General features: G+C 41.9%; 1 protein-coding gene across 1 annotated transcript; it reads right to left on the bottom strand.

Annotated features, from left to right (window-relative positions):
• Positions 1 to 2,046: 2,046 nt before the first annotated feature.
• On the bottom strand, positions 2,047 to 79,606 carry impdh1a (IMP (inosine 5'-monophosphate) dehydrogenase 1a). Its single transcript, XM_060923616.1, has 15 exons — positions 79,186 to 79,606; positions 75,005 to 75,103; positions 53,814 to 53,862; positions 41,228 to 41,329; positions 40,820 to 40,894; positions 40,521 to 40,727; positions 38,580 to 38,667; positions 38,280 to 38,479; positions 36,374 to 36,464; positions 34,081 to 34,176; positions 33,854 to 33,997; positions 33,614 to 33,758; positions 27,603 to 27,746; positions 23,255 to 23,338; positions 2,047 to 3,382 (listed from the first exon to the last, which is right to left on the bottom strand). Exons 2-15 carry the CDS (start codon positions 75,100 to 75,102, stop codon positions 3,361 to 3,363), a joined length of 1,545 nt encoding a protein of 514 aa, XP_060779599.1. The 5' UTR covers position 75,103; positions 79,186 to 79,606; the 3' UTR covers positions 2,047 to 3,360.
• Between the last annotated feature and the right edge of the window lie 37,215 nt (positions 79,607 to 116,821).

Raw genomic sequence — 116,821 nt, 5'->3', positions numbered from 1 at the left:
GAGATCTTCAGGTCCTCACTTTTGTGAGCTGCTTTTCAGAAGAATATTGTTAAAAATAAGATAACATTGAACATAATAAAGGACTATAATAAAATAGATTTCTTTGAGCAGTTTCTTTTGTCCAAAAGACTCTGTACAAATTTTCAGGAACTGCCTGACTTGCCAGCAATCGCAGACAAAGTGAGTGGACTACTTGTAAAGTAAACCTATTTTATACACTCTAAATTCAAACAATGACTTGGGCAAAAACAAACAACACACATCCACATAAAACGGGAGGGATACCTTCATACATTACATTTTCTTGGGAATGAATCAAGTCTAATTCAGAATAATATTCACTGTATAGTATAAACAATGATGTTTGGTATTACACTTGTAGAGTGTAAGTGTACACGACTAACATTTTTCTTACATTATTATTCAAACCCCAAAGGAGCTGTGATGCTCCCAAAGAAACGCTAACTGTGCAGTGATATACAGTGGGGCAAAAAAGTATTTAGTCAGCCACCAATTGTGCAAGTTCTCCCACTTAAAAAGATGAGAGAGGCCTGTAATTTTCATCATAGGTACACTTCAACTATGAGAGACAGAATGGGGGGAAAGAATCCAGGAAATCACATTGTAGGATTTTTTATGAATTAATTGGTAAATTCCTCGGTAAAATAAGTATTTGGTCACCTACAAACAAGCAAGATTTCTGGCTCTCACAGACCTGTAACAACTTCTTTAAGAGGCTCCTCTGTCCTCCACTCGTTACCTGTATTAATGGCACCTGTTTGAACTCGTTATCAGTATAAAAGACACCTGTCTACAACCTCAAACAGTCACACACCAAACTCCACTATGGCCAAGACCAAAGAGCTGTCAAAGGACACCAGAAACAAAATTGTAGACCTGCACCAGGCTGGGAAGACTGAATCTGCAATAGGTAAGCAGCTTGGTGTGAAGAAATCAACTGTGGGAGCAATTATTAGAAAATGGAAGACATACAAGACCACTGATAATCTCCCTCGATCTGGGGCTCCACGCAAGATCTCACCCCGTGGGGTCAAAATGATCACAAGAACGGTGAGCAAAAATCCCAGAACCACACGGGGGGACCTAGTGAATGACCTGCAGAGAGCTGGGACCAAAGTAACAAAGGCTACCATCAGTAACACACTACGCTGCCAGGGACTCAAATCCTGCAGTGCCAGACGTGTCCCCCTGCTTAAGCCAGTACATGTCCAGACCCATCTGAAGTTTGCTAGAGAGCATTTGGATGATCCAGAAGAGGATTGGGAGAACGTCATATGGTCAGATGAAACCAAAATAGAACTTTTTGGTAAAAACTCAACTTGTCGTGTTTGGAGGAGAAAGAATGCTGAGTTGCATCCAAAGAACACCATACCTACTGTGAAGCATGCGGGTGGAAACATCATGCTTTGGGGCTGTTTTTCTGCAAAGGGACCAGGACGACTGATCCGTGTAAAGGAAAGAATGAATGGGACCATGTATCGTGAGATTTTGAGTGAAAACCTCCTTCCATCAGCAAGGGCATTGAAGATGAAACGTGGCTGGGTCTTTCAGCATGACAATGATCCCAAACACACCGCCCGGGCAACGAAGGAGTGGCTTCGTAAGAAGCATCTCAAGGTCCTGGAGTGGGCTAGCCAGTCTCCAGATCTCAACCCCATAGAAAATCTTTGGAGGGAGTTGAAAGTCCGTGTTGCCCAGCGACAGCCCCAAAACATCACTGCTCTAGAGGAGATGTGCATGGAGGAATGGGCCAAAATACCAGCAACAGTGTGTGAAAACCTTGTGAAGACTTACAGAAAACGTTTGACCTCTGTCATTGCCAGCAAAGGGTATATAACAAAGTATTGAGATGAACTTTTGTTATTGACCAAATACTTATTTTCCACCATAATTTGCAAATAAATTCTTTATAAATCAGACAATGTGATTTTCTGGATTTTTTTTTCTCATTTTGTCTCTCATAGTTGAAGTGTACCTATGATGAAAATTACAGGCCTCTCATCTTTTTAAGTGGGAGAACTTGCACAATTGGTGACTGACTAAATACTTTTTTGCCCCACTGTAGCATTATGTCACAAACTTTAACACACACGACAAATGTTGCTCTACTCAGATCAAAAAGTCACCCACACTGGAAAGTTTAACGCCATTAAACGGCTGCACTACCACAACTGCAACCACTTGTTAATCGTTATTGTATTGTTGTAGCCAGATGTGATGCTTCATTTGGCTAAGATTGTGTGTGTGTGTGTGTGTGTGTGTGTGTGTGTGTGTGTGTGTGTGTGTGTAGATATTGAATTAAAATACTAAAATAAATTCCAATCATCGAGCATTACTGTGGTAGCATGGTACTGCTACACTTCGCTTTCGTTTGTAAGGCGTGTAGGTGGAAAGGACCTCTGATTTTAACTTAAGGCTATCCCTTAGCTTCTGGTTCCATCGTCGAAGCCTGCTAACTGGAGAACCTAAAAAGCACACTGAATCAAGGTTTGTGAAAGGAGTACGTTAACTTCATGTCAAAACGCCATTATCGAGCCGTTCTCATTTGTACTCCCAGTACCTTTATAGTGACCAGAACACCAGCCAGGTGCACAGTATTAAAGCTTATTGCTAGTCGGCCCACAAAGAAGACATTTAACAAGAAGGATTTTGGTTACACTGATCGCAAGTTGAAAAGCAATGAGTGAGTTAAGCCTAGGTCACAACTGGACGTACGATTTTTTGGCCGTGCGATTTTTGGCATTTCCCAAATCGCTGCGTTTTTTTTTTTGTTTGTGGAGAAAGACGCACGTTGGCCTCAAGTTTGTCTTGCAACCTGAAAAAAAAACGTAAGCGCCCATAGAGTTTGTTTGACATGACAAAGAACCTCTGCGGCCGGTCTACGGCTCGAAAATCAGCACGTCACACGTGCGCCCTCCGTGCGTTTCTTGCACGTAGACCGGCCGTAGGAGCACGTACGGCCGGTTGTGACCGAGGCTTTACACTATCCTGTAAGAACAAAGATACAAAGACATCAGAGGATTGTCATAATGAGAAAATGGAAACAACAAGACATACAAAAGAACTATAAAAAAAAGAAAAAAAAAAAAAAACAAGGAAGCCAGTTGTTTTCACACAACAGTGCACAACGATGTCCATGTCTGCGTTACAAAAGGTAGAGTGCAGGATACCTGCACGGCTGCTGCTGAACACACCTGGTCAAGAAAAACACGCCATTGTTTCTTCAGAAGAGGATGGACGACCAGGCAGAAGAAGGGAGGAGAGGAGGAATGCAGAAGTGATCGGATGAATCAGTCGTGTTTGGTCACAGCTAGGGTTGTATGGCCTCTGCTCCCACCCTCAGTATAATCGCTTCTCGTAACTACGCGAGAGACAAAACACGTCATTAACGTTCAATGCAAGCACAGCAAGCATGCATTAGTGATTCAAAAAGTCCAGTTTAAAACATTTAAAAGCATCCACCATGGTCCTGCTGTCTGTAATAGCAAAATAAATATTATTCATGTTAAAATGATATACTTTTCCCTCCTTAAAGGAACAGTCCACCGTACTTCCATAATGAAATATGTTCTTCTCTGAATTGAGACGAGCCGCTCCGTACCTCTCAGAGCTTTGCGCGACCTCCCAGTCAGTCAGACGCGCTGTCACTCCTGTTAGCAATGTAGCTAGGCTCAGTATGGCCAATGGTATTTTTTGGGGCTGTAGTTAGATGCGACCAAACTCTTCCGCGTTTTTCCTGTTTACATAGGTTTATATGACCAGTGATATGAAACAAGTTCAGTTACACAAATTGAAACGTGGCGATTTTCTATGCTATGGAAAGTGCGCACTATAATGACAGGCGTACTAACACCTTCTGCGCGCTTCGGCAGCGCATTGATATCTGAGCTCCGTATCAATGCACTGCCGAAGCGCACAGAAGGTGTTAGTACGCCTGTCATTATAGTGCGCACTTTCCATAGCATAGAAAATCGCTACGTTTCAATTTGTGTAACTGAACTTGTTTCATATCACTGGTCATATAAACCTATGTAAACAGGAAAAACGCGGAAGAGTTTGGTCGCATCTAACTACAGCCCCAAAAAATACCACTGGCCATGCTGAGCCTAGCTACATTGCTAACAGGAGTGACAGCGTGTCTGACTGCGTCTGACTGACTGGGAGGTCGCGCAAAGCTCGGAGAGGTACGGAGCAGCTCGTCTCAATTCAGATAAGAGCATATTTCATTATGGAAGTACGGTGGACTGTTCCTTTAAGGTAGGGCTGAATTTTTTTTTTAATTCTATCCACATTCACCGGATATGAGCAATCATGCACCCTGAGTGGCTACTCTACTACTAGGCTATCAGCTCATATACCGTGAGTAGAGAAAAAACAAAATGGCGGAGCGTGTTGCTGAACCAACAGAGGATGAAATATAAACTCCACTCGAAAACAAAACCCCAAAATTGTTAAGTATTTAAAAGAAACAGAAATGGATAAAAGAATATAGCCCCCCCCCATCATATTTCCTGTCCCACACTCCAGCTCAGTCAGTGAAGGTACTGCACCTTTAAGTTGGTTTTCCAACTGCCAAAAAACCCTGAAAAAGACGACGACCCCCCAAAATACCAAAAGCAACAAAATATAGAATAAAACATTTTTTATTTTTCGAGAATTATCATTATCACATTTCACACAAATTGCTCCCGTCATTTTGCCGGTTTGTTTACAGTCTAAGCGGAAATGATTTTGTTGGACGTTTTGTATAAAAGTTTTTATTTATCGAATTTGCAAAAAAAAAATGCTCAGTTTCTCAAAATCCAGTGAATGTGGAGATAATAAAACCGTTATTCCACTCAATCTGGTCGTACATGGCTTATGGCCAACAATCAGCTCACGTACGACTCAATTTCATGGAACAACCATTAACTGTCTCCTTTACAAGCTTTCAACCGCGTAAAATGCCTGTAGAGGAGTTCATCCAATCAGAAGTGGCCAAACACAACACTGCATACATGACAACACATCAACAACTATGACCCAACTACCACACAGCTCAACTGTGGCTCCGTGTCAGCTGTTTTCGCACATCTGGCTGGAGATTGGCTGACTGTGGGTGTCAGCAAGTGTGTATTTAAAATTATTTTCTTCACACAGGAGTAACAAAAGCTAGATGTTTGATTCAGACGACCTGGAGCTTGATCAGTGTTTCCCCACACATAGCTGATCCTTGAGCACTGGCGCAAGTACACGGACAAGCCGCCCTGGTTTTTTTTTTTTATTTCTTGGATAAGGGTAAGCAGTGAGAGAAAGGGGAGGAGCATAGCAGTAGCAATAAACTACACTAATAATAGTAGGGATGAAGCAAGGATAAACCTGAAAAAACTTCTCTTTCACGGTTAACTTGGATTTTAATTACCATAAAAGCTTGGGCTGAGCTAGTGATTCTCATAACCTGCACACTTACACTACGTTCAGACTGCAACCTGAAACGACCCATATCCGATTTGTTGTGAAATCCGATTTTTTTGTTAGGCCGTTCACGTTACCAATTATATATATGAGACTTGTATGCGATCTCCAATATGAACGGAAAACGACCCAAAAGAGTCCCGCATGCGCAAATTGACACGTAATAAGCACATCTATGTAATACGTAAACAAAACAAAAAAAAGCGCACTCTTCAAGTTTAATGATTTTTTTTGTTTGTTTAATTATCTGGTTAGTGTTTAAAGTGTGAGGTCTCGTGTGTGTTTTTGTTTCTGAACTGAAATGAAAACGTGTAGCCTGGTAACGAGGGTTGACTCCTAACGCTACGTTCACACTGCAAGGCTTAATGCTCAATTCCGATTTTTTTGTGAAATCCGATTTTTTTGTGAGGTCGTTCACATTAACAAATATATGCGACTTGTATGTGATCCTCAGTATGAACGAAAAGCGACCTAAAAGTGTTCCGCATGCGCATTGCAGGATACGACGACGTCACACGCAGTGAGCATGGCCAGTGTTTACGGAAGTAAAACCGCCCGGTTGCGGTATGACTCATCCAATCTAGCTTGAATAGCTGCATCCCCCCAAATGGAAATCAGCTCCCTAACCTCTGCGTCCTTCCATTGAGAAGATTCAGAACCTTCACAGCCCGAAGCGTCCCTCGCATTGATGTCATGCGCAGGGGCGCAGATACGTTTTTTGAACTGGGGGGGACAAAGCTGCCAGCAAACCAACCCCAACCCCGATATGCCTGTCAAACTTCTTGTTAGTAACCATAGCAACCGAGCTCGAGCTCGCAACCTGTGCAGTCTGCGCAGCTCAACCAACCGAATATCAGTCTTTGTTTTATGTGAGTTGTTGCAACTATGTATACACTGCTGTGCACCTCAATAAACCGAATGGTAATTAGTCTTTTGATTTTTCCGTGAGGTTTGCCTTATGCAAAGAAAGACAGCATAGACGTTTTTTCCTCCCTATAAGTGGGGGGTACCGAACAAGGTGAATTTAAATCTGGGTGGGACGAGTCCCACCCTCTATCTGCGCCCGTGATTATGCGCCATGTTGTTGTAACTTTTTTTGAGAGACCCGCCGCCTACTTCAGCGCAGAATAGTGACGTTTGTGGCTTGTTGATGACGTGTAAGTCAGATGAATGCGACCTGGCGGTTCAGACTGAAGTCGCATATGAAAAGAGCGGATAGGAATCGGAATTAGGACCACATATCCAAACGGCCTGGGTCGGATTTGAAAAAATCGGATCTGTGTTGTTCATATTGTCAATAAAAGATCGGATACAGGTCACATATGGGCGAAAAGATCGGATTTGAGCCACTTCAGCCTGCAGTGTGAACGTAGCCTAAATGTCTCTCTAATTTCTATATAAGTGCACTACATGTTACTAGGAAGTAATGGATTTTTAAACTCTATATAGTGCACTCGAGCTTCAGTAGGCAGTCATTTGGGATACGGCCGCTGTGTTACCAAACTCTTAATTCAGGCTTAATAATTTGCACATATTTATTTCGTCATATTAATAAACTTTTTCCACATTTTTATAAATATTTATTTAGATTGTTTATAGCCGGCTGAATTCTGCAACTTCTCTCAGCGCTGGCTCAAGGTGCAGAAACACCCGTGCAGTTTGCGATGGAGATGAAGCGAGACCTGGCGATGTGGTTTTTGTGGCGGCGGCGAAACTCGCACAATAATCTGATTAATGTGGGCAGCAGACTAATGAGACCGAAGGTGTCAAATTACTGGAAATTTCCAGAACAATCTTATAATCTTGTAATACAGGATGGTTTAAGTTATAAATCAGTTATAGAAACTGTTTTATTTAATCAGGCTAACAGATCAACATCCAGGTCCCTATCAAATCCACCATTAGCTTGATCAATTCTATAAAAGTCTATTTAAATTCTGAAAACTGTACAAATGTTGTTGTTTTCCACCAAAGAGGCGGGATTAGCCAACGCAGAATAGTGACGTTTGTCTCTTGTTGATGACGTGTAGGTCGCATGAATGCGACCTGTCCGGTCAGACTGCAGTCGCATGTGAAAATATCGGATATGCATCGGATTTAGGACCACATATCCAAGCGGCCTGGGTCGCATGTGAAAAAATCGGATCTGTGTCGTTCAGATTGTCAATAACAAATCGGATACAGGTCGCATATGGGCAAAAAAAATCGGATATGGGTCGTTTTAGGGTGCAGTCTGAACGTAGTCTTTGTGGCTAGAACTATGACCATCCGTAACCAATGAAGAGGTCATTTTCATGGAATACAGTGTTGCTTCTGTTAATATCGACTGATTTACTGAAAAAATAATTGAAGACAATTCTCTATGGCTGGTTTGCAGCGCATAAAATCTGGCTTCACATTTAATTAACCACACAGAATAATCCATTTTAATAAAGTTCACTCAAAACATTCTGAATGCCAGAATGCGACCATCCGATAAACATAACGCCCAATTTTTGTTCTGAATTGTGTGTGTGTGTGATGAAAGTTCGGAGGAATTCCTTTCAGCCTCAGACCATTTTTAATTCACCTGCGCTTAGTGACTAGTGCAGGGATACGTAGGTTCCGCAAAGCGGAAAACTTCGTGGAATAGATAGAAATATTAAAAGTGGCGCGTAAAAGTGGAATCTTACTTTTTTTTTGTAGAAACAGCGTGGAAACATGGCCACACTTCTGTGAATTATACGTATATTCCTTCTCATTTGAGTCGGCAGCCGCCATATTGAATGCTGTAAACCTGCGTGGATCACGACATGCAGGTCAAAAAAAAAAAAAAAAAAAAGAGGTACGCGCGTGTATTTCTACTCATTCGAGTCATAGCGCCCCGATCCCTCGCTTGCAGGTGAAGAAGAAAAATAAATAAATTAAAAAAAAAACCAAGGTACACTCTTACACTTTTAAACATGAGTGAAATTATGAAATATGTTTCTCTCTCAGGAGGTTGCCAGGACAAGCACATTGTCATATTTGTGATGACCAAAGATGTTATTATAATGTTTTAGCCATAAAGTTCAAGTTTAAAGGGGAACTGAAGGCAAATTTATCATCAAAATTCTCTCATTTTATTAAATATAGGAATGCGCTTTTGATCGCTATTTTGTCGCTGCTATAGCAAGTTATGAGTGTTTGAAATATGCTCTGTAATACATCAGTCCAGATGTCAAAGCAATGGCTGTAAACCAGATTCGCTGAGACCTGTGCGAGACATCGTAGGACGGAAGTAAAACGTACAGCGCAAATCAAAAGGTGACCAACATCTGCCAGAGTTGCCAAAACACGCGCGCGCCCTCTTTCGAATGCTGACGTAATCAAGCCGGAAGTTTCCCTGTGCCTGAAATCGCTCCCTACTCACTATAATAGGGCACTATATAGTGTGGACGCCATTTTGTAGCGCTGTCCGAAACCTTAGTGAGGATTATGTGGGAAATGCGCTCAGTATAATATGTATTCATCACAGAAATACCTGCATGCGTTTATTATTTTGAAAACCCACCAGCCGCCTGATCTGGCACGTTTGAACGGTGCGACAGTAATGACGTAAATACCAGTGCGACGGACTCGTCCTTATCCTGTCGTCTTTCCGACTCTACTCTACGTTGGTTTGAAGCCATATGGAATAATCTCCATCACTGATGAAGCTGGCAAATCTCAAAATTAATCTAAATTGGAACGATACGGCGATCTGGCCGCTGTGTAAACAGTTTTCAAAATGGCGGCGCTGACACTTCATGTTTGAAGTCTCGCACAAGTCTCGTGAAGATCGCGCGGATAAGCGACGCTTGCCGTGAACCAAACGAACTACATTCAGCATGGCTAAAAACCGAGGCGCCGATAAGTGTAATATAATCTGCCAATACGAGTCACGATATACGGTTAATAAAACTGAAACCGTAATTGAACAACACGCTAATTAAGAAATAAAGCAAGCTTAAAAATGACCAAGTAGACAATTCGTGTTATGGAACAGAGTTTTCATTGTTTTTAACAGGGTTTGAGTCAAAATGCCATGTTTTTCTCTCAGGAGCTTGCTAGGACAAGCACATTGTGCCACATAAATGATATTTGTGATGATGAAAGACGTTATAATAAATGTTTTAGTCATACAGTTCAAGTGGACAACCCGTGATATGAAACAGTTTTCATTGTTTTTAGTAGGGCTTGAATCAAAATCCCATGTTCTCTTGTATGAACTCATGTTATTTTTGTACCGATCAAAGAGATTATTATTAAATGTTGAATTGTTCTCACCATACAATTCAAAGTAGACCAAGACCGTTCATGGTATGAAACCCATAGTTTGAAAGGTTCTGAAAATTTTGCATGACATGCATCTTCTCTAGCAAGATCTTGTGAGGTTGCTGGGACAGCTATCATGATTCTAGGGATGGCGAAAACTAAAAAAAATCTTGACCGACCACCGAGCCTCATTAGCCGGTTAAAGTCGGTTAACCTATGAGTTTAAACAGGGATGCAAACGGCGCGCCTTTTAGCGGATGCCGCCTTTTTCACGGCTGAATCGTGCAGATCCGATTTTTTTTTGGGGGGGGGGGGGGGGGGGTGTTGGAGTGTCTGAATAATTTCAGAGTAAATTCTGTATTAAAATTACTAAATAAGCAAATGCCGTTACAGTCCATGAAACATAGGAAGTATGAGAAGAAAACAATAAATCAGAAAGCTGCGCACGTTTTCGCGGAAGCTGCACAAAATGTCAAATGCGGCACTGATGTCGAGGGGTTTGTATTGGAGCGGAGGACTTGGAGACAGTTTCAGCTGGCCATGATGGCGTTGAAAATAAAGTCAAGTGCTAGAAGAAGTACATAACATTCAGTGATGGGAATAACGGCGTTAAAATAAAGGCTGTTATAACGCCGCGCAATCTAATTAATTAGCTGCAATCGTTATAACGCTGTTACCAATATCAACACACCATTACTGCATGGTATTGAAGTTGCTCTGAAGCCGTCACCGACTTGGCTCACAGACATAAAAGCTGTGTTTGTCACTCCCCCTCCAGACACCGCTGTCATTTCATTCTCTCCCCTTCCCTCCAAAAGTCGGCATCTGTGCCTTTAGTTTGTGTGGAGAGATATGATCTGCAATAACATGCATTGTCGGCTACAGACCGAAACATACTTTCAGAATGCACTGGCCAAGGCAGGACTAAACTCCATGTGCCTTCTAATAATAATAAAAAAATAAATTAAAAAAATAATAATTTGTAAGCTAAAAAGCCTGTGTCTACACTTTTCTTTCGCTGAGTGGCAGCTGTCTTCAACTGGGGCGGGAGGGCGGGACATGACTGCGGGCCCGTTTACACGAGGACGCTGTCGGGTAAAAACGACTAAATATTTTATCGGAAGTGCCTTTCGTCTACACGGGGACGGCGTTTCCGAGGCTGAAAAACGGAAAAAACTGAAAACGCCTTCCATAGTGGATAAGTTAAAAACAGCCCCCGTTGCATATCCGTCTAAACTACCCAATACGCGAAACTCTGCTCGGATCTGCGCACGTCGGGTACGCGTTTACGTCATACATATGTCATATACTGTACATGCCAGCCCGGGAAGTAAGAAAGTAAGTAAAAAAGTAAGAGCATGTCTGATTACATCGATCCAACGGACCTTCAAGCTGCTCTGGCAGCTTTAATAAACATCCAGGAGTCCTTCGAACATCTATACCGAATCTGCACATATACCGTTAATGAACAGAGGCGGGTATAGCATGCTCTTACTTTTTTACCTACTTTCTTACTTACCATAGCCAGAGTAGTCAAAGTTTTCGCGGTGCAGATCAGACAAGACAGAAGACGTTGCGCGTGCGTGCAGACATAGCGGAGGTCTTTCACAGCACCACCTAGCCGCCTGGCATGCACATCCAATTGAATTCCACACATTTATGTGTCACTGTATAGACGCAGATTTCCTCCTTGAAAACGGTCGTGTAGACGCGGAAAAAAGTGAGAATGAAAACGGACTTTTGCGTTTTTGTTTCAGACCGTCCCCGTGTAAAATGGGCCTGAATGGGTGTTCCTGATTCGTCAGCTGTCGTCCTTACACCGCATGGCATGCCCCAAGCGTTTACAACACAGAATTCCAGGTTCTCCGCTCCAAAATCGGCAGCTTCAAAACGATTGATTTTTTTTTTAACCGACAACCAAAAAAAAAATTAACCGGTTGACGTTGATTCGGTCAACCGGTCATCGGTTAACATCCCTACATGATTCATGTCATTTTTATACTGATCTAAGGGTTCTGAGTAAGGTTCTAGCCATAAAGTTCGAAGGGTTGTTTTTGTTTCAATAAAAATATTTCAAATTTACTCATGTTTGCTAGTATTTTCTTATTTGTGAGCTTTTTGTGTTATAAAACGGAAAAATAAAGCAGAACTGGCCATTTTTAAAGCAGAATTAGGGGGTTTATAAAGCAGAATTTACAGATCCCTGCTAGTGAGGAGTCTCACAATCGCTCTGCTCTTTATTAGGGACTGAAAACCACAATCGAGAAAAACTGATTGATAGATTTGCAGGGTTTCTACTCTTGAATGAGAGGAAAGGTTTTTTTTTTGTACTGCAACATGCTTATCTTCAGGATTTCATGTAGATTATAGAATGATTGTGAGGTCTGTATGCTTTCAGTGCAAAGGAAGCTCCGCCTCCTTGCAACCTCATTACAAACAAAAGTAATGCTTTTTTTTTTGGACACACATCTGCATCTCTTATGTTTTGATTTATCCATTAAACAAAAGGTGAACGTGTCTTGATGGTGTTCATGCACAAATAGTAAGCCCAATAATCATGATGGCAAGGGGAATTTACAACTGCAGGAGACGGAGTTAAAGCAATAGTTCGGGATTTTTGACATGAATCTGTATGGCATCCCCGTCAACAGTGTCGTGCAAACACACTGGCTTACCCCCGACAGCATCCTGTGAGTCCAGTTCTTGTCTAGTTTTGGTCCAGACGAAAGTAGTCCGGCAAGTTTGTTGGGGTCATGAAAGTAAAACGTTTTTCTTCTCAAAGCAGTATGTGTTCAAAAGAGTGATATATTTGCATCACAAAACCGTTGCCAAATAAAAAAAGTCAGACCTCGAAATTATTTGGCGCTATATTTTGTCTCCCTCGGTATCACTGCGCGCTGTCATGTTGACATCTGCGCAGGAATCAACACCTTTCCCGTTGTTTGGCAGTGATTAGGAGTTCAGATCAGCGGCGCTAACAAGCTGCGGCTCCAGCTTCACCTTCTTCCACTTCTCTGTCCACCCTTTCTCTCTCTGCCCGTTCTAACTCCATCTGACGAATTTCTTCATCTGTATATTCGGGTTCATAAAGATATCCCTTTGGCTGTGAGATGAAGTCAATGTTTTCAACGTCGCTGTCAGACATGTTGTCGCTAACTTTGCTAGCAGTAAACAATGAATGAAACAGCCGTGGCGGTCACCTGGCGGCAGCGCGCAGTGATAAGAAGGGAGAGAAGATTTCGAGGTCTGACTTTTTATTTGGCAACGGTTTTGTGATGCAAATATATCACTCTTTTGAACACATACTGTTTTGAGACGAAAAACGTTTTACTTTCGTGACCCCAACAAACTTGCCGGACTACTTTCGTCTGGACCAAAACTGGACAAGAACTGGACTCACAGGATGCTGTCGGGGGTAAGGCAGTGTGTTTGCATGACACTGTTGATGGGGATGCCATACAGATTCATGTCAAAAATCCCGAACTATCCCTTTAAATTTTTAAGCGGTGTTGTTCGTTCCAGGAGTCAGCACGTGAGCTGAGCGTCGAGAACAATGAGATTCAGATCCATAAACCCTACCATCACTGACCTACAACACCCCCAGAGTCCTAATCATATATTTCAGTCGGAAACACAAACTGGTAGAAAACAAATCAAATCAATCAGTAAAATAATATTCAGGTTTTGATATTTCCCCCATTCAGCCCTCTCTCTACATGAAACTTCAAGGTATAGATCAGCCAAAAATGCTAACATCAATATCAATTAATGCAATCTGGTAAGACTTACTCGGTGCCAGCTCGTTTAGCATTTTTGACGCCCTATGCCTTTATTTTCTTATGGTTTGCATACAGGGTAGGTACAGGGCTCATGAGCTGCAAAAGGATGTTAGGGTCTAGAAGTTAAACAGAGAAAGGAACCTAAAGGAAGAAAAAAGTAAACTTAATTTTTCACTAAAAGAGCCTACAACTCACAATTCCCTCCACCATTATTTACATTTAAACAACAACAAAAAAAACCACACAGACATGAGGACTGAGTACTTACATGGCACAAAAGTATATCTACGATGAGTGCATAAGAGAGAGGAGAAGAAGAGAATTTCACATCATTCCATATGAAGATATGAGGGAAAAGATGGTGCTTTGGGAGAACTGCATGAACTAAGAGGGGATTGCTGAGTGTCTGACATCTAAGTAAAGGCTTGAAGAAAAATTGGTACGGGAAACAGACCTGCCAACTCTGAAAAGGAATAACGTACTTAATAATGTAACAAAGACTTGGAGACAAGTTTGGGATGCTTTTTTACATGCTGGAAAATAGAAATATTTAGTGGAAACGTTTGCTTCCTTTTTTACCATTCGAGAAGAAAGAGAAAAGGTGTTATGTACAGAATTTAATTTTAAACTAGAACTGAGAGCAAACTCGGGGTAGCACGGTGGTGTAGTGGTTAGTGCTGTCGCCTCACAGCAAGAAGGTCCGGGTTCAAGCCTTGTGGCCGGCGAGGGCCTTTCTGTGTGGAGTTTGCATGTTCTCCCCGTGTCTGCGTGGGTTTCCTCCGGGTGCTCCGGTTTCCCCCACAGTCCAAAGACATGCAGGTTAGGTTAACTGGTGACTCTAAATTGACCGTAGGTGTGAATGTGAGTGTGAATGGTTGTCTGTGTCTATGGTGGTGTTTACATTAGACCGTATCCGTCTCGTTTTCGTCGCGGATGCGCTGTCCGTTCACATTAAAACGCCGGGAAACGACTCCACAGGCGGAACAACTTGAATCCGCCAGGGCCCACGTATTCAACCCAGTTCGTATCTGATCCGGTGCTGTGTAAACATTGAGATACGAGGAAACGCAGTGCTGAGCTCTAGCTGACGTCGTCATTGGACAACGTCACTGTGACATCCACCTTCCTGATTCGCTGGCGTTGTTCATGCCACGTTGGTCATGTGACGCGACTGCTGAAAAACGGCGCGGACTTCACTTCCTGCTATTGTTTCTGCCTTGTATCACCTTTTTGTTTTTCATTAAAGAGTATAAAAGTATGAATATAATGCTTTGCTTTGTCATTCTTAATGTTGTTCATGGTAAGGTGCAAATACTGCCCATTGTGTAGTTATGATTGTCTTTAGGCTTGCCATCCTTCCACTTGCAAGTGGTGAGTGACTTGCGCATGCCCGATATGCACTGGGATCACACACACAGCGGCTCAGTCCCGAATCACTGCTTGTGCGCTTCACTCGCGCGCTCTGTGAGCTGCGCAGGGCCGGAGTGCGCACCCTCCAGAGGGCACTCGCTGTTCAGGGCGGAGTGATTTGGAGCGCAGCCGCTGAGGAGGAAGCGCTGAGCCGCACTGACACATTTCAACTTATGTGCTGTCTAATTAGTCATGTGATTAGCGTATCCGTGTATTGGCGTTGCTGTGTGCACGCGAATCGTTTTAAAAACGTTAATCTGATGATCCGCTGATACGGTCTAATGTAAACACCACCTATGTGTCAGCCCTGTGATGACCTGGCGACTTGTCCAGGGTGTACCCCGCCTTTCGCCCGTAGTCAGCTGGGATAGGCTCCAGCTTGCCTGCGACCCTGCACAGAATAAGCGGTAACGGATAATGGATGGATGGATGACTGAGTAAACTCACTATAGAATACAAAATTTGTCAACTGGAACGGTGTGTGAACTTAAAAATACGATACCCCTGTAACACCATGACTCAAATTCCTATTAGTCATTCATGTCAATAATATCCATCCATTATCCGTAACTGCTTATCCTGTGCAGGGTCGCAGGCAAGCTGAAGCCTATACCAGCTGACTGTGGGTGAGAGGCGGGGTACACCCTGGACACAGAGACAAGCAACCATTCACACTCACCTACGGTCAATTTAGAGTCACCAGTTAACCTAACCTGCATGTCTTTGGACTGTGGGGGAAACCGGAGCACCCGGAGGAAACCCACGCGGACACGGGGAGAACATGCAAACTCCACACAGAAAGGCCCTCGCCGGCCACGGGCTCGAACCCGGACCTTCTTGCTGTGAGGCGACAGCGCTAACCACTACACCACCGTGCTACCATTTCAATAATATATGGGGTTTAAATCCATTTGGTACTATTTCATGGAGTGGAACACCAGCCACATCACCAGATAATGACATATGCAATGGGGGGGGGGAGAAAGTATCTTTAAGACCTTGGTTTGGGATTATTTTTCTTCATGCACATCTTCACATGGTATACTGCAACTGTGTAAAGTTTCATCAAACTGTTTATAGGAGGAGTTGCACTTACAAGACACATGGACAGACACGGTGATTCCTATATATTACACCCCCAAACTTTGTTTGCGGAGGGTATAAAAACGTGCATTTAAAGGGGAACTGAAGGCAAATTTATCAAAAATCTATTTCTCTCATTTTATTAAATATAGGAATGCATTTTTGATCGCTATTTTGTCGCTGCTATAGCAAGTTATGAGTGTTTGAAATACGCTCTGTAATACATCAGTCCAGATGTCAAAGCAATGGCTGTAAACGAGATTCACTGAGACCTGTGCGAGACATCGTAGGATGGAAGTAAAACGTACAGCGCAAATCAAAAGGTGACCAACATCTGCCAGAGTTGCCAAAACACGCGCGCGCCCTCTTTCGAATGCTGACGTAATCAAGCCGGAAGTTTCCCTGTGCCCGAAATCGCTCCCTACTCACTATAATAGGGCACTATATAGTGTGGACGCCATTTTGTAGCGCTGTCCGAAACCTTAGTGAGGATTATGTGGGAAATCCGCTCAGTATAATATGCATTTATCACAGAAATACCTGCATGCGTGTATTTATTATTTTGAAAACCCACCAGCCGCCTGATCTGGCACGTTTGAACTGTGCGACAGTAATGACGTAAATACCAGTGCGACGGACTCGTCCTTATCCTGTCGTCTTTCCGACTCTTCTCTACTCCACGTTGGTTCGAAGTCGTATGGAATAATCTCCATCACTGATGAAGCTGGCAAATCTCGAAATTAATCTAAATTGGAACGATACGGCGATCTGGCCGCTGTGTAAACAGTTTTCAAAATGGCGGTGCTGACACTTCACGTTTGAAGTCTCGCACAAGTCTCGTGAAGATCGCGCGGATAAGCGACGTCTGCCGTGAACCAAACGAACTACATTCAGCATGGCTAAAAACCGAAAAAGCCGATAAGTATAATATAATCTGCCAATACGAGTCACGATATACGGTTAATAAAACCGAAAACGCAATTGAATAACACGTTAAGAAATAAAGCAAGTTTAAAAATGATTTCAGTTCTCCTTTAAGTTTATATCTTAACACCCAAAAAAAAAAAAAAAAAAAAAAAAAAAAGGTTAACTACCCCCCCCCAGAAGCCGAGAGAGGCCCTTCATATAATCCTTTTTTTTTTAAATTCACCTTATCATCCTGAGATAGCGACATAATTAATTCAGGATCTCGAGAAAACACCACAACACAACTAATTCGAGATCTCAAGAAAACAAAATTATTTCATGATCTCGAGTAAACAGCTGAGAAATGGTTCATTCAGGTGCGCCAAGAGACTTGTGATATGCTGACTTTGGGGCTATTTCTCATTCTGTATAGACGCAACTTTGGTCATTAGAATGTCTGGAATAATCGATCACCTAATAAGGCAATATTTTGATCAGGGGTTGACACAGGGAGAGATTGCATTAAGTCTTTTAATAAGGGATCATTTCAAAATTAGTCCGCGGCACCTCCGCAGAAGACTGGCCCCCCTCTCTCTCTCAAGGCATCGTAAAAAGCCATTTCTGCTCTGTTCCATGTCCGCCAATTTCTAAGTCTTCGTTGTCTGACCCATAGGAGGCGCAGCTCTGCTAGAAATCTCAGCTGTTTTCTCGAGATCATGAAATAATTGTCTTGTTTTCTCGAGATCACGAATTAGTTGTGTTGCTTTCTCAAGATCCTGAATTAATTATGTCGTTATCTCGGGATAACAAGGTGAATAAAAAAAGATTATATGAAGGGCCTCTCGCGGCTTCCGTACCCCCCATAAAAAAATACTTCTTGGTTGCTGTCTGGGTTTTTCTAGCCTAGTAAACTAGACCCACCTACCTAGCGGCCAAAAATATTTTTGCCTGCGAGTGGGTCTAGCCTCGCACCATATCAACAAAACACCCCGGGCATCAAATCGTGCCCGCCAATCACAACGCAAGGTTTTTGTTTGGATTCTTTGGGTGGGCTTTTGCAGGAGTGACGACAAAGCTGCGCGATGCTGGAGAAAGCACAACAGGAAAGATGGCTACGGGCTAGTGAACAGCACACGTTTGACTCCGCTTTGGAATCAGTTTTAGAAGAATTAGACTTGGAGTTTTCGTTGAAACATGAGCAGGAAGAGGCTCTCCGCTCATTCCTTTTCAAGAAGGACGTTTTCGCCGTTTTGCCGACCGGCTATGGCAAAAGTCTGATCTACCAGCTGGCTCCGCTCGTAGCCAAAAGGATGGGCTAGTTTGTGCAGTACGAAGAATTAATAAACAGCTTTGAAACATTACTTTTTGATTGTTTCTTATTTTCCCGTTATTTTAAATTTAAGGGAAATTATTTCACCAAACACCACTAAATAAAAACTCTCAAAAACAGTTTAAGCAAACCGCTGAAAAACACTTGGAAAAAAAAAATGTGTATGTGGTACAGACTCCAAACTTGTGGTCATTATCTCCAAACTTCTTAATATCTAGAACCTGTTTATTAATTAATACGCATTTTGAAAAATGATTTATTTCAAGGCCTCCCCCACTGCTTTCTGTCGCTCTGACTACGTCACAGTCACTGTTGCGCTGATTGGTCAGAGCGTTGGCCTATACGCACAGAGACAGTTTGAAAGACAGCGGTTTGTTCCTCCTACCCGCTTCGGAAATGTCTACGGATCGAGGCCAGACTAAATATTCACATTTAGTCTGGCTTGCCAGGCTAGGGTTTTTCATCACTTTAAAACTCACTCTAATGATCATTACCATTAACATTTTTTGTAAAGTGTTAGATTTGACGCAGGTGAAAAGGTGACGTTATTTATTTTCCGGACTAAATGGTTCAGTGGCATCCCTAATAAATATATTTAACTAATGTCAACTATTAACTTTTCTAAGTCAAGTCAGGTGCCTTTCTCAAGGGCACTTCAGCCAGTCCTGCTGGTCCAGGGAATCGAATCGGCAACCTTTTGGTCCCAAAGCTGCTTCTCTAACCATTAAGCCATGGATTCCCCAAATATCAGATGGGAGAAAAGAGAGGATATTCCAGTTGGTCAGATAATATTAGAGACTTCAAAGCAGCTGCATAATCATTCCAGATTCACATGTAGAGCGCCTTATCTACCATTTTTTTCCGAGGAACATTGGCGGGGGGTGGGGTGGGGGGTGCCGACATCAAAGCAACTCCAATGTTAAAACGTGGGGTTCCTACACAAAACGCGTAAAGGTTGGCAGGTCTGCAGCTGTGTTTAAACAGCCATTTAAAATGGCATCTGTCTGGTTAAAATCACTAAAGTGGCCATAATATTAGATGTGTGGGGTCACTTTCAGGTTCAAGAGATACCAGTTCCTGTACTTTCATGCTGTACATAATCATGTTATGTTAATGGACCATTTTTGTAATAAATAACTGAAGCCTAAGTCAACTATAAAGAACAGTGCGCCCGTGTGCCTACAGTCTTGCATTCAAACATCTCAAATATCACTTAATATACAATCAGATGCAGCCCGAAGGACATCAGGTTTAACCTTTAGCTTCACAACTGGTTGGTGACGGCATGAACGCAGCAGGAGGCGGCCAATTTAGTACTCCTCAAGTTTTAAAACAATAGCGCACAAACATTTTTGGCTCAACTCCTCCAATGAACACACAGAAAATATTTATATTACAGATATTATATTTCAGGTCAATTTGAGTTGAGAGTATCAAAGATGAAATTTAAAAAAAAAAAGTGTTCGAAGGGATTCTGGTCTCTGTCACAATCCCTCCATTTATTTTTTTTTACATGAGACCAAGACAGGAATGGGTTGTTGGGTCCGTTTCCATGAAACGAGAAGAGAACATAGGGCTTACATTTAGCATGTTACAGTTACACTACAGGACCAGAAGTTTGTCTCTTTTAGGTCCATCACTAAAACAGATCATTTTGCATTCATGTCGTAGTTCAGGGTTTTGTTTTGTTGCGCCCTGGTGTCAGAGGACTATAAAACGCCACTGAATAACATTTCACTCAGGTGATGAAAATGTTTCTACAAAATGATCAATAAATGAGTTAAAAAAAAAAAAAATCTATTCAAAGTCTTGTAATGGTTTTACGTAGCCTAGTAAACTAGACCCACCTGCCTAGCAGCCAAAAATATTTTTGCCTACGAGTGGGTCTAGCCTCGCACCATATCAACAACACACCCTGGGCATCAAATCGTGCCCGCCAATCACAACGCAAGGTTTTTGTTTGGATTCTTTGGGCGGGCTTTTGCAGGAGTGACGACAAGGCTGTGCGACGCTGGAGAAAGCGCAACAGGAAAGATGGCTACGGCTAGTGAACAGCGCGCGTTTGACTCCGCTTTGGAATCAGTTTTAGAAGAATTAGACTTGGAGTTTTCGTTGAAACATGAGCAGGAAGAGGCTCTCCGCTCATTCCTTTTCAAGAAGGACGTTTTCGCCGTTTTGCCGACCGGCTATGGCAAAAGTCTGATCTACCAGCTGGCTCCGCTCGTAGCCAAAAGGATGGGGCTAGTTTGTGCAGTACGAAGAATTAATAAACAGCTTTGAAACATGACTTTTTGATTGTTTCTTATTTTCCCGTTATTTTAAATTTAAGGGAAATTATTTCACCAAACACCACTAAATAAAAACTCAAACAGTTTAAGCAAACCGTTGAAAAACACTTGGAAAAAAAAATGAGTGTATGTGGTACAGACTCCAAACTTGTGGTCATTATCTCCAAACTTCTTAATATCTAGAACCTGTTTATTAATTAATACGCATTTTGAAAAATTATTTATTTCAAGGCCTCCCCCACTGCTTTCTGTCGCTCTGACTACGTCACAGTCACTGTTGCGCTGATTGGTCAGAGCGTTGGCCTATACGCACAGAGACAGTTTGAAAGACAGCGGTTTGTTCCTCCCACACCCTTCGGAAATGTCTACGAGTGAGGCCAGACTAAATATTCACATTTAGGGCATATTCACACCTACGTTGTTTGGTCCGGACCAAATGAACCAAATTTCCCTTGGTCCGGACCTTTTGGGTTGGTCTGAATACAAACCACCGAACTCTAGTCCGGACCAAACAAGCGGACCGAGACCGAGCTGCAAGGTCGGACTCGGTCCGGACCTTTTGGAGGTGTGAAAGCAGACCGGACCTAATCCGACAGTTTTGCTTTTTTGTACCTCGGGAGCTTCCGTCGTTTGTCGAGCATTATGGGAAACAGAGTCTTGACACTCCACCGCAAAGTGCAAACACTGTTTCGGTTGTCAAGGGAACCTTACAACAGTCGTTCAGTCATTCAGACCAGTGGTAGGCTAGACTACAGAGTACAAAAATTAAGTAGGGGGCAAACGTGGGCTGAGGAAGAAACGCGTACCCTTGTGGATATATGGGCAGATGTCCACATATCTGAGCTTTTGGAGAGAACACACAAAAATGCCGACGTGTTTGCTGTATTCAGTGAGAAAATGAAGGAGAAGGGGTTCACGCGCTCCCCAGAACAGCGCTTTGTGCGCGTGTCGTCTCTGACCAATAGCTGAACGACCTCAGGGCGCGTGGCTTTGTTGACAGATTTTGGTCCGCTTACTAAAATGTACAGTGTGAAAGCGAACCGCACCAAAATGAAAAAAAAAAAAAAAAAAAAAAAACATTTGGTTCGGACCAAAGCAAGTGAACTATCGAACTATCCTGGTCTGAATACACCCTTAGTCTGGCTTGCCAGGCTAGGTTTTACGATGACTTACGTAATATTACAAGTCAGGTGATTTGCTGCTTAGATTTTAGTTTAATTGCTACTGTGCATGTTAACTTTGTGACTAGGCAAAAGAGGGGTTGGTATGACCCGTCTCATGAAACTGGCACTGCTTTTAACCTGGGATAAATTCAGTTTCAAATATCCTAAAGTCGACGTTCTGACACACAGTAATATTCTCTAATTAAAACATTCATTTATTTTCTCAGGTGGCACGGTGGTGTAATGGTTAGCGCTGGTGCCTCACAGCAAGAAGGTCCGGGTTGGAGCCTTGTGGCTCTAAGTAAAGGCTTGAAGAAAAACCCGGACAAAATTGGTACGGGAAACAGACCTGCCAACTCTGAAAAGGAATAACGTACTTAATAATGTAACAAAGACTTGGAGACAAGTTTGGGATGCTTTTTTACATGCTGGAAAATAGAAATATTTAGTGGAAACGTTTGCTTCCTTTTTTACCATTCGAGAAGAAAGAGAAAAGGTGTTATGTACAGAATTTAATTTTAAACTAGAACTGAGAGCAAACTCGGGGTGGCACGGTGGTGTAGTGGTTAGCGCTGTCGCCTCACAGCAAGACGGTCCGGGTTCGAGCCTTGTGGCCGGCGAGGGCCTTTCTGTGTGGAGTTTGCATGTTCTCCCCGTGTCCGCGTGGGTTTCCTCCGGGTGCTCCGGTTTCCCCCACAGTCCAAAGACATGCAGGTTAGGTTAACTGGTGACTCTAAATTGACCATAGGTGTGAATGTGAGTGTGAATGGTTGTCTGTGTCTATGTCTCAGCCCTGTGATGACCTGGCGACTTGTCCAGGGTGTACCCCGCCTTTCGCCCGTAGTCAGCTGGGATAGGCTCCAGCTTGCCTGCAACCCTGTAGAACAGGATAAAGCGGCTAGAGATGATATGAGATGAGATGTATTTTCTCACAGGCCTTTAAGTATTTTGATATTTCATTTCACTGTAGTACACTGTTTATATTTCAAGTTAAGCAAAGATAGACTGGATACTTTAAAACAGATCTTACAATTATACTGATGCAAAACCTGGCGATTTGACGATTCAAGCTAACTAGTGAAGAGAACAAAAAAGTGTTAGAGAGCGAGAGCATGAGAGAGAGATATCAGCAAAGTCAAGCCTTTCTTATTAGCTAGCATTATGATTATAAAGTCTCTGAAATATTCTGATTAATAACGAATATATTAAGGGTCACTCACATTGTTCACAGAGCACCGTTTTTGCCCAAGTGAAAGATAAACACCACAAAAGAGGACTTGGTGTCAGTGGGAGTCAGTAGCATGACTTATCACTGTGTATGTGAAAATGGTCCACAAAAGCGTGAGAAACAAGAGATACAGGCTATTTGTCAGTCTCAGCACCTGTGTGTCCTGAGCGCTCTGTGAGGCTCTGTCTGACAGCTGCTGGAGCGGTCACTGAGCACGCCAGCATTGCGTAAGGGGCACTGAGAAAGAGTCACAGAGGCAGGGTGACTGATGGCTCAGGCGGCCTGAGTGGAAGCGAGCAGAGTGGGCGGAGACTTACGAGTGCAGGCCATGGACGCCGCCCTCCACTTGAGCAGACATGGTCCTCTTCTCGAACTTCAGCTCTCCAGAGTACATCATAGAGCTACACAACACAGAAAACAGGCATTCGAGACACAGGATTTGGAATACCTTTAAATTCTCAAAGTGGGGTCTGATGATCCCCTAGGCTTGGGGATTGTCGTTTTTACATTTTGTTCCAGTGGCTGAACTCACAACCCACCGTGGTTATATTTACAGTGGTGCTTGAAAGTTTGTGAACCCTTTAGAATTTTCTATATTTCTGGATAAATGTGACCTAAAACATCATCAGATTTTCACACAAGTCCTAAAAGTAGATAAAAAGAACCCAGTTAAACAAATGAGACAAAAATATTATACTTGGTCATTTATTTATTGAGGAAAATGATCCAATATTACATCTTTGTGAGTGGCAAAAGTATGTGAACCTCTAGGATTAGCAGTTCATTTGAAGGTGAAATTAGAGTCAGGTGTTTTCAATCAATGGGATGACAATCAGGTGTGAGTGGGTGCCCTGTTTTATTTAAAGAACAGGGATCTATCAAAGTCTGATCTTCACAACACATGTTTGTGGAAGTGTATCATGGCACGAACAAAGGAGATTTCTGAGGACCTCAGAAAAAGTGTTGTTGATGCTCATCAGGCTGGAAAAGGTTACAAAACCATCTCTACAGAGTTTGGACTCCACCAATCAACAGTCAGACAGATTGTGTACAAATGGAGGAAATTCAAGACCATTGTTACCCTCCTCAGGAGTGGTCGACCAACAAAGATCACTCCAAGAGCAAGGTGTGTAATCGTCGGCGAGGTCACAAAGGACCCCAGGGTAACTTCTAAGCAACTGAAGGCCTCTCTCACATTGGCTAATGTTAATGTTCATGAGTCTACCATCAGGAGAACACTGAACAACAATGGTGTGCATGACAGGGTTGCAAGGAGAAAGCCATTGCTCTCCAAACAGAACATTGCTGCACGTTTGCAGTTTGCTAAAGATCACGTGGACAAGCCAGAAGGCTATTGGAAAATGTTTTGTGGACGGATGAGACCAAAATAGAATTTTTGGTTTAAATGAGAAGCATTATGTTTGGAGAAAGGAAAACACTGCATTCCAGCATAAGAACCTTATCCCATCTGTGAAACATGGTGGTGGTAGTATCATGGTTTGGGCCTGTTTTGCTGCATCTGGGCCAGGACGGCTTGCCATCATTGATGGAACAATGAATTCTGAACTATACCAGTGAATTCTAAAGGAAAATGTCAGGACATCTGTCCATGAACTGAGTCTCAAGAGAAGGTGGGTCATGCAGCAAGACAACGATCCTAAGCACACAAGTCGTTCTACCAAAGAATGGTTAAAGAAGAATAAAGTGAATGTTTTGGAATGGCCAAGTCAAAGTCCTGACCTTAATCCAATCGAAATGTTGTGGAAGGACCTGAAGCGAGCAGTTCATGTGAGAAAACCCACCAACATCCCAGAGTTGAAGCTGTTCTGTACGGAGGAACGGGCTAAAATTCCTCCAAGCCGGTGTGCAGGACTGATTAACAGTTACTGGAAGCGTTTAGTTGCAGTTATTGCTGCACAAGGGGGTCACACCAGATACTGAAAGCAAAGGTTCACATACTTTTGCCACTCACAGATATGTAATATTGGATCATTTTCCTCAATAAATAAATGACCAAGTATAATATTTTTGTCTCATTTGTTTAACTGGGTTCTCTTTATCTACTTTTAGGACTTGTGTGAAAATCTGATGACGTTTTAGGTCATATTTATGCAGAAATATAGAAAATTCTAAAGGGTTCACAAACTTTCAAGCACCACTGTACATGGATGCAAACGGCACGCCTTTTGGCGGATGCCGCCTTTTTCACGGCTGTCTGGGGGACTTGTGTGAATCGTGCAGATCCGATGAGTTGTTTTTTTTGGGGGGGGGGGGGGGGGGGCGTTGGAGTGTCTGATTATAATTTCATCAAAGTAAATTCTGTATTAAAATTACTAAATAAGCAAATGCCGTTACAGTCTATGAAACATAGGAAGTACAAGTATGAGAAGAAAACAGTAAATCAGAAAGCTGCGCACGTAAAGCCAATTGGCTGCGCGCCATTATCTGCTGCTGGCTGCACTTCATTGCACGCGCAAGGATTTCCATCAGTCCAACCTAAGTTACATAAGTTACGTAATTGGCTTTACGTGCGCAGCTTTCTGATTTACTGTTTTCTTCTCATACTTATACTTCCTATGTTTCATGGACTGTAACGGCATTTGCTTATTTAGTAATTTTAATACAGAATTTACTTTGATGAAATTATAATCGGACACTCCAACCCCCCCCCCCAAAAAAACCCTCATCGGATCTGCACGATTCACACAAGTCCCCCAGACAGCCGTGAAAAAGGCGGCATCCGCCAAAAGGCGCGCCGTTTGCATCCATGTATTTATGACAGAGCTCTTATAGATACTAGCCAGTTTGGCAGTTCTAAGGTTTTAAACTAGTAGTCCTAAATATTAACATCAACTAATGTGTCCTGTTAGTGTTAAAAAAAAAAAGTCTAGGAATAAAGTAGTCTGGCAAGGCAAGCTATCTCCAGCTCTTCTAAGCTCCCGAAAAATCGGGAGCCAATCAACTTTGAGCATCTCCAACGGCCCTGGGTAGAGGCGTGTTCAAGGCAGTGACGTAGTAGAACTGTGACCGGAAGCCATAGATTGTTTACAGAATCTATGCCGGAAGCGCTTCATTCACTAGAAACATTACGAACATGGAGCAGCGGCAAGCCTTTGACACAGCGGTAGATGCTGTATAGAAAGCATTCAACGGGAAGTTCTCATTGAAAACGGAGCAAAGAGCAGCCCTGGAGGTATTTATCTTCTTCCTGCTACTCAAGCAGTTTCCGTCGCGTCACATACGTCAGAGGAAAGAGTGATGTGATTGGTTTAAGCTTCATCACAGCCTTTTCTGGCTTCGACCAGTAGCAAACTGAGGCATTTCAGGGAGGCGGGTCAACCACGTACTTTGGGAAACGGTTGGACTTAACATCTTTGCCAGACCAAATGCTCGCAGAGCTTTGAAGAAGTCGCGTTAGCCAGACTAGGAATGAAGTGCTTTGGCTCCAATAAACAACCAGAATTTTAAAAGTTTAAATAAATGAGCCCCCATATCTGAATAGTTGGACTACACTGCGAAAAACTGAAAAGGAATTTTCTCCTCAAATTCAGCTACTACTAGTGAAATTATCTTGCTGCATGGACAGATCGTTTTACTTGACAAGCCATCTTGGAATAAGTTGGTTACAATCTAGAACTACTTTTAATAATCTCAGGAGTTGGTGTCTTGTATTCTTCTAATAGGAAATGCTCGATCATTTCAACCATCTTCAAGATATTCTAACTCAAGATATTTTTGCAGTGTAGAAGAATACAAGACACCAACTCAGATTATTAAAACTAGTTCTAGATTGTAACCAACTTATTCCACGATGTCTTCATTCATTCATTCATTCATTCATTCATTCATTATCTCTAGCCGCTTTATCCTGTTCTACAGGGTTGCAGGCAAGCTGGAGCCTATCCCAGTTGACTACGGGCGAAAGGCGGGGTACACCCTGGACAAGTCCCACGATGTCTTGTCAAGTAAAATCATCCGTCCATGCAGCAAGATAATTTCACTCGTAGTAAGGAATTTTCTCCTCAAATTCAGTTTTTTGCAGTGTAGGTTTAGAAACCAAATCTAGACTGAGAGGGTTGGTGGAATTAATTTTATAGTTACACAGAAGAGTGGGTTAGAGAAGAATGGCCAGACTGGTTTGAGCTGACAGGAAGGCTATGATAACTCAATAAGCACTTGTTACAACCGTGGTGGGCTGAAAAGCATCTCCACAGAACATCAAAGAACACTGGCTACAAAAAAATTAATTAATTAATTTAAATAAATAAAACCTCAGAATACTGCACCGGATTTCCCTTTTTCAACTGGACAGGTCTGGTGGGGTTTCTGGAACCTCAAACAGGATCAAGGAGCAATTGGTACCATTTTATGGTACTACTATACTAATTACGCTTTACTGTGTGTGTACTGAGGAGACTGTACCTCTCAAAAGCACTAATACTGAGTAGAGATTATAACAACAGACCACCTAATTCTAGTCATCAAGCCTGGCAGGGGAGCATCAGTGATGGCTATTTGACAGCTCGTGGTTTTTTTGTTTGTTTGTTTGTCTTGTTTTTTTTTCCAGGTAGACAGATATGTAACACATCTTGCCATTCCCATAATGTTTCCTATCCACCATTAGCATTTCCAGTGCGCTAAAGAGTCCATGAGCCATGGACTTACCGTAAGATGGACAGGCTCTTTGCACCAATATCCTGGCAGCCATGTTGGATTCCAGCAATGAGGTATGGCACAAACTTGTGGATGGAGCCTTTATCTTGAACCGAGCCAGATACTCCCTGAGCTACCTTCACCTTATCACCCTCACTGTAACACACACACACAGAAATACAAACACTCAGCTATGCAGAGAGGACAGGGGAAAAAAACAAACAAAAAAAAAAGCTGAAAAAAGACAACGACATTTTATAATTTTCAATTTTAGAAAATGTAAGTCATTTCTTCCTCCATTATGTGCCAGGCTAAACTTAAATGACAGTAAGTCATAAATAAAAATGACAAATCATGCTATTACATCTTGATCAGACCATTCTGTAACAAGGGGCAACAGAAGTATAAAATAATAATAATGTTAAATAGGAGCCAAAAACGTGACTTAAATTTCTAAAATATGTCCTCCCTACATATTGGCCATCACGCCCGAGTAAAGGTTAAGACCTTTAAATTTTGTGTACCTCAATATTACTAATACTGGAGATTAAGACAAGTTATAAATAAAACATGCTACAATCATTATTATGGTGTCAGTCCACCAAATTGTCATACCAGATGCTCAGATTATGGATTTTGAGTTATACCTGCTGCATTAAAACTGCCAAGCCTCCGTATGCAGGAAATACAAACCAAAGTGGAATCAGACCAAGGGAAGTTACTGTAGATCTGACATGAAATCATGTGCATGCAACCCAAAATGGGCCATTTTCCAGGCACTGACTGCAGATGATACAGAAACTTGTGAATCCATCAGGAGACAATCTCGACTGTGGATTATTGGCAAATATCCCAGATTTGTTGAGCAACAGACCACAAAAAGCTGCTCGGAAGGTTAAAAAGGTTAAAGGAGATATGCAGAACCATGGCCTCACTTGTTTATAAATGCCTTGAGACCTCAAGAATGGCATAGGAATAGTTTTAAGCGTTAAAAATAAATCTAATATCGTAATTTTTACGATTAAAATTATTCATATAGGTAGCGGTCTGAGTGAATGACCTTCACCGCAGGAAGGCTATCGGTCTCATCGCCATTTCCGCGATACTAAAAAACAAAAAAAACAAACAAAAAAAAAAAACAGCTGACTGCAACTTCGATCCTCCATTTTGAGCCAATTTATCGCCATGCCATGTAGATGTGTTGATGGCGGGTGCAGCAACACGACAGAAGGTGGATTTATGTTGCATTCATGGCCCAAGACTGTTCAAACTGCAAAGATTTGGACGCGTTTTGCGAGAAGTTCACGGGCACATTTTACTGATGACTCGTATGAAACCTCTGATCTGTTGAGGCGCATTTGCTATAAGCCCGTATCAAAAGAGGGTGCAGTACCAACAATTAAAGGAAAAGAAAACTACAAGAAAAGGAAAGCAAGTTCAGTTGCATCAGTTCTCCCAGAGTGTGAGCTGAGCAGTAATGGCGGAGTACGCAGTATGGAGAAAATGGAGAATGAGTGGACCAGTTGTCAAATTTCTCCGCTGGATATTGCTGCTGAGGCAAGCATATCTCACCCTTACATGGAAGAAGCGAATGAACAAAGAACTGAAAGTCAGATTGTTTCAAAAACAATCGGCCACAAGATCGGCCTTCAAGAAGCGAGAACACAGATGGGTAAGACGCGACTCTCATTTGGCTACATAACACTCCTGGGGCGGCACGGTGGTGTAGTGGTTAGCACTGTCGCCTCACAGCAAGAAGGTCCTGGGTTCGAGCCCCGTGGCCGGCGAGGGCCTTTCTGTGCAGAGTTTGCATGTTCTCCCCGTGTCCGCGTGGGTTTCCTCCGGGTGCTCCGGTTTCCCCCACAGTCCAAAGACATGCAGGTTAGGTTAACTGGTGACTCTAAATTGAGCGTAGGTGTGAATGTGAGTGTGAATGGTTGTCTGTGTCTATGTGTCAGCCCTGTGATGACCTGGCGACTTGTCCAGGGTGTACCCTGCCCCTCGCCCATAGTCAGCTGGGATAGGCTCCAGCTTGCCTGCAACCCTGTAGAAGGATAAAGCGGCTAGAGATAATGAGATGAGATGAACAACACTCGTTGTTTACCTGCATTTAGATTAATACATGTAACTTTTATTGTGTGTTTAAGTTACCGGTATAAGATTATTTAATTTGCTTCAGAATGTGATTGTCTCAGTTCATCTGATTATTTAATCAGCCTTTTACGTTATATCAGTGAAAATGCATGCGTGTACTAGGGTATTAGGCAGAAAAAGAAATTTACCAGTCAAAAATAATATTTTATATAATCCTGATAAGCGCCGCAGGTGCGAAGATGAGCGCCGCAGGCGCGAAGTCCCTCTAGGGGGGTCTGGGGGCATGCCCCCCCAGAAAATTTTTGAAATTTAGACTTCATTTCCTGCATTCTAGGACATTTTCAGGGTGAAATGGCGTGTAATTTTTGATCAGAAATATTGCATATTTTTACTTTGTATTTTTTTCAGTTTCACTCCTGAATGTATCAGATGTATGTATGGTGTTTGATTTGGTAACAAAAGTGAAAAGAAAATAAACAACAATGAATTGTATATAATCTTTTGATCTAGTTACAGTATTTAATAAAAAAAAAAACCAACAGTATTCTATTTTACCATACCCCAATGAAACCCCCTTGTTAATCAATGTATCACACATACCTTTTCTGTCTTTTTGTGGAAAAACGAATCAGTTTTTGTCACATTCAATTTGGGGCGTTTGTTGGGATTCATCTTGATCCAGAAGAGTGAGTCAGCAAAAAAAAATGCGGTTCTCCCGCCAAGAAAGAGGAAACTACAACGCAGGGTGTTTGGCAATTTTCGACCAATCAGAATTCGCGATTTATTCAGTCCGCATGTTACAAGATTCAGTGCGGGCCAAAATGGCGGAAACGATGAAATATTCTGATTTTTCATTTCAAGTTTTCAGTATTTTTCGTATTAAACTGTGTTTCTTACGATTTGTAAATGATGGCGGAACCACACACGGACTGGCCATCGGGAGTAGCGGGAGTTTTCCCAGTGGGCCGGTGGTTCAGTGTGGGCCGGCGGAGAAAAAAAAAAAAAAAAAAAAAAACAGTTGCGCGCTGGCCTTTAATATGATAAGCAATGTTAACAGTTTCTTTAACAAACTGTTAACATTGCTTATCATATTAAAGGCCAGCGCGCAACTGTAATAAGCAATGTTAACAGTTTGTTAAAGAAACTGTTAACATTGCTTATCATATTAAAGGCCAGCGCGCAACTGTTTTTTTTTTTTTTTTTCTCCGCCGGCCCACGCTGAACCACCAGCCCACCGGGAAAACTCCCGCTACTCCCGATGGCCAGTCCGTGTGTGGGCGGAACATAACTGGATTTATCGGACGACATGTGGGAGTATTCATGTGCGAAAATTTTCGGCATTATCGTCCGTTTCAGTATCCGTCTGTGTGTATACTTGCCCGTTGAAATCGGCAATCGCCCGTCAAATTTACGGGTGGACGGGTCTCTGCCTAATACCTTAGCGTGTACATGTATGTTGCACAAGTTATAGCACCTATCCTGTTTTAATGAAAGTCACATGAGACAGTCCAATTCCATCCAACTCTCTAGACGGCTTTGTTCTCTGGTTTTGTTTCGGAAGGTGGAGGCCTCCGTGGCCAACGTGTTACTATCGGATTCACTTTCCGATGGTTCAAACTGATACGGTTCTACGTGTATAGCAGTAGCATTTACACACACTCCAATTTCAGGACTATTGCAGTCAGATGTATTACTATCTGAGGAATCCGAAGAATCTCTAATAAATCCAAATGAAGAGGCCACTGCAACCACTCTCGCCTGCCGAGTCTGGCCTCGGTCAATAGCACTGGTTACCGCTGTGACGTCACGCACTCAGGGCTGGCTGGGTCAGCTCGAATGCTAACTTTGCGGTTGATTTTAACTCTCAAAAATATATACAGTGGTGCTTGAAAGTTTGTGAAGCCTTTAGGATTTTCTATATTTCTGCATAAATATGACCTAAAACATCATCAGATTTTCACACAAGTCCTAAAAGTAGATAAAGAGAACCCAGTTAAACAAATGAGACAAAAATATTATACTTGGTCATTTATTTATTGAGGAAAATGATCCAATAATACATATCTGTGAGTGGCAAAAATATGTGAACCTTTGCTTTCAGCATCTGGTGTGACCCCCTTGTGCAGCAATAACTGCAACTAAACATTTCCAGTAACTGTTGATCAGTCCTGCACACCGGCTTGGAGGAATGGGCTAAAATTCCTCCGTACAGAACAGCTTCAACTCTGGGATATTGGTGGGTTTCCTCACATGAACTGCTCGCTTCAGGTCCTTCCACAACATTTCGATTGGATTAAGGTCAGGACTTTGACTTGGCCATTCCAAAACATTAACTTTATTCTTCTTTAACCATTCTTTGGTAGAACGACTTGTGTGCTTAGGGTCGTTGTCTTGCTGCATGACCCACCTTCTCTTGAGATTCAGTTCATGGACAGATGTCTTGACATTTTCCTTTAGAATTCGCTGGTATAATTCAGAATTCATTGTTCCATCAATGATGGCAAGCCGTCCTGGCCCAGATGCAGCAAAACAGGCCCAAACCATGATACTACCACCACCATGTTTCACAGATGGGATAAGGTTCTTATGCTGGAATGCAGCGTTTTCCTTTCTCCAAACATAACGCTTCTCATTTAAAGCAAAAAGTTCTATTTTGGTCTCATCCGTCCACAAAACATTTTTCCAATAGCCTTCTGGCTTGTCCACGTGATCTTTAGCAAACTGCAGACGAGCAGCAATGCTCTTTTTGGAGAGCAGTGGCTTTCTCCTTGCAACCCTGTCATGCACACCATTGTTGTTCAGTGTTCTCCTGATGGTGGACTCATGAACATTAACATTAGCCAATGTGAGAGAGGCCTTCAGTTGCTTAGAAGTTACGCTGGGTTCTTTTGTGACCTCACCGACTATTACACGCCTTGCTCTTGGAGTGATCTTTGTTGGTCGACCACTCCTGGGGAGGGTAACAATGGTCTTGAATTTCCTTCATTTGTACACAATCTGTCTGACTGTGGATTGGTGGAGTCCAAACTCTTTAGAGATGGTTTTGTAACCTTTTCCAGCCTGATGAGCATCAACAACGCTTGTTCTGAGGTCCTTAGAAACCTCCTTTGTTTGTGCCATGATACACTTCCACAAACATGTTGTGATCAGACTTTGATAGATCCCTGTTCTTTAAATAAAACAGGGTGCCCACTCACACCTGATTGTCATCCCATTGATTGAAAACACCTGACTCTAATTTCACCAAATTAACTGCTAATCCTAGAAGTTCACATACTTTTGCCACTCACAGATGTGTAATATTGGATCATTTTCCTCAATAAATAAATGACCAAGTATAATATTTTTCGTCTCATTTCTTTAACTGGGTTCTCTTTATCTACTTTTAGGACGTGTGTGAAAATCTGATGTTTTAGGTCATATTTATGCAGAAATATAAAAAATTCTAAAGGGTTCACAAACTTTCAAGCATTTATGCAATATACAAGAGTCAAGGATGGAGATACTATCCACTCAGAAATGTATTTAAAAATTAAGGTTCTGCCCATCTCCTTTAAGCACGTGGTGAACTATTAGTGCCGCCAAGCAAATGTTGCACGAAAACTGCGCTCACATGATTGACGCATTTTCACTACAAATCAAAATGTCATTCACTGATTTTCATGGCAGAAGGAAGATCTATATTTGGCTCAGTCGTGGATGATATTAAAAGTGGTAAATGTATCCCATCGGGGCGCTATTGAGGAGATCATTTGTTGATAGTTACTGGATCAGCCAGCCAAAACAGTGCAAAATATTGCGCACGATTCAACGCCATTTCTATGCGTTCTTTAAACAGAGCATCTGGTACAAAAATCCCGTGAAGCGACACATAATGAAACTGTACGAATAATAGTGTAAGCATATTTTGTGTTTGTAGGTATTAAGACCTGAAATAGCGTTTTTGACTGCTGCTGTTTTTCTCCATGGCATCCAAAGAGCCCATGCCACGGTACTTCTTCAGTCTTACACCATCTGAGAAAAAATACTCTCCGGGAGCTTCTGTGGTTGCCGCAAGCAAGGAGCCCATCATCACTGCACCAGAACAGACAGGTAAGAGAAGTGGTACAGTAAAGAATCATACAAGTGGAGTGTTTACATTACAGGTTTGATCAGCCTGTGATGGCTACCTGTGGACGCTCCCAAAGCGAGAGCCTTCACGACATGTCCGACTGTCTGAATCCCACCATCTGCGATTACAGGCACTCCGAAACGGCGGGCGTACTCCGCCACTTTATACACAGAAGTGCCTTGGGGTCTCCCACACGCCATCACTGCAGGCAAAAACACATTAACAAGTCTATCATACACGCATTAATGCCAGTATTCATCATAAAATGTTTGATCTCACACACACCTTCCTGTGTGATGCAGATGGATCCACAGCCCATGCCCACTCTCAGCGCATCCACGCCTGCGTCAATCAGATTCTTCGCCTGTGCAGCTGTCACAACTATAGAGCGGGAGTTATAAATGAAACATTAAGTTGTAAATAAATAAAAAGACTCGAACAATAATCAATCAATCAGCTGCCTCAATCGTCTTTTCACCCTAAACTTACAGCAGTTGATTTTCTGATTGAACATTTCAGGGAATTTAATCCAAAGAACACAATTAACGTTAAAGCTATAATAATGTAATTCCATCATCAAGAATTTAAATGTGTGAGTACAAATCCCAAAATGTAATTTCCATACAACTAAAATCAAGTGCTGTAAATGTGATGGGAAATGGTTTAAATGCACATTTTAACCCTGTGACTGTTTCGAGTTCTCTGTGTGGCAAGTTTAGGAAAAAAAAAAAAAGAAAAAAGGCATAATTTTTTTTATGAAATAAACCATTGTACATGTTTGCTGTGATCTACCAGATATCTGAAAAGATGGATTAAGGATTCAGAAATAAATTTGTGCTGGGTTTATAAGGGAGTCAATGGATAGACAGAGCCCTCCATAATTATTGGCACCCCTTGTAAAGATCAGTAAAAAGGGTTAGGGAAAAATAAAATCCACCTTTTGCTGAAGTCGCTTCATCTCACACTGAAAAAATGAGAAAAATCCAACCTTTAATTGAAAAATTTATTCAAGGAAAAACAAATCCCTCATCAAGAAATTATTTTCAACAAAAACAACAAGTGCCACTATTATTGGCACCCCTGGAAATTATACTGAACACAACGTAACCGAAGCATGTTTCCCATTTAAACTGGACATTTTTTAGCAGATTGAAGTGTATAGGAACTTTCAAGCTAGATTTAGGGTGTATTCACACCTACGTTGTTTGGTCCGGACCAAACGAACCAAATTTCCCTTGGTCCGGACCTTTTGGGTTGGTCTGAATACAAACCACCGAACTCTGGTCTGGACCAAACAAGCGGACCGAGACCGAGCTGCAAGGTTGGACTTGGTCCGGACCAAAGGAACCCTGGAGCGGATCTTTTGGAGGTGTGAAAGCAGACCGGACCTAATCCGACAGTTTTGCTTTTTTGTACCTCGGGAGCTTCTGTCGTTTGTCGAGCATTATGGGAAACAGAGTCTTGACACTCCACCGCAAAGTGCAAACACTGTTTCGGTTGTCAAGGGAACCTTACAACAGTCGTTCAGTCATTCAGACCAGTGGTAGGCTAGACTACAGAGTACAAAAATTAAGTAGGGGGCAAACGTGGGCCGAGGAAGAAACGCGTACCCTTGTGGATATACGGGCAGATGTCCACATATCTGAGCTTTTGGAGAGAACACACAAAAATGCCGACGTGTTTGCTGTATTCAGTGAGAAAATGAAGGAGAAGGGGTTCACGTGCTCCCCAGAACAATGTCGGCTAAAAGTGAAGAAACTCCGTCAGACCTACATTAAAATCAGGGACATTCTTTCAAAAAGTGGTGGTACTAGCGACTTGCGTGAAGAGCCAGAACTGTCACAACATGATGTGCGCTCATCAGCGCTATCCTCCGTGACTACTTTTGAACTTAACGCTTTGTGCGCGTGTCGTCTCTGACCAATAGCTGAACGACCTCAGGGCACGTGGCTTTGTTGACAGATTTTGGTCCGCTTACTAAAATGTACAGTGTGAAAGCGAACCGCACCAAAATGAAAAAAACATTTGGTTCGGACCAAAGCAAGTGAACTATCGAACTATCCTGGTCTGAATACACCCTTAGAAACCCCAAGTATAATTCGCGACATGTATTCATGTAAATAGCTGTTCCTGAATGTTTTAAAGTAATCAAATTAATAAAAAATACTATTTTTACTCAAACTAAGAATCCTTAATTTTCAAAAATTTATATCGCCACTAGTTTTCATTTTCACACAACTCAAGAAAGAAAGAATTGTAAAAATGAAGACATTAAGTTCTGAGGGCCAAAATTCATAACTAAAAAGTTTTTGGAGTAAAGCTTTAGGATCGTCCAAGGTCCCATGAACATGATAGAAATTTTCACATGAATTTTCTCAAAGAAATCCATGACACAAACTGTAAGGTCCTAGGCGAGTTAGTGTGACCCATATTCAAACCCTGGAACCACATTCTGCAATTTATTATTAAATATAGAAACAGTGCTGGCTTCCAGTACAAGTTTTGAGTTTGACTTAAATGTCAACAGCAGGAAAAAAAAAACAAAACCCACAAACTGAACCAAAACTTAGTGACCCACCATTTCCTCCCACCACCTGTAGCTCAGGGTATTTCTGTTTAATGTAGTTGATCATGCTGATCTGAAACACAGAGTTTCCCTGAGATGAGTCCTGAAAGAAAAATGCAGAGACATCAAGTCATGGAGTATACAATACCTGAGGAAAAAAAAAATAAAATAAAGGAAGAAAATATGTTGGAGTTAAAAAAAATTGAAATAAAGAATGTTCCAGATTAAGTTAAGAAGGGGAGCATTATTTTATACTAGTACAGGGCTCGAAATTCATATTTTTTTTCACCAGCCAGCTAGACTAGTTACCTTCCAAAGTAACTATCCAAACAGAAAATCAACTCGTCAAAATTTGTTCATGTATGAATTTTACTTCTGTCAAAAATAACACAAAAGAGAGTAGTTACCATTGTTCATGACTAATGTGCATTTATTTCAAGACCCAAGTATTTTGATACTGTTTTTTTTTTTTTTGCACACTTTACAAATTGGCATTTGCTGTTCCACGTCCTCCTCGCGATATCCAAAAAAAAATGCCAGATGACGGACCCCTTACTAGTTCTTTTAGGAACCAATTCGTCCGCTTCCATTAGTCGCTGAAATTGCCAGAGCTTGCACGGTAGCCTATGCAACACCAGCGATTGCACAAACTGAGTCAGCGCTGTAAACCGAAACTAGAAAATCTTCCCGAAAGCAGTGTTGCCAGATACTGCTGACGTTTTCCAACCCAAATTATGTTCAAAACCCGCCAAAATGCACTTAAAACCGCCCAATCTGGCAACACTGCCTGCAAGTTCCTTTCAGCACCTAGATGTCGCCCGGGATTGGTTGGAGTGTGTGTGACTTTTTTTTACCCTTAGGCAGCCTCTCACGTTACTGCCTGAGGGACAGGGAGAAAACCACCGGGAAAGGTTTTAAACAAACGCAAGTCGGCAGATGACCATAAAATACTCGATAGTCACGATATAATAATTTTATGTATCTCACTCAGAATTTTCAGAGATATATCGAGTATATCTGATATATCGCACAGCCCTAGTCTGAATCTTCGCTTCATATATATATTTTTTATTTTCAACTAGCCAGCCGGGCTGCCTAGTGACAGGAATTACCCGCCAAATGACAAATTAAGTCGCCTCAGGTGACCGGACCACCGCGAATTTTGAGCCCTGTAGTAGGTTATCCAGGTTTTGCAAAATTCTGGGTTGCCTCCAGACTTCCATGTCAAATTTGGTGAAGATCCATCGAGAAACGGTGATGTTAACCCAAGACGACAAAAAATAAATCCAAAACATCCACCACCCAGGGGCCCACCGGGGACCCCCTGGGGCCCAAATATGGAATTTCTGAGTTCTGCCAAATTGTGGCCATCTCCTGTACCTACATGCCAGGTTTAGTGAAGATCTGTCAAGAACTCGTGTTGATAAATGTAACGTGAAGGGCACTGAGGGAGGGTGTGGGTGGATGTTGTGCCCCCCCAGGGACCTCCTTGGGGCCCGTACATGAATTTTGTTTATATCTGCAAAATTCTGGGTCATCCCCGGAGCTACTTGCCAAATTTGGTGAAAATCCATTGAGAAATGGCGACGTTAGCTCCAGACAAACAAACAAACAAACTTTTCCGCTTATTATATAGACAACTTCATTTTAAATTAAAAAAATGTATTTTATATATAAATAAATAAAGAGGTACATGAAAGATTATGGACAGGTGCTTTTTCAGTGTTATAACGAATAGCATTCAAGAAGCTCAGCCAAATACATTTACAACTTCAATGTTTAAAATGGGATTGCAAACTGAATATCTCTTTTTAAAAATCAACAAATTTTTACTAGATTTACCTTTGAACAGAATCAAGTGTGGAAAGTAAAGAAAATGGGCAATAGAGTCATGTGTCCAGCCCCCCCCGAAACGTACCAGCACCACCACGTCCACACCAGCCTGCATGAGCAGGTCCAGTCGGTATTTGTCGTCCTCACGCGTGCCGATGGCGGCTCCGCAGAGCAGCTGTTTACGCGAGTCTTTAGAGGCCAGAGGGTACTCTCTGTTCTTCTTCAGATCCGTGCGAGCAATTATAGCCACCAGTTCATCACTGTCATTCACAATGGGCAGTTTACCTGTCAACAACAAAACTCCATCAAACAGGATCGAGATCAGTGAAGAAAAACAAAACCCCACCACCGTGCACACTTGACAAGAAAAGAAAAGGAACCAGACCTTTCTTGCTGCGCTGCAGTATGTCGTTGGCTTCTTTTAGAGTAACTCCTGCTGGCGCAACCACTAAATCATCTCGCTTAGTCATCGCCTGGCAGATTCAAATCACAGCTTTAACACGTTCAAAAAGCTTTACGGAAAGTAATCTTACTACAAACTAGACTTTAAAGGAGAACTGAAGTCATTTTTAAACTTGCTTTATTTCTTAATTAACATGTTCTTCAATTACATTTTCGGTTTTAGTAACCTTACTTATCGGCCTATTCAGTTTTTAGCCGTGTTGAATTTAGTTCGTTTGGTCCACGGCAGGCATCGCTTATCCGCGCAATCTTCACAAGACTTGTGCGAGACTTCGAAACGTGAAATGTCAGCGCCACCGTTTGGAAAACTGTTTTCCAAACGAAGTATTGCACAAAAACGAGTTTAAATGACGATTACTGCCTACTTTTTTCAAAAACTTTCCTGATCGCTATCAAAACAAACAAAACTTCCGGCTTGATTACGTCAGCATTCGAAAGATGGTGCGTGCGTCTTTTGACGACGTTGGCAGATGTCGGTCACTTTGATTTGCGCTGTACATTTTACTTCCGTCCTACGATGTCTCGCACAGGTCTCAACGCATCTCGTTTATGCTCAGTGCTTTGACATATGGACTGAGGGCCCGTTTACACGAGGACGCTGTCGGGTAAAAACGACTAAATATTTTATCAGAAGTGCCTTTCGTTTACACGGGGACGGCGTTTCCGAGGCTGAAAAACGGATAAAATTGAAAACGCCTTCCAGAGTGGATAAGTTAAAAACGGCCCCCGTTGCATATCCGTCTAAACTACCCAATACGCGAAACTCTGCTCGGATCTGCTCACGTCGGGTACGCGTTTACGTCATACATGTGTCATATACTGCACATGCCAGCCCGGGAAGTAAGAAAGTAAGTAAAAAAGTAAGAGCATGTCTGATTACATCAATCCAACGGACCTTCAAGCTGCTCTGTGTTTTAATGCAGTAGATGTGTTTTAATGCTCACCCGCCCGGCTGGAGCTCCTCAGTTTGGTGTCACCAAGTTACACGCACGCACGCACGCACGCGTGCGCCGCCTATTCAAGCCGCTCGTGAAACCATAAACCCGAGACTGAAAACAAAACTAGCAGCCGAACGGGTTTATTTTGCTGAGATGGACACTGCCTTTTCTCTTCTTCACCGAAACAAGAGTGAGTGTTACTTAATAAAGGCAGATTAAAAGAGTTTCGGTTTGCTCCTGCTCCTCCCTCGAGCACTACAGTACCTCAGCCGGACCGGTGTTCTGTAAAGTTATCCTAGCAAGTTCTCATACAGACCGTTTTATTATTCAAAACAAGTCATTACAAATTATTTGACTCAGCCAAAGACTCGACCAATACGCACAAAACATAAAAATCGGCAAATGCGTGAAATTCTCACCGATTTTCTATCAGCCCAGCTGATCGGTGGGACAAAACTACTGTTGAATTTTCCTACCCTCCTGGATTTCGCGCATGCGCAGTAGGCTTGGTAGGACAAATCCAAGAGGTAGGATAACTTGACAGAACAGCGGCGCAGATGTGCAGATCAGACAAGACGGAAGACGTTGCGCATGCGTGCAGACATAGCGGAGACATTTATGCGTCACCGTATAGACGCAGATTTCCTCCTTGAAAACGGTCGTGTAGATGCGGAAAAAAAGTGAGAACGAAAACGGACTTTTGCGTTTTTGTTTTATACCGTCCCCGTGTAAAGTGGGCCTGATATTACAGAGCGCATTTCAAACACTCATAACTTGATCGAGCAGTGACAAAATAGCGATCAAAAACGCATTCATATATTTAATAAAATAGGTAGAATTTTGATAAAATAAATTTGCCTTCAGTTCTCCTTTAAAAGCTCTTTATATAGAGCCATACTGCTACGACTGTCATTTTGCTTACAAACCTCCTCCAACGGTCTGTCATAGTCTTTCTCTGACAAAAAATCAATGTCCCGTGACGTGACGATTCCCACCAGCTTGCTGCCCATTTTACCAGTCTCGGTTACAGGGATGCCAGAGAAGCCGTGCCGTACCTTAGCCTCGAACACATCCCCAACCGTGTGCCGAGGGCTCATCACTACTGGATCCGTGATAAAGCCCTGCTCAAATTTCTGCCGCAATCAAATCCAACAGTTTAATGGTTAGACGCCTCATCAGGAAGTGCATTATGAACTTCAAGAGGAATTAAAAGTTTGAGATTCACCTTAACTTTCCGAACTTCATTTGCTTGGAACTCTGGTGTGCAGTTGTGATGGATGATGCCGATTCCACCCATGAGCTAATACACATCAGAAAAAAGGTCAAAGCCAGGAGCCATATGACATCTTGGCTGTGATCCGTTCTGAAGTGACCATGACTATGCACTACTGCCTGTGAAGGCTACACTGTTGACGGAGAACTACTAGGAACAAGTCATTTTTCAAACCAAAAGATGCCACAGCATTTTTCTAAATTTAATGTTTCATACTTGAACCTACATTAAATCGGCAAGCTAGTGGATATTTTTGCATTTGATATAAAAACGGTGCAAGAAATCGCAACTTGGCCTGCAAAAGCTTCATCACTTCAGATTGGACCAGGGTGCGTGTTTGCAGTTGTGTAGGATACTCACAGCCATAGCGATGGCCATGGACGACTCCGTCACCGTGTCCATGGGAGATGAAATAAGAGGCGTCTTCAAGGTTATCTTCCGGGTCAGGGCTGAGGTCAGATCCTTAACGACAGGATAAAACCAAACATGAGCGTCACACACTGATTAAAAAAAAAAAAAAAAAAAAAGGCTACAAGGCGCTATGGAAATACTGTAGAGCATAATATTTATATGCATGTGGCCACCTTGACTGTACATTTCACAGGGAAAAGAGCTGGATGGTGATTAGAAAAGATCTGAGCAGGGTTTTCATGACACATTGGTCCAACTTTACCATAATGAGGAACTTTGAAATAGTTTTAGGTTAATATTTATGCTACATCAGTACAAATAATTACACTAGACTAACATATACAGTGGGGCAAAAAAGTATTTAGTCAGTCACCAATTGTGCAAGTTCTCCCACTTAAAAAGATGAGAGAGGCCTGTAATTTTCATCATAGGTACATTTCGACTATGAGAGACAGAATGAGAAAAAAAAAATCCAGAAAATCACATTGTCTGATTTATAAAGAATTTATTTGCAAATTATGGTGGAAAATAAGTATTTGGTCAATAACAAAAGTTCATCTCAATACTTTGTTATATACCCTTTGTTGGCAATGACAGAGGTCAAACGTTTTCCGTAAGTCTTCACACACTGTTGCTGGTATTTTGGCCCATTCCTCCATGCAGATCTCCTCTAGAGCAGTGATGTTTTGGGGCTGTCGCTGGGCAACACGGACTTTCAACTCCCTCCAAAGATTTTCTATGGGGTTGAGATCTGGAGACTGGCTAGGCCACTCCAGGACCTTGAGATGCTTCTTACGAAGCCACTCCTTCGTTGCCCGGGCGGTGTGTTTGGGATCATTGTCATGCTGAAAGACCCAGCCACGTTTCATCTTCAATGCCCTTGCTGATGGAAGGAGGTTTTCACTCAAAATCTCACGATACATGGCCCCATTCATTCTTTCCTTTACACGGATCAGTCGTCCTGGTCCCTTTGCAGAAAAACAGCCCCAAAGCATGATGTCTCCACCCCCATGCTTCACAGTACGTATGGTGTTCTTTGGATGCAACTCAGCATTCTTTCTCCTCCAAACACAAGTTGAGTTTTTACCAAAAAGTTCTATTTTGGTTTCATCTGACCATATGACGTTCTCCCAATCCTCTTCTGGATCATCCAAATGCTCTCTAGCAAACTTCAGACGGGCCTGGACATGTACTGGCTTAAGCAGGGGGACACGTCTGGCACTGCAGGATTTGAGTCCCTGGCGGCGTAGTGTGTTACTGATGGTAGCCTTTGTTACTTTGGTCCCAGCTCTCTGCAGGTCATTCACTAGATCCCCCCGTGTGGTTCTGGGATTTTTGCTCACCATTCTTGTGATCATTTTGACCCCACGGGGTGAGATCTTGCGTGGAGCCCCAGATCGAGGGAGATTATCAGTGGTCTTGTATGTCTTCCATTTTCTAATAATTGCCCCCACAGCTGATTTCTTCACACCAAGCTGCTTACCTATTGCAGATTCAGTCTTCCCAGCCTGGTGCAGGTCTACAATTTTGTTTCTGGTGTCCTTTGACAGCTCTTTGGTCTTGGCCATAGTGGAGTTTGGAGAGTGACTGAGGTTGTGGACAGGTGTCTTTTATACTGATAACGAGTTCAAACAGGTGCCATTAATACAGGTAATGAGTGGAGGACAGAGGAGCCTCTTAAAGAAGAAGTTACAGGTCTGTGAGAGCCAGAAATCTTGCTTGTTTGTAGGTGACCAAATACTTATTTTACCGAGGAATTTACCAATTAATTCATTAAAAATCCTACAATGTGATTTCCTGGATTCTTCCCCCCATTCTGTCTCTCATAGTTGAAGTGTACCCATGATGAAACTTACAGGCCTCTCTCATCTTTTTAAGTGGGAGAACTTGCACAATTGGTGGCTGACTAAATACTTTTTTGCCCCACTGTATTTCCCTTTAGATAAGCTACAAGACTGAAAATGTTGTAGTCTGTGTAACCCAAAAAAAAAAAAAAAAAAAAAACCCCACAGGTCAGCAAAAAGGTACAAAACACATTAGCACACTAGAAGCTTTCATGTATTTTCATGAAAGCTTTTACTCTTTATGGAGGTAATCTGCATGCTATATATGGCAGGTTTCTTGGGGAGGGTGTAAGGATATTTTTCGCAATTTTATCATTTTTATTCAGCAACGATTATTCTTAAGGCTTTAAAATTACATGTTCAAATAACCCTGGACAAGTAACCGTCTCAGTGTTGAATGATATTTCAGGTTGAACATGCAAAGTAAATACACAACCGTTCAAAAGTTTGGGGTCACTTTGAAATGTCCTTATTTTTGAAAGAAAAGCACTGTTCTTTTCAATGAAGATCACTTTAAACTAATCAGAAATCCACTCTATCCATTGCTAATGTGGTAAATGACTATTCTAGCTGCAAATGTCTGGTTTTTGGTGCAATATCTCCATAGGTGTATAGAGGCCCATTTCCAGCAACTCTCACTCCAGTGTTCTAATGGTACAATGTGTTTGCTCATTGCCTCAGAAGGCTAATGGATGATTAGAAAACCCTTGTACAATCATGTTAGCACAGCTGAAAACAGTTGAACTCTTTAGAGAAGCTATAAAACTGACCTTCCTTTGAGCAGATTGAGTTTCTGGAGCATCACATTTGTGGGGTCGATTAAATGCTCAAAATGGCCAGAAAAATGTCTTGACTATATTTTCTATTCATTTTACAACTTATGGTGGGAAATAAAAGTGTGACTTTTCATGGAAAACACAAAATTGCCTGGGTGACCCCAAACTTTTGAACGGTAGTGTAGATATGCTGATAACGATATAAAGGCCTGGTCCCACAATACCAAGAACTATAACGTTAACTATAAATAAATTGGTCCCCTGCAGTTTATATGGTTGGTGGTCACACCAGACCGATAATCATCCCTATAGCTCAGGCCTGGGTTTATCCGTATCGCTGAGATTGCTTCTGGAGCCATTTTTCCAGGTCCGGACCTGATCCGATAAACATCTGCCCAATCAGGTAATTGTTTACATGTGATGTCTGAGCACGTCCTATTTTTCCTGGGCATCTTTGTACGTCCTTGTTGCATCATGAAATCACAGAATACAGATTCACTAAATAAATAAATAAATTAATTAAAATAAATAAATAAAAATAATAATAAATACAAAGTACGGATCTTTTATTCACGGATGTGTGATCTTCTGTGAAATATCAATAGTAAATTAATCAAGTAAACATAAATGCAGGTAAGATATTTTAATGATGAACTTCGGCAGTCCAAACATTTAACTGTTTTAGACTTCTTAATTTTTTTTTTTTTTAATCCGTGATGCATCATCCGTATGAAATTCGTAACCAATCTAATATACTGAAACGTCTGTGACCAATCTGTAAATTGTTAGCTTCCATGATGCATCTGTATTAAAATCCGTAACCACTCTGTATCCTTTTTATGCCTCTGCCACCGTAAGGTGCAGGAGGCATTGTGTTTTCGGGTTGTCCATCTGTCCGTGCGCCCGTCCCGAAACCTTGTGAACGCGATCTCTCAAAGGCTAATGAAAGGAATTTCATCAAACTTTCACCATTTGTGCACTTTGGGACAAACATGAACTGATTAGATTTTGAGATCAAAAGGTCTAAGGTCAAGGTCACTGTGAGGTCAAATGTCTGTCTGAAAACCTTGCAAACACCATATCTCCAAGACTAATGAAAGGAATTTCACCAGGTCAAGATTACTGTGAGGTCAAATGTCCATCCCCAAATCACAACTTAAAGCGTGTTGTCTACCGGGCGGAGGCATCCCTATCGACGCCGCTGGCGTCGAGTTCTATCTAGTTTTATTATATTTCCATAATCCGTGACCAATCCGTATTATATCAACCACCGGAGTGTGTGCATGGGTTGTTTTGAAGTCCAAGCTGTACAGTATGACTCGGAATAATGTGATACTACTCAGAAAAAAAAAACTTCCATGACTATTTCCAAGTTACATGCGTTTATTTCCCTGAGAGTCCGGAGCAAGCGATATTATAGTCGGGATTATAGCTGTGGTGTGACTGCTCCAGACTGGAACTAAATTCAGGCATACAGTGGTGCTCGAAAGTTTGTGAACCCTTTAGAATTTTCTATATTTCCGTATAAATATGACCGAAAACATCATCAGATTTTCACACACGTCCTAAAAGTAGATAAAGAGAACCCAGTTAAACAAATGAGACAAAAATATTATACTTGGTCATTTATTTATTGAGGAAAATGATCCAATATTACATATCTGTGAGTGGCAAAAGTATGTGAACCTCTAGGATTAGCAGTTAATTTGAAGGTGAAATTAGAGTCAGGTGTTTGTCATCCCATTGATTGAAATCAGGTGTGAGTGGGCACCCTGTTTTATTTAAAGAACAGGGATCTATCAAAGTCTGATCTTCACAACACATGTCTGTGGAAGTGTATCATGGCTCCAACAAAGGAGATTTCTGAGGACCTCAGAAAAAGCGTTGTTGATGCTCATCAGGCTGGAAAAGGTTACAAAACCATCTCTAAAGAGTTTGGACTCCACCAATCCACAGTCAGACAGATTGTGTACAAATGGAGGAAATTCAAGACCATTGTTACCCTCCCCAGGAGTGGTCGACCAACAAAGATCACTCCAAGAGCAAGGCGTGTAATAGTCGGCGAGGTCACAAAGGACCCCAGGGTAACTTCTAAGCAACTGAAGGCCTCTCTCACACTGGCTAATGTTAATGTTCATGAGTCCATCATCAGGAGAACACTGAACAACAATGGTGTGCATGGCAGGGTTGCAAGGAGAAAGCCACTGCTCTCCAAAAAGAATATTGCTGCTCATCTGCAGTTTGCTAAAGATCACATGGACAAGCCAGAAGGCTATTGGAAAAATGTTTTGTGGACAGATGAGACCAAAATAGAACTTTTTGGTTTAAATAAGAACTGTTATGTTTGGAGAAAGGAAAACACTGCATTCCAGCAGAAGAACCTTATCCCATCTGTGAAACATGGTGGTGGTAGTATCATGGTTTGGGCCTGTTTTGCTGCATCTGGGTCAGGACAGCTTGCCATCATTGACGGAACAATGCCTTCTGAATTATACCAGCGAATTCTAAAGGAAAATGTCAAGACATCTGTCCATGAACTGAATCTCAAGAGAAGGTGGGTCATGCAGCAAGACAACGACCCTAAGCACACAAGTTGTTCTACCAAAAAATGATTAAAGAAGAATAAAGTTAAATGTTTTGGAATGGCCAAGTCAAAGTCCTGACCTTAATCCAATCGAAATGTTGTGGAAGGACCTGAAGTGAGCAATTCATGTGAGGAAACCCAGCAACATCCCAGAGTTGAAGCTGTTCTGTACGGAGGAATGGACTAAAATTCCTCCAAGCTGGTGTGCAGGACTGATCAACAGTTACCGGAAACGTTTAGTTGCAGTTATTGCTGCACGGGGGGGGGGGGGGTCACACCAGATACTGAAAGCAAAGGTTCACATACTTTTGCCACTCACAGATATGTAATATTGGATCATTTTCCTCAATAAATAAATGACAAAGTATAATATTTTTGTATCATTTGTTTAACTGGGTTCTCTTTATCTACTTTTAGGACTTGTGTGAAAATCTGATGTTTTAGGTCATATTTATGCAGAAATATAGAACATTCTAAAGGGTTCACAAACTTTCAAGCACCACTGTAGTCATAGTTGTAGGTATCCGTGTTGTGGGACCGGGTCCTTATTGCACTGTATGAACGTTTACTGCCATTGCAGACCTAGTGGCTAGCGTTACTGACCCCTACTTTTCCTCTGAGACCGTGCTTCAGATTGCGTGCACACAAAACTCTCTCGTTACTAGCTTTACTCCAGCTATAAAAAAGAAAAAAGGCAGATTCTACCGTAACTGGATCCATTAATCACTTGCCCACAAAATAAGACATTTTTCTTGTCCTTTTTTCAGTGAGGTAATATTTTCAAGATTGAAAATATGGTATTTGGTCTTCTAAAACAGCACGTCATTTAAAAATACACTGAGTATATCAATAAAAAACTTTTAAAAGAATAAAGTTCTATTTCTTTGACATATCTGACAGACATAACTCCCATTTTAAAAATCCCTTTCATTATCCCTGTTGCTATCGTCAGTGAATTTCTGTCAGATGACCTGACGATAGACTCGGCCATTATGGATCTTTGGTAGTTATCGTGTGGAAGCAGGCTTTATAATTTTGGGGTGTCAACAGATAGAGGTGAAATAGATTAACAGCGAAAAAACTATTTCCTTCACGAGAGAAGCCCACAGTTATTTTTAAAAAATGCTATCGTCAGTCTGTCAGTCAGTCAAATGCACCTGACGATAGCAAAATTCAAGCCACGCACATGTCGACTGACGCAAAGAGGAAATTCTACTGCGCATGATTTTTGTGACAGCAGACATTTACTTCCGGGCAAGACTTGGAGTTCTGACAGCTAGATTTCATCAAATAAATCAAGGTAAGATTTTCAGTCAGCTATCCTGACGATAGAAATTTTTGATGATAGAAACATTGAGAATATATTTGTGCATTCATATTTAAATTTTTCTGGAGGAAAACTATCGTAAGTTGAGATAAACCAGAGCCGCTTACGACCCTTTCAGCCGACAGGCCGTTTCAATGTGTTATTTCCCCGCAAAAGTGACACAGTTGTGTCTATCGTCACTGTTCTGACAATTATTGTTGATATTTCAATTTTGAAAATAAATTTTATTTCAATATTTTGTTTTATTATTTGGTTCTAGTGATGAGGTATTTAATATTACTAAATTTGTCAGATTAATAATGTAAGAAACAGTTTTGCTGCTATTGTCATCTAGAGTGTCTGTCAGAATATGATGGTAGACGTTAGTTTGTCTGTCAGAGTTTGATGATAGAAACCGATGTGTTTCTATTGTCATTTAGCATGTCTGTCATGTCAGGCTTTTATTAATTAGTTACCAGGACTACTGTCCTAAAATTTACTGTGAATGTCCAAGACCCCAAATGCTACTAGAAAAACTTAATAGAATGATCAAAATAATCAATTCAGCAATTTAAGGAGATGGGACTTAAAGTGCTGATGACACGAACATGGCTCTATGCAATTTCTTAAATAAACTATACAACATGGCAAACATGTTAGATTTCTGTTATAATTACGTGAAAAGAAGCTGTTGTTACGCAAATATCCAACTTTTAATTGCACAGCGCAAGAAAACTGGGTCCGTGGCTCGCGGCCATGTTGTGACGTCAGCGGAAGAACACGCTGCGGTTCACTGGCTGTTCTACTCCGGTTCTACTCAATGGAAATGGCGCATGAAAAACGCCGGTGAACTCTCACCCCCATACTCAAATAGCGGCCCCCGGGCCATTTTAGGCCCCTGGGGGGTCTATTTCTGGCCCGCAAGCTGTTCTGTGTTTTTTTTTTTAATTCATTTTTTTTTTCAATCGCGCTGTTCGCTCTTATTTTGAAAGAGCGCCCCTCGCACTGCGACGAGATGTGAGGATTGCCTCCATGGCAACGATAAATAAATAGCAAGGCTAATCTAAGCCCTCGCAAAACTCCAGACAGTCAGTTTACCGGCCGTAGCCACAATGGCATGCTATTTGAGTAACATACCGTTGTGAATCCGCGTTCTCCACCATGAACATTGTCAAAAACCAATACCACAACCGGCTCACTAATGAACATACACATCAGTGTGTCTCCCTGGCTATCACACCATTCAAACCAAGGTTTCAAACATTGGCCAAAGACACACGAGGCCATTTCTCCCATTAAGCAATATTGAGAGTGTGAGTTAGTTCTTGAGTTTGTTAACCAAAGCACAGAAAATGGGCAGCTTGAAGGGTATTTGTTTTGGATTATTAACAGGGTAATGTTTTATTCAGTTATTTATTTGTTTTATTTATTTTATTCATTTATTTATGCCCAAATAAAAAATATATTTTTATTTTAGGTAGGCCCTAATACTGTTGTGTTCAATGACAAGGAAATGTTAAAATAAATGCGTTACATTATTGTGGCATGCATCATACACATTCTCAATAAATGGCCCTTTGAGTAAATGGAAAAAAAAAAAAAAAAATGTGGCCCCTCATCATTTCTATTTGAGTACCCCTGCGTGCTAGCTCTTCCTCTTCTGGGAGTCTAGAATTGTGTTGATCTCTTCCAAATAGAATCTATGATAGCCTACCCTCTTTACCCTTTGCCTCTCGTTGCTAGGCGGCAGTTACATGAAAGCATGGATTAAAGCAAAAAAAAAAAAAAAAAATCATCTGACTGGAAAAAAAAAAGCTCCATGTCGTTGGCCCCTACCACATCAGCGATGCGTCAAATTTTAAACGCCATGTTATCCATTATCCCCTCGGCCCCTACTTATAGTACATTTACATAATTTTAACAATGACTAAAGCTAAGGCCAGACCTTACCATTGTCATTACTGGCTATAAATGATGAAACATCAAGTTTTCAGCGCAAAGTGCAAATTTATTTCAACAATACTTTAGTAATGCACAACAGTGGTTAAGAGAAAAGTGCAAGTGCAGTCGAACTTGAACCATGCTTTCAAAAGAGTGGAACAGAAAGAACTTGCAAGAAAAGTAAAGTGAAAGTTCACTTTTTCTGCTTCTTCGCAGTGAAGCCAAAGGCATCTAGTTTTTTGCCATTGCTTCCATAGACTTTTTATGGCAAACTACACAAAAGCGCACACCTGCCATTTTCATCTTTTTACACCATGAACTAAATGGCTTGCCATTATTGCCCATTTTATTTAGCCAAGCCCATCTCCACTTATTCTTTACCGTTTTGTTGATGTCTGACACATCTGTGCTTTCATTTAAAAGAAGCGCGTCCATGCTGGCAAAACCGAAAGTAAATTTGACACGCTCTAGTGATGGAAATCGAAGGGCCTGTGTCAGGTGGCCTTATACGCAGTACGCGAGTTGAGGGGGGATGTGGGGGGAGGCATCCCCCTTCTGAAATAAAAATCTCAAGTCATCCCCCTTATAAAACGTCCATCCCCCCATCACATCCCTTGGGCCATTTTACCGATTAATGTGGAACTTTAGCCTACTATTATTTTAACAAATATTACTACTATTTCAACATTAGAGGCTTTGCGCAGTGATAGCCTACATGTAGCCGGATAAAAAAGACGCATATTTATTTATTCAGTTGCACCTCTCATTCACACCTATACGGAGGTTTCAATCACTGAAAACAGCTGCTTTTGCAAACTCTGGGCAGAGTGGAGATTTCTGAAAACTCCATCTTCAGACACGCGTGTAAATCGGGAAAACGAAGCAACAGTGGGCGAGAGGGCGCGCGCGAATATAATGAGTCAGAGGTGTGAATCTTTCACCGAATGCCAATTGTCCCGGTTCTTCATGAAATCGCACGCGCAAATTCATTAGGTTAACTTTCAAATAACTGTTCTTGTGCACTTGCGACACCGGAGCCACTTTCCTGAATTTTGAGCTTCGGAGTATTCGCTTCTTTATCTATTTAATCAATTAATTTATTTATTACATACATTAGTAATTTAATGTAAACCATTAGTAGCCTATTTAAGCAATCGCTGTTTTCTCCACTGTTTTCTGAGCGTTTGTGTTTAGTGAATGAGACACTTCATTACACTCCACTGACCGACTTCCAATTCCGGACTTTTTTGAAAATGTAAAATAAAGGCCTACGAGATGTTTCTTTGGGATTTAATTCGCGTTGGTCCTTCACTATTAATTTTTGAGACTGACGAGGCACTAAATACTGTGGAATTATTTTCTCCTTACTATGAAGTTCGGCATCTTAAACAAGTGTCGGGAAATCTTGCAGCCCGACTCTGCAGCCTCCAATGTTTAAGCGAACTGCTGAAACCATAATGTTTAAAGATTAAATCGTAGGCTAATCAAACCAAAGAAAAACACAGCCTTTCCAGAATGTTGTCTGCCGAAGCCTACAAAAGGCTTAATAGCAAAGGTCTTGCTGCGGCTTCAACTTTTCACCTGATCACCTTTCAATAGGCAAATATCATTATTACTACTACAAAAGGCCTAGAATTAGTAGTAGACAAGTAACCTAGTTGCCTAGTAGTAGGACAGCCAAATAGTTTCATCAGTGGCCTACGCCGAGCCTCCCAGGGACTAGACAGTAGCGGAGGCTCATCTCATCTCATCTCATTATCTCTAGCCGCTTTATCCTTCTACAGGGTCGCAGGCAAGCTGGAGCCTATCCCAGCTGACTACGGGCGAAAGGCGGGGTACACCCTGGACAAGTCGCCAGGTCATCACAGGGCTGACACAGACAACCATTCACACCTACGGTCAATTTAGAGTCACCAGTTAACCTAACCTGCATGTCTTTGGACTGTGGGGGAAACCGGAGCACCCGGAGGAAACCCACACGGACACGGGGAGAGCATGCAAACTCCGCACAGAAAGGCCCTCGCCGGCCACGGGGCTCGAACCCGGACCTTCTTGCTGTGAGGCGACAGCGCTAACTACTACACCACCGTGGTAGCGGAGGCTGTATTTATTTATGCATGCCTATCTAGCGCAACAACTTATTCCTTTACATATACTCAAACATAGCACAAGAAAGGGTTCAACAACAGGCAATCACAGCAGCTTGGTGAAGTTCTAAATCACATCGGTGTCAGACCTATGGGCCTACCCCCCCCCCCTTTTTTTCCCTCGGATCTGCACCACTCTCATTATTGACCTTTAGCGCTCCCAGTTGACAGAAATCCGTCGTAGTGACGGAAAACTTTAATCCATGTGAAAGCCGCAAGCTTTCACAAGCAAACACATGACTGATATCACGCTGACTTTATGATTACATTTATGATTATCATGTAGAATCTATAGCTCTACGTACCTTTATCTTATGTCAATTTCACAACACATGTTCTGACAGGAGGACTGTCTTTGGATCCGGCATAGCTACTAGTAGACCCCCTCCGGAATACTGGCAGTGTTGCCAGATTGGGAGGTTTCCCACCCAGTTGGGCGGTTTCAAGTGCATTTTGGTGGGTTTTGAACATATTTTGGGCTGGAAAACGTCAGCAGTATCTGTTGCCAGATACTGCTGACGTTTTCCAGCCCAAAATATGTTCAAAACCCACCAAAATGCACTTGAAACCGCCCAACTGGGCGGGAAACCTCCCAATCTGGCAACACTGTGTAGGCACTGCTGATGGTAGTAACACATGTTTGTGCTGAACTGAACACCCAAGAGATTCTTTTAAGCTGGGAAGGGTGTCAAAACAATCCAAATCGAAGTGTTCAGAGCACAGGACGGATGTTGGTGAGGGCTCCCACTTGTCACGAGTGCGCAGGACTTGCTTCACCCACTTCGCATGCAGCTCGGGATCTCTGGGAAACTTGAATAAACTTACCCCATCCTTGTGGGTTTTGGAGCAAAAGCCGGCAACACAACGCGAAGGCATAATAACTATATATATAAAATAATGTCTAATAAAAATACTAATAATGATAAACTGAACACCTGCCGCATCAACAACAAACTGGTAAGTTAGGAGGAAGGTTCTTTCGCTGACGTCATATAGCTCCTCCTCCTCTTTCGTCTCCTGGGTGCTGCAGCCCCGTCAAATTTGCCCAAATAGCCGCGTTTATTATCATAACTTGTAAAATAGGCGCCTTCGTGAATTAATATACGGATCATCGGGAATTACTTATGTTATAAAACATCGCCAAAGATGTCAAAAACGTGTCATCAGCACTTTAACTGGCCTCTGTTATGGTAGAATCTGCCAAAAGCCGCTCATACAAAAACACAAACTCCGGTGTTATTCACTCTCTGGATCAACAGGCACTCATTATTAACATCCCTGTGGTAGCAAACAAGAAAACATCTTCCACTCTCTTCCAATTCCTTCCTCCAGAGAATATATGCATACATACACACGACACAAACACACAGTAAATGCTTGACTAAACTCATCATGAAATTGTTCAGTAATAATCAGAAACAGCTCAGCACCAGTTCAGCCCGAGTTCCACCTGGTTTAAGAAGAATGCAAGAAATCTTATAAAGCATCTTTGCAACAAACATGAACTAGAAACATTTAAAACTAATTACTGACTAAATATAAAGGCATTTTTCCCTCCCTCAGCTTGGTTCCTCCCCAACATCATGTGTATACAAATACACTCATTCGCATGCCACCCTGCTGCTTGTGAGAACATGCCCTGTGCACCTGGGATGCTGGCTCCAGCTGAGCCTCTCATTTGCACATCTCATTTGCGCTCCTTCACCCCTATCGGCTGTCCCTTAACCAGCTGTTTATCTTGCACTCCACTCCCTGCTTTGGTTTGCTTCCGAAGTACACGGCGACTGACGCAGCAGTTGTGTCTCGGTGCGTGTGGTGGAGCCGCGCAATTTAATTAGACAAGTTTGCGCTCAGCGAGTCGTTATTAAATGTGGCGTGATAAATAAGGGAAGAGCTCAATAACTGATGCTGGGCTGTTTTCATGCACAAATACTCACCACTTCGTCTGACGTGAAGTCGATGAAACCAGGCAGGATGAGGAAATCACTGAGGAGAAGACGTCAGATAAAGAGAAGTTAATTCGAGATGATGATTAAGAAACCGGACACACAGTACACGCACCATTATCTTCACATGAAATCAATAACAATAGGAGTGTGAGATGAGTGCTGTTCCTACAGCTAGCCTTCACCAGCGCAAGGCAAACAAACACTTTCTTTGGTTTCAGTAACTAGGGGTGTTCACACGGCACATATTTGCATCGATGCTGCACCGATGTATTTTGTTGCGATATATCTTACACCGGTGTAAATTTTGTGGAGCGTTCACACGTCACAAACCTGCTTACTAGAGAGAAGCGTGTTAGCACCGGTGCAGCCCCACTCACGTTCACACGGCAGTTTCTGCGACCGTGCTATACGATAGTAATAATGCGGAAATGAAATATGCGCATGCGTGAAAATGTACTTCCTTTACGTGGTTGTCATGGCATCACCAAGCGCTGGGAAAACAACGTGGATGAAGACACCAGTGTTGCCAGATACTGCTGACGGTTTCCAGCCCAAAATATGTTCAAATCCGCAAAAATGCACTTAAAACCGCCCAATCTGGCAACACTGGAAGACACGCAGTTCTGTTGTTGTTGATATTCACCATTTTGGAAGCGCAAAATACCAGGATGCAAATTATGCAATGCCCGTATGTAATCAGCTCTCCTCACGCGTAGCGAGTCTACCCCTGTAGCGTTCAGACGGCCCATTTTATATCGGTGCTGCCCCGCAAACTAGCATTTACTCCGGAGTAAATTTCTTAAACCCCCTCCCGAGCAGGGTTAGATTTGCACCGGTTTAAGCAGCTTTCAGGGGCTACACCGGTATAACTTTGTACCGTGTGAACGCTCTACCGGGGCAGCCCCGGTGCTACACCGGAGTAAAAGTTGCCGTGTGAACACCCCTACTGTCAAATGTTCCATGATCCAAAAATAAAATAAACACAATTCGACTTGCTTGCAACTGGTCTCGTGTCAGAACTGACATTTGAAACCTCTAACGCTGAGTTCCGACTCAAAATTTCTCAAATGAACAAATCAGTGATGATATTAAACACTTGTGCGCTAATTTTTCTGCAGTTCAGCAGTTGTAGTGCTCTGCAATAATATAATGGGAAAGTTGCACTCTTTCTTCCATTCATGCTCATTTTCATCTAAGTCATGCTAAAAAACTTGACCTGCAGTAACAACCAGCTGTGTGTGTGTGTGTGTCTCTGATTAGGCTCATTAATCCTAACTGGAGGCCAAGGTTCCACAGTTTCCAATGGCACATCATAGGTGCAGGTTAGAAGCTGCTAACGTTTTAAAATAAAACTGCTTTGTTGAGAGTTTAATAATGAAAGCTCGCTTTTTGGTGGAGAAGAATGCACACATGGCCAACTCTTTGCCTGTGAGCCATGGACTTAGAAACACTTTAATGAAATTACAGAACTGTTTGGTTCGTCTTAAGCATGAGACGAAAAAAAAAAACCCTAGTTAAAATGCCTGGCGTTTGTAAATTGGAAAGAAAAATTGACTTGAGCAACTGGTGCATTCCTTCCGTTTCTTATTTTGCATGGCATTTTCCATGTGAGGTTTATATTCCTAATAATTCCAAGATGACATTGCGCATTTTTAAAATCATATTTTGTTGTAATAAGATCTAAAAAAAAAATTAAAAGATGGTCTATACAGCATCCGTTGCCAAGTAAGAAAAAGGGGTTAAGTACGTAAACCTCTGTAACTTACCCTTAGTGAATGTGATCTTATGCGTCACCAAGTATTTGTTTATGAATAATACAATCAAGATATTTAATCATTCCACAAAATCAAGTTGTACATGAGCTGATAGCTGACGAGGCGCCAACTGCGTGGAATAACTGTTTCTCTCTATCCACATTCACTGGATTTTGAAAAATGGAGCATTTTTATTTTTTTTTCAGCAAATTTGATAAGGCCACACCAATTCAATTAGTTGGTTCTCGGAATCGCCGCTTAAAGAAAATGCAAAATTAAAAAAAAAAATCAAAATCAAACTCCCGCCAACAGAAAAGGTCACGTGACGTGAGGTCACATGATGTCAAAAACCAATCAAATCGCCCCTTTCACTTTCGATAAAGACTTGTGGAAGAAGCATGCCTGTGGAGGAGAGTCCTGCAAAGCCTGCGTTTGTGATTGTTAGGATATTCAGCGAACAGAAGCGTAAAATCTTTGACAGGTGTGTTGAAATTCTGTTTACTGGTTTGCCTGTATTGTTTGGTCTATTTCCACCGCTAATTTTACCATCAGAGCATTTTTTAAATTTTATTTCGCCCGCTCGCTTCATATTTTTCCTGAAAAAAAATCTGAGATCCAACTAATTAAATTGGTGTGGCCTAAATAAAAACTTTATACAAAATGTCTGACAAAATTAGGCAGACTTCTTAAAAACTTCTCGATGGCTGCACGAATTGAATTTAGTGTTGTTTTGTTTTTTTGTAGAATATGCCGTCTTGCTGTTGTGCTGAGGTACAGAATAGCTTCAGACATTTATTTAATTATTCCTTGGACATTTCACTTATGTAATTTTCAAACTTCGAGCTTTTGAACCAGTCTTAAAAAAAAAATAATAATAATAATATGAGTGATTCCACGCTTATGGGTACTGAAATGGGGACATGAACTTATTCACCTAAAACCATTTCTTTTTTTACCATCAGGTCACAAAACATGTAATCTTTAATGAATGATATGTTAAAAGATAACTTTAATTTTCTGAGATGTAATAAAAACATATTTATATGCCAAAGTCAAGCCTATGAGTTCCAAAATGATGTCTGTTACATTACTTCTGTTACGATTGTCCATCTCGCGTCTGTTACAAATTAATTACAATCTAGCTATATACCATGTTAATCTTATTGAAAGAATGTGTATGTTTATTCTACTACACATGTTTATTAATTATATTTGCTATGTTAATCTTATTGAAAGAATGTGTATGTTTATTCTACTACACATGTTTATTAATTATATTTGCTAAAACATCACCTTCCTATGTTTCAAAACGTAATTCTACATTGTTAAAATTGAGAATATATATGTTCACAACACTTCTGTTACGTTCTGACTTTGGCATATAAATGTTTTTATTACATCTCAGAAAATTAAAGTTATCTTTTAACATATCATTCATTAAAGATTACATGTTTTGTGACCTGATGGTAAAAAAAAGAAATGGTTTTAGGTGAATTTTTAAAAATAAGTTCATGTCCCCATTTCAGTACCCATAAGCGTGGAATCACTCAAAAAAAAAAAAATCAACACATTTTAATGCTTAAAGATGAACAGCAGAGACTCAGATTGTTTTGCAGGTCAAGGGGCCCACAGGGCCCCTCCTGGGAAAAAAAACAGGGGCCCATTTCTACAATGGGGGGCCCAGTGATTATCCTTCAGTTGAAGCGAACCTAGTGAGCGAAGCAAGCCCAATGAACAGCTGGGGCAGCCCTGGGGCTGTTTTTTTTCTTCTCAATTCTGTTTTTTTTTTTTGGTATTAGAAGTAGGCCTGGCACGGTATATGTATTCGTACCGAACCGTCACGGTACGGGGGTCACGGTTCGGTGCACGCATTTTCACGGAGAATACACACGGTACAGAAGTTTAATATTGATCTGAACGCGGATCTGTTATTTCGCAAGAGTTTCCTTCAGGACACATTTAACCACTGCCACCTGCAAGCTCTGACTGGTCCATAGACAAACTCCACCTTCAAATACAAACTCTGCTCTGTGGGAAGGTACCGCTGTTAGGTTGTTGGTGTTGCGAGAGAGGGCTAACAATGGCGAGTGGCGAAGAGCTAGAAGACCCACCATCATCAGTCAAGTCAGTGGTGTGGGATAACTTCGGGTTCCCCGTGAGTTATAACAGCAATGGAGAGCGAGTGGTTGACAAAACAAAGACGGTCTGCCGTCGTTGTTTGACATCTGTTCATTACGTGAGTGGGAACACTTCAAACATGTTAACACATATCCGGCGACACCACCCAGACATCCCCATCACCGGGACGAGACGGAAGAAAAGTGTCCAATTACGTCTCCCAAACCTCTTACAACAGCCCCTTGACTAGGGCTGGGCGATAAAATGATAACGATACGTATCACGATAGACACATAATTGATATCAATAGAAAATGCGTTCGATAGAACGTTTCGATAGAATGTTTTTTTTTTTTTTTTTCAAGAAACAAGCGTTAGCCAGAGCTCTCTCTGGTTTAGGTCCGCTTTCAATCAACTGTTGTTGCGAAGCAAGCTTGGTTGCATGAGCAAAGGCACTCGTCCTCTGGTGCCTAGCAATGCATAGGGAGTGACACGCTGATAGCCAATCATGTAACAGTATCGCGTTTGGTTGCGCCATCTCGTTGTCTCGTGGTCGTGTTTATTTTTTTTCCCCAGAAACAGCGTGGCCAAGAAAAGAAAGATGAGTGCCGGAACGAGCGAGGAAATTGTGGATAAAGTCAGTAAGGTCAGATGTTACAGATGTAAAGTCTTAAGTCTACCTCAGTTTTACTTTAATTTCTTCTATGTTTACAAAACACTATTTTATTAAACCTTCAATGAAAATATACTTGAATAGTTTAAGAATAGTCTAAGTCTACCTCAGTTTCACTCAATTTCTTTTATGTTTATAAAGCACTGCATATTTTTATTTATGTTTTTAAATGTTATTCACCAGAGGGCGAACTTTTTTTGCACTAAACTTGCAGTAAAAAATTAAAAATATGACAGTCCTTCTCACATAGCAGGTTTTGCTATGTTTACATTTAACACTTTGCTCATGTTTTTATAACACTTGAGTTTTTTAAGCACTTTATTATTGATAATTGCTCAGTTTTTGTTGTGATCGTAACACCGAACATGCGTGTTGACATTCCTTGCTTATTGGCTGTCAGAGGAAGTTTAAGTTTAAAATAAATGTCTGAATTTAGTATTGTTCCTTCCTGGTCCTTATTTTAAATAGGTCATAAAATGTTTCAATAATTATCGATATCGACCAATATGAAACACTTGTATCGTGATACAGATTTCAGCCATATCGCCCAGCCCTACCCTTGACACAAATACATGCAGAGCAAAAAAAAAAAAAATTACCAAAGCAATTGGAGTTTACATCGCAGCCGCTATGCGCCCATATTCCACTGTAGAAGAGGCGGGATTCAAATATTTATTACATGTGCTCGAACCTCGCTACGCTCCTCCATCCCGCAGCCATGTAAGAGAATCAGTAGTGCCAGCCTTATACAACAGAACGAGACAAATTGTGGAACAGGGGTTAAAAGCTGCCTATTCTATTGCGCTCACCACGGATTCATGGACTTCTCGGGCGTGAGGGATTAAAGAGGACGATAGTGTGCCGCGCTCATACTTATACTTATGTTCACTGAGCTATGTGAATGTAAAAAAGTGTTTAGGCACTCGTGCGTATTGTATGTTAAAGTACCCAAAAAGTTCATGTGTTGCACTGATGCACCTATCAATATATGACTATTCATGTATATCAATATATGACAATTCAGTGTGGTGCTATCTCAACTGGGGATTTAACCAATAAAAAGCTGCCTTTGAGGATAGCCTTTTGGTTATTTTTTTTTTCCTGCACTGTACCGAAAATGTACCGAACTGTAGGGTCAGAACCGAGGTACGTACCGAACCGTGAGTTTTGTGTACCGTGCCACCCCTAATTAGAAGCCATACGAAGCAATGTAGATGACAAAAATCAATGCTTCAACCAAATATATTGAGATATTGTTTAATCAGTGGCAATATTTTGGAATTCAACCACAGGCCACTATACATCACATCTATATTATCTCCTCCTTGTAAATTATAGCACAAGAATGGGTTTGTTTTTTGCATGCTGTGACGGTCTAATTCTGCTCATCTCTAATCATCTCTACTTCTAATTTCAGAGAATCAGATGGGATGCTGAATCTTCAATCTTGGGTTCAAATTCAGGCTATGAAGTTTGAAAATTAATAATGTCTGATACTAATGATACAGCAGTTGTAAATCTAGTATGACTAATTACCTTGGGTATCAGGGGTATCAGTTTTTTCAGGTGAATGTACTCTCTTTCTGCCGAAGAATGACAAAATAGATGTATTTCTCTTTTTTTTTTTCTTATCCATGCTTTCTTGTCTCTTTCGAATATTCGTACATAGACCGTAAGACGCCACCTAGCGAAAGACTTGGATCAGGTTTTACTCGCTTGGGACGCTACAAACGGGGTGGCATAAATACACGAACGGGTCCGACGTATCTTCAATATGGCGGCGGTCAAAACAAATTCATCCGATGCTGAAATCTGTTGACTATCCAGATAATTATGTTGGAAGTTGCATATTTGTGCAAGATTTTCGATATTGAGACCATGAAGTCAAGTAATACCAGTGCATCATGCATGTAATTTCATATATTCAATTTAGTTTTATGATTTATTACTGGTGTTTATGTATATAAATGTATATGTGACCTACAACCCTGATTCCAAAAAACTTGGGACAAAGTACAAATTGTAAATAAAAACGGAATGCAATGATGTGGAAGTTTCAAAATTCCATATTTTATTCAGAATAGAACATAGATGACATATCAAATGTTTAAACTGAGAAAATGTATCATTTAAAGAGAAAAATTAGGTGATTTTAAATTTCATGACAACAACACATCTCAAAAAAGTTGGGACAAGGTCATGTTTACCACTGTGAGACATCCCCTTTTCTCTTTACAACAGTCTGTAAACGTCTGGGGACTGAGGAGACAAGTTGCTCAAGTTTAGGGATAGGAATGTTAACCCATTCTTGTCTAATGTAGGATTCTAGTTGCTCAACTGTCTTAGGTCTTTTTTGTCGTATCTTCCGTTTTATGATGCGCCAAATGTTTTCTATGGGTGAAAGATCTGGACTGCAGGCTGGCCAGTTCAGTACCCGGACCCTTCTTCTACGCAGCCATGATGCTGTAATTGATGCAGTATGTGGTTTGGCATTGTCATGTTGGAAAATGCAAGGTCTTCCCTGAAAGAGACGTCATCTGGATGGGAGCATATGTTGCTCTAGAACCTGGATATACCTTTCAGCACTGATGGTGTCTTTCCAGATGTGTAAGCTGCCCATGCCACATGCACTAATGCAACCCCATACCATCAGAGATGCAGGCTTCTGAACTGAGCGCTGACAACAACTTGGGTCGTCCTTCTCCTCTTTAGTCCGAATGACACGGCGTCCCTGATTTCCATAAAGAACTTCAAATTTTGATTCGTCTGACCACAGGACAGTTTTCCACTTTGCCACAGTCCATTTTAAATGAGCTTTGGCCCAGAGAAGACGTCTGCGCTTCTGGATCATGTTTAGATACGGCTTCTTCTTTGAACTATAGAGTTTTAGCTGGCAACGGCGGATGGCACGGTGAATTGTGTTCACAGATAATGTTCTCTGGAAATATTCCTGAGCCCATTTTGTGATTTCCAATACAGAAGCATGCCTGTATGTGATGCAGTGCTGTCTAAGGGCCCGAAGATCACGGGCACCCAGGATGGTTTTCCAGCCTTGACCCTTATGCACAGAGATTCTTCCAGATTCTCTGAATCTTTTGATGATATTATGCACTGTAGATGATGATATGTTCAAACTCTTTGCAATTTTACACTGTCGAACTCCTTTCTGATATTGCTCCACTATTTGTCGGCACAGAATTAGGGGGATTGGTGATCCTCTTCCCATCTTTACTTCTGAGAGCCGCTGCCACTCCAAGATGCTCTTTTTATACCCAGTCATGTTAATGACCTATTGCCAATTGACCTAATGAGTTGCAATTTGGTCCTCCAGCTGTTCCTTTTTTGTACCTTTAACTTTTCCAGCCTCTTATTGCCCCGTCCCAACTTTTTTGAGATGTGTTGCTGTCATGAAATTTCAAATGAGCCAATATTTGGCATGAAATTTCAAAATGTCTCACTTTCGACATTTGATATGTTGTCTATGTTCTATTGTGAATACAATATCAGTTTTTGAGATTTGTATATTATTGCATTCCATTTTTATTTACAATTTGTACTTTGTCCCAACTTTTTTGGAATCGGGGTTGTATGTTGCTTGAGATCAGCCAAACCATCATGCTTCAGACTGATAGAACCAGTGACATTGAACAGCTCCATTGGCATATTTCCTAAGTCTATCTGGGGTTTTTCGTTTAGACAAGGGCCCATATGCAGCTCTACACACCTTACAGTAGATAGTTTGTTTGTCGTCATCGGATACCAGCCAGTCAAACTCTTGCTTCCAACTGTCCATAACAGTTCTCCTTCTCTTATCTTTATCATATTTTTGTTGTGCTTTCTTTCTCTCTTCTTCAGTTTGTTTTCGTTTTTGAGAGGTCTTTGATTCAAGTGGTTTTATCCCAAGATAGTCATACAACATTTTCAGATATTTGGAACAATCAATTTTATGTGATATTTTGACAAAACTCATGTGGTAGGACGCTGGTTTTCAAACTCACAGACATAGATGTGACTTGGGGAGACTTGGGGTGGATTTCACTGAGCTGTGTGTATCAAGCTCTCTGATTGGCTGAACCTCCGAAGCAACAGCCAGTCAGAGTGCTCGTTTCAGTTCTAAGCGAAAACAATATGGTCGCGCCCGTATCGGTAAACAAACCAACAGAATCTAGTGAAAATGTCTTGAAAAGTCCTTCAATATGATGAAATATCGAGAGAACGATGAACCCCCTCAAAGAGGGACCGCCCGTGGGGCTGGCAACTTATAAATTCATTCCGCCCTTGCTGCAAACTGACCACGACGGGCAGTGGGGCGGGCACCCATTTCCTACACTGGTCATACGCCACGAAACGTTCCAAATAGGGTATAAAATGCTCACGTCCATATTGGCCCCTGCCCCTCTCGACAATGCGTTCATTATTCGAAATAGTGCGTCTTAAGGCCAATTTATGCTGACAACGCAGTCCTCGCAGACGGCGCTGCAGATAGCGTCTGTGTAGCCCCCCCACCTTCGCAGACGCTCTGCGCGCACCTCCCAAAAATTGTGACCACCGCAGAAGCCTCGCAAACAGCGTCGCAGACAAGAGGGCTCTGATTGGTCCACTGTACATCTGCTGTACACGCACTTCCGCTTCCCTACTTTCCCGGTTTGGTTTGTTTTCACTACCACCATTTTTAAAAACACGAGCGAAGATGGAGCAGCATGAAGAGCGGTTGATCGAGGAAGTACGTACATCTATACGACTCCAGTTCTAGTCATTATAAGTAACCGGAGGATAAACACTCCACTAACCACACCCACCAACTACTCCTAGCGATTTCACGCCCCCTTGCATTGTAGCGGTGAATAACATCGCGCACGCCTATTACTCCCCGCTCAACGATAAATTACAACTGTCTGCGAAAAGCTATCTGCGAAAGCCTTGTCACAAGAGCATGCAGAGGCCTTTAGACGCAGGCGCGCCAACAATCCGAGTCTCTGGAACAGTGTAAACAAACCAGCGAAATGACAGGAGCAATTTGTGAAAAACGCTACAATATTATTATTATTAACTCTTGGGGGGGGGGGGGGGGGGGGGGGGGGGGGGAGACAACCTTTGTTCGTTCCATCCAATACTTTTATTCCATATTTTGTTGTTTTTGTATTTTTGTTTTCGAGTCGAGTTTTTATTTCGTCCTCGGTTGGTTCAGCAACACGCTCCGCCATTTTGTTTTTCTCTACTCACAGTATATGAGCTGATATCCTAGTAGTAGAGTAACCAATCGGAGCACACGACTGTTCATATGCAGTGAAAGTGGACAGAGTAATCAGTGTGGCGCCAAGAAAAAAAGTCCTGCTAATGTTCACTTTATAACATTGGACAGATTTGACAGTGGCATTAGAGCCACAGCAGTGAGGACGAGCCAGACACAGAGGCAGCCAAAGATCGCCATTAGTAATAATCTCATGACCCTGATGTTAAATTACACACAAGTGAGTGGAAGTGAAAGACTGACTAAGTAACCCTCTCGCTCCCCAACACACACAGTGCTATAGTGAAGAGTCCAAGAGTGAAATGCAGACACCGCGTCCATTAGAGCGCATTAAAGATCGTGTCCAGATTGTGGACATCGCTACTTTACAAATCAGTTAATTGCAGCTGATATCAAAGGTTGCTTCCTGTTTAAAATGCAAGACAAGAGCGGCAATGATCATCTTTCCATCTATCTTTCTATCAGCATCCTTCTCTCATCTCGCTTCTCTGTTTCTATGGAGACAGTCTCAAGGTTGCCATAGAGCTCAAAGCCATCTCCCTGACAGATGTCCTGAGAAATGGTGGTCTATATAAAAAAATAAATTAATTAATTTAAAAAAAAATAAAACAGCAGCTGAGTGTTTGTACACTCTTGTCTTTAAAACTCATCACATCCATCTATAGCAGACCTGGGCATTTTCCGGCAAGGTTAATTAGAAATTACAAAATAAACGTATTTTCTAATTTTACCTCATGCATGGACTGAATGTGCATTGCTTTTATTTTGAAGTTGTGTTCAACAAAAACGCAATGCGCGCGACATGAACATGACATGAAATCCCACGAAACCTAATCCCGCGATAACTACTTCCGTAATTTGTCCAGACCAACCACAAACTTGTACGTCATCCTTCAAACGGTCCAGCCAATCACATAGTGTGACGTCACCAGCAGGCGCCGCAGCCCGAGCCGATCTGTAGATCTGATTCCTACTTTTTGGTGAATAATCTCATTATTTTTCAGGGATCCCAGCAGTAATTGAAAAAAAATAGAGGAATGTAAGAAACTATCAGCAGGGGTCAAGGAGGCTGCAAGGCCCCTGAAGCTGTTGAGATTTTAACATTTAAAGATGCTATAGAACACATTTTTTACATAGATTTAACATAGAAAAGCAACAGAATTTAACAATAATGTGTATCTATTTGATGGCATATTTTGTAATCAATGACATAAGTGGCAAAAAAAAAAAAAAAGTGTTATTTAGCTATAAAAATTAGATGAAAATGTAGCTTTGAAGAATATACTTCTAACCCGGACACTGTTCCGCTATCTCTTTTATGGACGATATCTTTTTTTCACGACATATTCAAGGCTGTGAAATTGTAAATAAGAAATCCGAGGAAAGGGGGGGGGGGGGGGGGGGGCGGGGGGGCACAGCCCCCCCAGCATAAGCCGGGGGTCTGGAGCCCACAGGGCCCCAGACACCAAACCATTTTAGGCGTTATATGGTGTATTATGAGCATTTCCTGCAAGTAAAAAATTGATCAACAAGTAAATATTTGACTAGTCTTGGTCTTCATTTTGCCATATAAAATACCTATCAACAGTTTTCCCTTTTAAAATGAAAGATCCATGTAAAATACCTTGAAATATCTAATAAGTGCCTATGTATTTTATCTCTTAATCAAAATAAAAGTTAAAAAAAGTGTAAATAATTTAAAGAAATGTTAATAAAAGAAAACTTTGATAGGCCTTTCAAAATGACTTTGTGAAAAATCATGCTCAATATTTAAGTGAGATACCTGTTGTCTTCCAAATTACACTTAACTCCTGTATTATGTCCTGGCTTTTTCCAAGAATCTGTCACAATGTCTCTTGTCTACAGAGCAAAAGTTTAAAAAAAAAACCCCTAATGTTTCTTATCTAATATATTATTTACATCTTTTACTTCTGGCTCCTTCTATTCCTCTTTGCGTCACTCCCAGCTATTTCTTTCAATTCATCTTTCAGTAAGGCTATTAGTTATTAGTTCTATAGTATTTGCATTCCTCTATTAAAGCTATTTACAAAATGTTCATAGTCTGTCAAACAGCATCTAATGAAAGTCTTTTAATTTTCTTTTCTTTAAACACCATCTCTTTCAGTTTTGCAAACTTGTTCTTTTTCATCTTTTCCTTCAGTCTGTCGGTGTGTTCTTTTCTAGCCCTCTTTGCATCTCTCTCAAACACCTCCTTAGCTTTCCTTTTTGATGGCATCTTAACTACGTCTGATCTTGTACCCTGTAAGTACAGAATTCACGTACGCGGTGCCAGGTCACGCAATAGCCATTTTTAGCTCCGCCATGCACGAGTCGCAGTCAAGACGTGTTCCACGCTCAGCTGCATAAAACTCCGCGAGTCCGGCTCTATTGAGCCGCCGGTCTCGTGCAAGGCGATTAAAACCGACTAGACCCCCCCCAATGATTTAATGCAAAAATAGACGTTTTGTGATGATGATATTTTTCGCGGCAGAATCCGTGGAAATTTCACAGCCCTGCATATTGAATTAAGTTCAACGCATTAGAAACAAAAGCACGAACGGAGTTAAAACACATTTTCTAGCGAAAGGGCGCAGCCATATTGTTTGTACGCGATAGAACGAGAAGTCTCGCGGTATTTACATCAATTTAACTTCCGAGTGTTCCCGAATGTCAACGAGAACAAACAAAGCTGACAAAAACATCGCTAAACAAGCAAACCAAATCAGAACGTATTCTGCTGGTCATTTTACTTAAACATATTTTTAACGGATATACAAGAGATTTAAAAAAAAAAAAACACCACTTTGGCTAGAAAAATAGCGGAATTCCGCTAAATAGCGGACGTCTGGGATCCCTGATTTTTACAAAATATTACATACACAGGTGTCGATATGCCAAATCCCCCCCTTCATGGCCTGCTCTTAAGAATGAATTGTCCTTGTTACAAAAATGTCTGAAATATATAAACAATCCCCATGCAAATATACTGTACACATTCATAGCAGAAGTTATCCTTTCATAAACCCCTCGTTTTTTTTTTTCATTTTACATATATTGTATACAAGTTAAGTTTTCTTTTTAGATTATATTTTCAGAGGAGGTGTGATTTTATGTTGTAATATAAAATAATTCTGTTTATGTTTGAATTTAATAAAAAAAAAAAGGATCTGATTCCTACACCGAATCGACTGATGATCATCTGTCAGCTGTGCTTCGCATCTCCGCCTCAGACATTCAACCTGACTCTGATGCACTCGATAAAGACCAGCAGAGTCTAGATTTCTCTCACTGAACAAATAAAAAACTGAAACACCAAATAAGGTGATTAGACTACAAATGTGGGCATCATTATTATAATATGATGTATCTTGCTTGATATTTGGAGTAGAAAGACAATATTGTGATGTCTTTATTGTGTTTTGGGGTGAATGTGACTGAAAAAAAAAAAGGTACAAACGTTCACATTTTGTTAACCATTGTTTTGGGAAATTTGATTGAATAAATGACATTTTTTGTAAGGCAACCTCGTTTTTTCCATACTCTTACCAGTCTTAGCAGCTTGTAAAAACAACGTTATTTGCTGCTTTATATAAAGAAATACAATTAATATTATGCAGAATTTAGTTCAGCTTTTTGGTCCGGCCCTCCACAAAATTTTCTGTTTCTCATGTGGCCCCATGGAAAAAAATAATTGCCCACCCCTGCTCTATGGAGCACTTGCATGTGACGTCACAGCCGATCCAGATTGTAACAGACGCCATCTTGTCGGTCAAACGCCATATTTCCGCCTTCTACTTCTGGTTCTACTTCTGCTTCTACCTTTTCTTCTGGAAAACCCTACTATATACACACAATTCTACTACAACTGCTGCAGCTACAAGCTCTCCCTACCTGTGCACGTTTTTTATGTTTTTTGTGTGTATTTTTGCGTGTTGTTCGTCTGTACCGGACTTCAATATCCACTACAACCGTATGGACTTACTGGACATTGGTTTCCAGCAGAAAATGACGGTTTGTAGCGATTTCCATCGCATGCACAACATTCCGGACGAGGAAAAAAAAAAAAAAAAAAACACATTCCAGACGAGAATACGAGACCAGCGGGGTCTCCGTGGATTGTTATCGGAAGCAAAGCGAAGGAGGCGGTGTCGGGAGCGGAAGCAAAAGCGAGGCTGCAGAGCCGGCCTGTTGACTAAGCTCAGAAAACAGCTACTCAAATCTCCACTGCCAAGCCTCTACCTCTCCAACGCCAGATCCATGGTAAACAAGACGGACGATTTGGAATTACCTTATTTCTATTCTATAATCGGCTGGTCAGTGCTATACTCAATACTTAAGTGACTTACCCGTCCAATGAGGATTCTTGTTTACAAGATGCCACATCTGAGTCGCTGACAAATCCTGAATTTCTGTAAAGATAACTGTCCAGAGATTTATAAGCACGCAGTGCTTCACCACTGAACAGCGAGGGAAAGTTAATGAGGTAATTATACACGTCCGGGTATTCCGCTGGCAGTTCAAAATCCGGTCGTGAAAACTCCGTCCGGTAAGCCATAAGGGTCACAAATCTGTAGATCGTTTATTTTAGACATATATCTAGTTATCTGTTCATTAGAAAAATGAGCCGTGTAGTCCGTCGGTTGAAATTGATCCATTCTGTACACGAGTGCAGCAGTATTCAGCTGTGTTTTTGACCGACAAGATGGCGGTTGTGTACTTTCCGGTCACGTGACTGCAAGATCTCTATAGACTTTTAAAAACTTTCTACTGAGAAAATCTTTGGAAGAAAATGTGTGAGAGTGTATTTAAGAGATTGTGTGTACTAAAAAGATATGATTTTGGTGAAGGTGAACAGTTTAAAACTCAAAACACCGTGTTCTCGCTTCAGCCAAACTCAGAAACCTGTCAGAAACACAATTGAAACACTGGTACAGGCACGTCCTTGTTCTCCTTGGTTAAACCACATCATTTGTTTTTTTCCCCCCTTCGGTGTACAGACTACGAGCCAACACAGACAGTGGAGTTTCTCCACCGAGCAGATTTATTAACAGCAACTGGAATGTGAAGAGACCTACACCAAATAGTGCCAAAATGGCCTGATTTTAAAACCATAAACCGGTTTTAACACACAGAGCTCAAACAGGATACTGAATTAACAGAGGAGTAAAACACGAGCGTTTTACAGCAGGGAAAAGCGTTAAAGCATGCAGCGCAGGGCCTCGTTCTTCACACGTCATTTTACAAATCCAAAATACAAACAAATAACGGATGCGAAATTTACTAATCATGATCAGTCAAATGGGATCGTTTGAGTCTTTGAAAACACAACTTGATTAGTTTAGCCAGATTTAGTTATTTGAGAATACTACGCCCTCCCGTTTTGCCTGGAAAGGGCACATATTGAGACATGAAACCAGGAACAGAGAATCCTGGTTCCGAGTCTAAATATATAGATCAGTCACTGGCTAATGCAAATGGTACAGAAACCACGAGGTGACCAAATTCATTTAAACAGCCATGGTTCAATCAGTCTTTAGAACAAACCAGTATGAACATCAGTCCTCCTAATTACGTTATGAAAGGCAATCTCGCTCACATCCCCATACTTACAGCTTTAATGAAAAATGATTTGACCCATGTCAATTCATGAGAAGATTTGATTAATTTCAGATATCATCTCATATATTTAGCAATACATCATCATGGACACAAGGTTGTAATTTTATACCCATGCCATCAGGGAGGGGGAAAAAAAAAATCTATTAAAACGTGATAACCTGGTCATTCAGGTCGTCAGCTGACTTCATTTTAGTGTCCCGTAAGGTGACTGAGCCTTGGCCTGACCAATCGAAGCAACCTCAGATCATAACACTGCCTCCTGAGGCTTGTACAATGGCCACTATGCATGATGGGTGCATCGCTTCACGTGCTTTCCTTCTCACCCTGACACACCCATCACTGCGGAACAGGGTAAACCTAGACTTATCAGACCACATGGCCTTTCTCCATTGCTCCAGAGTCTTTATGCTCCAGGGCTTTCCACAAGCGCCGGCTGCCGGCCATACAGCCGACTACACAATTAAGTAAAGCCAGCTACTTTAATGACTTATTTTTGTAGCCCACAGACTAAATATTAATTTTCAATTTTAATAAAATTAAATGTTTATCCAACAGACTGACAATGTCAAACTGAACCGCAGTTGTGATTCGCGCTGTTTGTACCGATAACCACAAATTCCCCGCCGACTTCGTTGATCAAGGGAGAGTAACTCATCCGCGGCCCCGACATGCGGTGTGTGCGCGCACTTGGCGGAGGCAGTAGTGTGTCGGAGGCGACATCGGAGGGAACAGAAGCAGAGATAACATATCTGTGAAGAAACTCAGTCGTCCAGGTACATAGTAATCTGTGGTTGGTTGAAGAGAGCAACTGGACTTGCTTGACGATTCTTGAAAACGTTTCGTTTTTTCACTTTGGGATGAGATCACCTTCGACTGGTGCGGGAATACGAGAGGACTTCCAGAAAACTGGCAGACATCTTAGCCAGAGTGCATCGTTCATTTTTGTCAACCTGGAACGACCATCATTGAACAGAGGTGGGTGTCTATGACATCTTATCAGCCGCCCACAATGCAGCCATCAGCATTCTGATTCAGATTCTATGATGATCCATGGGAGAATAAATACTGGATACTCCCTAATAGTCAGACAGAACTGAGGATGCCTTTCGGAGGAGAGGCGAAACGTTTTCAAGAATCGTCAAGCAAGTCCAGTTGCTCTCTTCAACCAACCACAGAAGCAGAGATGACGCTTATTTTGTCTCCGGTAAACTAGTCTTCTCTCATTCAATTACGTGCTGGCATCAAAAGACACCGTTGGTTGTAAATGAAGCCAAACTGAGTGGTTGGAGTGTATTTTCATACACAAATGGAGAAATGTTCGCCGAGTGTTTAATTGTGTAGCCCCACTGCAGACCGTTGTCGTTGTTGATTCATAGCATGCTCAGTTGCGTGAATGTGTCATGCACCGAAAATAAGAGATTTACAAGCCAGGAACGCCTCATGATGCAATACGCAAGAAAAAAAAAAAGATGATTTACTGCCATTTTACTTTGTATTTGAATAAAGTGAATAAATAAAATGGTCTGTGGAAAATACATTTAATCCTGGGAACTGCATGCACAGGAGTTTATTTTGTGTTTACTACCACCACCCCTCCCCGGCTGGCTACTTATTTGTCATGGCTGGCTAGTATGAGCCTTATGGCCCTTTTCCACTACCCTTTTTCAGCTCGCTTCAGCCCGACACGGTTCACGTTTCGACTACCTCAAAACAGCACGACTCAGCTCACTTCAGCCCTGCTTAGCACCCAAAACTCGCACGGTTTTGGAGTAGGGCTGAAGCGAGCCAAACCGAGCCGAGTAGGGCTGGGGGCGTGAGCAGACACTCCCCTGTGCACTAATTGGTGAGGAGGAGTGTCCTCACATGCCCACACACGCCCCGCGAGCACGCTGGGATCTGTAAACACCGTAAACCCGGAAGAAGAAGAATTACGAATTACGAGAATTTCTGAAGCCTTATGCGCCTCGCCTCATCTATACGCTCTTGCCAGTATCTGTTGGCGTTGTCGGTGACAACAAGCCACAGCACCAAGACCAGCAACACTAACGACTCCATGTCCTCCATGTTTATTGTTTACTATCCGGGTCGTGAGACTACCGCTTAAAAGATCACTGATGTCATTGTTTGCGCCGCCTAACGACATCACGTGACGTCCACCCACTTTCACTAACTCCACCCAATGTGTCCACCCACTTCCAGCCAGCACGGTTCAGCGCGGTTGTAGTCGAAATGCAACTCCAACAGCCCCGCTCAGCTCAACTCAGCACAGCACGGCTCAGCCCAACTCAGCCGCGTTGGTAGTGGAAAAGCGGCATTAGTGGAAAGCCCTGTGCTCCCCAGCAAACTGAAGCTTTTTCTCCTGATTAGTCTCACCAACAAGTAGTTTTCTTTTGGCCACACAGCTATTCTGGTTCTTGTCACACTGCCCGTGTAGAAACACTCTCTCTTTCAATATTTAAACAGCCGTGAGTTCTACTGTCGATTCATTACAATTTGATTTCCCCAAGCATTTAACTGATCTCTGATCACGGTCAGTCACGATTTTTCCTCGACTACATTTCTTGAAGTTGATAGCTCACCCCTATCCTTCAGGTTCTAATAATGTGTTGGACAGTTCTTAATCCAGTTCCAGGCATTTCAGCAATCTCCTTAGTTGTCACTCTTGCACTTTATGTGGTATTGTAGTCCTGTGATGTTTGTTTAAATGTAGCACCATGGTCCTGGAGAAATGTTTCGTTTTAACTCTGTACTGTACCAACTGTATATGTATATGGTTGAAATGACAAATAAAAAAAAATAAAATAAAAAAACTTGATCTTGACCTTGTTTTCTCTGCTTGGTTCAAGCCAGTAATTTAACCCTTCTGAAATGCAGCAAAATTTTTTCCATGACCATGGGATACGCCGTCCGACATGGTTGTTTAAGAAACGAGAATCTATTTCACTGCATCAGTCAGGGTTTTATTTTAAAAAAAAAAGCCCCATGCCGGATAAAATATACAGGGTTAGTCAAAATTATATGAACACTAATGGATTATTTTTCTCCAGCAGATAGACGTATGCCATGGGTGACATTTCCCCATGAAATGTGTGTCCGGGCTTTAAATGGTCCTGTTGCTCGCTGATTTTTGTGCGTTGAACACGATGGTGAACAGGTTGAGACCGTCCTCTAAATCATCTTGCACATATGATGTAGGTTTTGTGAATAAATGGTTTCTATCATTTAAGTGTTCACATAATTTTGACTAACCCTGTATTAATCACTGCAGTAATTATCCAATCAAAGGCTCTTATGTATGTGCAACTTCCAAATGGCGCCTTTTTTGGGGTGGGGTGGGGTGTTGTTTACAGGCAGTTGCTGTGTCCAAAATCACTCCCTACTCACTATATAGTGGACTATATAACAAGTTCGCCATTTGCAGTGCTGTCCGAACGTACAGTGAGGATCATTACACCCTATATAGTGGACTCAAAGTATCCCACAATGCATTGTGAAAAGTGGCGTACAACCAATGGTCACTAGCCAAGCAACATATACCATCATGCATTGCGTTTGCACTGAAAGAAAAATGGCAGAAGACCGAGAGGAGCACCTGGTGCAGCAAGCACATTACAAACGGACATTCAAGCACAATTAAAAATAGTAAGAGAAAATGTATGGATCAGTATAAATTGTCCATCAGTGCATGAATGAAAGAGAGCTGTTGCTGTCTACTACTGATAGTGTTGGTCTGCTGGCTTGTTTAATTTTAGTAATTAAAAAAAAATTATTACTTAATTTAATTGTATAATAATTATTCATTTATTTGTCTTTTTGTTATAATTAATGTCTGTTATTTTTAAAAAGGGTGAAAAATGGTCAGCCAAGAATGTATCGTGAACATTGCCTTTTGTGTACAGTGCTGCTGCAAAATCATAAAGTTGGAAAAAAAAAAATAGTAAGAGAATAGAAAAGCTAAAATAGAATAAGCCAGATAAAATACAAGAATAAAAGTTAGAGTGCAGAGCGAGGAATTAATCACAAACCTCAAATTTGATTGAATAAAAGGCAGCAGCAAAGAAGAAAGGATTCAGCCTTGTTTTAAAAGAACTGAAAGATGCAGCAGACACAAAGTACTTTGTATTGATTAATGTAGGAAATGCGCTCAGTATAATATGGATTTATCACAAAAATACATGCATGGGTTTATTATTTTGAAAACCCACCAGCCGACTGATCTGGCACGTTTTAATTGTGCGACAGCGATGACGTAAATAACGGCAAGGCGGAGAAATGTCCAAAAGTGGGTTTTTTCCCCCCATTTTACCAATAAGCTCACTATATAGTCCTCTATATAGAATTCCCTAGATAGTGAGTAGGGAGTAGTGAATGAGAGTGATTTCAGACATAGCGCACGCGCGCCTGTGTGTGAGAGAGAGAGATTAATCAGGAACGTCAAATCATCTATCCTGTTCACGCCCAACCTCAGACACGTAGACCAAAAAATCTTCCTGCATCAGGTGTTGAAGAAATGTGGTCCCTGCCCCAAGTCTCACCGATTCTAGCACACTCATGACCTTAGCAGGCTTTCGTCTAAACGGGGGAACAGGGGCGCTGCGCCCTCTTACTCTCGGCGTGCGCCCCCTTACCGACTCCGTGAAAACATCCCAGCAACACTACGTGACAATGTGTCTGATCATCAAATACGTTATAATTACTCCAAAAATATTCCAATCATAGTAGATACACTGCCAGACGGTGCAAAAACAATCCGAACTGGCGTTTTCCAGACTGAGGCGCCATGTTGTTTAGTTGTTTACTTGTCGCGGCTGCTCTCGCGAGATTTGACATGGGTTACATACAAGGTCAGCTGACTTGTAGAGTGAGATTTCTCGAGACTGAATGACCTTTCACCCACCGGCGCGGGAGATTTTGACAGAAGTAGTTCGCGAGTTGTTTTTGTTGACACTTGGGCATTTAAAGATGTCATCCCGTGGCACGAAGCGGAAGAAAGCCAAAGACCATCCGGGGCAGAAGATGATTACTTCTTTCTTTTTCAATGTTGACAGACAATTTGTTACAATTTCCCTCTCAGATAGCCTCAGAATGTCCCATTGGAGCATTTTTCAAAGGCTTTGCACGGCGGGGGGGGGGACCGGCACCATCCCCCGCTTCGCTCCCTCGCCATGGTGAGCACCCTCATACTAAATTTTTCTAGAAAAAAAACCCTGCTTAGATTAGTGCTCTTATTTATAAATAACATTTAATCTGATTTTTACAGGGAAAAATGGAATATGTGGTCAAGCAGATTTAAAATTAGCATATTACACATACTACAGTTCATCAAAACGTCATTTCATTGCTTTTAGTAAACTTAATTTAAACAAGTTTCTCATTACTAGACTGAATTACAGTGAGTGAGGAATTATCTTGGGAGGAGCAGAATAGCACCATGGTAATGCATCTTTTGCAGAATGCCACTGACTACCATTGGGTTCGAGTCTCAATTTGGGTGAGAGCAGGGAGTTCGAATCATATTAGATGTATAAAAACAAGTAGCGCGAATCCAACTTGATTCAATCACGTCAAACTGATGTGCACATTTGAGTCAAGTAAATTCAGTAAGGTTTTTTTTTTTTTAAAGTGTAGAGCTTGTGTTTCAACTTCGTCCTACTCCAACTTTTAAAGGCCTATATAACGAGGCGTGGTCGGAGTGGATTATAGGGTCTCCAGAACTGGTTCTCAAACTTGGTCTTAACTGCAACGTGGAAGGAGTGAGGACTTACTTGTACGTGAGGCCGTCTCCTATAGCAAAGAGCTGCTGGGCAGTGAGTCCATCTTCTGGGACATAGCCAGTCCCTCCACTGATCAGGTAATCAGCCATACTGTAGAAACACAAACACGACATGTATAAACAGAAAGAATAACTTTAGTCGTTCTTACTAGTGGGATCGTTTTGCTAGACAGGCAATGTAAGGATGGAAAAGCTTGATGTATTTTGGGGTTGGGGTCCCAGTTTATGCTTTTGTGGATTTGTACTCAGTCCTTATTAGGCCATCGAAGTACAAAACCCATACTCTAATAAAACATCAAGTGATTCATATACCATGAACATCCTTATTATTTAACAGAGCCACATAATCAAATGTCATTTGCTGTTCAGTATTTATGAACTGAACCCCAACTGGATCTCTACTCCTTATATACAAAAAAAAAAAAAGTGTACACGCGTGTACAGTCAAGCCAGAAAGTCTGTACACCCCTTTCACCTTCTATTACGTTACAGACTTATCCTACAATAGATTGAGTTCATCTAGTCACAAAATTCTACACAAAATAGCCCATAATGACAAAGTCAAAGCAGGGTTTTAGACATGCGTGCTAATTTATTAAAAATCAAAATGTAAAATATATGTACACAAAAAAGTGTGCACACCCTTTGATATGACACCCAAAAGTGAGCTAAGGTGCATTTTGTTTTCACCGATACTGCTTAAGATGTTTCTACAACTTAATTGGAGTCCACCTGTGGTAAACTCAATTGACTGGACATGGTTGGAGATTGCCAACACCTGCCTATATTAAAGGTCCCACAGTTGACAGTGCACGTCAGAGCAAACTCCAAGCCATGGGGTCAAAGGAATTATCTGCAGACCTCAGAAACAGGATTTTGTTAAGGCATAGACCTGGAGAAGGGTACAGAAAAATTGCTACACCTTTACAGGTCCCAAAGAGCACAGTGGCCACCATCATTTGTAAATGGAAGAAGTTTGGAACCACCAAGAATCTTCCTAGCCCTGGCCGCCTGGCCAAACCTGAGCGATCGGGGAAGACGGGCCTTAGCCAGGGAGGTGAGCAGGAACCGAGGGTCACTCTGACAGAGCTCCAGCTTCTCCTTGTGGAGACAGGAGAACCTTTCAGAAAATCAACCATCCAGGCAGCACCCCACAAATCCAGCCTTTATGGTAGAATGGCCAGATGGAAGCCACTCCTTCTGAGTTTGCCAAAAGGTACTGAGAGGACTCTCAAACCACGAGAAACAAGATTCTCTGGTCTGATGAAATCAAAATTGAACTTTTTGGCCTGAATACCAAGCATCACGTCTGGAGGAAACCAGGCACTGCTCATCACCTGGATAATGGCATCCTGTGAAGCATGGTGGTGGCAGAATCATGATGTGGGGATGTTTTTCAGCAGCAGGAATGGGGCCACTAGTCCTGATTAGGGATGTTAACCGATGACCGTTTGACCGGTGGTTGACCGAATCAACGTCAACCGGTTAATTTTTTTTTGGTTGTTGGTTAAAAAAAAAAAATCAATCGTTTTGAAGCTGCCAATTTTGGAGCGGAGGACTTGGAATTCTGTGTTGTAAACGCTTGGGGCGTGCCATGCAGTGTAAGAATGACAGCTGACGAATCAGAAACACCCATTCAGTCATGTCCCGCCCTCCTGCCCCAGTTAAAGACAGCTGACAAATCAGAAACACCCATTCAGTCATGTCCCACCCCAGTTAAAGACAGCTAACAAATCAGAAACACCCATTCAGTCATGTCCCGCCCCAGCTGAACACAGCTGCCACTCGGCGAAAGAAAAAAGTGTAGCCACAGGCTTTTTAGCTTACAAATGATTATTGTTTTTTTTTTTTAAATTATTATTAGAAGGCACATGGAGTTTAGTCCTGCCTTGGCCAGTGCATTCTGAAAGTATGTTTCGGTCTGTAGCCAACAATGCATGTTATTGCAGATCATACCTCTCCACACAAACTAAAGGCGCAGATGCCGACTTTTTCACGGCTGAATCGTGCAGATCCGATTGCTTTCCTTTGAGCATACAGAATTTACTCTGATGAAATTATTCAGACACTCCAACGTCCCCCCTAAAAAAAAAAAAAAAATTGGATCTTTGCACGATTCAGCCGTGAAAAAGGCGGCATCCGCTAAAAGGCGCACCGTTTGCTTAACCGACTTTAACCGGCTAATGAGGCTCGGTGGTCGGTCAAGATTTTTAGTTTTCGCCATCCCTAGTGCAAACGCAGCGATGTAACTGATGTATACAGTGACGTAATGACATGCCTCCCTTTAGCACCCCGAGCTATGGAAAAGCAAACTGGTTCTCAGCTGTCTTGCAAGTTGAACGAGTTGTGAACCAGCACCAGCCCCGAAACTAATTTGGTGGAAAAGGGGTAATAGACACACACAATCAATCATTCACACTCACATTCGCACCTACAGTCAATTTGGAGCCATTAATTAACCTAACTTGCATATCTTTGGACTGTGGGGGAAACCCACACAGACACAGATACCCCTTTTCCACCAAATCAGTTCCAGGGCTGGTTCGGGGCCAGTGCTGGTTCACAACTCATTCAACTTGCGAGCCAGCTGAGAACCAGTTTGCTTTTCCATCGCTCGCGGTGTTAAGAGAAGACACGTCATTACATCGCTGTATACGTCAGTTACGTCGCTACGTTTGCATAAACCTTGGCGCGAATATCAAAGCAAAAACAATGTGGAAGAAGCAGCAGCAACAACAATAATAATAATGGATGACTTCGCATTTGTACAGCTGCTGCTTCTCGTCGCTTAAAAATGGCGATCTTTCGCGGTCTTGTTATTGGTCTTAACAACTCCGCCCCCCGCTGACGTAAGCGGTTCTTTCCTCTGGCCCAGCAGAGAGTTGGTGCTAGCCTGGAACCGGTTTTTCTGGCCCCAGAGCCAGTTCTTTGTCAGTGGAAACAGAAAACCCAGTTCCAAACTAAACTAAGCACTGGCCCAGAACCAGCCCTGGAACTGCTTTGGTGGAAAAGGGGCAAGAGAGAACATGCAAACTCCACACAAGAAAGGCCTTCACCGGCCACTGGACTCGAACCCTGGACCTTCTTGCTGTGAGGCGACAGTGTTAACCACTACACACACTATTTTGTGACAATAAAAATAAGAATGTAATAAAACATTCTGGGCGGCACGGTGGTGTAGTGGTTAGCGCTGTCGCCTCACAGCAAGAAGGTCCGGGTTCGAGCCCCGTGGCCGGCGAGGGCCTTTCTGTGCGGAGCTTGCGTGTTCTCCCTGTGGGTTTCCTCCGGGTGCTCCGGTTTCCCCCACAGTCCAAAGACATGCAGGTTAGGTTAACTGGTGACTCTAAATTGACCGTAGGTGTGAATGTGAGTGTGAATGGTTGTCTGTGTCTATGTGTCAGCCCTGTGATGACCTGGCGACTTGTCCAGGGTGTACCCCGCCTTTCACCCGTAGTCAGCTGGGATAGACTCCAGCTCGCCTGCGACCCTGTAGAACAGGATAAAGTGGCTACAGATAATGAGATGAGACTTTCTGCTATAGGGCGGCACGGTGGTGTGGTGGTTAGCGCTGTCGCCTCACAGCAAGAAGGTCCGGGTTCGAGCCCCGTGGCCGGCGAGGGCCTTTCTGTGTGGAGTTTGCATGTTCTCCCCGTGTCCGCGTGGGTTTCCTCCGGGTGCTCCGGTTTCCCCCACAGTCCAAAGACATGCAGGTTAGGTTAACTGGTGACTCTAAATTGACCGTAGGTGTGAATGTGAGTGTGAATGGTTGTCTGTGTCTATGTGTCAGCCCTGTGATGACCTGGTGACTTGTCCAGGGTGTACCCCGCCTTTCACCCGTAGTCAGCTGGGATAGGCTCCAGCTTGTCTGCGACCCTGTAGAACAGGATAAAGCGGCTAGAGATAATGAGATGAGATGAGATGAGATGAGATGCCTCCCGGACAGCGGTGCTGATTGAATCTGCCTCGCTCGCGACTCTCTCGTTAGAAATGAACGACTTACGCACCCTACGTAGCGACTTACGTACTGAACGACACCCGATACAGTGCCGTTCGGGATTCAACCACTGATTTTCTTCCTTCTGTGCGCTTTGTTTCCTGTCCGTAAACCCCACAAGGTCTCTCTTATGCACGGTAATAAACATGAAAACGGACATAAAAACGTTTATCACTTACGCGAGCGGTGAAGAGTCAGCGTAGGCTTTTCAGCAGAATGAAGAAAGATACGTGAAAAGCGCGTCGCTTCCTGAAGTGAAATATATATATACAGAGTAAATCCCTGAAGATGAAAAGAACAGAATGAAGGCCCTCCTTTTACATTTACTCACATGACGAGCGCTTATGAAGCTTTCATGACACAAAAAACCGCGAGTTAATTGCCGGAACACTGCAGCGCGTTGTTCAGGAGGGGCTCATGTGTAACGGCTGAGCAGCGCGTGCTCCATCCGCACGAGGCTCCAATTTTCGAATTCTTCGTTCCACGTTAGAGAAAATGGTGCTGCTGTGACGTCACGGCGCCTGTAGGTGGCTCTGTAGAGTGTGTGTGTGTTAACATGACGCGTGTCCATGAAATATTGCCAACATCTCTACACGGAAGTGCTCTCTCTCCAGGCGGAAACACAAAGAGCTCGCGCACAAAGACCTGAGAGCCTCCTTTTGACAAAATCCTCACAAAGGACCTCGAGCGAGTTAGAGGCGCGCGTGCGCCAAAATCATCAGCACGTGCGCTGAAAACCAGCCCCCAAATCACCAAACTTCCGGTTTCCTACGATATATCTTTAAATGCTTATCATTGCAAAGTCCATCTCATCTCATCTCATCTCATCTCATTATCTCTAGCCACTTTATCCTGTTCTACAGGGTCGCAGGCAAGCTGGAGCCTATCCCAGCTGACTACGGGCGAAAGGCGGGGTACACCCTGGACAAGTCGCCAGGTCATCACAGGGACACATAGACACACAACCATTCACACTCACATTCACACCTACGGTCAATTTAGAGTCACCAGTTAACCTAACCTGCATGTCTTTGGACTGAAACCGGAGCACCCGGAGGAAACCCACGCGGAGAACATGCAAACTCCGCACAGAAAGGCCATCGCCGGCCACGGGGCTCGAACCCGGACCCTCTTGCTGTGAGGCGTCAGCGCTAACCATTACACGACCGTGCAGCCCTTATTGCAAATTTAATAAAACAAAACAATGTTAGTCACTATTTCTTAACGAAAAACTCACCAGGGTAGTATATTCATCTCGTCTTCCACTTCTAATTCTTCTTCCACTTCTTATTCTTCTTACCAAATAAGAATGTTCTCGGTTCGGGCCTTTCTGTCATCCGAAGGAGTTTTTCCTTGCCACTGACCGTCACCACTGGCTTGCTCGTTAGGGATAAAAACTCAGGGTGTAGTGGTTAGCGCTGTTGCCTCAGAGCAAGAAGGTCCGGGTTCAAGCTCCGTGGCCGGCGACGGCCTTTCTGTGCGGAGTTTGCATGTTCTCTCCGTGTCCGCGTGGGTTTCCTCCGGGTGCTCCGGTTTCCCCAACAGTCCAAAGACATGCAGGTTAGGTTAACTGGTGACTCTAAATTGAGCGTAGGTGTGAATGTGAGTGTGAATGGTTGTCTGTGTCTATGTGTCAGCCCTGTGATGACCTGGCGATTCGTCCAGGGTGTACCCCGCCTTTCGCCCGTAGTCAGCTGGTATAGGCTCCAGCTTGCCTGCGACCCTGTAGAAGGATAAAGCGGCTAGAGATAACGAGATGAGATGAGGAAACTCATGCAGACAACATGCAAACTCCACATAGAAAGGCCCTCGCCGGCCATGAACCCAGGACCTTCTTGCTGTGAGGCGACAGTGCTAACCACTACGCCACCTGCTTGCCCATCCATTATCTGTAGCTGCTTATCCTGTTCTACAGGGTCGCAGGCAAGCTGGAGCCTATCCCAGTTGACTATGGGTGAGAGGCGAGGTACAGCCTGGACAAGTCGTCAGGTCATCGGAGGGTTGACACACAGAGACAAACAACCTTTCACATTCGCATTTGCACCTACAGTCAATTTGGAGCCATGAATTAACCTAACCTGCAGGTCTTTGGACTGTAGTGGAAACCGGAGCACCTGGAGGAAACCCACGCAGACACGGGGAGAACATGCAAACTCCACACAGAAAGGCCCTCGCCGGCCACTGGGCTCGAACCCAGGACCTTCTTGCTGTGAGGCAACAGTGCTAACCACTACACCATGTGCTTGTCCATCCATTATCTGTACCTGCTTATCCTGTTCTACAGGCTCGTGGGCAAGCTGGAGCCTATCCCAGCTGACTATGGGTGAGAGGCGGGGTACACCCTGGACAAGTCACCAGGTTATCGCAGGGTTGACACACAGAGACAAACAACTATTCACACTCACATTCGCACCTACGGTCAATTTGGAGCCATGAATTAACCTAACCTGCATGTCTTTGGACTGTGGGGGAAACCGGAGCACCCGGAGGAAACCCACACAGACACGGGGAGAACATGCAAACTCTCACACAGAAAGGCCCTTGCCGGCCATGGGGCTCGAGCCCAGGAGCTTCTTGCTGTGAGGCGACAGTGCTAACCACTACATCACCGTGCCACTTATTATTATTATTATAGCAATGAAGATTTTTTTATCCTACTTCACTGATGCACAATATAATTGCTGGGTTTCAGTCACATGACTTTTCTTAGCAGTTTTACAGGAAGTGAAATAGCTGGTGGTCTAAACGGCTGCCGTAGTGCAAACAACTAGCGATAATTTATCAAAGTATGCTCGTAATCTAGAAGCCACTGCTCGCTTTAGATATATTCAGAAAATTGCTATGTGCAATGGAATCGACCCCTACAGTCTGGGAAAGAAGGATTTGTCATACGATCTCGAAAACTACCCTTCAGTCGAGTTCCCCGACATCTCAAACTATCTGGTGTTGCAGACGTCCTTCTACACCGCAAAACAGATGAAAGCATGGAAGAGTATGGAGGCTTACAACTTTTTTGTACGTGGCTGGGTAAAGGACCTCGGTATCAAGTCGCTGCTGAATGAATCCTGTACTGTTTTTGCCCGTGTAAGTATGTTTTTTTAAGCTTTTCGTTTGCGTCTTTACAACGAAGTGCTGCAAGTTGAAGTGTAAACAAATAACAGTTGGCTTGATCATACCTGTCAACCCTCCCGTTTTTCCCGGGAAATCCCTTATTTTGACTTATTTCCCGCTGTCTTCCCGTTTTTTTATTTTCCCGAAAATATCCCGTATTTTCACATTATATAAAAGTCCCATATTTTCACAATATAAAAAAGTCGGTAGGTCCAGAATTCATGACGCGCCTCTGACAGGAGTTTACAGCAGGAAGTCGGGCCATGAATTCACGTCCCCGCCCTCTCAGGCATCAGTAATTACAGAACTACGTCCGGAGGCGAGGCTGAACAAGTGATTAGGTCCAGTGTTGCCAGATTGGGCGGTTTCCCGCCCAAGTTGGGTGGTTTCAAGTGCATTTTGGCGGGTTTTGAACATATTTTGGGCTGGAAAATGTCAGCAGTATCTGGCAACACTGATTAGGTCTGAGGTGAAGATGGCGATGCTAATAGCTAAGAAAAACATTAGCCTCTCTTTCTTTGATGATTTCAACAAGTGCGTGGCTGGAATGTTCCCAGACTCTTCCATCGCAAAGAAATTTTCCATGGGGAAAACGAAAGCCTCCCAAATAATCAAAGGTAAGCTACACATGTTTACATTAAGTATGTCCTGGCTAAGACCTCATAAATAGCCTAGTGTAAACTAATTGGTGTATTAACTGTTTTATCCACTCATTGTCTATTTTCTATCTGAAACTTACCCATTTTAAATCACTCTTGGTTTAATATCTTATATTACTCTTTATTACTCTATCTATCTATCTATCTATCTATCTATCTATCTATCTATCTAGTGTTCCGAGGCCATGATTATGGTAAAACCATAATAAATTGCAATGGAATTTAATTTATTGACTGGTTATATAATGACCTTTCTTATTTTAACATAAGTTACGTATTTTAGCCCTTAATTTGGGAAATAACTGGTACCACTGAAAGCAAATAAAAATAAATGTATAGTTTATTCACAAATGCACTCTATAAATCATAAGCATATTGAGTTTGGGTCTTGGCTATCACCAACATGCACCAGAGTACAGGAAATCACAAATACTAGATAGAAAATTGCCCCCATTCAACTACACACCCACTTTTGGTGAAGGGTATGACTTTCTGAAATTTTCCCTTATTTTGAGTTAAAAATCTGAGAAATATCCCTTTTTTTCAAAACTCAAAGTTGACAGGTATGGGCTTGATTCTCACTTGTGTTGGCTCTTATCTCTCAGGTAAATCATTCACAAAGATCATCAGAAACCCCTTTAAAGACCTGGATCTTAGTTAAACAAGACGGAGAAGTGATCACGGCGCATTGTAACTGTATGGCTGGGTAAGAATTTTGTTGCAACCTGCATGCATATGGACTTTGTGAGGAGTAAACAAAGAAACAGCTGGGGACTTTAGCGCTTCGTGACTAAAAAAAAGTACCGTAAAATAACGACACATAGCAAGAAAAGTACTTGGAAAACACTAAGAACAGAGCTGAGAGGGAGATACAAACCTTTCACCAAGTGATCACTGCAAACTCGAGCATGCTTCGACTCGGCTCCCTTCGATTTCAGTGAGAGGTTCAAAAGCCACCTTTCTCAATGTCTTTTTGTGAAATCCTGTGTTCGTTCACCTTTTTTTATGAGTTCACAGGAAACCCTGAAGAAACTTTTATCAGTTTCACAGTTTGATAGATTCAAACAACCTAAAACAACACAAGCGTAAGGCATTTTTCATGCGAGCGATGCACCTTCTCCATAAAAACGCTCTGTCAACTGAGCTTTGGTAGACCACCAGCTAAAGTTTTGAATAACTAATAAGGCGGATGTGACATTACGTGAAACCCAGCAATATACATTTATCTAGTACAGCTAACAAATACGATCAAGAGACTTGTGATGAATCAGTTCATTGAGCTGACTCTTTCAGACGAGTCAACATTACATGAGCTGTTTTTTTTTTTTTCTTTTCTTTTGAGCATAAATAAAAATCTCGGATCAGTCGACACAAATTCTGATATGATTTTATTGTTGCCAATGAACTTCCAACTCAAACATCATGAACGACAAACAGGCCGTCTAGTATGATGTAATTGAAGAACAGTGATGTGGCATCATGATGCCCTGATGAAAAGTCTAGGATATCAGAATTTTTGTGGCTACTGCTTCATAGAGGCAGAGCCACTGTGTCAGCATGTTGTAAGAATGAGTGTAACATTAGTACACTAAGCATTACAATCACCAGAACGGCGAATTGTGATTTCATGATATGAACAGTTGATCTCGCGATATCAAAGGTACACAAGAACGAGTGGTGAAGCCATTATGTCATAGTGTTGTAAGAATGAGTGTAACAACAGCGAAACTTCGTAACCAATCAGCACTTATCCTGATCAAGTTCGATTACCCGTTCTACTTCTTGATAAACTTTGGAACCAATCAGAACCAGAAACGAAATAAGAGAAACCTCGTTATAACTTCGTACTATTAGAAGATAATTGGCAGATAAAAAGATAAACGAAATTCACCTCATGGTTCGCCAAGGCTACTTATTCGATATCAAGTAAGTGGTGTTTATTTTAAGAAAATGTACCTTTTGATTATCACAGCTTTTGTTTGATCCTTCTGAAAGGTCAAATGAAAGGTTTTGTACATTTTTTTTAGCTTTTTGGCAGATATTTCCGCCAAGAATTCCAGCCATTCAACAAAAACCCGAGAAAGCAGCGAAGACAACATTGGAATCTTTTGATCGATCCGCTCGGTTTGCAATTACAAAAGTCCCATGCGGGAATAAATCAGCTCCTTCATGAAAACTAAAAGTATAATCATTCAAACTTCTGCTATTCGCTTTAATTCTCATCTCATCTCATTATCTGTGTAGCCGCTTTATCCTGTTCTACAGGGTCGCAGGCAAGCTGGAGCCTATCCCAGCTGACTACGGGTGAAAGGCGGGGTACACCCTGGACAAGTCGCCAGATCATCACAGGGCTGACACATAGACAACCATTCACACTCACTTTAGAGTTGCCAGTTAACCTAACCTGCATGCCTTTGGGGGAAGCCGGAGCACCCGGAGGAAACCCACGTGGGCACAGGGAGAACTCTGCACAGAAAGGCCCTCGCCGGCCACGGGGCTCGAACCCGGACCTTCTTGCTGTGAGGCGACAGCGCTAACCACTACACCACCGTGCCGCCCACAAAACATGCTCATTAGTACTAAATAATGCTTCTAAGACAATTCATGAACAAGTGCTTTCTTACTATTTTGAAAATAGATCTAGCTCACAGCACTGGATTTTGAACAAAACAGGTAACCAAAACACTCCAAGCCCTGATGCTGCTCACAGCTTGGTGATGCTTGCAAGAGATGAGGTGAGTAGAATTGATAACATGTATATATGCTATATTTACTGTATAGACATGGGATCAGAAAACACTTTTATTTATAATCAGTAGCCACATGGACCCATATGGCCCTTTTCCACTACCCTTTTTCAGCTCACTTCAGCTCGCTTCAGCTCACTTCAGCCCGACACGGCTCGCGTTTCGACTACCAAAAAACAGCACGACTCAGCTCGCTTCAGCCCTGCTTAGCCCCTAAAACTCGCACCGTTTTGGAGTGGGGCTGAAGCGAGCCAAACCGTGCCGAGTGAGGCTAGGGGCGTGAGCAGACACTCCCCTGTGCACTGATTGGTGAGGAGGAGTGTCCTCACATGCCCACACACGCCCCGCGAGCACGCTGGGATCTGTAAACACTGTAAACCCGGAAGAAGGAGAATTACGAGAATTATGAAGCCTTATGCGCCTCGCCTCATCTATACGCTCTTGCCAGTATCTGTTGGCGTTGTCGGTGACAACAAGCCACAGAACCAAGACCAGCAACACTAACGACTCCATGTCCATGTTTATTGTTTACTATTTGGGTCGTGAGACTACCGCTTAAAAGCTCACTGATGTCACTGTTTGCGCTGCTTAACGACATCACGTGACGTCCACCCACTTTCGCTAACTCCACCCAATGTGTCCACCCACTTCCAGCCAGCACGGTTCAGCGCGGTTGTAATCGAAATGCAACTCCAACAGCCCCGCTCAGCTCGACTCAGCACGGCACGGCTCAGCCCGACTCAGCCGCGTTTGTAGTGGAAAAGCGGCAATAGGGTACCTATTTTTTAGTATTTTCTCATTTACTTTGACAACACCTACAATCCTTGATAGTCATGATCGACAATTTCTTGACCGTCCTCCAAGATAACAAACAAGACGTAAATGATGATTGGTCAGGGTCAAACTTGTATTGCTGTCAGTCTCCTGATCAAGATATGGCAAGAATTTACAGCACTATGATTATCTAATCTGACATGGTGACCATCGTGAAAGACAAAAAGATGTTACTTTTCTCATCCCGGCATTAAAGAAACACATACGCAGCAGAAACATGACAATAAAATGACTAGGCTGGCTTGCTATTTGAACAATTCTTCAAAACAATATAACATGCCTGAATGACTATCGCCCAATTGCACTCACTTCAGTTGTAATTAAGTGTTTTGAGAGGGTAGTCATGTCCCACATCAAAAAGGACATCCCAGACACAATAGACCCCCTTCAATTTGCATATCGTCAGAACCGTTCAACTAACGATGCCGTCAATGCAGCCATCCACACAGCCTTGTCACACCTGGAACACAGGGACACCTATGTTCGAATGCTGTTTGTGGACTACAGTTCAGCCTTCAACACTCACTATGTTTACATGCACATAGAGAGAATCGAATTTCTGCCGTTGCTTGACTGAAATCGAAGTTCAAAATGCCATGTATACACCTTAATTCGGCTGAAATTGAACCGAACTTGATTTCTCGGAATCGAGCTACACGACCTAGTTTATGCGATTTCTGCCGAGCTACTTTGTGCATGTATACCCTATCGAGCTAGTTGTCGAGCTACTTCCGGAAGTGACGAGTGACGAGACTACAAGCGGGAAACACAACAGCCTCGGTCGGCATGACAACAGTAGTAGCGAGCAGCAGAAGAGGTCAGGAGGAACAAACGAAGAAGAGAAAATGGCGATGTGTGGGTGGAGCACAGAGGACGGCAGGACAAAGCTTCTGGTACTAATAGGCTTTTTATTGTCAGACTTTTCAGTTTAACAGCCTACTTTTATTCTTGAGAGAAAAACACACGCGCGCGCGCTGTGTTCTAGTCCCGGGATGAGCTGTCCTCTCTGCTCTCCCTCTGCCTCCTTAAATAGGGCGCGGTTACTGGGAAGACACACAAACACAGGTTAATTACCATCAGGTGAAGTGATTCTGCCACTCACCTTCCCTGGCTCCGCCCTCCTGTCACAGACCGGCGCTTGACCACGCCCCCACTGCCACAGGCAAGCAGAAACGTGCACTTCTGGAGCAATGAGGAGACAGAGTTCATGCTCATTCAGCTTAAGGAGTTGAATATATTAAAATTCACGGACGGGAGAAAAACGCGCAATGGAGAACACGGAACTGATAACTTTGTTTACACTCTTGAATAGCTCTTCTTCATGACGACAACCGGAAGTGTACCAACACGATGGGGCGTGTAGCGCCACCTGTGGCTCGGGTGCACAATGCACCTCACACAATAGCCCGATTTCATTGTGTGCATGTAGGATTGGATTTCTCTGGCACCCTGCTGGGACCTTCAGCTCGATTACCGACAGCAGCTCGATTTGGATGTGCATGTAAATGTAGTCACAGTCATCCCCAGCAGACTGACTGAGAAGCTCTCCACCCTTGGACTGACATCCTCCCTCTGCTGCTGGGTCCTGGACTTTCTCACAAACAGACCCCAGGCTGTCAGAGTCGGTACCAGAACATCCAGCACCAACACAGTGAGCACAGGGACCCCCCAAGGCTGTGTGCTCAGTCCACTCCTGTACACCCTCTTCACCTACGACTGCACCCCCTCCCAGAGTAACACTTCCATCATCAAGTTCGCTGACGACACCACTGTCATTGGGCTGATCACCGGCGGAGACGAGAGAGCCTACAGGGAGGAGGTGGCTCGGCTGGTCTCCTGGTGCCAGGAAAATAACCTCTCTTTGAATGCTGAGAAGACCAAGGAGATGATTATTGACCCGAGGAAGAGGAGGAGAGACCAGCACGCCTCGCTGCACATCAACGGGACACAGGTGGAGAGGGTGAAAACATTTAAATTCCTTGGAACTCACATCAGTGAGGATCTCACCTGGACACACAACACACAGCAGACCATCAAGAAGGCTCAACAGAGACTCTTCTTCCTGAGGAAGCTGAGGAAATTTGGACTGTCCATCAAACTCCTCAGCAACCTCGACAGGTGCACAGTGGAGAGCATCCTGACAAATTCCATCACTGTGTGGTACAGGAACTGCACAACTCAGGACAGAAAGGTTCTCCAGCGTGTCATTAAGCCCATGTTTACATTAGACCGTATCAGCGGATCATCAGATTAACGTTTTTAAAACGATTACTGTGCACACAGCAACACCAATACACGATTTGCGTGCACACAGCAACACCAATACACGGATACGCTCGGCTCCGCAGGCATCCTGCGCTCCAAATCACTCCGCCCTGAACAGCGAGTGCCCTCTGGAGGGTGCGCACTCCGGCCCTGCGCAGCTCACAGAGCGCGTGAGTGAAGTGCACAAGCCACGATTCGGGACTGAGCCGCTGTGTGTGTGATCCCAGCGCATATCACTTACTACTTGCAAGTGGAAGGATGGCAAGCCTAAAGACAATCATAACTACACAATGGGCAGTATTTGCATCAGTATTTGCAGTATTTTCATACTTTTATACTCTTTAATGAAAGGTGATACAAGGCGGAAGTCCACGCCGTTTTTCAGCAGTCGCGTCACATGACCAACGCCAGCGAATCAGGAAGGTGGATGTCACAGTGACGTTGTCCAATGAGACGCCAGCTAGAGCTCAGCACAGCGTATCCGCGTATTCTGAATGTTTACACAGCACCGGAGCTGACACGATCTGGATTGAATACGTGGACGCTGGCGGATTCCCGTTTCCCGGCGTTTCCAGGCGGTTTAATGTAAACGGACAGTGCATCCGCGAAGAAAACGAGACAGATACGGTCTAATGTAAACGTAGCCTTAAATAGCACAGTTCATCTGTGGAGCTGTCCTCCCCCCACTACAGGACATTTACAACACCAGGGTCACAAAAAGGGCACAGAGCATCATCAGGGGCCAAACACACCCACAACACAGACTATTCACACTCCTACCATCTGGCAGACGCTACAGGAGTGTGAAAGCAAGGACTACTAGACTGACAAACAATTTTTACCCCCAGGCCATCAGGCTTTTGAACCACGGATTATAATCACCATCTATCTCTATACTTGCAGTTTTGCAGAAGACATTACACATTGCACATTATACCTGTCCATATGCATATTGTTTGATTGTTGTCCTATTGCACATTGATTGGTTATTTGTTATTCTTTATTTTAATTATGTTTATTTTCATTTATTTTCATTCTACTTTTATATTTTGCATTGCATATGCACTTTATATTTTATATTTCGTATTTTATATATATTTCTTTTTATATTAGTAAGCATAGTTTGGTCGGGTAGTTGCAAAATAAGAATTTCATTACCCGATAATAACCGTTGTGTCTGTTATTGTGTATATGACAAATAAACGTCTTGAATCTTGAAAACGGAATTAATAACATTCAGTATCGAGTAATGTTTGGTTTATTTGAAGGTAGAATGAGAGATCATGAAGCAATTTAAGCCGTGCTTATAAAAAAAGAACAGTCAGAGAGTGAAATATTGCAAAACGATATTTTATTTTTAAAGAAAAAAGCTGCAAGGAGTCATTTTGGAGTCTAAAGAGTCGATTCATCTTAGTGAGCCAAATGAGCTGACTTATGGAAAAGAGCCTGCTTTCCCATCACTACTAGTGAGGCGACCATCTTGTGCGGTCACTATATATAGCTATAATTATATGTGTGTAATTAATATATGTATGCAAAATGCCCAACCTCCAACCCGCAGAGCAAAACTTTAATCCACATAGCAGAAGTTTAAAAGTAGCACAATTCTACCCTAAAATCATTGAACTGGCAACATTGGAGGATATTTTTAAACCTGCCTTTTCAGCTCTTTAAAAGTATAGTGTCTGCAGAATGTGTCGCGATAACAAGCTAAAATGCCACAGATAACCATGCTCTGGTAAATATAAGCCTTTGGTTTGATAACCATAATTGTCGATGTAATGTATATTTATCTTCATTTTGTCCAGATGTTGCAGCTTTGTGAAACTGTTTCATGAATCAGCTCAACTTGACTAAATTTAGACCAAGTGCATAGGCTACCATACAGTGGGGTAAAAAAGTATTTAGTCAGTCACCAATTGTGCAAGTTCTCCCACTTAAAAAGATGAGCGAGGCCTGTAATTTTCATCATAGGTATACTTCAACTATGAGAGACAAAATGAGGAAAAAAAAATCCAGAAAATCACATTGTCTGATTTTTAAAGAATTTATTTGCAAATTATGGTGGAAAATAAGTATTTGGTCAATAACAAAAGTTCATCTCAATACTTTGTTATATACCCTTTGTTGGCAGTGACAGAGGTCAAACGTTTTCTGTAAGTCTTCACAAGGTTTTCACACACTGTTGCTGGTATTTTGGCCCATTCCTCCATGCAGATCTCCTCTAGAGCAGTGACGTTTTGGGGCTGTCGCTGGGCAACACGGACTTTCAACTCCCTCCAAAGATTTTCTATGGGGTTGAGATCTGGAGACTGGCTAGCCCACTCCAGGACCTTGTAATGCTTCTTACGAAGCCACTCCTTCGTTGCCCGGGCGGTGTGTTTGGGATCAGTGTCATGCTGAAAGACCCAGCCACGTTTCATCTTCAATGCCCTTGCTGATGGAAGGAGGTTTTCACTCAAAATCTCACGATACATGGCCCCATTCATTCTTTCCTTTACATGGATCAGTCGTCCTGGTCCCTTTGCAGAAAAACAGCCCCAAAGTATGATGTTTCCACCCCCATGCTTCACAGTAGGGATGGTGTTCTTTGGATGCAACTCAGCATTCTTTCTCCTCCAAACATGACAAGTTGAGTTTTTACCAAAAAGTTCTATTTTGGTTTCATCTGACCATATGACATTCTCCCAATCCTCTTCTGGATCATCCAAATGCTCTCTAGCAAACTTCAGACGGGCCTGGACATGTACTGGCTTAAGCAGGGGGCACTGCAGGATTTGAGTCCCTGGCGGCGTAGTGTGTTACTGATGGTAGCCTTTGTTACTTTGGTCCCAGCTCTCTGCAGGTCATTCACTAGGTCCCCTCCATGTGGTTCTGGGATTTTTGCTCACCGTTCTTGTGATCATTTTGACCCCACGGGGTGAGATCTTGCGTGGAGCCCCAGATGGAGGGAGATTATCAGTGGTCTTGTATGTCTTCCATTTTCTAATAATTGCTCCCACAATTGATATCTTCACACCAAGCTGCTTACCTATTGCAGATTCAGTCTTCCCAGCCTGGTGCAGGTCTACAATTTTGTTTCTGGTGTCCTTTGACAGCTCTTTGGTCTTGGCCATAGTGGAGTTTGGTGTGTGACTGTTTGAGGTTGTGGACAGGTGTCTTTTATACTGATAACGAGTTCAAACAGGTGCCATTAATACAGGTAACGAGTGGAGGACAGAGGAGCCTCTTAAAGAAGTTGTTACAGGTCTGTGAGAGCCAGAAATCTTGCTTGTTTGTAGGTGACCAAATACTTATTTTACCGAGGAATTTACCAATTAATTCATTAAAAATCCTACAATGTGATTTCCTGGATTCTTTCCCCCATTCTGTCTCTCATAGTTGAAGTGTACCTATGATGAAAATTACAGGCCTCTCTCATCTTTTTAAGTGGGAGAACTTGCACAATTGGTGGCTGACTAAATACTTTTTTGCCCCACTGTAGCTTATACGCGAGACAAAATATTCTGAAACACTTCTGAAATGTGGCATTAGCACTCCTATAAACGAGAGATGTTGTGAAGCAGATTAGCTGATCACACTCCAAGCAAGTCTATGCAATTACATTAAACCACTGATTTCCTTATGTAAAGTTTCATTGTGTGTGATCTTACATTGTGTAGCATTTCTTATGAGTCAAATGTTACTTTTTACTGTTGTTTTTCTCTTAAAAAGACTCACGTGATTCATTCGTGTCAGCGAGCACCTTTGATCTGCCTCTTCCAGCAGGGATTCTGTTCCAAACCACAGATTAAATATACTCTTTACTAATGAAATCCTCATGCTCGTTTTAACTCTGCTGATGGATAAGAAGGCAAATGTTCATATTTGAATAGTACTGAAGTAGATCAGAGTTATACAAGACCATTAAAATGAGGAAGCATTAATATTCACACATTATATTTTGTGGTACACAGTCATGATTCTGGAGTTGTACTTCTGCTACTGGGCTACAGTAATCCTCACAGAGATTTCAAGTAAAAAAAAAAATCAATATACAGTGCTGTGCAAAAGTCTTAGGCACATGTAAAGAAATGGCTTAAAAATAATGAAATGAAATGTTTCAACGTAAAAAAAAAAATACGATAAACAGTAAGCAGTAAGCCATAATACGACCCCAATTCCAAAAAAGTTGGGACAAAGTACAAATTGTAAATAAAAACGGAATGCAATAATTTACAAATCTCAAAAACTGATATTGTATTCACAATAGAACATAGACAACATATCAAATGTCGAAAGTGAGACATTTTGAAATTTCATGCCAAATATTGGCTCATTTGAAATTTCATGACAGCAACACATCTCAAAAAAGTTGGGACAGGGGCAATAAGAGGCTGGAAAAGTTAAAGGTACAAAAAAGGAACAGCTGGAGGACCAAATTGCAACTCATTAGGTCAATTGGCAATAGGTCATTAACATGACTGGGTATAAAAAGAGCATCTTGGAGTGGCAGCGGCTCTCAGAAGTAAAGATGGGAAGAGGATCACCAATCCCCCTAAAGGCCAATTTATGCTGACAACCCAGTCCTCGCAGATGGCATCGCAGATGGCGTCTGCGAAGCCCCCCCCCGCAGACGCTCTGCGTGCACCTCCCAAAAATTGTGACCACCGCAGACAGCCTCGCAGACAGTGTCGCAGACAAGAGGGCTCTGATTGGTCCACTCTACATCCGCTGTACACGCACTTCCGCTTCCCTACTTTCCCGGTTTGTTTTGTTTTCACGACCGCCATTTTTAAAAACACGAGCGAAGATGGAGCAGCACGAAGAGCGGTTGATCGAGGAAGTGAGGAAGTACGTACATCTATACGACTCCAGTTCTAGTCATTATAAGTAACCGGAGGATAAACACTCCACTAACCACACCCACCAACTACTCCTAGCGATTTCGCGACTTCGCGCCCCCTTGCGTTGTGGTGGTGAATAACATCGCGCATGCCTATTACTCCCTGCTCAACGATAAATTACAACTGTCTGCGAAAAGCTATCTGCGAAAGCCTTGTCGCAAGAGCATGCAGAGGCCTTAATTCTGCGCCGACAAATAGTGGAGCAATATCAGAAAGGAGTTCGACAGTGTAAAATTGCAAAGAGTTTGAACATATCATCATCTACAGTGCATAATATCATCAAAAGATTCAGAGAATCTGGAAGAATCTCTGTGTGTAAGGGTCAAGGCCGGAAAACCATACTGGGTGCCCGTGATCTTCGGGCCCTTAGATGGCACTGCATCACATACAGGCATGCTTCTGTATTGGAAATCACAAAATGGGCTCAGGAATATTTCCAGAGAACATTATCTGTGAACACAATTCACTGTGCCATCCGCCGTTGCCAGCTAAAACTCTATAGTTCAAAGAAGAAGCCGTATCTAAACATGATCTAGAAGCGCAGACGTCTTCTCTGGGACAAGGCTCATTTAAAATGGACTGTGGCAAAGTGGAAAACTGTTCTGTGGTCAGACGAATCAAAATTTGAAGTTCTTTGTGGAAATCAGGGACGCCATGTCATTCGGACTAAAGAGGAGAAGGACGACCCAAGTTGTTATCAGCGCTCAGTTCAGAAGCCTGCATCTCTGATGGTATGGGGTTGCATTAGTGCATGTGGCATGGGCAGCTTACACATCTGGAAAGACACCATCAATGCTGAAAGGTATATCCAGGTTCTAGAGCAACATATGCTCCCATCCCGACGACGTCTCTTTCAGGGAAGACCTTGCATTTTCCAACATGACAATGCCAAACCACATACTGCATCAATTACAGCATCATGGCTGTGTAGAAGAAGGGTCCGGGTACTGAACTGGCCAGCCTGCAGTCCAGATCTTTCACCCATAGAAAACATTTGGCGCATCATAAAACAGAAGATACGACAAAAAAGACCTAAGACAGTTGAGCAACTAGAATCCTACATTAGACAAGAATGGGTTAACATTCCTATCCCTAAACTTGAGCAACTTGTCTCCTCAGTCCCCAGATGTTTACAGACTGTTGTAAAGAGAAAAGGGGATGTCTCACAGTGGTAAACATGGCCTTGTCCCAACTTTTTTGAGATGTGTTGTTGTCATGAAATTTAAAATCACCTAATTTTTCTCTTTAAATGATACATTTTCTCAGTTTAAGCATTTGATATGTCATCTATGTTCTATTCTGAATAAAATATGGAATTTTGAAACTTCCACATCATTGCATTCTGTTTTTATTTACAATTTGTACTCCGTCCCAACTTTTTTGGAATCGGGGTTGTAAATGGAACAAAGTCAATATTTGGTCTGAGACAACCTTTTGCTTAAAAAAAAATAGTAGTCTCAGGTACAATGAGTGCAGTTTTATAAGGAAATGAGCTGTAGGTTTTACTGAGCATCTTACAGAACCAGCCACAGTTCTTCTGGACACTTTGACTGTCAGACTCATTTCTTAATTTTGCACCAAAACTCAGCAGCCTTCGTTATGGTTTCTTTTTTAATCTCAAAAATGGTCTCTTATGTAATATGCTGCTCAGATACAAACTTTTTTTCTCTCTCTAACATTTAATTTTGTGCTGGGAAATGAATGTTTGGTCTCTAAAATGTTTTTGTACCGACTCAATAAGGTAGACGTCATAAAATAAAAATCTATAACAAAGTTTGCATTAAAAAAACAAGGTGCCAAGACTTTTGCACAGTACTGTATGTTGTATTTCCTTTCAGTAAGAATAAAGTAGAGGCTAAATCAAGTGCATCTGTAACCCTGTACTCGGCCTGCAGCTCGGCCCAAGCTCTCAGTGGCTAAGAGGATTGTAATACGTCAATTCCAGGTACAGATTCACTGTGCTTTTTAAAGGCTAGCTTTTACATAATGGGTCAAAACCACTTCCCAGTGTACTCTGGGTATTGATGAGACAAACCTCTGGTAAGACATATACTTTAATGAATGCTACCATAATGCCACTCGACCGCGTCACAAATTCCTCTGATCCTCCATCACAAATTTGCAGTCACATTAAACATGTAGAGAACTAGTTTCAGATTACTGACCTACTGAAATGTGCATCTATATACAGGATAGGTGATAGTGTCTCGCGCTGGAGACGTGTGTGGAGCATGGAGACATTATTAAGGTAGCAGTGAAAACACACTCATGTTAACAGCCAAAAATGCTATTATTAAATTTACATTAGATTGAAACAAGAAGACAGAGTTGTCTATATCCCCCACCCTATATACCAACTATATATCAAGTTTCAAGATATTATTTGTCACGTTTTTCAAGTTCTGCTGCAGGAAACCAACCCTACCTCTTTACACTGACCTCAGCAGCCCATGGCATAAACCCACTGGACCTTTAGTCCAGGTGAGCTCAAAATTAAAATTTCTCACATTTCTTAGGCACATATACATTACTTAATCAATGCATATACCAACTTTCAAGACCATACCGCTCTTAGTGTTTTAGTTTTCAAGTTCTGCTCCGGAAACAAAACCTACGGTACCTCTAAGACTAACCTGAGAGACTAAGTCTGAAATCGTTTCCATGGAAACATGAAAAATTTTAATTTCTCAAATTTCTTGGTATGAAAAGGCACATCTACATCACCTTGTAAACATGCATACCAAGTTTCAAATCTGTATCATGAATAGTTTTGGATATATGCTCCAGAAACGAACATTACTCTTAGAAACTAAGTCAAAATCTATTTTTTATGTAAAAATTTGAAAAATACTTTTTTTTTTCTCTAAAATCCAAAATAGCAAAATGCACCAGTTCATACACTACCGTTCAAAAGTTTGGGGTCACCCAGACAATTTTGTGTTTTCCATGAAAAGTCACACTTTTATTTACCACCATAAGCTGTAAAATGAATAGAAAATATAGTCAAGACATTTTTCTGGCCATTTTGAGCATTTAATCGACCCCACAAATGTGATGCTCCAGAAACTCAGGCCCTGTCCACACGGCAACGGATTCAGGTGACTCCGATACAATTGCTTATCGTTTAGGCCTGGCGTCCACACGGCACCGGCATTTTGGGTGCCCAAAACGCAATCTTTTTGAGAACGGGTTCCAGAGTGGAAAGATCTGGCAACGTTGCCGTTGTGAAGTCGTCTGGATGAGTAGAACGGATTTGTTTACGATGACGTCACAACCACATGACTGTGAGTGCTTCACGCCGGGTAGAAGTGTAACGAATATCACCAGGATATCACCAGGAAAAAGCCTTACAGAGCACTAGTGAGAGTGAAACACGAGCTTGGATATTATTATTATTATTATTATTATTATTATTATTATTATTATTATGTTCAGTGTTAGTTCACAGTAGTAATGCAAGAAGCAAAATAGTGACAGTAATAGTGAAGCAAAAACATGCAATTGTACAAACACTGCAGCTCTACAGCAAAATATTCATTTATGAAATGGTCTGATTCTTAACACCAGTAGTGCCAATGATCTTCTCATTGCGATGCGATGCGAGTTGTCAACAAATCCTATAACTTGGTTCATGAAACGCGCTCACAAAATATTTTCACTGTGAATATTTATTGTGTAATGGTGCAAAGTGAGAGAGAGAGAGAAAGAGAGAGAAAGACTCTGCCCTTAGGGCAGAGTCAATCCCGCCAGCAAAAATAGGGAAAAAAAAGGAGCGATCTCACCTCTTCAGATGTTGGTTTTAGTCCTACAATACATTCCTCAAAAAGGGTGTAGAGGAGCAAATTAATCCATCAACGTGTAGCATTCAATTTATTCCGGACCATTAAAGACGCCGCCTTCCGCGTAGAATCATACGTCATCCTCGCCGCCATATTGGATAGGTCAAAGCGGAGAATAAAGATTCATGCGCTGCCTTTAACTGTACCAACAGGTTTACCGTCCAAATGAGATCACATGGGATTACCTTTCACAGGTGAGAAACAACAAATTAATCCATCAACGTGTAGTATTCAATTTATTCCGGACCATTAAAGACGCCGCCTTCTGCGTAGAATCATACGTCATCCTCGCCGCCATATTGGATAGGTCAAAGCGGAGAATAAAGATTAGCTGCGTTTAACTGTACCAACAGGTTTGCCGTCCAAACGAGATCACATGGGATTACCTTTCACAGGTGAGACTGGAAAAATACTTTTCATTGTATTTGGTCATTATAATGTAATTTTACGAACAGATTTTCCTGACTTTGTGGCTAATATGAAGTCTCGCGCATAATAGTTTATGCACATGCGTCCTTACTTCTTCTATTGTTCTGGTGTCTCTGAAGGGACCATCTTACAGCGCCCCTAGAGGTGTGGCATGTGTATTGCATCGTTTTCAGCAAGCGTTGCGTTGCCATATGGACCTGATATTTTACTGATCATTGCCCATTTGGACGCGATATATTTTTAAATAACATCTCGTTGCCGTTGTCGTGTGGATGTAGCCTCAATCTGCTCAAAGGAAGGTCAGTTTTATAGCTTCTCTAAAGAGCTAAACTGTTTTCAGCTGTGCTAACATGATTGTACAAGGGTTTTCTAATCATCCATTAGCCTTCTGAGGCAATGAGCAAACACATTGTACCATTAGAACACTGGAGTGAGAGTTGCTGGAAATGGGCCTCTATACACCTATGGAGATATTGCACCAAAAACCAGACATTTGCAGCTAGAATAGTCATTTACCACATTAGCAATGTATAGAGTGGATTTCTGATTAGTTTAAAGTGATCTTCATTGAAAAGAACAGTGCTTTTCTTTCAAAAATAAGGGAATTTCAAAGTGACTCCAAACTTTTGAATGGTAGTCTATGTTGCTTGATATGTATACAAAGTTTCATGAAGATATCTTCAATAGTTTTAAAGAGATGGCCTGGAAATGAAAACATGACCGGATGGATGGACAGCAGGAAGGATGGATGGACTGAACCCAAATGAAGTTTGGTGGGGGATAAAAAAAATGGAGAGCTCACATAGAGAAAAGCACAAGAGATCTGAAGGAGAGAAGGAAAGGATGATGTCATGAGTCTTTAATCTAAGATTTTATTCTCTTCACATTCACTGGATATGAGCAATTATGCGCTCTGATTGGCTACTCTACTACTAGGATTTCAGCTCATATACCGTGAGTATAGAAAAACAAAATGACGGAACGTGTTGCTGAACCAACCGAGGACGAAATAAAAACTCAACTCGAAAACAAAACCCCCAAAAATACAAAAAAGCAACAAAATATGGAATGAAAGTATTTGATGGTAAGAACGTATCTTTTTTTATTTTTATGTATACAAAGTTTCATGAAGATATCTTCAGTAGTTTTGGCCTGGAAACAAAACGTGACCAGATGGACGGACAACCAGACGGATGGATGGACAGAACCCGTTTCTATATCCCCCGCCAAACTTCGTTTGGGCGGGGGATAAAAAAAAAAAAGAACATGCAAGCTGTTAGGCTGAGGGTCCCCCCCTCGGGACGGGGGAGGGGAGGAGTGAGGATATATGTTGAGGAATTGGTACTGAAATGCTGAAGGACGTGTCTAATTTAGATTGACGTCTCAATCCCAAGTTTTGTACTTGTTAGAAAAGCAAAGCTTTAATTAGGATTACATTTTAAACTTACCTACAAGTAAATATTTAAAGACAGCAATGGACTTAATTTTTGTGTAAGGTGTTGTCGTATATATATATTTGGGTAAGATATTCAATAAAAATTGAAGCAAATGATTTAAAATGTCAACTACTCAACTGTCTTTCTGTCTTCTCCTATCTCTCACTTGCTTTGTGAAAATTTCAATAGGGCACATATAAAGATAGTGTCCACACAACCACCATCATTACAAACATATGAATAATTAAAAAGGCCTTTATCTTTTAGCGCTTTTTGCCGGACAGGCATTTGCTCCACTACCATTCGGAACACTATTGGCTGATGAGGATTTCTGCTCCACAGATGTACGCAAAAGTGTGTCTATGTTGTGTTTTTGAAATGTAGCAGTGTCTCACCTCTCTGGCTCGTACCCAGCCTGAATGCGGGTGGCACTGTAGCGTTGGGCTGCTGTCTCATGCCCGTGCCCGTGGCCATGTGGCGTATTGTGGCTGAAAGGCCCGTGAAAATGGTGCTCTGGGTCTCGAGGAGAGAGCCATGGCCTGGCCGGCTCCGTGTCTCCTACAATACGGCGGTAGTCGATCTGGTAGCTGTCACGTTCTCCATCGGTGAAGCGCTCATAACCGTGGCCCTCCATTGGAGCAAAAAGCGAAGTGTTCTCCTCCACTGTGGCCCTGCGCCAGCCGAACTGACACCCCACGACTCACCCCAGAATTAGTGCACTTCTGAGTGCACATTCACTGGGGGTCACACACACATACACACAAAAGTTTGATCCCCAGAAGCTGGATTCTTCCTAGCAGGAGAGCAGTGTGAGGGTCATCCAATGCATATCATGCAAACAACCGATTAGACTTTGTGCGAAAACTGTGGAATCCTCCCACATTAAATAAGTCTGTAACAAGTGAGCTGCCTGTCTGGTGTTTCTGCAGATGACTCCTGTTTTGGCTTAGACAGACTGTTCTTAAACAAATCTTTCCTCAGGGACGAGAAGAGATGAAGTCGCCACTTCACCACAGAGAGTGGCAAGTTCGAGCAAGGAACCAATGGAAAAGCAGAACGTAGGGCTTGGATGAAAACAAAACCCTAATTTGTTTAGACTGCAGGACGATCTCTCTCTCTCTCTCTCTCTCTCTCTCTCCAGCTTAGCTCTGTTTCTGACAGAAACGCGTCACTTTCACAAAGAGGATTGCAGCATTAAGAGCGTATACGTGTGTGTGTGTTCGAGTTGGGAGGAGAAACTGGAATGCTTGTTGATTAATGGAGGAAACATAGATGAGGGAGGGCACTCAGGTGCAGCACTCTTCTTGTCTTTTCTCCAAGATAACTTTTCATATGTGCATGTAAAAAACGTGTGTCACGTGTAAATGCAAGTTTTTTGTGTATGTGTATGTCTGTGTGTCAGAGACTCACGTACATGTCTGCAAGTTTGTGCTTGCATACACATATGTGTGAAAATGTTTGTGTGTGTGTGTGTGTGTGTGTGTGCTGTGCAATGTGTGAGCAGGTCATGGAAACGGGTTTCTCCCACAGAGACAAACAAAGTCAAATCCCAGAGTGTGTTATGGTTGTGAGGGATTCACCCATGAGACTGGCCGGTTGTGCAGCAGCAGAACAGGACTCAGGTGTCCTGTTTAAACTGACACACACACTGCGACAAGTTCGAGCAAATACACAGCTTAAGTGTTAGACTTTTTCAAGTGATGCAGGAGACATATGAAAACTTTCACACTCCAAGATTAGTCCAGTCCAGTAATCCAGAAAGGGATTAATCCAGTATTAATCCCCTTCTTCTTGGTCCCCCATCTGTTTTCGATGATCAATAAGCCTTTTTTCCTTACATCAAGGGTTTTCAAAGATTTTTATTTTGCATCTGGGGCCTCTATCGCAGCACAGATTTACTTCACAGACATTAGCCAGACATTCAAATATAAGGCACAATAGGCAAATATCAACCATCATGTTTGTTTACTGGAGCCATCAGAGTTTTCCATTTCTGAATATTATCCCCACAAACCCAAAACAAACGTTTTGTATCATATTAGCAAGACGTTTTCCAGATTCCCAGATTCAAGTTGACATTATTTATGCTTATGTTTATGAATTATTGAGTTTTCTTGGACCATTGAGAGTTTTCTCTGCTGTTACATCACTGTCTGGTTCGGGAACTGCAACGTTGCTGAACAAAAGTCCCTGTAGCGGAGAGTGAGGACAGCAGAGAGGATCATTGGGGTGACACGGTGGTGTAGTGGTTAGCACTGTCGCGTCACAGCAAGAAGGTTCTGGGTTCAAGCCCAGTGGCTGATGGAGGCTTTTCTGTGTGGAGTTTGCATGTTCTCCCCGTGTCTGCGTGGGTTTCCTCTGGGTGCTCTGGTTTCCCCCACAGTCCAAAGACATGGGGTATCCTTGGGCTGAAGTGCCCTTGAGCAAGGCACCTCCAGGCCTCAGGCTCTGTAGCATGGCTGCCCATTGCTCTGAGTATGTGTGTGTGCTCATTGCTCACACATGTGTGTTCACTGCTTTAGATGGGTTAAATGCAGAGAGGAATTTCACTGTGCTTAAGCCCATCTTCCAACTCTATAAGAAGCACATCGTCTGCCGTATTAACAGTATAGTGCAGGACAAATCCTGCCCATCACATGCATCGTTCTTCCTCCTGTTGTCTGGCAGAAGGTACTGAAGCAGTTGGTACCGTCACTGCCAGACACTGTAAGAGTTTTGTCTCCCAGGCAGTCAGAGTCCTCAGCTCACTGTTACCCCGAAGAACTGACAGCAGTCAAACAGTTCAAACTGAAACCACAGTTTCTCATCCATATTTATCCATTTGCACACACATGCACAATGCACACTTTACACCTGTCTTGTCTTCTTGTTCAAATCCTGGTAAAACTTGAACCTTTCAAAGTATTTTGCCCTAAACTGACTTTTGGACAGGGGTGGTGTAGTGGTTAGCGCTATCGCCTCACAGCAAAAAGGTCATGGGTTCGAGCCCAGTGGCCGATGAGAGCCTTTCTGTGTGGAGTTTGCATGTTCTCCCCGTGTCCACGTGGGTTTCCTCCGGGTGCTCCGGTTTCCCCCACAGTCCAAAGACATGCAGGTTAGGCTAATTTGTGGCTCTAAGTTGACTGTAGGTGTGAATGGTTGTTTGTCTCTATATCAGCCCTGTGATAACCTGGCGACTTGTCCAGGGTGTACCCCGCCTCTCGCCCATAGTCAGCTGGGATAGGCTCCAGCTTGCCTGCGACCCTGTAGAACAGGATAAGCAGCTACAGATAATGGATGGATGGACGACTTTTGGACACAAATCCACAATGTCACTTTGCACCTGCCTTTGTCTGGTCATTTATGTTGTTTATTGTCCTTAGATAGCTAGATGTTTACCTAGATAGCTATATATAAAGACAGAGAGTGTATTTATAGACCTTGTTTTATTTTTCATTCTATTCCTTATAAATGCACCATATGGAGTCTGAGGGAAACGGTATTTCAATGCACTGTATACTTGTACACTCACTGGCCACTTTATTCGGAACACCCATCCACCTGCGGTTTGATGTAGTTATTTAATTAATCGATCCCTTGGCAGCAGCACGATGCATAAAATCATACAGATACAAATCAAGAGCTTTAGTTAATGTTCACTTCAAACATCAGAATGGGAAAAATTGTGATCTCAAAGTGTGACTTTCTTTCACTGTGCCATGGGTGTTGGTTTGAGCCAGATGGACTGGTTTGAGTATTTCAGAAACTGCTCCTGACCTCCTGGGGTTTTCACACACAACAGTCTCTAGAGTTTACACAGAATGGTGCGAAAAACAAAAAACATCGAGTGAATGAGCGACAGTTCTGTGGGTGGAAACAAATGCCTTGTTGATAAGAGACGTTAGAGGAAAAGGACCAAGTTGGTTCGAGCTCCCAGGAAGGATACAGTAACTCACGATGAGCAGAAAAGCATCTCAGCATGCAACAGCAGAAGACCACATTAGGTTCCACTCCTGCCAACCAAGAACAGGAATCTTAGAATCAAGAACAAGTTCCTATTAAAGTGGCTGGTGAATGTGTATGGACGTATTGACAATAAAGCTCTCTTGAACCTTGAATCTTTAGGTCAGATTGCTGCAATTTGAGCGGCTAGTGAAGATGTAAGGAATAATGTACAGTGAGCTGGTCATTATCATGAAATAAACCCAGACAGGGTGAGGTAGGACCCTGATGCAAAGTGAAACCGCTTATTACATGACCACCGATGAAAGAAATCAATAATTTGACACAAAATCTTGATTTAAAAATGTTATGTAGTCCATAGCAACGGTCTGTTCTGCAAAAATAACACACCATACAATGCATAATTGACCAATCAGAATCGAGTATTCAACAAAGCCATGTAATAAAACTAAAATAACTAAATAATAACTATAATAACACTGATACTACTTGACACTGAATGTAATGTATACCATCGGGACATCATTTAAAATAACAATCATAAACTAATAAGCTCCCCCTGGCTATATGTCACAGACGAGGGTAATCGAGGCACCATTCCAGCTGAAAAATTAAATTTAGGCCACTGTTTCTGTCCAGAGGTGTTTCAGGGGAAAAAGGAACTAAAATTACATGTTAAATGGACGTCTATGACAGTGCTGTTGATCTCTCAGCTCTGATTGGTCAGCTGATGGTAATTGGTTTTCTATAACAGCAGATCTGACAGTAGTGTTGGCTATTATACAAATTACAGAAGTATATTAATTCACTTGTTCTGATACGTTATTGTTTCTATGGTAACAACTTACACAGAGATGTTAATGGCGGACACTTTATATAAATGGAATAAAAACCATGTGTAATCGCTGACATGGTGAAGATTGCTGTTTTCTGAGTTTTTTCTTGCACATTTATGACTTTGTGGCTGTTTCAGGTTGTCTTTTTGAATAACACCAACTAACTCCTGCAACCAGGTCCACTATATACACACTGGAGTTTCTTCTACCTTATTCATAGACGTATGGACGTGTCCCTACCAATATGAAATGACGGCTGATATGTCCCTACCAATATTTCTGATTGAAGAAAAAAAATCACGCTTCATGCGCGGTACACAAATGGTTACTGTAGGTTTCCACTGGGCGAAACACCACGCAAAATTTGCTCATGAATATTCACTCTGGGGGCGTGGTCGCGATAACAGCAAGCCTATTTGGCTACCATGTCAATCAGCAAGTGCAGTTGCAGTGCAGTGACTGGCTGCTAGCTAGCAAGCTAGCAAACTGTCCTTGAGGAATGTAACATTAGATTAGCTCGTAAAATGAATCAGTTAACAACAGTTCATATTCAGTGTGTAAAACCGACAACGGCAACATACGAATATGACTGTTTTCTAAGTTTGTGTGGCATGTAAATAACAATCCAACTTGATACTTATTCGCTTGTAAAACACATTTGCAAATTGGTAGAATGAGTTAATCATCACATGCAAGATTTGCAATTAATCAAATGAACTGCACATAATTATTATTATTCATGAATTACTACAGTTCTGAAATTTTAAAAGTCTGGATGATGGATATTCTTTTGGTGGAACGCAATGGAGCAAAATATTGTGACCCCCTAATGTTGACCTGAAGTTGGCACCACTGGGGGTTGGCATTGGGAATTATGTTCCCACCAATGTTAATACCAAACCTACACCCTTGACCTTATTTTACAGGGACACACCAGCTCTACCTACAGCACTAATGTCTCTCCTAAGTTCTTCTAAATATGTTTGTAAGAGTCAAATGTGACTCAGTTTTGACCTTGTGGTCATTTCATTTCATTCTACTTTCATTATTACACTTAGAGTTTACTGGTTACATTCAGAATTGCTTTTTTTTTTTTAGCACTAACTAGGTTTTACTTTGGGATGTATACTGTACTTCATTCACAATAGAAATATATCTAAGTGGAAGTTACAGTTTATTGTAAACTAAGTGTCTCTGACAGGATCCTTTGTCCATCAAAAATGTCCTCTCTGGAAATCACTCACCATATGACGAGGCTGTAAATGACTTTTGAAGAAAATATTTGTCTCTTTTGAAGCAGATTACTCTGTTGTTCAACAGACTTGAAACAGATGCGAGACACATTTGCAGCAGAGCTTCACATGTGGTTGAAATGTGTGTCCGTCAAAATGTGTCTTCTCCAGAAAACTACAAGGATCGTCACCAGTTCAATTGTTATTACACTTACCACCATGGACAAATATTGCTGCACAGGACTTGAAAATGTGTACTTAAAATCACAGTTTTTCACTTTGTATCCCTTACTCTTGTGGACTATAAGAAAGGTGGACAAGTTTAGATATATGTACACTATATGCTGCTGTCTTCTCACCACAAGTAACATGCCCAGTAAACGACCTGTAGCTCTGAAATTCTGTGCAGTTAATTTCCACCTCAAAAGGTAATTTTTGGCAGCACAGAAACACAATAATCTGAGGTTTGATTTTTGGACCATTGTGTAACCCAGAAAGTATACCCCAATTGTGAAACAGCCCGTATAATCTCGGAGAATATTCTTTTTTTTCCTCGTATGACTTTAGTCTCAGAAATTCTGAGTTTTTCTCTCAGAATATTACCCCCCACCCCAGCTCATTTTTTTTAACCTACAATGACCACAATATGCAGTCACAGATTTCTTCTTATCATTTATACATGTTTTTGTCAAGTCAAATTTATTTCTATAACACTTTTAACAATGGACATTGTCACAAAGCAGCTTTACAGAAAATTAAAGACTTTAAACATGAGGTAATTTTATCCCTAATTTATCCTCAATGAGCAAGCCTGTGGTGATGGTGGCAAGGAAAAACTCCCTCAGACGACATGAAGAAGAAACCTTGAGAGGACCCAGACTCAAAAGGGAACCCATCCTCATTTGTATGATAACAGACAACATGATTATAAATAACTTGCTTCTATAACAGTGTCCTATATACAGTGCCTTGCAAAAGTATTCATCCCCCTTGGTGTTTGTCCTGTTTTGTCACATTACAAGCTGGAATTAAAATGGATTTTTGAAGGGTTAGTACCATTTGATTTACACAACATGCCTACTGGATTGTGCATAGGTATTCACCCCCTTTCGTATGGAACCCCTAAATAAGAGCTGGTCCAACCAATTCACTTCATAAGTCACATAATTAGTTGATTAAGATCCACCTATGTACAATCAAAGTGTCACATGATCTGTCACATGATGTCTGTATAAATCAACCTGTTCTGGAAGGACCCTGATTCTGCAACACTACTAAGCAAGCAACATGAAAACCAAGGAACACTCCAAACAGGTCAGAGACAAAGTTATGGAGAAGTATAGATCAGGGTTGGGTTATAAAAAATATCCCCAAACTTTGAATATCCCAGGGAGCACCATTAAATCCATTATAGCACAATGGAAAGAATATGTCACCAATACAAGCCTGACAAAAGCAGGCTGCCCAACAAAACTTACAGACCAGGCAAGGAGGGCATTAATCAGAGATGCAACAAAGATACCAAAGATAACACTGAAGGAGCTGCAAAGATCCACAACGGAGATGGGAGTATCTGTCCGTAGGACCACTTTAAGCTGTACACAGAGCGGGGCTTTATGGAAGAGTGGCCAGAAAAAAGTCATTGCTTAATAAAACACGTTTGGAGTTTGCCCAACAGCATGTGGCAGACTCCCCAAACACATGGAAGAAGATTCTCTGGTCAAATGAGACAAAAGTTGAACTTTCTGGCCATCATGGGAAATGTCATGTGTGGCGCAAACCCAACACCCTGAGAGCACCATTTCTACAGTGAAGCATGGTGGTGGTAGCATCATGCTGTGGGGATGTTTTTCATCTGCAGGGACAGGAAAGCTGGTCAGGACTGAAGGAAAGATGGATGGCACTAAATACAGGGCAATTCTGGAGGAAAACCTGTTTGAGTCAGCCAGAGGATTCAGACTGGGATGAAGGTTCACGGTCCAGCAGGACAATGACCCTAGACATACTGCTAAAGTGATACTGGAGTGGTTTAAAGGGAAACACTTAAATGTCTTGGAATGGCCCAATCAAAGCAGAGACCTCAATCCAATTGAGAATCTGTGGCATAACTTGAAGATTGCTGTACATCAACACAACCCATCTAACTTGAAGGAGTTGGAGCAGTTTTGCCTTGAGGAATGGGCAAAAATCCCAGTGGCTAGATGTGCTAAGCCAATAGAGACATACCCCAAGACTACTTGCAGCTGTAATTGCAGCAAAAGGTGGCTCTACAAAGTATTGACTTTGGGGGGGGGGGTGAATACCTATGCACACTCCAGATTTCTGTTTTTTCATCTTAATTATTGTTTGTGTCACAATACAAAAACAATGTGCACCTTTAAAGTGGTAGGCATGTTGTGTAAATCAAATGGTGCTAACCCCCCAAAAATCAATTTTAATACCAGCTTGTAATGCGACAAAACAGGACAAACACCAAGGGGGATTAATACTTTTGCAAGGCACTGTAGTCACAAAGTATAACTGTGTAACCAGGAAATTCATTATAGTTTTAACATGAAGTCTGTTTTGTTGAAGTTATAAACTGTTCATTGATGGAAACTTGAGTGCAAAACTGTTCATGACAACTACAGTCCTAAAGTTAGTACGTCAACTGTAGTCCTCAGGCATAAAAGCATTACTGTAAGTGTCCAGAGCGTCTTCCAAGTGTGACTTTTGTTTGTTTGTTTTCTTTTTTTGCTATTAGTTAACATTAATGTTGCAATGTCACTATTCAAGTCAAGTCAAAGTCCCTCCCACACCAGGACCTGGTCTTCCCAGGCAGTCTCCCATCCTAGTACTAACCAGTCTTTTGAGGCACATTGGGCAGCGCCGATCTCCATAGCCCTCGGCCTCTCGCCTATTGTATACAGTAACTAGGGTTACAGTGGGGGAGCTAGTCCTCTGGTAACCACAAGAGTTTGACTGCCCACTCACATCTCTATTGCAGTGCACCTTGCCAGATGGCAGTAGGTACCATTTTTATGATGGTCTTTGGTATGACCCGACTGTGAGTAGACCTCACGATCTCCTGGTCAAGAGGTGAACACACTAATCACTAGGGCAGCTTGCGGTGATGTAGCTATTAGTCTCATTTTATTTATGCAAAATGAAAAAGGGGGAATGGCATCATCTTGCATCCAACCTCATTTCTGGCTCTGCTTATAACAAACACAGCATTATCACTGTATAACTTCCACAACTTGCAGAAGGGAAACATAATGTGTCTTATAGTCCATTATAGTGCATATGTCCAATATGTGAGAGTGTACAGATTGAAGCTGTACTCTGCCTTCTCAAAATGGCATTCCTCATCATGATTTATATGTTTATAAATGTGTTGAAATGAACGTAGCAACAATAAAGTGAAAGTGCAGGACAAGGAAGTTAGCTAAATTAAATAATGCCTTTATTTATGAGTAATAATATGCAAAACTTTTGTTTTTAAATACTCATATTTGAGATCATGGCATAACAGAGATAATTCAGTTTATTCATCTGTAGTGGGCTCTTTATCCTGGTCAGGGGTGCAGTGAATCCAGAGCCAGTCTCAGTAACACTGGGAGCAAGGTGTGGGAATTTACCCTGGGATAGGACACCAGTTCATCTCAAGGCACGATGGTGTAAGAAAACCAAAGAAGAACATGTGGAGAACATTCAGAGAGTAACCCAAACTCAGGATTCAACCAAGGACTCTGGAGGTAGAAACTGCACCACCAGACATAATAAATAACACATATAGGAAATTAACTAATAACTAAAATAGATAAGAAAACATGACTTTACTTCATGGACATTTCACTGGAACTTATCTCTTATTAATCAGCTGAGATGTTTAACACCAGAGAGATCAGCTGATCTTGAAAATGTACAGTGTCATGCAAAAGTATTTATCTTCCTTGGTGTTTGTCCTGTTTTGTCGCATTAAAAGATACAATTAAAATGGATTTTGGGGGGGTTAGCACCATTTGATTCACACAACATGCCTACCATTTTAGAGGTGCAAATTGTTTTTTTTTTTTAAATTGTGACACAAACAATAATTAAGATGAAAAAACAGAAATCTGGAGTGTGCATAGGTATTCACCCCCCTCGAAGTCAATACTTCGTAGAGCCACCTTTTGCTGTACGGTAATTACAGCTGCAAGTCTCTTGGGGTATGTCTCTATTAGCTTAGTACATCTGGCCACTGGGATTTTTGCCCATTCCTCAAGACAAAACTGCTCCAACTCCTTCAAGTTAGATAGGTTGTGTTGATGTACAGCAATCTTCAAGTTATGCCACAGATTCTCAATTGGATTGATGTCTGGGCTTTGACTAGGCCATTCCAAGACATTTAAATGTTTCCCTTTAAACATTTTCTTTAAGCAATGGCTTTTTTTCTGGCCACACCTCCATAAAGCTCCACTCTGTGGAGCGTATGGCTTAAAGTGGTCCTATGGACAGATACTCCCACCTCCGCTGTGGATCTTTGCAGCTCCTTCAGTGTTATCTTTGGTGTCTTTGTTGCATCTCTGATTAATGTCCTCCTTGCCTGGTCTGTGAGTTTTGGTGGGTGGCCTTCTTTTGTCAGGTTTGTAGTGGTGCCATCTTCTTCTTCTTCTTTGGCTACTCCTGATTAGGGGTTGCCACAGCAGATCTTTCGTCTCCATTGCTCCCTGTCTTCTGCATCCTTCTCTACCACACCTGCCACTTTCATGTCCTCTCTCACCACATCCATGTATCTCCTCTTTGGCCTTCCTTGTTTTCGTTTGCCTGGCAGCTCCATCCTCAACATTCTCCTTCCCACATGCTCTGCATCTCTTCTCAGGATGTGCCCATACCATCTCAGTCTCATCTCTCTTAGCTTAATTCCCAAGCTCTCCACATGTGCTGTCCCTCTGATGTACTCGTTCCTTATCCTGTCCAACCTTGTCACTCCCATCGCAAACCTTAACATCCTCAACTCCGCCACCTCCAACTTTGCCTCCTGTCTCTTTGTTAAGGGTACGGTCTCCAATCCATACATCGCAGCTGGTCTCACTACTCTCTTATACGTCTTACCTTTCACTTTTGCTGGGACTTTCCTATCATAAATGACTCCCGAAATCCTTCTCCAATTGCTCCACCCTGCCTGCACTCTCTTTCTCACCTCACTATCGCAGCCCCCATTTTCCTGCACAGTTGACCCCAGGTACTTGAATTCACCAACTTTCTTTACGTCTGCTCCTTGCATCTTCACTACACTCTCATCCCCATTCTCAGTGATGCACATGTATTCTGTTTTGCTCCTGCTCACCTTCATTCCTCTTCGTTCCAATGCATACCTCCATCTCTCCAAACCCAACTCAACCTCCTTTCTACTTTCACCACATATCACAATATCATCCGCAAACATGTTCCATGGTGACTCTTGCCTCACTTCGTCCGTCAAGCTATCCATCACTATGGCAAACAAAAAAGGACTCAAAGCAGATCCTTGATGGAGTCCCACCTTCACCTTGAACCATTCAGTCGTTCCAACTGCACACCTCACTGCTGTTTCACTGTTCTCATACATGTCTTGCACCACTCTAATATACTTCTCATTCACTCCACTCTTTCTCATACAATACCATAACTCATCTCTCGGCACTCTATCGTATGCCTTCTCCAGGTCTACAAACACACAATGTAGCTTTCTCTGGCCTTCTCTGTACTTCTCCATTAACATTCTTAGAGCAAAAAATTGCATCTGACATGCTCTTCCTTGGCATAAACCCGTACTGCTGTTCACAGATTGCTACCTCTCTTCTCAGTCTCTCCTCCAATACCCTTTCCCATAGCTTCATGGTGTGACTCATCAGTTGTATTCCTCTGTAATTACTGCAGCTCTGTACATCTCCCTTATTCTTGTATATTGGGACTAGCGCACTCTTTCTCCATTCATTTGGCATTTTCTCATTCTCTAGGATCTTATTAAACAATCTCGTTCGGAACTCCACAGCCGTCTCACCCAAACATTTCCAAGCCTCAATCGGGATACCATCTGGTCCGACTGCTTTCCCAGTCTTCATTCTTTTCATGGCTGCCCTCACCTCATCCTTACTAACCAACTCTGCTTCCTGATTTGCTGTCTCCAATGAATCTGACCTTTTCTCTCTTGGATTCTCCTCATTTAATAAATCCTCAAAGTACTCTTTCCACCTTCTTAATACACTCTCTTTGTTTGTCAGCACATTTCCATTTACATCTTTCATCACTCTTACCTGCTGTACATCCCTCGCTTCCCTGTTTTTCTGCCTAGCTAGTCTGTACAGGTCTTTCTCACCTTCTTTGGTCTCCAGTCTTTCGTACAACTCCTGGTATGCATCTGCTTTCGCCTTCGCTACAGATCTTTTTGCCTTCTGTCTCGTCTCTCTGTATAACCGCCTGCTTTCCTCATCTCTCTGCTCGTCCCAATTCTTCTTTGCTAGCCTCTTCTCTCTTATAATTTCCTGCACTTCTTTGTTCCACCACCATGCCTCCTTGTCTTCCTTCCTCCTTCCCGATGACCACCCTAGCACCTTCCTTGCTACCTCTCTTACTAGTACAGCAGTAGTATTCCAATCTTCTGGCAGACTTCCATGACCACTCAATGCTCGTCTCATTTCTTCCCTAAACTCCTTCTGATGTTCAACCTCTTTTAGTTTCCACCACTTAATCTTCGGCTCCACTATTTCACGCTTCCTCTTTTTCACTTTCAAGCTCATCCTGCACACGACCACTTGATGTTGTCTAGCTACACTCTCCCCTGCCATCACTTTACAGTCTCCAATCTCCTTCAGGTTACCCCTTCTGCAGAGTATGTAGTCCACCTGTGTAGATCTTCCTCCACTCTTAAACTTCACCCTGTGCTGCTCTTTCTTCTCGAAGTATGTATTGACTATTGCCAAATTCATCCTCTTTGAAAAATCAACCACTATTTGCCCTTCCACATTTCTCTCTCTTACACCATATCTGCCCATCACGTCCTCATCTCCTTGGTTTCCCTCACCAACATGTCTGTTGAAATCTGCTCCTATCAGCACGCGCTCCTCCCTCGGTATACTTTCTACCACTTCATCCATCTTTTCCCAGAAAGACTCTTTCTCTTCATTCTCACATCCAACCTGTGGGGCGTACGCACATGCAACATTGATTACCACTCCTTGAATCTCCAACTTCATGCCTATCACTCTATCTGACACCCTCTTCACATCAATCACACTGTTGACCAACTCTCCCCTCAAAATAATACCAACACCATTTCTCTTTCCATCGACTCCATAATAAAACAACTTGCATCCATCTCCAATGTTCTTGGCCTTGCTTCCTTTCCACCTCATCTCCTGCACACACAAAATGTCCAACTTCCTTCTTTCCATCATACCTGCTAACTCTCTCGCTCTGCCAGTAAATGTTCCCACATTCAGTGTTCCTACCCTCAATTCTAAGCTCCTTCCCTTCCATCTTTCACACTCTCTCCTAACACGCCTCCCCCCTCTCTTTCTCCTTCTCCATTTTGGTGAAGCCATATTCTTTCCACTTTGCTATAATGGATTTAATGGCGCTCCCTGGGATATTCAAAGTTTGGGATATTTTTATAACCCAACCCTGATCTGTACTTCTCCACAACTTTGTCTCTGACCTGTTTGGAGGCTCCTTGGTTTTCACGTTGCTTGCTTAGTAGTGTTGCAGAGTCAGGGTCCTTCCAGAACAGGATGATTTATACAGAGATCATGTGACAGATCATGTGACACTTTGATTGCACACAGGTGGATCTTAATCAACTAATTATGTGACTTATGAAGTGAATTGGTTGGACCAGCTCTTATTTAGGGCTTTCATGCGGAAGGGGGTGAATACCTATGCACACTCCAGATTTCTGTTTTTTTTTCATCTTAATTATTGTTTGTATCACAATAATAATAATAATAATAATAATAATAAACAATTTGCACCTTGAAAGCGGTAGGCATGTTGTGTAAATCAAATGGTGCTAACCCTTCAAAAATCCATTTTAATTCCAGCTTGTGATGCGACAAAACAGGACAAACACCAAGGGGGATGAATACTTTTGCGAGACACTGTACAGTACATGGTTGTGTGTACGCGTCTGTGAATGTGTCGTGACACGGATAATAGTTTTGAAAGGATTGTATCATATTCCAATCCTCCTGATGACTTCTTTTGACTAATTGAGATGGATTAAGTGTGTTGCATAAATGCTACTTAGAGTATGAAGTGGGAAATTATGGAATCTATGTTTTACGTGTGAATTAACCCCAAGTGTCTTGTTCCGTTCATAAGTATAAATACTATATAATTAGATCATGCTTTGCCACACTCAGCCATAAAGACTCAAACAGACACAAGTAGGACACGGTGTTGCTAAGGTTCCTATGAATGGCTTCATCTGCAGGTGACAGAGTGCTTGTGACAGTTGCAGGGGGATTGGGAAAGGAAAGCCTCTTAGCCACTGCCTGCAGGGCCCACTGCCGCAGAGATACACAGCAAGGTTACAGCTGAGCCCTGAGCCTTCAGACCACACACACACACACACACACACACACACACACACACACACACACACACACACACACAGCAGGGTTTCCTGACACCTTTAACAGTTGCAAATGTTCTTCAAAGTGAATTAATGAAGAACCCATAGGATTGTGACATATTTACTCTCACTGAATAATGAGCTAATGTGGCAGAATGCAGTGTTACCTACTACCGACTGATTTATCTTCATTCATTCATTCATTCATTCATTCACAACAAAGCATAACAAAATCACTATATATTCCTGTTTTCCTGTTAACAGGTTTGGTGTATGTTTTGCTGCTCTTATTTAATGCCAAATCTATTCATTGCAAATGTCCTTGTAATGAAAGACAAACATAACTGTCTGAAGAACAAATTATCTGGTGTTCTTCACCTAATTCCGGTTTAGAGTAACACTGATATTTTTAGATACAGATGTGTTTATAAATGTTTTATATGAGTTTAGAGAGCACTTGGGTACAAAAATGAGCATGGACAATCTGTCGTATTATTTGGTAAATGTTTTATAATTCAGTGTCACTATAATTCCAGTTTTATAAACAGAATTTTGATTAATTATTACAGTCTCTCATTTGTCCTTTGCTTTTCATATACTCAATGTTACTCTCTCTCTCTCTCAGGGTATCATGTCTCCCTCAGGGTATCATTCCATACACTAAGAGCGCCCCCTTGTGGCTATGAAGCAGGGCTTTACATAGCACCCGCCCACCTGCCAAATGCGGGTAAAATTGGGCTTTGGCGGGTAATAACTTTAGTCCCACTAGCCACTTTGGCGGGTGGTTTATTCTGTGGTATGACAATATATTTTAATTGTAGTTTTCTCTGAAGGCATCTGATATAATAAACACATTGCAATGTAATATTACGCGCCTACAACTCCCATGAGCCCCTGCATAAACATTCTGACAATATGTTAGAATTGTTTAGAGCAGGGGTTTTCAAAGTGTGGGAGAGTCAGCCCCCCCTCGGAGAGCAAATAAACAACAGCCCCCCCCCCCCCCCCCCCCTTACAATTTTTGTTGTTGCTATACTTAATGTTCCATTCGTATTAAAAAAAATGGTTGTTGTACAAATTTTTTTCTTTTACACATTTTAAACATCTGTGCTTTTTTAAAACATTTTTTTACACATTTTAAACATCTGTGCTTTTTAAAACATCTTTTTTTTTTTTACACATTTTAAACATCTGTGCTTTTTTTAAAAACATCTCATTTTAAACATCTGTGCTGTTTTAAAACTTTTTTTACACATTTTAAACATCTGCTTTTTTAAACATCTTGTTTTACACGTTTTAAACATCTGTGCTTTTTTAAAACCTCTTTTTTTTTACACATTTTAAACATCTGTGCTTTTTTAAACTTTTTTTTACACATTTTAAACATCTGCTTTTTTAAAAACCTCTTTTTTTTTTACACATTTTAAACATCTGTGCTTTTTTAAACCCCCTTTCCCCCACATTTTAAACAGCTGTGCTTTTTAAAACCCCTTTTTTTACACATTTTAAACATCTGTGCTTTTTTAAAACATTTTTTTACACATTTTAAACATCTGTGCTTTTTTAAAACCTCTTTTTTTTACACATTTTAAACATCTGTGCTTTTTAAAACCTCTTTTTTACACATTTTAAACATCTGTGCTTTTTTAAAACATTTTTTTACACATTTTAAACATCTGTGCTTTTTTAAAACCTCTTTTTTTTTACACATTTTAAACATCTGTGCTTTTTAAAACCTCTTTTTTACACATTTTAAACATCTGTGCTTTTTTAAAACCTCTTTTTTTTTTTTTTTACAAATTTTAAACATCTGTGCTTTTTAAAACATCTTTTTTTTTACACATTTTAAACATCTATGCTTTTTTAAAACATTTTTTACACATTTTAAACATCTGTGCTTTTTTAAAACCTCTTTTTTACACATTTTAAACATCTGTGCTTTTTTAAAACCTCTTTTGTACATGTTTTAAATATCTGTGCTTTTTTAAAACCTCTTTTTTTACACATTTTAAACATCTGTGCTTTTTAAAACATCTTTTTTTTTTTACACATTTTAAACATCTGTGCTTTTTTAAACCTCTTTTTTTTTTTTACACATTTTAAACATCTGTGCTTTTTTAAAACCTCTTTTGTACACATTTTAAATATCTGTGCTCTTTTAAAACCTCTTTTTTTTTACACATTTTAAACATCTGTGCTTTTTAAAACATCTTTTTTTACACATTTTAAACATCTGTGCTTTTTTTAAAAAATATCTTGTTTTACACATTTTAAACATCTGTGCTTTTTTAAAACCTCTTTTATACACATTTTAAATATCTGTGCTTTTTTAAAACCTCTTTTTTACACATTTTAAACATCTGTGCTTTTTTTTAAAAAAACATCTTGTTTTACACATTTTAAACATCTCATAGCATCGTTAGCTAGCACCTCTTGGCAGACAACACACTGTGGCAGTGGAGCATCTTCAGATCTAGTCCATGAAAATCCAAACTTTAAATAATCGTGGTCATACTTCCTTCTTTTTTTGCTTGGCCCAGACTCTGTCTCCTCACTCACTGTAGCTTTAGGTACTAAAAATCGATCCATTTTGTCTCTCGCAAAGGCTAGCTGAAGTTCGCTAAATGTCCGCAATAGTAACTTATTCTGGTTTATTTTTCCTCACGTTGCGCCCCCCCTGAAGAACTCTGGCGCCCTCTAGGGGAGGCGTGCCCCACACTTTGAAAAGCCCTGGTTTAGAACATTCGTTACTGTCTCAGATAAAATCAGTGATGCGGTAACCTGCGGTTAATGAACGAAGCGACAAAGTTGCTGACGACTGACAAGCGCACTATGTGGCGGCATATAGCTGGAGTTTCAAACCATGCTGCTCAGGGAAAAAAGGGGCAGAGATGATCAGGGCCGGAGCAGCATTTCAAAATCACCAAGGTCCGTGATGCGCAAAGCGCGTGCCGAAAAATGTTCGCCATATTTAACCCTTTGATGCAAAACATATGCACACCCCTTCTAATACACAACATG

This window comes from Neoarius graeffei, chromosome 6 (assembly GCF_027579695.1).
Source record: "Neoarius graeffei isolate fNeoGra1 chromosome 6, fNeoGra1.pri, whole genome shotgun sequence".
Lineage (NCBI taxonomy): Eukaryota > Metazoa > Chordata > Actinopteri > Siluriformes > Ariidae > Neoarius > Neoarius graeffei.
The sequence above is the reverse complement of the archived record's forward strand: the minus strand, read 5'-3'. Positions and strand labels throughout refer to the sequence as shown.

Bases quoted from the DNA above. Each gene is read 5' to 3' on its own strand.
- impdh1a (XM_060923616.1), bottom strand. From the start codon at position 75,102: ATGGCTGATTACCTGATCAGTGGAGGGACTGGCTATGTCCCAGAAGAT. The intron at 33,759-33,853 runs GTAGCCATCACA...GTTCTGGTGCAG, and splicing joins CGCTTTGGGAGCGTCCACAG to TGATGATGGGCTCCTTGCTT. The intron at 3,383-23,254 runs GTAAGTCTCCGC...TCTCTCGCGTAG, and splicing joins GGCGTCCATGGCCTGCACTC to TTACGAGAAGCGATTATACT.